The 121,896-nt window shown below is 35.2% G+C and overlaps 4 protein-coding genes across 4 annotated transcripts; 3 read left to right on the top strand and 1 right to left on the bottom strand.

Moving 5' to 3' along the window:
- Window positions 1-16,614: 16,614 nt before the first annotated feature.
- LOC128993291 (facilitated trehalose transporter Tret1-2 homolog) lies at window positions 16,615-26,236 on the top strand. Its single transcript, XM_054417084.1, has 9 exons — window positions 16,615-16,756; window positions 18,921-19,019; window positions 20,840-21,008; window positions 21,473-21,641; window positions 21,910-22,008; window positions 22,487-22,663; window positions 24,293-24,586; window positions 25,328-25,436; window positions 26,013-26,236. Exons 2-9 carry the CDS (start codon window positions 18,938-18,940, stop codon window positions 26,234-26,236), a joined length of 1,323 nt encoding a protein of 440 aa, XP_054273059.1. The 5' UTR covers window positions 16,615-16,756; window positions 18,921-18,937.
- Window positions 26,237-29,420: 3,184 nt separating this feature from the next.
- On the top strand, window positions 29,421-58,900 carry LOC128992770 (uncharacterized). Its single transcript, XM_054416511.1, has 9 exons — window positions 29,421-29,867; window positions 34,513-34,732; window positions 36,435-36,917; window positions 38,083-38,360; window positions 42,421-42,561; window positions 44,098-44,239; window positions 50,922-51,099; window positions 57,712-57,872; window positions 58,648-58,900. Exons 1-9 carry the CDS (start codon window positions 29,682-29,684, stop codon window positions 58,878-58,880), a joined length of 2,022 nt encoding a protein of 673 aa, XP_054272486.1. The 5' UTR covers window positions 29,421-29,681; the 3' UTR covers window positions 58,881-58,900.
- A 1,526-nt stretch (window positions 58,901-60,426) lies between these two features.
- LOC128991941 (oxygen-dependent coproporphyrinogen-III oxidase-like) lies at window positions 60,427-70,825 on the bottom strand. Its single transcript, XM_054415239.1, has 8 exons — window positions 70,670-70,825; window positions 69,166-69,355; window positions 68,564-68,760; window positions 67,140-67,284; window positions 66,545-66,707; window positions 65,731-65,850; window positions 64,569-64,738; window positions 60,427-61,471 (listed from the first exon to the last, which is right to left on the bottom strand). The coding sequence occupies exons 1-8, from the start codon at window positions 70,750-70,752 to the stop codon at window positions 61,355-61,357; spliced, it is 1,185 nt and encodes a 394-aa protein (XP_054271214.1). The 5' UTR covers window positions 70,753-70,825; the 3' UTR covers window positions 60,427-61,354.
- An 11,684-nt stretch (window positions 70,826-82,509) lies between these two features.
- On the top strand, window positions 82,510-82,923 carry LOC128992769 (uncharacterized). Its single transcript, XM_054416510.1, has one exon. It carries the CDS (start codon window positions 82,510-82,512, stop codon window positions 82,921-82,923), a length of 414 nt encoding a protein of 137 aa, XP_054272485.1.
- The last annotated feature ends 38,973 nt before the right edge of the window (window positions 82,924-121,896 follow it).

The following is a 121,896-nucleotide window of genomic DNA, read 5'->3' as shown; positions in this document are numbered from 1 at the left end:
TTTATAAATTTTCACTGCAGCAAAACGGCTGTTTTCAATAGGCTACATTCGTTGCGGGTGTAAAGTAGCTCTCTTCCTCCCTAGGGTAACAAAGAATAGTTTGCAGTAAAAAAACTGCTGTTTATTTTCTGAATTGAAAATATTATTCCACTGATTTTATGGAGGAAATTATTTATGAATAATAATAATATTATGATTAAGATTAAGTCATCAACATTTTTTTTTGAGTTTGGTGACCTCTTTTAACATTGCATTTGCCCGTCTACGTAGGCTATGGACCTGTGCGTGGAACGTATCCAGCAAAGAAAGGGGTGAGCTGGAACAGTACTACAAGGGTGAACTGTTTTACTGATAAAAGGTAAAGGATCCGAACCCATGCCGTCGTTACCTTGGACCCGAATGCCGTGACGCTACCAACTGAGCCACCGACTCACCAGTGTTTTTTCAACATTTGTGTGTTTCACTACAATAATATCAACATTTAGACCTACAATTAATTTTACGTCCTTTATACAAATTGAAAAGATTCAATTGTGTACTCTCTTGGCGAAATACCATAGCCTCCTCTGATAAAAGGCCACGTCGAGACTAAAGCGGCAACACCGCAGTCCCGGCCTTACGAAACAGCTGTTTTACTAATTCATAATAGAGCGTCTGCGCAATGTTAATAACATGTGTGTTACAACTGGTATGACAATGGCAATAGTCCGGCCGGTGCGACGTTGCCACATTCAAACGTCGTGGCCATGCATTAGAGGAGGCTATGGTAATACGCGTATCTTCTAATCTAAATAAAGGTTACAGCTGTGCATGTACAATAGCAAAAGAAAACTTGAAGTAATTTTAAAACGGTTAAATGTACGAAATTATAATATTGTAATTTAGATAGCTTGGCTAAAACGAAAAATATTCTTTGTCACAAGGATTGGACAGTTTTCTAGCCTTTGCTTATTTTCACCCTTTAAACTTGAGCTCGTGCTTAAAAGAGTCACTTTATTAGGCCTTGGTTATGAATAAAGCATCTCGCCTCTACCTATTGTCATCCGATACAGACATCATTAGTCAGTACCCCTCTAGAGCTGAATCGCTTACGTAATTCATCAGATTAGTTCGGTGTAAATGACCTGTACTAATCACGTGACTTCCGGTTAACATGCACATTATAACTAAATTGTATCTCGAATTCATACAACACGTTGAAGTGTGGGAAGTGAATTTCAGGAGGAAAACTTAAAGGGACGGCTTTAAGAGATTAGGAATGTTATTTTTCAGTATCACCTCTAGTTTGGCTTTTAGGAAGGTCCCTAACACAATTATGTTCTTTGCGTAAGTTTATTGATTTGTGTTTACGTTTTGTATTTTAACGTTATCTTTTTATTGAAATTAATAGAAAAAACATGGTTGGATAAGGTAATTCTTCCATTTTATCAATTATATTTCCAACCAAGGGTCACAATGAATAACAGAAAAAAACATATACTGATTATAGTAAACTGGTATACACAACTCAATAGTGACACCTATACAATTTTGCGAAGTAATGAAATTGTATTGGTTTACAATTGGATTTTGTTGGGTAAGAGTGACGGGTGTTTTCCCGGCATCAGCAAAGATTAGACTGATTTTTGACTGGGACTGATTTCCTTTGAAATCATTAGTGATTCTTAAATGCCACTTGGGTGAAAGTATAAGCGATGGGAGAATCCTTAAAGAAATTAAACAGGGGATGAGATATGTATAAATTATTTTGTCATACAACCGATTCACATACTTACAATCATCTTATATTACACTAGCAGAGTACCCGTCCTTTGTACGGGGTTGGCAAATAAGTATAAAATGCTTATTGCAGTTATACCCGATCTTTGCGTTTGCGATGAGAGAAAACACGGTTTGAGAAAATTTGATTCCTCAAATTTACGGTATGCGATAGTATTACACATCTACCATAGCCATAATGTTCTACTACTTCGCCTACACAATAGAGAAATATAGATTATTAAAATTTCGCAAAATATCATAAATTATTCATAAAATTAAAAACATAAACATAACTGTAAACAATCGTACTTTGACAGTTCTCATTGTGTATCACAGTTTTTTGTTGCTGCTTAGTTTAAATTAACTGTTTTCATAAATAATGAAAAAAATAATAGTACTGCACCCTGTTGGTAAATCTTATAAATTTATAATGCTTTTGCATATCATAGAACCAACTCTTTTAGTTGAAACAGCTGGCTAAATTCTTCAATTCCCTTTAAATATGAATACTCATAAGGTTAACATGGGGAACTGCAGAGCCACTGGGGTGGAGCCCAAAAGGATTTTTGAGATAAGAATATACCTATATGTTAATCGGGAATGTGAGCTATCATCATGCCAAAATTCAACCCAATCCGACCAGTATTTTTCGTGTTTACTTGTCACAAACATACATCCGTACATCCAAACTTTCTCATTTATAATATTAGTAGGATTACATTTTTATCTGAAAACAAAATTATTTATTGTTTATAGTATCGTTAATTCTAGTTTACTAATAACAATGAAACTGTGTTAGGATTTTAGTTTTAGCCTTGAGTGAAAGCTGAAAATAATTTGACTATGTGTAGAATAATATTTTTACATTCCCATGTTGAACTTGGTTTAAGAAAAAGATTATCGTTATGGGATTGAGTGTCCTGCAGTGAATAATTGATTTCGGTTGTGTAAGCCACATTTTCATCCAAAAACTTAGACTTGTTTATAACTATATACCATAATAGCGTACAAACTACAACATACAAACTATCACATGTAGTAAACATAATTTGAGAGTTGCTTAGTCTGTTAGCCAATTCTACTTGATCAACATTTTCCTACCAGATGTGATGTACACCGTGTCCCAAAAAAAACTGAACAATTTTAAATTGTTATATAATACGTCCAGGCATACCTAGTGTACTTTGAAGGTGATTTGATGGTAACTGAGCTCATGAAGTTTTGTTCAATATCAATTGTAACTATCAGCTGATTCATTGTTGTCGCTTGAAACTTGAAATTTAAAAACATTGCCCTGTCATTAAGCAGGCACCATGAACGCACGAGAGAAAGCGCAATGCGTTGAGTGGTACATTCAAAGTAAGTCAGATATTGCAGTGCAAAGAACTTTTAGAAGACGCACCCGCACCACGGAACAGCATTCGAGCCTGGTATGACAAATGTATGTTAACTGGAAGCTTAAAACATTTAAAAGCTAAAGGTAGGCCGAAAATCCAAAATGAATTGATTGAAAACGTGCAACAATTATTCCTTCACGACCCTCGAAAGTCTGTTCGCTGTGCAGCATGTGAGTTAAATTTGTCAAAATTATAAGTTTATAAGACAGAAGTTTCCGATGTCCGAGAATTGAGGCAAAGAATAAATGCAGCCTTTACTAACATTACTAACGAAATGCGCCATTGAGTGTGGGCTGAATTGGACAGCCGTATTGACTATCTTTTTGCCAACAATGGCAACCATGTTGAAAATCATTAACACATATGATATCAAACAAAACTTAGGAATATTTGTGTCAGTTAAAATGTAATTAGTTTATCGTGTGATTGTTAATAAACTTTTTATAAGTAAATAAAATTGTTCAGTTTTTTTTTGGGACACGGTGTATAACCAGGTATTTTAGATTCGGTTACAGTTTCCGCCTGAGAAAGCAATGAGAAATACAGACAGTAAATACGACCAGATGAAAAGGGCAATTTCCCCGTTCGGTAAGACTCAGTTGCGTTGCATAATGTATCCTCTTTTATCCGTTTCTCCCTCCTGTTCTGCTGACTTGTATCCCAAAAACCCCAATAAATGTTACCCCCAATATGTAACCTACATCACTTCCAAGCGCCTTTTAATGGTACAATTACTATTTAACTTACATAAACGGTAATGGAAAGCTCTTGAGTGTTACGAAATTGTTATTTTAAATGAGTTGGTTTGATATTGAAGTAGTTTAAAATTTAAGATACAATTAATTAATCAAATATCAAATCTAATTTTTTCTAAAATACTATTCTATAGGTCTACTACTGTTGAAACATATAATAGTAGTATAAGGATAAGTAGTGCATTTTCTGGTAAGTGTACGAAGTACTTTATTTTATACATCATACGGTAAAGGTGATGATCACAATGTTGAAGATGGCCGCGGTGAAAAGTGGCAACGCCGCAAACTCGGCTTACACAAACAGCTGGTGCGCCAATTCATAATGGAGCGTCTGCGCAATGATTATGTTTAGACGGTTGTTATACTGTTATTGCCATAGCAACAGTCGGCCGGTGCGATGTTGTCAATTATGTCATAGTAATATTGATACGATTAGAGGAGGTGATGGCCAGAGTTTTTCAGAAATATTTGAGCTTTTCAAGACAACTTTTATTATTGATCTTATACATAAAATAATAGGCAAAGCAATCTTATATACTAAAAAACTTTTGCACAACTTATGACAACTTGGACTACTGGACCAAATTACACGTGGTTGGTTAACAAATGAAAGATATTTTCCTGTAGATGTGCAGAATCCCTTTATAAATTAAAATAAACTGAAAAATAAGCACAAACAACTAATTTTAAATTTTAAAAAATAACATGGGACTTATGGGTTGCCATGTTGGTGACGAAATAACAACAAATTATAAACAGAAAATCAAAACAAACAAAAATCCAATCACAAGTTTTATTTACAGCGTGGGGTGAAAATAGAGAAGTTTACACAATACATCAAGGCCACACGTTGCCTTGAATACCTACTCTTGGTCGAGTTTTCGACCACGGGGCGAGCTCTCGTCTATATGAATAATATTTTGAAATATTCCTTAAAATCAATCTATAAAACAGTCTACCATATAAAAATCTAAAATAATTTAATAAGAACAGTTTTATACCTATACTGCTCCCTAAAATTATCTAGAAAATTGTATTGCATTTCGGTAATAAATAAAAGCGTACTTAAGATAAAAAGCCTTAAATGCATATACAAACTGTTTTCTGCTAACTAGTGTCTGGTATAAACATAAAAGTATCTCGGTATGCGATAGTTTCACTAGTAGGGAGCGAAGAGAGGTTGTAAAAGTGATGAACATCTGATTTTTACAGTTATAGCTTCCATTGTTGCGGGATGATCCCCCTTCTAACTCTGCCTCATCCTGAAGTCTCGTCCGGAGTCTTGTGTTTCCTACAGTCTGGATTACAAAACTCACCTAACCTAGCTAAAATGTTCCGGGTATTATACTAGAGTAAATATTTTAATATATTACTCATTCATACTCAATGCACTTTTATATTGTTTAAAATAAATATAACATTTTATTAAGTTTTATTTTGCTTCTGTCTTAAGCTTGTGTTATAAAAATCACGGATAATTTTAATAGTTTTAGAGTGTTTCATATACATATATAGTGGAAAACCTATTACCGTGGATCTCATTGTAAGACCTGGACCCGGGACCTAGACATAGGTATTTAAAGACTTATTTAAGTCAAATTCAGATCAGGAAAATGTAAATTCACTTGGTCTGTAGATTTGCTGCAACGGGGGTTGATGTAATAGTTTCAATTTAGTCACATAACTTGAAATACATAATTTACTAAACATAAAACCATATTATTTGGTATTGTAATTTGTGGATTTAAATTTGCATTCAATCTCATTGTTTGATTTTTAAAAGCTAGTTTCGATTCATCCAATGGCAAATGTCAAACACTTTTTGACTATACCCGAGACATGAATACCCTTCTCTCGACATTTTATGAAGGTTAAAGTCAGACACGCCTTCATAAAAATGTAACGGGATTGCTTTTACCGTACGGTATTGAAATATGTAACAGTAAGAGAGGTTAAGAAGAAGGTTCCGAGTAAGAAGAAAATGTTGGGCCCTCTAGTGCCATATGTTGGCTATTTATTATGTACACTCTTTTTACTCGGTGGGGCACACGGAAGATTTCTAAGGTGCCGTTTGACGATACTAACTGCTGACGTCACTAACTGCTGCGTCTGAAGAAACAGACAATTTTATAATTTTCTATTATTAAATTAAACTGTCATAACCTAACCAAACTAACCAAACGTGCTGATAATGGAAAAATCGAATAAAGGTTTACTAAAAAATTATAATTGTCTAAAATTCAAATTTTATAATCTTTTAATTATAAAATTAAACTGTCATAACCTAATCAAACCAACCAAACTTGCTGATATGAAAAAATTGTTGATAAAAAGTTTGGGCCGCCGGCGGGATTCGAACCCGGATCATCCGAACTATCAGCCCGCAACGCTATCCACTGCTCCACCAAGGCCGATGGCTGTATACGTATCGTTGCGGTATTGGTGTTACCTCAAAGTGACGTCAGCAGTTAGTGACGTCAAACGGCACCTGAGAAATCTTCCGTGTGCCGTTTCGCTTTTTACTCCTGGGTTACTTATAGACTTACAGCATATGTTGAGCAAAATCCCTTTAAGATTTACCATAATATTATGATTCAGCTTTTAATTTATATGTCTTTCCCGGTAGTGTTGGAGTTAAATGATCGTTTTATCAAAATGGTCTAACCAATTTTAAAATAATTAGGGTATAAAATGATAATTTTGTTAACTATAGCTTAGGCCTACGCTAAAACAAGAAAGAAATTGGCGGTAAAAACTAAACTCACGTGTTTCACATTAAACAAAAACAAAAATCTTCATGCCTTTAATAATTATTGTATTAGTGGTCAGTATTTGTTTCTTGTTACTTAAACTATCAAACATTTATTTAAACCGAACAAATCTATTGGTTAAAACTATTGCTTGGCCCGTGGTTATTGTAGGTAAAGAGTACAGCATAAATCATACAGTTTGCCTAAAAAGGGTCTAGCTGCCATCAGCTGTAAAGGTTGTATAGAGGCCTTCCTAATTATACTATTCAAATTCTATATTTAAACTTTATACCAATAAAAATAGCTACTATTCCATCTTTTCAGTAAATAAATAAATAACGTCTTTAGCCTGCGTGCATCAGATACAAAGTTCTGTTTTGCATGGAAACTTTAGTCACTACTGTTATCGAACGAATTCCCGCCTTTACGGAAGTGATGGGTAATTTGCGCGGTAAGACGATCCTTGAGGACAAAATTGGATCAAAGGAGGCCAAATTACTTTGACGACGTGTACACTGACCACTTAATGATGTTCTTGTGAACTTGGCAAACTGTGGGTGTGGAACTTAACAGACCTGAGAGGAATGTGAGATTAAATAGGTGTACTTTGTGTCACTTGGGGTAGAACTTCGATATACGACTCAGCTGGTTAAATCGATTGTCACAATCGATTATTTATACAATTAGATATTAGAAACATTGAGTATTAGCATTAGACTCCTCATCCCATTGTAAATTTTGAAGCTTGTTTTTCGTGTCTAGTTCATGTACGTCCACACTAATCGCTGGGGTAGACAACATTTTGTTTCTGTTATTTTAGGGTTATTTTCATGATTTGTGCTTTACTATTTGGTTATATAACTAGGAGATTAGTTATTGCTTATGATTACATCGTTTTATTTGGTTAAATGAGGTTTTAAATTACTGAAATAACAAGAAACAAATTGTAAACAAAACATAACCTCTACAGTTGGACGTACAGAACTAACAATAAAATTAGCTTCAGCTGTTCCATAGGGATGACAAATCTAGTATTAGACAGTAATCGGTTGGGCTTGATGTGAAGACTGAAATTACACTTGTAATTTTATTTAGTCAGGTTAGATGTTTGAAAATCTTGTTTTACAATTTTTTTCTTTGTGTTTATACTTGCGGATATAGCTATGTGTGCATATGACTGCACATGCTGGGTACGTATTTTTATTCATTGTGATATTACTTTTCCTCCGCCTTTACATCCTAGGACGTTAGATTCTAGCTCGGAACTGTTTTACGCATTACTTTAGTCTTAGAGAGCCTCTGCATTTGCACATGTAGAAAATCCATTTGTGATTGGCAGGATTTGAACCCGCGACCTCGGGAACTGAAGCCCCGAGCTTTGTCAATACACCAGCTCACTCACCGTTGTAATAATAATTCACTGTAAATTTATATTCTTTTCAAACAATATCCTTGCTCGTACAACTACAATGTGTGTTTATTTTTTTATCCGGGGTTTCAATGTTTTTAAAGTAAAACACTATAAGTAATAGACTTATGAACGAGGGAGTCAGTTTAGCAAATTACTATGGTAAATGAGGTTTGAGCGTTAAGCCCCACCTGCCGCTGGTTCAGGATTAACTGGATAGACGATCCCGGCTGAGATGATTACATGGGAAGATTTTGACACAAGTTTAATTGTTTGGGATTAATGCCAAACCAGCCAATCGCTGGAGCGATTACGTTTACAAAGTAACTTCTTGAGACATTAAACACCTGCCATTTTGTGATTTTAGTAGGCAAACACTGTTATGTAGCTGAATAAACGGTTTAGCAATAAATTGCTTACATATTCTATTCTGAAATAACTGTTAATTAGTGTCTGATAATTGTATGGGGCTTTGCATATGGAGATCATCATAAGTAAACTAAGACACAAAACGAAAACACTTTTCATGTAAAGAAACGACTTACAACTTGTTTTCAATTAATTTCGCTGATGTATACAATCAGCTGTTTAGTAAGTGACGCAATAATTTCGTCTATTAGGATTGTGTTAGTCTTATACCATCGATAAGTTGAATTATCGACAAGATACTTCGACGACCAATGAAACAATTGATACGTACTTTCTTTTTCACCACACTATGATGTTTTTGGCTGTATTACATACGTTAATTGGTGGCTGAAAGTTACGTTTTGCTGGCCATGCCAGCTGTCGCCAATTTGGGGACCGAGCAGGTTTTTACAGGCCGGGGCCGCAAAATCAGCTGTCCGCTTACTTACTTAAAACATGAATGCATTTTAAATACACAATCAAAATCCATAGCATTGCAATAGAATTGTGTTATTGTCACCGTTGCCTAGCAACTATTTATTTTTATTTTTGCTGATTCCTCAAATTATTTCTTCACATAACCATAAAGTTGTAGTTGTGTTGACTATCAGTGTGCATTATTATAGTGGTGAATAGTGGTAATAGGGTAAAGTGTGGTGAAAAATAGCGTTCGTACCACGGACCGAAATGGTTTTGCAGCTCTCGATCGATTTAAGTTCTCGACTTCGTCTCGAACTTAAAAACTATCTCGAGCCGGCAAAACCTCATTTTCGGCCCTAGGTACGAAATATACTATTACGTTTGCTCACAACCGAAATTTACACCTGTGTTAACGAAGGCCGACTTTTACTAAAAATACATTTACTCTATACAGAGCAAATGAGGTATTTTTCAGACCCACAGCGGGTGTATTAGGCCTAAGAATTGCCGTTTTAGTTGTGGTATATCGAAACTAGCATTTAATTGTCTTATAATATCACCATAAAAACAGCGATTCAATGAAAAACTATCAACACGATATGGGGAAAAACACACATTTGTTTTCCTACATTAATCATTACCTTTACAAATAATTTGGCTTAGGGGAACATCTCACTGGGACGGGTGGTGTCGTCCTGTAATCCAGCTACTAGGAGGTCGCGAATTGTGGATATTTATAGGCATGCACTGTGGATGCAATGCTCCCTGGTGTGAATTAACGTCCGCACTTGTGAGTACTACGACTACTCGCAGTACTATCCTGATAGTTAGACCAATTCGTTAATTACAAGGAACAATGTGGTTCGGATTCCACTATAAACTGTAGGTCCCTTAGTTGCCATGCTGTATGGGCTATTAATTAACAGCTGTGTCTAAGGAATATGTCGGCCTTAGGCACTAACCACAAGATCGCGCCACTCATTCTACACTCATCCTTCACTCATATTTGGGTTAAAATACGAACACAGTGGCGTCCCCATCTTAAATAATTGATAATTGATTGATTCATAATTGAATCTCTGTTTTGCAGAGAAACAACACAATTATTTACTACTTGAAATATCCAAAAAACGCTTTTGAAAAGTGGGCTTATGAATTGTACAAACTGCATATTTTAATAGAACACATACAACAATCCCCCAACATAGGAACAAACCCCAAGCGAAAATCAATGCTCAGTGTATGGAGATGGAGATTGGATAACCATTAACACGATGCTATCTCTACACTATCGAGTTTGCGAGCTTAAAATTGCGGATTCTTTAACAATCTTGGGTAAGGAATGGAATTGTTATACCATTGTATCGAGTTAAATTGTTACTATATAAAACCACCAGGGTCTGCGTCAAAAGAAATAAATATCTTTGTTTATTTTAGATGTTTAATGAGTAGCATATATCCATGCGATTGTTTTAGATAATAGTTTTAAGACAGGGTTTACTTAATTTTGTGAAACAATTTTTTTTTTCAAAATGTAAGAAATTGAGTAAAAGGGAGAAAATTTAATAAATGTTTAAATGTCAGTTAAGTGTAATAACTTATTTTTACCCCCTCATGATTATGTATTCTATCATTTAGATACCGTTCTGTATGATATAAAACAGTGTTTCGACTCAAAAACCATTATTGTGTCTGTTTTTAGTTTTATACTCGTATTTTAGGTTAGGAATATAATTTATCGAATTAAAACTGCATTTGAGTTTGATATTTGATAAAAAATTAAAATACGACGCCAAGTTTCATGAGGGTTAATCTGGTGTATGTCGAATTAGCAGCAAAATTTAGTAAAATCAATATTTTAGCCCAGTTGTTATAATTCTGAGCACCGTCGTTAAATAATTGTTTCATTTGACTTTGACTCTATCACTCTAAAATCCAGAAAGAAAATTTTAAATTATAAATTTGACTTTGACTGTTATTTTTAATATAAAAAATCTGAGTTTTAAAATCATATCATGTGGAATATATTTTTACAACATGACAAATATAAATATTTTTTTTTTTTATTATTTATTGGTAACTCGACATTTAGTTTAAAAACAAACCTTCACTGTCATTGAATATGTTTAACCAGACGACAATAAAAAATAATATCACAACAAATTCCAAAATATTACCTCAATGAAAAATTAAATAAATTATATTTCTTATATAGAGAATGGTAGGGAATATAAATATACGAGATATTTCTAACCTGATTTTCCTATTTGGCAAGGAACACTGTTCCGAAAATTAATTGAGCAAAGCGAGCAAAGCTCTTACCACACTCCTGCTTTTGTTTGACAAATACTCCTCCTGAACGGCTGAAGGGATCTGCTCGAAATTTTGCATAGTAACCAACCATGGGAAGGTATAAATCAGAAACGGTACAAATCGGACAACAAAGATTTTCCCTACGTGAATTTAAACTTTTTGAAATTTAATATGGGCCTTATGGGTTAATTGGTCACCATGACAGCATTTGCAAGATAACAATAACAACGTAAACAAAAGAATCATAACATAAAATGTTTATCAACAAGCCATCAAAACTAGCGCATTACTCATACAGAACAGCAGGGAATAACAATGGATTCATAAAGTTGAGCACAATTTAATACAAAATGAATAACTAGGCTATTGTACCATTGACTTTGGATACTGCAAGTAGAAGTCTCATTTGCGCACCAGATATACCATTGACTTTGGATCCTGCAAGTAGAAGTCTCATTTGCGCACCAGATATACCATTGACTTTGGATACTTTAAGTAGACATTTAATTTATGACAACCAATTGTACCATTGACTTTGAATATGCTACAAATAAACATATCATTTACGTAAAATAGATAGTATTAACTTTGGAAAAGTTTTGGATTAATATGATTGCTCCACTCTGTACACCTTGTTTAAATTTCGAGACACCCTGCATGTTGTGATAAGCAGCTGTTATCTGACTACGTCTTGTCTGCAGTGTCAACAGTTTGCTCTGTCCAGTGTAAACTGCAGACACAGAGTCTCAAAGGGACGTCTGGGTAAATAGAGTTTAACACCTTCATCAAGCAGCTCTAACAACTCTAGAGACCGCAATTTGCTTACTTAGGGCCTTCTTGTCAAAACGACACCACCTTGCCTTACGTTTATTGAAACCTACATTCTGTGGAACTTTACATTTTATAAAAGTTTATTAGTTTTGCTCGTATATGATTCGTTGCTTTTAGCGTATTCCCCTATAGGGAAGTAGTTATAGAGTGACCTAGACCCGGGACCGTTTTACTTTTTCCCTGGAGGCAAAAAACACTAGTTAAATTTATATGTATGTGTCTGTGAACGATATATAAATTATGTTGGTACGATTTGATGGAATTTATTCATTTATTTATGTAAATTGTCACAAATTACACCATATACAGAGGAGTTTCCTCAATGGTAGATGACATGTCAAAAATATGATACAAAAATGTTAAAAACTAAATTAAAATGTAACTTAAACATAATGAGAAAACAAACTCTCCACATGAACCATTTTACAAACCACTATTACTATATAAAATGAAATCCTCTACTGAATAAAACATATGGCTCTTTAGATAGTTAACAAGTTTTCTTTTAAATGTTTTGGCAGGAGATTCATTGCGAATATGAGAAGGTAGTTTATTTAATAATCGGCTGCCTGTATAGAATGGTGTCTTTTCAAAAGCTGCTGTTCGATGTATCGGCAAAGAAAGATTACAATTACGTGTAGGATAGTTATGTGTAGATTTTAAAAGAGTGAATTTGTGAAAATTGTCTATAACAAATAGAAGGGTATGTAGAATGAAAATGCAAGGTAAAGGCAGAATATCTAGTTTCCTGAAAATTGGTTTGGCTGATGCAGTATGGGGGGAATTTGTCATAGCACGGACAATGCTTTTCTGAATCTTAAATATTGCCGGAGAAGACTGTGAGTTGGCATTTGGAGTTAAAGGATTTAAAGATTGTAATTTGGCATGCATGTACAGGTAAATAAACCTGAATGAGTTCGCGAACCAAGATCAGGTCATGGGAACGGAGTGTTAAGGGGGTTTATGATTTGTTATGTTTTTTTAATAATTTTTACCCTTAAAACATAAAATGACCAGTTTTCATTACAACCATCGTAATTTGAAAAACCAATAATTTGGTACATTGAAGCGTTGTTGTATGATTAAAGATTACTGTATTCTTAAAATCCCTATGTTATTGTTAAAGAGACAAAGTAAAATGTCATAGTCTGCTTGCATCGGACGTTCGTTGAAACTAGGTGTAAACGTGTCCATTGTAAAATTACAGCAAGAAAATAGAACTACAAAATTCTCCAAAATGTAGAAAACCATTATTGAGACTTATTAAAATCAAACGTTGTATAGTTGTAGTTATTGATAGTATGTGATGTAGTTATCAAAAATAGATGACACACGACTTGACTTGATCAAGGAGTACAAGCTACTAAAATTGGTAAAGCGTTTTACAATTTTAAAATTTTTTACGCAACAGTATTCAACTTTCATACACCTTAATTTAGTATCAATAAGTGTTAGTGAAAATCGTAGTGCATATAATAGTTATAGGCCGGTTACTTGGAATCAAGCCAAATATAGTGGGTATTCCAGGTATAGCTTAATAAAGTAGGTAACTTTAGTACTCCAGAATTCCAGGATTCCCTTTAACCCATGGATCCGTTATTAACAGTTCTCTAAAGGTCTATGTCTAGTACTCTAAGAATCAAGAATAAAAAAAAACAATTTTAGAAGAATTTCTACCTCATTTATTTGGACAGTAAAAAAACATTAAAATTTTTCACGAATTTATTGTTACTAAAATGTTGTAGACACTCCAATCGAGTCATTAAAATCTTTCAAAGAGGAATCAAATCATCCAACATTCAAGACTGAAAACACATGTTCAATAATTCCTCAAAATTTTTTTTCAAATCAACAGGTGTGTCGCGAATTTAACAACACTTAACTGCACGATTTCATTAATTAAACGGTTATTTTTTATATTACGTCTAAATTTACAAACTAATAAATAGCCTTGGGTATAGAAAAATATTACTCACGTATTGAGAAGCGAAACAAAACACGGCAAAGTAATATAACACGGGTGTTTTGGTCAAAGAGCCGGGCGGTACTGGCTAGTGACGTCAACACAACACGTTGGGCGGTTGGGCGGCTGGGCGGTGGGTAGGAGGGTGGGCCACCCCTACGTTTGGGGCTACTACAGTGAGTACGCTGCTAGTATCTTCATTTTAGCCACTCAAGCGTGCCCACGACGCCATATTAGCGCTGATTCCATCTCAATACTTGTAACCGATGTTACCAATGTTAAAATGATCGATTTTATCCTATCTACTATCGACTTTTGATACTTTTGGTCGGCCTAAACAAAAGTGACTATAACGTTGTGCATATAGTCACTTTTGTAAGGGATGTCTTCTCTCTTCTGCATAAATCTCGCACCAATCTCCGTCTCTACCGGTTTTCCTTATTTACTTTTCGGACTCCTCGGACTCTTGGCATAATGCACAAATACTCGAAAAATACCGGTATGGATCATAAACATAAACAAATGACGTTGTTGACCCGAATCCTATACTAATAGCATTGAACATATGTTTTGGCAGTTCCCATTTAAGCGATGTTAAACAATGTTTATTTTCGGGCCAAAAACGTCATTTGTTTATGTTTATGATCCGTACCGGTATTTTTATAGTATTCGTGGCATAATGTATTACAGTATTTTTTCTGTAAAAACGAATAACAACATTTTTATGATATTATAAGTTAAGGTTTATAATTTACTTTCTCACATGAATGTAAATATACATAATAAAATAAATAAATAAAATAATATATTTTTTTTAGATTATCAGCAAATAACATATGTCTTGCTTCAAACTTTTTCCTATGTTAATATTATGGAAGAAAAAAACATACTTTAGGTGCACCCTGTTCGCACAATTTGTTTTTCAGGATTAATTTTGCCAACAGTGTCATTTAGAGGCTTCTGATTGACTATAATGAAGGTTTAGTAATTGAAAAATTATTTTTGTTCATAGAATAAAATTATAAATGCCTCAAATTCAATTTTATATTTTTTATTATGAAATTAAACCGTCATAACCTAACCAAACCAACCAAACGTGCTGACAATGAAAAAATCTAATGAAGGTTTATTAATCGAAAAAATAGTTCTGTTCATAAAATAAAATTATAAATGCCTCAAATCCTATTTTATATTTTTTTATTATAAAATTAAACTAACTATCATAACCTAACCAAACTAACCAGACTTTCTATAATAATGAAAAATCAAATGAAGGTTTAACCGAAAAAAATATTTCTGTTCATAAAATAAAACTATAAATGGGTCAAATTCAATTTCATAATGTTTTAATTATAAAAATAAACCGTCATAACCTAACCAAACCAACCAAACTTGTTGATAATGGAAAAAATCCAATTAAAAAAAATTGTGCTACGGGTGTGATTTGAACCCGGGTTTTTCGGATCATCAGCCCAGCACTCTATCCACTTCACCTCCGAGGCCGATGGCATCAACCGTATCGTCGCGGTAATGATGTTCCCTCAGCCAATCAGAAGCCTCAAAATAATACTGTAGGCAACACTAATCCTGAAATAAAAATCCAGCACCCTGTTTCTTTCTGAAAAACAATTTTTTAAAAAGAAAACCTTCATGCAAAACTATGAATTGGGAAAAACATTTTGACATTTCAAACATTAACATCGGTCCAGAAATAACGAAGGAGTTTTGTTCACACAAAAAAGCCCTCACGTATTAATATAAGAAATAATTTATTTTTTAACAAATCATAATACAGTGGTATCTAATAAAGTGGAAGTAATCAAGTGTTTGTAATCCATGAGTACAAGCTCCTGCATTCTAACGGTAGACTACAGAACCACCACCACAGTTTGTATTGATTACTCAAACTGTTAAGGATTTTAATCGTTATATAATTATTTGTTTATTCAGTTTCATCAGTTTGATTAATTTATTTTAATAAACTTTGACTTGATGTAGTTTAAATATTGTCATACTTTTTTCGTGAATAATCGTCTACAGTACTTTGACGATGGAATATTATTTATTAGTATTTCTACCAAGTACTTCCTAGGCTATTATTTTTCTCAGTCAATGATTTGTTTCGGTTTCAACTGAATTTATTTGGATTAGTATCACAGTTATTTACGTTTAAAATTCTTTTTTTATTGTTTTCTTTAGTAAAAAAGGTAAGGGAGAGATCCAGTCGTACGCGATGTCTTAGCTGGTCTAGTGGTAGAGCGCAGAGCTTCGCTACCCGAGATGGGTTCAAATCCCATCAATCACCAACGGATTTTATCCATGTGATAATACGACTACCCACTAGGACTAGCCTGAATAATGTGTAAAACAGTTCCGGGCTAGAACTAGCACCCTATAATGTAACAAAAGTCCATCGATATGAAACCCACACCATAGATTGGATGAGAAGTCTACTACTGTTCAAGTTTAATGGTTTGGTTTAATCTATGCCAGCATCCGTTGTAAGCGACTGAGAGCATGACTAACATTGATAACAAGTATGACTAATGCCCGATGTCACGTGACTAATGTTGTTAGTCTATTCGTATTCAGTAGCATGATCCACTGTCGGAGTTCTAGGACGAACTTAATGTGATAATGTGCGATCAATGAGGTGAACAACTAATTATTTTTTACCAGTTGAAACCTTTGGAATTTTGAACGTTTTTGCGAAGTGTTTTTGCTGAGTGGTTTTTGTTGGAACAAAATAGGTATGTAGATAGTGAAATCAAAGTTATTTAATTGAGTTTATCGGAGGGGTTTTAAAAATTAAATAATCATTATGATAGTTTGTTTAAGTAAACGTGTGTAGTATAGTTTTATAGGTCATGAATACTAACTTGAGTTTTATAGCTGTCGTATCAATGTTCTAGTCACAGATCATAAACTTTGTAAGTTAAAAAGTTGTTATGGATATAATTTATCAAAGATTATTCGGTGATCCGAACCATGCTCCTATGGGAGCAAATACTTTTGTTTACAGAATAGTAAAAATGACTTATTTACTACGTGCTTTTGTAAATATGAAGGAAACTCACAATAAGTAATGTTTTTCGTTTTTATTATTGTTAACTAACTGGTCCAACAGACGTCGTCCTGTACTAATGTGGTTTTATGTCAAATGCTCGTTCATTTTCAAGATGAGCTCGTTCGCATCGCTCAATTACGTCCTGGTTAAAATTCGTTCGCTACGCTTACTCACCATTTAGTTGGAGCTCGTTCGCTTTGCTCACTCGCCTTCTGGTTAAGCTTGTTTGCTACGCTCATTCGCCTCCAGGTTGAAGTGTGTGAGCTAGTGTAAAGGCAATTTTTTTTGGAATTTTTAAAGTCAAATTACTAAAACACGGTTTGATGGATTAAAAAATTCCTTACATAAAACCCTTCCCTTGGCACTAAGGAACACAAAAAAAAGAATCATCCAATTCCTTGCACTCGTTCTCGAGTTATGGAATACCATAAAAAAGGATTCATTTTTATTTATATACATTTCAAATGATCTGTTGTTATTAGTGTACATACCCAAACATTGTATTTACTATTTGAATCTTACTGTCCCTTTTTGTTTTTCTTTTCGTTATAACTCAATGAATAGGTATAGGCCTAGTTTGAATAGTGTTCCTTAATATAATACGCAATATAATTTTTATGAGATTACATCTATGTTTCTAATATTCACAGCCTATGTTTCTAATATAATTAATTATTAAATAATCATCGTCTTTTATTTTCAAGTGTATTTAATACAACTCATCTTAGAATGCATTTTATTAACTAATGCTATAAACATATTTTTGTTACAAACATATTATGTTTTCAAAAATTTGTTATATATTTTTGTACAATCTGTTATATTCTTAGAAATTATGTAGAGCAGTTCACAAAAAATTGTTGGGACTTAGGCACCTGTCGATCAACAAGTCTCGCTATAATAGTCAGTCAATGATTTAAACAATTTTTTTTTATTTTAACAATCCTGTATATACTTTGGGTCCAAAACATGAATAACACTTTTAAATCAGTTCTGAATGATAAAAACAAAATCTATAAGTATAAAAGAGGATGTTTGTATATATATATATATATATATATTTGTTTGTTTGGCAGTGATAAACTCAGACACCGCTGAACCGATTGCCACGAAACTTGCTACATACGTGCAGAATGTCATGGAATAGGTTTATACACCATCAATTTCGTGATCCGTCCAATCGGCTCCGCCCCAGTGGCTCTGGAGTTTCCCATGTTAACCTTATGAGAAATGGAATTAATGAATCTTAACAGCTGTTTCAATTAAACAAGTTGGTTCTGTTCTATGATGTTCAATAGCATTAAAGTTAAAAGGATTACCAACAGGGTGCCGCACTATTATTTCTTTTACATTCATGACAACAGCTAATTTGCAGCCAAAAGGTGAGTGAGCGTAGCGAACGAACTTCAACCTGGAGGCGAGTTAGCGTAGCGAACGAGCTAACCTGAAGGCAAGTGAGCGTAGCGAACGAGCTAACCTGAAGGCAAGTGAGCGCAGCGAACGAGCTCCAACCTAAAGGTGAGTGAGCGTAGCGAACGAGCTCCAACCTAAAGGTGAGTGAGCGTAGCGAACGAACTTCAACCAGGACGTGATTGAGCCATGCGAACGAGATCATCTTGAAAATTAAGAAGTTAAACGGGGCAAAGCCCGCGGGTTACAGCTAGTTAATATTAAAACTGTTATGTTCTGCTGGCATTCATGTCAACATTATTTTGTTTATATAAAACCTCCTCAGTTGCTACCACAAACAAGTTTATGTTGCTCTGAGTAAAGTTGACAAAAGATCAATCCTTACTTTCCTAAAAGTTTCTTGTAAATACTAAATATAGCTTCTCTAATCTGTACAGGATTTTGAAATCTTCTAATGGATGTCCAACACACTGCCAGAAGTGGTTTGGGCATGGAATCGTACTCACTTCGCAATATGTATCTAAGTGTCTTTGTTGGTAAGTTGGTAAGTTGGTTGTGGTTGTTGGTAAGACTGAACACATTAGAGGTTTTTGTTAGATTAAGATTATTGAATTTAACATGGATTTCATGCACATCTATTTTCTGTTAAGAGATAAGGTAGAATTGTAAAAGTTGCAATAACAATGGTTTTCTAAAAAAAAATGGTCCCTTTGCGTATGTCCTAAAGTTTAAATGAGTGTAAAAGTTCATTACTTAATTAAGTAAATTTACTATCAAAAGCGGGTGTTGGGAGTGGTAAAGCTATGCTGTTTTATTACTTAAATTTTAAATGCTTTTTATGTACTTTTAAACGGTAAAGAAATCTGTAATGCTCTAGGAGAAGTGAAAAGATCAATTTTACTTATTGATATAGTTGTCTTAAATACCCCCGCCGCAGCAAACCTGCAGACTAAACGAATTTCTATTAGCCTGATTGGATTTACACTAAAATGCCTCCTTAAAAATATCATATTTATTCCCTATTTAAATAGAATTAGTTTAACGAGTACTTAGGTTTGCTGCAACAGGGAGGGTAAAAAGGTGTTTTTTTTTTGTGTTTGTAAAATGTTAATAGTTTAGTATGAAATGAATACATTTTCCAAATTTGATCAAACTATGTTCATAAACAAGCAAACTACAACAGTTTACTTATTCTCCATAAGAATAACATGGGAATTTTAAAATTACAGATTTTTGGAATTTTCTCCGTAACCATTAGGCGCATAATAACGCTTCAAAATGGTTTGAAAAGGAATTGCTAAATTTTAAGATTTTAGGGTCAAAAATGGGAAAACCCTATTTTTACCCCATAAAACCCCCCCTAAACCCTCGTTCCCATAGTCCGATCATGCTGGTTCACGAACTCGTTCAAATAAACGTAGGGGAAATTCGCTAAAACAGTTTTTGATTCCCCAGATTTTTTACCATCCATTTACAAAATTAAAATTACGAAATTATTCTACCTCGTGGTTATACAGTGGAACCTTGATAACAAGTCACCCTTGAACAAGTGTCATTTTAAAATCCCCTAGTATTTATTTTACCCCAATCGAATGTTATTGCAAACCTTGATAATAAGTCTTATTTAATGAACCCCATGTGAGCCTTATTATCGAGGTTCTACTGTATTTTGCTACACTATTAACGAAATTCTCGTATAAGGAATAAACTATTACCATAGGTTTCATGGTAAAACCTAGACCCGAGACAAATTTACTGTTTAATTTTGAGGTCCCGAATGACCAAAACACCATCCGTTGAATTCATTTGATGAGATTTTAGTCCAGATCCAATTTTCATGAAATTTTGTACAAACGTGTAAACCGAATATTCGAAAGAGTTCACAGACCAGTATGGTCGGACTATGGGTACGGGTACAGGGTTTCATGGGGTAAACACTGGGTAGGCCTACAAATAATTTCGTATATTGAAACAGTTGTACACTTAATCGTTACGAAGAAAAGTAAAAAAGAAAAACTGTAAATTAAAAACCTTTTATGTTATTCTTATGGAGCATAAGTAAACAGTTGTAGTTTGCTTGTTTATGGATGCACTTTGGTCTAATTCGGCATAATATTATTTTTTCATGACTAAGTTATTGATATTTTTCCAAATACACACTTTATTACATTCACTGTTGCAGCAAACCTAAGTAGGTCTACTCATTAACCTAATTTTATTCAAAAAGGGAGTAAATCTAACATTTTTGAGGACATATTTGACTGAAAATTAAATTTGGCAAATAGAAATTCGCCTATTCTGTAGGTTTGCTGTAACGGTTTATATTTTGTTTTATTTGTTTGTTATATTTTTACAGTAAAGACAGCGTACATTTACATAGCAATGAATTTGGCCTGGAGCTCCTTGATGATTCCATACCTGGAGACGACTCTGACTGTGTTGACCATAGACAAAGTAGCCATCTTGGGAAGTCTGCCCTTAGGGATGATGCTGGGACCAACCGTAGGATACTTCTTAGCTCCAAGGTAACTTAGATGCTAGAATTAAAGTTTTATCTGTGTGTCCTTTTATTTTGCATCTTTGGATTGGTTTGTGGACTTATCTTTTAGGTTCTTTTTCAACTGAAGACAGGATCATATTCTAGATACAAAAAATAGCAAAAGCTTAGGGACCTTAACTAATCGTAAAGTAAAATGTCTGCAACAAACCTCCTGCGCCTGCCCCTATTTAAGAGTATGCAAAAAGAAAACTAATTCCAAAAGTAACATTACTCATCAGCTGGCGATAATATTTTGTTCGCACCGCTCTTATACTACACCCCTGCTTTTGTTTTACAAATACTCCTGAACGGCTGAAGCGATCTGCACGAAGGTTTGTCCAGTAAAATGTGTTAAACTAAGGGAAATTTACTATTGGACGTGGGAGTGAGTTGTTTTAAAGTATTTTGGAATGTTTACACTTTACAGATTTATCTCTTAAATACTTTCAGATATGGATACAAATCAATTTTTCTCCTCTTCGGTATCCTCAGCCTGTTATCAGTTCTGCTTCTCTCGTTCGTCCAAGTCTGGATCATCTGCTTGGCAAGGATTTTCGCAGGAGTTGCAACAGGTGCAGTTCTATGCTACGCGGGATCTTACATTAAGGATATCGCAGAGGTTGGTCACAGTAAAAATATAAGATTAAATATTTTAACTCTCTAATTCAACAAACAAGATCGAGAATATTTGCGATCTATTACTCGTTCTGTGATATCGTATGTTGATGTCATTAGAATACACCAGTCAATAAGATAAGGAAGCCTACAGGTCTTCCAGCATGTCAAAGTAGTCCAGAACCTTTAAAAATGTCAATTCATACAATGCTTGTGTACTATTTTTTATATTGTTATTGTTTTCACTCGTTTTGTTACATGTTTTGTTGAAGCAAGAAGTGAGAGTAGTTCTGAGGCCTTTGTACTACGGATTCACGTCGCTCGGCTTCCTTTTGGTTTATGCAAACGGCTCGACTTTCTCATACTTTGAGGTAATCTTCTGATTTTTGATTTGCATTCAAGACTTTTCTGAGAAGTTTATAAAAAACGTTGGACCAATAAACAACGAATATCATACTAATTTGGCTTGGAAAAGCGTGAACGTTGAGATTTTCTTAACGATTCTTTATATAAAAGCAGTTTTAAAAGCAGTGGAACGATTTTGGTCAGAGTAAAGATGCAACCAATCAACATTGTCCAGTCATAAATTTCCTGTAATGTTATGTTCTGTAGACTGAATGGTCAATGCAAATACAATTAGCTGATAAGATGAAAGAGAATTTAATATAAAGAACATTTTTATTACCTACTAATTAAGAGCTAACAACTCAAAACCAAAAACTTTTCCTATACTGTATAATTTGCTTTGGAATAGATTTTAGAGTCTGGATTCAGATAGATTTGTAATAGATTAACTTTTACTAGTAGAACATTTTAAAGACAAAATTTTTACATTGACTCGAGTTTCAGATGCTACTGATGCTTGCGGTCGTACCAGTTTCATTCTTGATTTGTTTGACCTGGCTGCCTGAATCCCCGTATATCCACGTGGCTAATGGCAACATGGCGACAGCCGAGAAATCGATTGACTTTTTACACAGAGGGATATCCACTCGGGGACTCGATCAGCTGATGCTTCTTATTCAGGTTTGTCTTTGCAGAGTAAAGTATTCATTTTTGGGCTTATCCTTTTCGATCTACTTTTGCACCCACGAAGTTCAACAACCAAAGACTTCTAAATCTGGTAGAATAAATTAGAAAGTATTCTTTTGAAATGGGTATTTCCATTGTAGTTTTATTCGCAGCTTATAAAACAAGACAAATGTCGTTGGACAAAATCAATCTAGACACAACAGCGTGTTTTACGGGGGTGAGATAAAGGGATACTTGACTGATAACAAAATATAAAACATTACACTTAAATCCTGCTATAAACCACACAAATTTGAAGTTATTATGGTGTAAAATCCTCAAAATTAAGAGATTGACTTGATTTTGTTGTTTAGGAAGACACAAATAAGACAAAGTCAAAACGATGAATTCCAGTGAGCGGTGCTGGGTGGGCTGATAAGGCACGTATGACTTTTATTACGGCAATAAGAGTTTTATTATCTTACACTATACCGATATACAATAGTGCCAGTAACGTGTGCAAGGAGGGTGACACAATCTGCCACTTACAGGAAGGGCTGTATTGAAAACCGGGAGAGGACAACGGACCAGATCTTTGTTTGGGTTGATCCCCTGATTTATGGCCTGAGGGTAGTGGTCACCGGAGGAGGGGTGGGGAATCGAGAATTCTGAATCCCACCGGAGGCGTTAACTTTTTGTCAAAGATTTCGCTTAGAATGTGATTACTTCTTAACTGGTACATCTTTTGTTAGAATTTTAAATTTTATGATCAGAACTATTTTTCGATTAGGAAACCTTTATTCGATTTTTTCATTATCAGCAAGTTTGGTTGGTTTGGTTAGGTTATGATAGTTTAATTTTAGAAATAAAAAATTAAAAATTGCATTTTAGGCATTTGTAATTTTATTTTATGAACATAACTATTTTTTTATTAGTAAACCTTCATTCGATTTTTCATTATCAGCAAGTTTGGTTAGTTCGGTTAGGTTATGATCGTTAAATTATTTATTATATTATTATTATATTAAATTATATATTATTGATCGTTAAACAGTTCGGCTATGCACGGTATGATGCGGAAGCGTTCGACACCAACCTAGAACTGACAGGTCAACCGACCGTGATTAAGAGGATTACAGCCTCGGTCAAGTGCCTACACCCATTGAAAACCAATCATTTCTGACCCTCCCGTCTACCTGAGAGTCGCCGCTCAGCCCATCGGTTACCTCCCGCTATCTCCGCGTCCCGCCACCTCCGTGTACCGTTACCTCCGAATTTCAGAGTGACCCCTATAATCCTCGGTTACTTCCTGCGTTAAGACTTTCCGTCCAAACCTAACATAACCTAACTTAACCTAACCTAACCTAACCTGACCTAACCTAACCTAACCCACGGGTTAAATTTTCATTAAATCTTCCATCCACGGGGCTTTGCAGCCGTGGATGCAATGGCAGCTAACAACGCAGGCAGTGACGGGATTATAAGCGTCACTCAAGAATTCGGAGGTGGCGGGACAGATTTGGGTTCGGAGATGGCGGAACGCGGAGATAGTGGGAGCACACGCAGCCCATCCACCACTCACTGGGGGTAACCATCAAGGTAAAAATCGTTCAAATCTCGAGATAACTTGATTTTATTGTGCAGGAAGGTACAAGGAAGAGAGGGCCAGAGTTGTTTCTTCCTCCATTCCACAAAGACCCGAAAATTGCCAAGGCGAACCTTACTCTCTTCGTTCTTCTTTCTCTCACTGGCTTCCCCGTGCTGTTCATGTTCATGGAGCCGCTGATAAGAGAGGTCCAGAAGAAGTTAATCTGGAACTCTCTCTTCATGATTGCTACGGTCAGCCTCCCTCTCATGCCAGTGGTTTGGATGTTCCACGCTTGCTGCAGTTCTAGGACAAAGATGGCGACTTCATCGACACTCATGTCTCTGTTTATGGTCAGTGAGAGCTCTTGAGAGGTAGTTTTGAAGCTATTAGATAAAATAGGTTCTTATCCGCTAATTCACCTTCATTTTTTCTGTTTTTGCACCATTTTTAATGTATATCTTCTTTCTCTTCCTTTAATCTTAACTACCCCCTACAATAGGTTACTGATCTGTGACGACCTTAATAACTTACAGTAAGCAGGTCTATGAAAAAGAGGGCTACCACTATTTAAAGTTTTCCCTACCTAACCACTTAATCACCTTCATTTGCATAGGGCAGAATTCAACAGTGGGGGCTCTCTTCTTTTAAAAACCTGTACTTTACGCCCCTGAGGTATAGTTTAGTTCACAGAATCAAGCCAGTGGTGACCAGAGATAAGAGAATGGTCTCAACCCTCAACCCAACAATATCTTGCTTATCAGGACAATGCTGCCAAAACGTAGCCTATTCCGGAAATGATTATCTGAGAATCCCAAACAGTATGTTACATTGAGAATATTTAAAAGAATAGTGTGAAGTTGGCATTTGCATCATGTTTAAGTCCAAACTTATAAAACGAAGAAAATATAAAATTACTCTATCAATCACATGCCAGGTTTTAATTCTTATTCAAATTTCAAAACAATGAGCCAAAACTGGCGTCGATTCCTTTTCAAATAATTTTGTACACTAATGTAACATTGTTTTTTGGTTTTATTATTAATTTTTTTTCTTTGGGTACCTTTATTTGAATCAGTTTAATTCTGTTTCAGGCGATTCTTGGAGTTTTCTTTTTTTATTTCGAAAGCGGCCAAGATGTATCACATATTTTTTTTATACCTACGATTTGTCTTACATTCTACGCTGCAGCATTCCTAGTCGGTAAATATTACTGTAACAATAATGCTTTACTTTTATTGTTTTACTATAAGAATAAATATTAAATTGCAAACAGCATGAATATGTCCTTTGTCCCTAACAGTAAGCTATTTTAAGGACACCCTATTAATCCTCAATAAAGACATTGATTAATTATTCAGACAAGTGGTTTTTAGCTTGGTGGGAGGGGGTTAACTATGTTTGGGGAGGGAGAATTCATAGGTAGCCAAAATGTCTAGAATATAAAAATATTGGTTAATGGTTTCTTTGGCATTTTTGTCGTAAATTATTTCATTATACGATTTCTTTTGTTTACTTTTATTGATATACAAATGTAGATTCATGTTATTTACTAACATTACTGGACAAATAATTGTTTTTCCTCTGGCATTCTGCATTTATTTTCTCTCTAACCCAAAAAGGCGTGTCTAGCAAGTTTTTCCTGGAGGGTTTAAATTTGCTACCCTTGACAAAGAATTGAAGGAAATTTAATGTAAACCAAATGTATATTTTTGTTTTATCTGAGCTCCCATAACCTTGTACTGTATATTAACAATGTCTTGATTCATACTTTTTCAGGATTTGTTGATAAGCAAGAGGAAGAGGGAACTGACAGATGTCGAGATTGTGGGCGAGTAGTAGCTCTGAGTGCTGGCTTCTTCAGCATGTTTCTAAACGCCGTGGCTTTCCTTCCAGTTAAAGAAGTCCTGGGAACAGCAACCATTTTGTGGTTTTATTCTGTAGTTTCAGTTATCATGACGATTTTTATAATAGTTTTTAAACCTAAAGGAACATTATTTTGAGTAATATTATGTTCCTTTCTAAAATACATTTGTGGAATTTCTAGCTGTGGTGTATTATTAGGTACTCCTGATGTTTTTAAAATAGATTTTAAATTTATAGCTTTTATCGTTTTCTCCAATTATGTTTTTCCATGTTAGTTTTGTATCTAAAGGACATACATAAGCATTCACTCTCCTAGTCAGCCCAGATAGGTGGGTAATTTTCCTTCTACCATGGGTGATGGTTATATTTTATTGTGACAGGACAGGAGAACAAGAATTTTGATAAAGAGTAAGAGAACGGTTTCAATCAGATTAACCCTTAAACGCGCGCGCTGAGGTACCCCCACGTACGTTAATGTTGCAATAATTTGGTGGCAACCACGATGAGCATAACAGTAGCTTCCTAAAATAGCATATGCTATTATCTGGCTATAGGGTTGTTAGTCTTGACCAAATCATTAGACCTGTTATCACCCCCCCCCCCTGGGTCTGACATACCCCCACGCGCGTGCTTGTGTTACTAGTAGGCCTACAGTGTTCATTAGGGAATCCAGTGTTCCCCCCGTGCATAGTAGTGTCTCAGGTTTATTATCATAATTTATTAGTATTAATAACTTTATCATTATAATTTCGATAGTATTGAAAGTTTGCCAAAAAGCTTATAATCTGTAAACCAATTGGATGGAAATATCCAACCATAGAGTCCACTGATCTAGCCTCCCAGTGCAAAGGCACGTCTGCCTTGATAACTATCTGCCTTGGACAAAAAGATGCCAAAAGACCAAATTTAAGTGTAAAACCGTAAAAAAACCTTTATTCCGGGGGTAAATTTAAAATATTTGTGAAGTGTAAATACATTATCAATGAACTTTATTTAATTTTTAAATTTTTTATAGTATTTTCTACAAACCGGATACTGGATAAATTCATTAAATATTTACTGTTTCCATGGTTTAATACAAATAATATACTTTTGTACATATTAAAAATAACATTTGTTTGCAATAAAAAGTTGTTAAACAAAATTTTCCATTATTACCCAGACAGCACACTTTATCCCAGGGACATCCCGTAGTAGTCCCATATGTCCTGAGAATGTCTCGGGATATGTGCGCTGTCCTCAGGATATCCCGCAAAATCCCGGGACGAGTACGAAATCCACAGGATATCCTACAATATACCGTAATGTCCCGGGATTTGTAAGTTAACCTCAGGATATCCTGTAAAGTCCCGGGATATGTACGAATGCCATAGGATATCCCAGAATGTCCCATGACATCCCGGGACATGTACAAAATCCACTGGATATCCTGTAATGTCCCGTAATGTCCCGGTAACAAACTGAAGAAAAAAAATACTATTACTGATGAAATGTACAGTATATCTAAATTTAAATGTTCAACAAGAACAAGGCCAATATATAATAATTTGTTTTTTTCACTAGTGCTTTCAGAAACTTGGTTTCCATCTTCAGGCTGTGTTTACACTAGTACAAAAAGTAAATATTTACTTAATAAATTAATTTTAAACAAAGTTAAAACAGATGATTTAAAGGATATTGGAAAAATAAAAAATAATATTAGAAAAATTAATCTTTTGAATTTTGGATATGTTACAGTGTTGTTCTTGATGTAATTATTTTCAGTAATTCCGAATTTATAATTGGGCCGTCTTCATTATTTAACAAATAATTTTGGTCTGTTTTTTTTTTCTAAAAATAAGATTCCCACGCATTAAGATGTTGAGGTTTTATAATTTATTTTAAAAGTTTAAGGTTTCCCAGATTGAAAATATGTCTTGTTAATACTATGGCTAGCAAGGGTTGACTTTACTTTACTGACATATTACTACCACTGAGTTCAGGAAAACTAGAGTTCTATCATAGTTGTGTGAAATGTGAATTTAATTCTAACTTTAAATTAATAAAACAACAAAAAACTAATTTTAATCATATAACAATCAATTATTACAGTGCTAATCTAATGGTGATTAAATAATCTATATTCAAATACCAGTATCCTCTCCAACTACCAGAAAAACAATTCAACTACTTGAGGTCTAAACAGATTAACAGAATCATATATAGCCTATACTGTAGTATCAAAAATATTTTAAGTATTGCGACCATTGCAACTGTCGGCTACTCTTTAACCACTTGAAAACACCCATAATCAACAAGCGCAGATAGCTCAGGAGGTAAGGTAAGAGGCTCACAAGGCGAAGGTACCAGGTTCGAAACCCGTCTGGGCCAAAAACTTTTTTCTCGTTTTTTTCTTCAAAATTTGTGTTTATTAACTATTTAATCAATTTACTAAACTTATAATTAAGCTTTTCATACTAAATCTATATTATTTTGTGTTTTTTATGTTCAGGCCCAGACCACACTTTATCCCAGGGACATCCCATAGTAGTCCCATATGTCCTGAGAATGTCCTGAGGACTACCCTGGGATGACCTCGGATGTCCCACGGATATGCGTGTGAGCTTATCCGTAGGACATCCCCGGGCGGGGACATTAGGCATTCCTGTGGATTTCCTGTGATATCCCAAGTTGACCATAGGACCACTATGGGATATCTTGCATATCCTGTCGCAATATCCGTGGGATGTCCTGAGGAGAAAGTGTGCTGTCTGGGTACGTTTCATGATGAACAATAAAATTAAGGGTTGAAACTAATTAGTTTCAAATCAATTAGGGAATATGGTACTATCGTAAAATTTGCATAACAATATGAGAAAATGATGATAGATATTACGTCTAAAGTTTAAAGAGCTAAATATAAAAAAACCCTTTTTATTGGAGTGCACGCGCTTAAGGGTATGTTAATGAGAGAAGTCCAGAATGGAATATTTTTTTAAGAAAGGGTTAGGTTGTATATTAATCGGCCTACTATTATAACATTGATTATCTATACAACCCATACTCCAAACCACCTTTCTTGTATATAATACTGTACACGTTACTTGCATAGTAACCAATATAATCAATGGTTAAAAGTGAAAATAATTTTGTTGAGTGCTACAAACCTATTGGATTTCTGTAGGTAGGGGAAGAGACAAAAACCAGATCAAAAACAAAACAAAACAACATAACATAACCTTAAACCTATAACATAACCTACAAGTAGGGAAGTTGATTCAAATTTCAAATTTTTACTCGAATCTCAAACTGTTAAGACTCATTATTTGTTTGCTTATTTGTTTATATTTGTTATTATATTTATTATTTGTTTATACATTTGTTTGCTGTTATTGTAAAATAATCAATTTCTCCTGTATTGACATTTTCTACAATCATGTAAAACCCTTCATTCTTAAATTTCTGTTAAGGTGTGTGTTAATTTACTCCTAGGACAAGAAGTGAACTCAGGGTTCATCCCAAGTGAAGCCAAGTCAGTTATTATAGTAAGAAAATGTGGTTTTATAATTAATTAAGTTATTATAAAATAAAAATACAATAGATATGAGGAACACAAATGAAGTTATGAAGGCATACCGCCTTGGCGATTACAGACACTGTTTACATGTTTTTGGCAATAAGTCATTAGGCCTGAGTTATTTACCAAAAACTACTGAAGATGGGGCAACTTTAAATCAAATTACTAAAGAATTTATCTTGGAAAATAATGAAGCTCTTTGTCATTCAATTGTAAGTAGCAAATTATGTATGGAGGGCCTATTAGGCATATAAGTTAAGCTAAGTTAGTACTGGTACTTCTATTACTTATTTATCCTGAAAATAGAAGTTATTTGGTTTTGGATATCAAGCTCTGAAACTCTTTGCCCAGCATTCCGTCCACAGACGTGACTAGTGGGGTAAAAGATGCATTTCTGGTTTCTGTTATTGTTAAATATTTCCTCTTCTTCTCTCTTTCTGCATTCTCCAACACTTTTTCGTATGGGAGGTTCAAGTACGACGGAGCATCAGTGTCAACGACACGTACATCGAATAATGCTTCCGTCTGAACCTCCCATACACCCCTACAAGCCAAGTCTGCTTTTAGTGCTGCAGTATAAAATGACCCTTGCTCAGAGATCATTGGTTCTCGAACACAGTTTCCCCATGTTAGCTCCATCAAGCTTCCAAGGGTATCCCTTACCTTATTATGTCTTCTTATTATCAAACCACCTGTGCGACAGTTAAGGGCATGTTCCATACTGAAGTTTTTGCCACAGCCATCACATGAAGAGGGTAGGTGTATAGGAGTTTTCCCATATCTTAATGCAAGAGCATCTCTGAACTCCAGTGGAGAAAGATCTAAGTTAAGTTTTTTCAGAGGAATACATGACAGCCATCCACTGTGTTTCGCTTTAGTATTTGCTCCTCGCAAGATAATTTTTGTTGTTTTAGAGGAAGATTTTGAACAGTCGATTTCAAAATGTTTTCTTCTTCTAATCTTCTCTCCTCTTTCAAGTCCTTTTTTGTGATAATCAAATGTTCTTCATGTTCTTGCATACTTATTTTCCTCTTAGTTTTTAGGGAGTCTATGATGAATTTACTACATCTCTTTGAAGCTCGGAACGATGATATTCCCTGAGCGGTAGGATCAACTAAACCAATTCCTCCATTTTTTACTTGCAGATGTAATATTTTTTGTTCATCTTGGTTCAGGTGAGAGCCAAATAAAGCAGGAAATAGGTTTTGTTCTATTGAGTTTTTTATTGGATGGAAATTAATGTCTTCACTTTCAACAACTCTTTGAAAAAAATTCCATTTAGCTTGTATGGATTTTGTGGCAACAGTGTGTGCAGATTGTGGGTATTTTTTAGCTACATTCGCCAGACTTACCAAATGACTATTCCACTTTTCTACCTTCTTTTTAATGAAGACATCTTTTTCAGTTTTGTCACATCCAATAAATCCTCCTAAATAACTACTCCCAGTAACAATCTCTAATCCTGATATGTTACTATTGCTGTATGGTTACTTTATTCAAAACCTAAATGATCCTTTTACTGTAATTGTTAGAACTCGCGTGAAATAAAGAACTTTACAAAATATTATCTAATAAAGAACTGATTTAATGCTGATAAATAACAAATATTTTATAACATTTCTTTGTATTGTTATGTTCTTGATCACTTTTAAAATTCTTTACACAACTCTTCTCTATTGTTTAAATAAATTAAAATAAACCATCTGTTCATAAAAACAAAGACTAACAAATTATTATATTTTATGTTGATTAATATTGAAATTTGTATTATATAAAATATAACTCGATTTCCAACATCCTCCCCACCTTGGAATTTTGTTTTACACTATCAAAATTTCAAACAAAACTATTTACATATTTTTTTTAGTTCACAAATCCATTTTCCTTGGGAATTTTGATCTTCTTCCCTCTTCTTGTTTCTGTAGAGGTTGAGGAAGAGGAATTATCTTGCCTTTCAACATATACGAGCATTGCAAGATACCTTTTCTTAAATCTTGATCTCTTCGATGTTTTCATCATTCTCTCAAGTTGTTTCCACATACTTCCCCACCATAGGGTGCTCGGAGGATCGAGCTTCCAGGATATTTGATTGATCTTCAATGTATGTTTCATGGTTTTCCGATCCAACTGCTTCCTGGATTTCATTACACAAGATGGAATTAAATTAACCAAATTTGGACCTGGAGCAAAACATTTGTTTAAAGAATTACCTCTTTTGTTCTTTGTAGACCCATCAAACACTGGCTTTAATTTTGTAGTTAAGCTACTGTCTTTTGTCACTGGGCGATGCAGCAATTGATGAACCGTTATCGACTCTGCTGGATCTGGAACATTTTCACCAACACAGTCCCTTAATTTGTTGGGAGTATTTAGTCTTTTGCTTGATGACAAATTTTCCACATCAATGGAGTCTCTCTGTTTCTCCCCAATGGGATCCCTTCTTCTGATTGTCTCCCAGCTACCTAGATCTCTGGATTCTGGTTTACTCTGGCAAAATAAAGTTAGAAGAGACGTATTACGACTTCCACTGCATGGTTGTTTCCCCATCACGGTCCACCCAAGGTACGTTTCGATGGCAACTAGTTTCTCGTCAATCTTCTGGATAGCTCCTGTGTACAAATCCACTAATACATCTGCACCAAGTAAAATTTTAACATCTGGTACATTTTCACCCACATCAGTTAAAATAATGTTCTTTTCTTTCAATATGTCAAAATACTCTTCACTCTTAAGCCTAGGTACATGGTTGCAAATTGTTTCTTGATCTGTCACAGGAATAGAGATCTTGAAAGAATTATTTACATTTTGAAGAGTAACAAGGTAATTTTTGTGAGAATTTTGTTTTAGATTTACTCTACCAAACAAACTATGATTTATGACTTCACTACCTGTTTCTTGTAGACCTAATTTAGTGACACAGTCCTTAGTAATGTAGGATCTCTGGGAACCTGGATCCAAAAGTGCTCTTCCCAAATACTCTTTACCTTTCTCATCTGCAACCTTAACTAATAGAGTCTGTAATAAAGTTTCTCCTGTACCGTTTCCAAAATTACTGAGAACCTCTGACTTAGGCTTAGTTATACTTTGCTGCAGTAAGTCTGGCTTGTCAACATCAATTTTAGATCGAGGCCTACTTTCATATAAGTCCCTACACATGATTCCATAATGCCTTTTACAACAGAAGAGACATTTGACAAATACCTTGCACTTTTTTGCTGTGTGACCTTGCTTCAAGCACACAAAGCAGCAATTTTTCTTTTTCAGATGCTCCTTTCTTCCATCTAAAGTCAATTGTTGAAAATAGGAACAATCTTGAGCATTGTGCCCTCCTTTAGAACAATAAGTGCAGTTACTCACCAACCTTCTAGGACCCTCTGTACCAGTTGTCAATAGAGCTGCTACCGTAGGTTCACTCTGACAAGGTTCGTGAACCGTTGACATTTTCCTGGGGCTGCTGCATTTGCTGTTGTTGTCTCCCGGAGTGGCAGATTTAAAACTAGAACGAGCAAGCGCCAGCCTCTCTTCACTCTCCACCTCAGCCTTTAGAAAATCAAGAAGTTCTTCTAGAAAATTACTAGAAATTACTAGATCTGACGATGTAGAAGTTGAGGGTGTGTGTAGTAACCTACTTGAACGATGCCGCTCCCAGGCTCGTAATATTTCTTCGGGCAAAGCAGATTCTACAAGAGGATACAGTATTGAAGCATACTTGTCTGAAGTGACTCCTAAAGTTTCAAGTGCCCTTAACTGTGTTTCTAGTTTGTCATACAGTCGGCATAGTTTAGTATTAGGACCTAGCGTTACTTGTTGGAGCACTAAACTGAGCAGTTCCCTCACATATACTTCTATTAAAAAGTCATCCCTACCAAATCTTGCTTTTAATTGTTCTAGGGCCTTTACATAGTTAGTTCCAGATGGGGGAAAACTTTCTACTAATTCCCTAGGGGATGATCCTAGCTTTAAAGATTGGATGAGGTACTGGAACTTATCCTCAGGTTCTAGATCAGGATCCTCATGGACCTTCTTAAACTGCCCCCAAAACCCTATCCAATTTTTTTACATCTCCATCAAACTGGTTTAATTGTAATTTAGGTAGACTTAAGCCCTTCTTAGACACTAATTTAAGACTGTGAACGGTATCCCCGACTTCACTTCTTGACTGTTGGCTTAGGCCAACCTGAATAATGAAATGGTCATACTTAGCTCTCATTGAAGATAACATGTCTCTGTAAGATTCTGTAGTATCAAACTCAGCTTCTAAGTCCTCTTCTGTTGTTGCAGGATCTTCAAACAAGGCTTCCTCGATGTCTTCATCTAGCTTAAAAAGCCTATCAGCTTTATCTTGCAACTTGTTTAGATTACTTTTAATTGCTGCTTCATATTTAATATCCTCTGCCAGTAATTTATCCATTTCGTTACTACACTTTGTAAAAGTCCTTCTTAGTTGAGTCCTTTTTGTCTTTAATGACTTCAGCTTATCCATTGTAAAGTAAAATATAAGCTTAGTCCTAAATCTGAATTTTAACTATAAAAATGTCCTGTCACGGTCGCCACTATGTTAGAACTCGCGTGAAATAAAGAACTTTACAAAATATTATCTAATAAAGAACTGATTTAATGCTGATAAATAACAAATATTTTATAACATTTCTTTGTATTGTTATGTTCTTGATCACTTTTAAAATTCTTTACACAACTCTTCTCTATTGTTTAAATAAATTAAAATAAACCACCTGTTCATAAAAACAAAGACTAACAAATTATTATATTTTATGTTGATTAATATTGAAATTTGTATTATATAAAATATAACTCGATTTCCAACAGTAATACTGTAACACTTGTGTGTTTTTCCAGGTTGAGTTTGAAAGAAGTAAACAGACGTGGTTGGAATCTCTATATCGCTTTACACAACTATACTCCAAGTATAAGAGTTTACTTGTGATTCCTATAGAACTAGAGATGACTGTGATATACAATACACTGTGGTGGTTTTGGATCAAGCCAAATGTGTTTCCAACGTCTTCACATCATTTAGAGACTTTTTGGAAATCCGTTTCTTGCTGCCTGATTAAAGGTATGAGATTTATTGTGGCTTCAACAATTGTAGCTTATATTTTTCTGTATAAGTTTTACTGTTTTGTTTGTATGGCTCTTTGAGCCAACTCTCATGAGAGAAACGCAAGTCCTTGGATTTCTAAAGCCAACATTGTAGGTGTCACCCTCGTTAATTAATGAAAACCTTTAATACACAGTGCCAAACCTAATGTTTGAGCAATAGTCCAACCTTGCTCAATCAATGCAAAATGTTAATTGTTAGGTGTAAAAAAGCGGAGGGTATTAATTGACTTTTGACTTGGTACTTCTTAGTCTGTAATTAGTATTCTACTAACTTGACAATATCTATTTGTCTAAAGATGACAACCAGTAGGGTGTCGACATATTGATTTTGAACAGGCAATCTTTATCTTATGAAGTATAAAGTGTCGGTGGACAGAAACTGAACTTATTTGAATAATAAATTGCCCTGCATTTACCCTGCTAATGCAGTATGACAATTATGAAATTAAGTGTTCTGGAAGGCCATTGCTCAATGCTATCCCAAAATAGAGAAACTTCTTTGGCCCTTAAGAGGATGGCTTTTGAGATCTTATTGTAATGCTGCAGTGTTTCAATCAATCTCTCCTTCTACCCATTTTTGTGAAACCTTAATGTTGTAATGCAGTTCACTCGAACTCCTTTTGCTTTTTTTTTATCGTGTTGCAACCTTTCATTTAAACTTCTTTTGCCCATTTTTTTAGACCTTATCACAGCACCGCAGCCTATCACTCAAAAATATCTCTCCTTTTTATCATCCTACTGAATGACCCTCAGGCTAATATAAAAATAAGTTGGTTATAAGAATTTTTGTCTCCTCACTATACATGTTTGATAATTAATTAAACTATCATATGGGATATCAATTTTGGCGTTTAGTTATCATCCTGTTACTCAGTATATTTCTCAACAAGTATCCCGATGTCAACAATCATACTAATTAGAAATTTCATTATGTTGAATTTTAGCCTCCTGATCGCATTTAAATACTATAAATTGGTGTAAAATACCTGCATTTACGGATCTTGTTTGTAGCTGAGTTGCTACCGGTTTCAACTCACATTGGAGTCATCTTCAGGCAGTTATAAGATGTCTTCTCGCTTCATTCGAAGGTCGTCAATAGATAATAAATAAATATACAAAACACAAACACGTACACGGACATAAAAAGGAACATTTAAAGCTGTAAAATACTGAAAACGGTAGGCCTACGGGACACGACATTGTTATGTCTAGACATAACTTTCGCCCGATCACGTTGTGTCGTGTCCCGTAGGCCTACCGTTTTCAGTATTTTACAGCTTTAAATGTTCTTTTTTATTTCCGTGTACGTGTTTGTGTTTTGTTTATTTATTTATTATCTATTGACGACCTTCAAATGAAGCGAGAAGACATAACTGCCTGAAGATGATTCTAACGTGAGTTGAAACCGGTAGCAACTCAGCTACTAACAAGATCGCATAAATGCAGGTAGGCCTATTTTACACCAATTTATAGTAGGCCCTAATTAGAAATGTAAAAAAAGTTATTTCTCTTGGCCAAAAGTATCTTTTCAATTATTGATCATTTTTCAGCCTCGGTTGTTCAACTTGAGGTCATTTTGAAATGAATTATTAAACCCTAATTATTGAATAGGTACCATTCAATTACAATAAATAAAAAACTATTCTTTGTTTTTACAGTGCTTAAATCAAGAGGAGAAGTGATTTTAGGCGAAGATGCTTCAGACGACGTGTCAAGTGTCGTAAGTTTACTCAAACGAGCTTCCGACCAACTCTTGTGCCTCAGCCCGGTGGCTTGTGTCAGATTGTTGGATGTAATAACAATCATAACCCAAGTGTTACTCAAGGAGGCGTTATTTGGTACTGCCGCAGAATGTATGACTATGATGTCTAGAATTGTCCATAAAATTGACGTGTTGCGTCTTCATGTTGAAAAAGGCATAGGTCTAACCACTGATAAAGAAGAGTTTTATTTTAAATTTGGTTTCAAATGTTTAAATTCTACAGCTTCGCTTAAGGACTGTACTGATTCCATCAATGCTTTTATTACCACTAGTAGTATGAACTGTGAGTTGAATAAAGAATATGAGCAATCAATCAAATGTTTGGAAGCAGTGTCTAAAGAAGATAGTTCAGATAATTTCTTGATGAACTATTTAAAAGGTGAGTCTGTTGGTATATAAATTTTGTTGGTTTGCCCATAAGTCAGTTAAGACTTTGTTACATTTCAAACGTAGCTCGTTTTAACTTCGTTCCTATACCAAAAATCTGGACTAAAGACTTGAGTTATTTATATAAGGGTGCAGTATGGATAATAGGTTTCAAACTTTACCGGTATATGTTGAAATAAATAACTAGAAAAACTATTTCTCTCTAATACCATAGTCAAATAGAATACATATAGACTGCCAAAGGAAGGTTCCACGATGTGCTGCTCGGTGTTCAATTCGCTGCCGTTGTCGGCTCCTCGCCGTATGCTACCAGCAGACGCTGCAGTGGTGTGTGCCGTAACTACACGGCAATCCTAGCGGTGGAGGCCAGAACTTATACTAACCGCAACACAGCTGACGGTCTCTATTTATTCTATTTGTCTATACTAATACCAAAATGACAAATAAGTCATAAGTTACCCCCATTTGGGGAGAAGCACAGGTGCTTTTCCAGTCAGATGTGCCCAAAATGCTTCCATGATTGCTCAAATTGTGCCTTTCATTTACAACAATGATCCTTTACAAGTTACATGCACAAACAATTTCATAAGACGAGTCAAAATACAACTCGAGTCTTTGTGACGTGTTTATCATGGAGCTTGTAGGAACAAAACAATATAAACTACGCGTGAATGTAAATTATATATTGAAACTTACTGTTGATTGAAATAAACAACTGTAAACTTAGATAATTTTAAAGTTAAAATTTGTTCTACCTTTAGCTGTTGATAGTAGTGTTCATCACATTTTCATGTAAGAATTAATTGTAGTATTAGTCAGTTTAAAAATAAACATGGGCTTAGTTGACTTGAACCATCAATGGAGTCTGCATATGTAAATGACTGATTTTGGTAAAATTCACCAAATTTCCAACCATGATGCCAAATTACAAGGCTGAGTTATTGTTCACTCTAGCATATTTTATATCAAATATAGTAAGTATTAAGATAACATAATGTATTATTTTGACAGCAGTACACTACATAAGGGGCTCATTTAACTGTGTTCTTTTTTTAATAAAGAATTAGTCTCAGCTAGTCTATATAATTTGGGTTGCTTACCCATACTGTAAGGTCATACGTACATTGGGACTGACCAATTCTCATCACTATTTTCAGCGCACTGTAACTTGATGTCTCAACAGCTGATAGAGGCAAAGCTGTGCCTAGCCTACGTCATGTCAGGGCCAGTGCCGCCGCTGCAGCTGGCGCACTACAGGTTGTTGTTGGCACGACTGCTCGGTGCACAGGGCGAGCAACAGACAGCTCTGGCGCAGTGCGACGCCGTGCTAGCCTCACACCCAGACCACTGTAGGTTGGCTAGCCTCGCAGCACATCTTGCGTCACAACTGGTAAACACCTCCGTGAGGCTCAGCTATCTCAGGAAGCTTGTACAGGCAAGATATTCAAATCAAATCAAATCAATTTATTCATCACAAAAATTCATAGTACAGAGGCTGAATATCAGCAATGAATATGTGACATGTCAGTACAAATCATGCATTATAAATAGTTTACACATAATAAATACATACAAATATTAAGACAGGGGTGCCCATCCCCCCCTAGACTCATGACGCACCCCCCCCCCCCAACTGAGCACCAGCCCCCCCACCATAAAGGAGGTACACAAAAAATTAGAAACATTATTCCCCCGCCCAGCATTATTTGTAAAACTAAAAGAAGTTTTATACATGTTTTGCGATATTGAAAATTCAAACCCATTTAATCTATATAAATAAAGTTATAGTTTTGTCTGTATTGCTCAGAAGTATACATATTTTGGTTTATTTTTACGTTTTATACATTAAAGAAGTTGAAATATGTCTTATATCGTCCGTCTCAGGGCCGGGGATAGTAGCTGCTATCCCCGGCCCTGCGTCCGTCTGTCACCGCCCAGAAGGCATTTTATGCAGCCTACTCTAAAAAGAAGAAACAGAAAACTAGAGTGCCGATTATGATTGTAATGGTTTAATTGTATTCACAGGATTGGCGAGAGTGTCCTTAGCTATTAAAATATGGCCTCACTATTTTGGAAATAAAATAACAGACTATCAAAAACCAAATTTTGTGTGATTTTTCAAGTTTTTTTTCGCCATGTTTGCTACATACGTCATTTATGAAATACTAATAATCTGTTAAGAGAACACGTCATATATGAAATTACGAACAGCTGTTTTGATCAAGATTCCTTTTTCTAGCTGTCACTGATATGTTTACATAAAATGTTTTACGAATACTGTGTAGGCCCTAACCATTTCCGATCACGTTTGCAAATCCAAAATTAAGTGAGATTAATAACCATGTGGCTTACATAACGGGTTTGATTTATCACGGGTGCTAATGTGTAACAGTAAATTAAATTATATAACTAGCCATCATCCAGGTCGGGAACCGGAGATTCTGTGTGTATCAAGTTGTACTTGAATTCTGATTACCGGGGAAAAGACAGTGAAACAGTGTTGTACAGGTCTGGAAAACTTATCTTTCTATATAAATAAAATTAGAGTTTTACAAGTCACCTCGATTTAGGCTAAGGAATTTTTATTGCCAAAATATCTACATAGCGTTCGTAACCTCTGCTTAACGAATTGTCAGCGTCTTTCTCTTGATATAACGACCCCCTCTCCCTACCACAAAATCGTTTTGGAAACATCACAGCTCCTTTGATGAAAATAAATGGAAAAATTACTTCAACGCTTGCGCCAACAATCGTCTGCTCCGTTACACTTCTGTCTGCTGTACGCAACATATTTCAGATACAACAGCTGAGGAATGATGACGATTATAATGCTTAGTAAACTGTGATTGAGTGATTAGTAACCATATGGTAACTTTAGTAAGGCTGTGATTGGACAATGAGTTTGCCTAAATATGGCGACTTGTTGAATTTGTGTATGAATTGAAGAGAAACCTAATAAAGAAGAGAAGAATAAAGAAAAAGAATAACAAGATTGTTCTAATTACACATTCTTTATTAAGAGTGTTTTTACTATCTCTAAATATAATTTTACACTTTTTTATGACTTATCTATCAATTTCTATGTTGTGATACAGCACCTACTTGTAGCCTATCTGTCTATCATGAGCAGTAGCTTATAACACTTTCTAAGGTTTAATATTTACGTCATTTATAGCAATGCAGTAGGCCTATTTGCTGGCTAGTTAGTTGAGTTTGAGTTGGCTATAATTTTAAACGTTGCCGTTTGTAAAACTGAACCAAGATAAATGATTTGAAATGTTATTATTGCACAATAATAATGATTGTGCAATATTGAATTTCGTTGATAAAAAGGCAAATCATAACGTTAATGGCTGTTTTCAGCGTTTTGATGGGTTTGTCATCTGTTTTTATACTGCACCATTGGATTAACCGTATTTTTCATTCCCCCCCCCCCTATTAACTCAGGTAATTGAGTATCTACACAATAGTGTTGTAGCCTATGCTACTTGATTGTATTTTAACGAGATTTACCTACACGAATCCTAAACCATCCTAAAATTATATTTAAACTTGAATTCAATAATATAACTATTGTCATTAATTAATAAACTTTCTTTCTGGTGACTTCGTAGTATATTTTTGATTGTCGTCACGTTGAACACTGTTGCAATTAACTTTAGCCGCCCCCCCCCCATTTGAATTTTTTGCAACCCCCCCCCCCCAAGAATTTCAATGACGCACTCTGCGTCACAGCCCCCCCTTGTGGGCACCCCTGATTAAGATTACAGTTGACAGGATAAAAATGAATTCATGTCATAGGGACAAAGTGCAGTTTTAATTTCATGTAGAGTTTAATCTACCATTGTATTGTGTACCAGTGGTATCATTTAAGGTTATTTTACATACCCTAGTCTTATTAATGTCAGGTACTCTATGTACTTTATTCTTTTCTGGTTGTTCTTGCGTTTCAGTTCAACTAGGCCTCTCCAAATTCTTCTATTACCTATTGACTCCTCCAACTTCTACCATACCACTTCTATCTTCTCCATATCCCTTATCATCACATTTATACTTTTTTCTAGGTTAGCTATCACCGACTGCATATCCAGGTAACATATTTTAATTTTGTTGTTTTTGCTGTGTTCAACACCCTAGCCATTTTATGGTATTTCAAGAGTTTACTTGCATTTTGTTACCTATCTCTACTACCTCTTACGTTCTGGTTTCTTCTATCCATCTATAGTCCAACTTTCTCAGTGGTGGAGTTAATAATTTTCCAGTGCAAGAATATTCACCTTTGTCTCAGGAAAAAATTGGGTCACCTATTAGTATAAAGTATTTTTTGATAAAAGCAGAGTAGGAATACCACTTCACACGTTTCTGCCCCAATACATCACTGCTGTTCCTCTAAAATATGTCATCTCACTTCTCTCTTCTTTACCATTTCTTTTGTCCACCTTTCTTCTAGGCCTTCATCTCCGTCTCCTTTCCTTCTATAAACATCCCCTATTTTACTAGGGATTCCCTCTTATTACATTCTTCTCACTATGTCCTTCATTCTTGATTTTAACTCTCCCTCTGAAGCTGTGTTTAACTACTCATCTTCTGAAGCTTTGAAGAGTGCCCTTTTAACATACAATGGCTAAGCTTATATTGAAAAAATATAATAAAAAGGCATGATGTGTTGTAAGCCCCACTTCTAAATAAAAAACCATTATCAAAAAAATCATAAAATTTGTGATGTTTGTCCCAATTAGAAACACTGGTGTCCAATTTCCTAACTAATGCTAATCTACTTACAGCTTAACTGAATATTAACTGAACAGGAGACTGTACAGAATTTTAGGCCAATAGTTTAATTTACATAACAACATTACCAACTAATTAAAAAAATTGAATTTTAAAACGGTAAAATTTACCCAATGCTTAAATTTTGTAAATCATCCACTACCTCAGAAACTGCTTGAAATTCACCTGTTACTTTACAATTTACTACCGAATTGTTTAAAATCTTGAGTTAAAAACTAAGTACATGGGTTTGGATGAACACTATTTTAGAAGTCGCTCAGGGTACATGTCAAAAACATAATTACAGTAATACCCCTAATATCCGGCCTCGGAATTTCCGGTCCTCGGCTTACCCAGTCACTTCCCAGAATCGATAGTAAAAATATTTCCCAGGGCTGTACATGTAGGTAGTCTCCATGACGTTCTCATAGTTTATCTGTTTCCTGTAAATTTTAATTTTTTTTTACATTTTTTCCTGTACATTTTTGAATACATTTTTAGCGGGTTCACTACTCAGTTGAGCTAGAAGATTCCAAAAAGAGACTTAAAAACTACTTTTAACCATACAAAAGTTGTTATTAGATCAAAATTATTGTTTTAATATAGTTTGGTCATTCGGCCAAAATGTTATCCGGTCAGGGGCTCAGTCTCATGTAGGCCGGATATGAGGGGTTTTACTGTAATTTACAAAAACATTTATTATATATTTGATTTAATTTTTACAGAGTTTGAAAACTGAGTTATCTCAAGATAAGGGACATTTTGAAAGTTTTGAAGAATGTTGCATTTTAACGCTTTCGAGACAATTCTCAATTAGTTTGCCAGAAGCGGTCTACAAGCTGGCGAGGCAGCTGTACCTCACTGGGGTATGTAAGTACCATATAATAAAAATATCTTTGTATTATTTTTAACTTTTGTATTTTTTACTCTCTATTATGATCAATACAGTAACCCCACTACTGAAACACGTACACTTAGCCACTGGTCTAAGACTACGCATTGTGATGAAGTAGTAAAGGGTAGCAGAGTGGTATGCAAATATGAGGAGTTGACAAACTATTTATGAATGGATTGACGAATATTTGTTTATGGTGGTATGCCAAATGTGAAACCAAAGGTACAGTCAAGTTCAGGCAATTAAATTATTACGTGTATCTTCAAAGTGAATCAGAGTGGCTTAAGGGTTTGTCTTGATGCATCTGTTAAGGTGTACAGTCATGCCAATCAGAAATAGTTCGTAATTGTAGAGTAGACTTAATAGAAGACCACAGCAGGTCCAATTACTGAAGATCGGGTAGTTGAGAATCTACATGTTAATGTTTTTAAGGGGAGCATAAGGTTAATGTATATTAATTATAGAGATTTTGAATTATCTCGACTATATTTAAGGAAGATTTTGTGTTTTGGGTTGCTATGCCAGCGAAACTTTTTTATGTTTTGAAAGGGAACGTGACAAATCCTAGTTTTGTTACCATTTAATGTCAACATCTTGTTTGAAAGCTTCATTATTAATTGATCAATGACAATGGCAACTGGGCCCAGAAACAGTCTTCAAAGAACAACGTTTGGATTTGAAGTCGAGCACTAACCACACGGACACCCAGACTTTAAGTTCGTAGTTTCGCATTTAGGCTTTGAATATAGACACCTTTAAATCAGAGTTGTATTTTTCTGTCTGAGCTGAGTAGGTTACTCATTGAGTTATTTAAGGATTTTATAATGGGTAGGTTTAACAGCTTGCTTACATTCCTGATGAAAGTTGAAAATGCACAATAAACACATCGAATCTTCAGAGGTACTAGCTTCTTCTTCGGTAGTAGAGTCTTTCTATGTTCTTGTTAGGCCTAGTACATAGTCTCAAGATCATAAAAAACTGTTTTACTGAAGAAGGAGCTACAGTAGAACCTCTTTAATCCGAACCAATTGGGACCAGGGGTAGTTCGGACTATTGAATAGTTCGGATTACAGAAAATATTGTTGTTTTTACATAACAATAGCTAAAACATGGCTAAAATTGATCAACATTATTTTGGGAATAGTGAAAAAATGTTTTATAAAGTAAAATACAGTGTTTATATAATAAAGTAGTTAACATGGTGAATAAACAGTACTGTAAATTAAATACATTATACAATAAAGAACTGCTGCTGTACTGTGTATAGAGTACAGCAATGAGGGGTTCGGATTAGTGGACGTTCGGATTACGGGGGTTCGGATTAAAGAGGTTCTACTGTATTAGTTCAGAAAATGTTGCTTTTATTTGTGCATTATCATCTATTTTTGTCAATAAGGTAAGCCTGCTGTACCTATCTTTTACAAAATCCTCAAAAACTTTAGCCTAAAGTCATTCCTACTGAAATTGTTATATCATTAAGTTGTTTATCATCTGTTTGACTTTACAGTATCATGTAAAGTCACTGGACAGCTACAAAGAGTTGCTGGAACTAGTTTCTCAGTCTGCAGAACGTTCCCCCCAGCTGCCTCACAGATCTCAGATTACTCAGGAATGTATTCTTGCACACATCAAGTCCAACAACATCTCTGGTAACATAAACTTAACTTTTTAACATAGTTCAATTTCAATTTCTTTCCTATTGGTAGTATTAAATTAAGTTTTAACCTTTGAAGCTCCCAAAGGGGATGTTTTACAAATGTGACCCAACGAAACTTTTACTTTACAAATATCTAAGAATGAATTAATTTTTCAATCCATCCGAATTTGTTAGTTTGCTAACACCTCATTTCTTTTCTACTTTGTCAATTTATTTATTTTGCATAGCATTTTCCTTGTTTTTGTAAGCACTAGAAAATGGCCTACTCTTAACCACATTCAGCACCTCTTAAGCTTTTAACGTCCATAATACTTTGTCTGTGTCTTTTATCAATCAAAATGTGATCAAATTGATTTCTAGTCCCTTCGTCTGGTAATACCCATGTTTTTCCTTGGGAATGAGGTGCTTGCAACTGTATAATTTGTGGCTCATGCCAGGCTAAGGAGCCTAGTTCCATTTTTGTTACTGTTACTATGTAAATTCTCTTTTTCACAATAGTCTGTATTAGTTTCATAGTCTTCCCATATATCTTTTTTGACAACTTTTGCATTTAGAATCTACTAGTATAATTACTTTTATATTTTAGTTAGGCCTTTGACTCACTAATAAAATAACTGTTCTAATTGACCATAAAAATCATCTTTCTCGTCATCACTCTTATCCTCCATTGGAACACAAATGTTTAGGCTACCACAGATAGGTTTATAAATTTTACTTTTAATCTCACATAACACAGTCTCATTAACAACTTCAAATTTGCCTAGATTATCTACAATATTTTTTTGATGACAAATCCCACTCCTGCTTGAAGTATGCCATCATGTCTACCACTGTAGTAAAACGTGAAATTTCAAGCGTTAATGATTCCTTTAAATGGCCACCTAATTTCCTGCAGGGCTACGACATTCATTTTGTACTTTTCCAGTTCCTGATAATAATGTCCATAGCACCTGACACCTCCAGATAGCGGTGACAACGTTCCAGCTTCCAAATCTCGAGTCATATCCAGCTTTGGTCGTTGTCCAATGTGATTCATCCTATACGAGGCATTCCGTAACCAGGGTTGTTTTACAAGGGAGGGTGGTTAGCCCATCACCTCAACCCCCAATATAAATGGAGGACCTACTTCTGGTCAGCGGGTCCATGGGACCTAGCCGGGAGGACTGACAAGCAGATCCACCGACCTTTCCCCTATCCGCCACCCAGGGGACGCTCCGTATACGCTGAAGTAGGAAAGCGCACGGATACTTTATTACTACATACATACATAAAATACTAACACTAGGTACAAAAGATACTTAATACTATATACATGACTTACTTAACTAACGAGTTGGTTCTAACTCATATACTGTTTCATCTTCTTCAGGTCTTGTCCTTTTATTCTGTTTGCTTGTCTTCAATCGGCTCACAGTGTTGTTGCAGAACTCTTTAGTTTCTTCCTCTTGCAGTTTCCCAGATATTCCATCTTCTCATCCATAGTTGCATCATCTCCTACATGTCATCATTGACGCTTTACTCTTTAGTCTAAACAATCAATCATTTCAACTATGTGGATCCTTTTTGTTTCACTGAAGCAATACAACATAAGGTCTCTGTGTAGTTCTATTAATCTCTCATTTTCCCAGGAGTTGCTACTTGGTTGCTTACTATATTGACCCTTTGCTAGATCTTATGTAGCAATAGTGACAAGAAGGGAAGAATACTGCCAAGCTTACAGTGGTATTTTATCTTCCAGAGCTGCTATATGTTGTCCCCTCTGGAATGGAGCAAATACACTTAACTTTCTTGAATCTGTATTCTTCCTCAAAATAATTTTAGCAGGAGGAAAAGTTTTATCTTGCATCAGTTTAATGTGTCAGTGAATGAATGAAATAAATCGTTTCTATGGAGACATAAAATTATTTACTAACATGCTGTTGTTCAAGAACCTTAGGCCTTTTACAATGAATGGCTAGATCTAGCCATTCCATTTCTATTGTATAAAGTTTAAGCGAAATTTAGAATGAAAAAAAAAATATTATCTCTATATAAAGCCAAAAAAATGATTTTTTTACGAGGTGTTCCTTAAGGTCGAGCTCGAAGTTAACTTATATAACTTAATATTGACGGTTTCACTTCTTGCTTTGTTACACATTAACTCTAATCTACTAATGACGACTAACAGCTGGCTGGATTAGCTGTATACTAATGACGACTAACAGCTAGGGGGCCTGGGGGCGGAGCCCAGGCTCGCTATATTTAAAGCCAAAAGTACCCATGAACTTTTGAGAAAAAAGTCACACCCCCATAAACCATATACTTAAAATGTTCGTTATGACGAGAAACGTTGTGCAAAACTATCCATTATTTCATAAATTGCCCTTTAAGGTAGTAATTCCTTTCTAAAGGGAACTTTCCATATACCTAATGTTAAAAATACCTCAGCTGTACTTATTTGTTTGTATTACTGTATTCTGTTTTGTTTATTTCAGCTTAACTTAACCTGTTATTAATACTTATAAAGTCAAATGGGGTGAAGCCCGTGAGTAACAGAACAGCTAGTTTATTTAAACTAGATTGAGCCTCCAACATGGGTCATAGGCTGGCATCAGCCGTCAAATTGAAAGAAGCTGCTAATTAGCTTAATTTAACAACAAAATTTGCAGCTGGCCCTGGTAGCCACGCAAGTATTTGTCGGCGGCTGGCGAAGTCAGACATTAACCGGTGGGGCACACGGAAGATTTCTCAGGTGCCGTTTGACATCACTAACTACTGCGTCTGAATAAACAGACAATTTTAAAATTTTTCTATTATTAAATTAAACTGTCATAACCTAACCAAACCAACCAAACTTGCTGATATGAAAAAAATTGTTGACAAAAAGTTAGTGCTACCAGCGGGATTCGAACCCGGTACATTCGGATTATCAGCCCGACACGCTATCCACTACACCACCAGGGCCGATGACTCAAAACCGTATCGTTGCTGTAATGGTGTTGCCTCAAAGTGACGTCAACAGTTAGTGACGTCAAACGGCACCTGAGAAATCTTCCATTTGCCGTTTTGAGACATATACAGCTTTTGGGAGGCAAACATCAGTGACTAGCTGGTCACATGATCACTCGCTAAAGACAGCCAAAAGCAAAGTCTTACCACCTCTAGAAGCGTGCTAGCGGTGACCAAAGTAACACGGTGGTTTGTTGTGTCCTTGTTTTGTTTTTAATGGTTCTATATGATTATGTTAGTAATTTGTAGTGTAGAAAAACTGAGCTAAACTGGTCGGGGAACAGGCAATTATTTATTTTTAATTTTGATCCGTCATTGTGGGACATTTCTTTAAAGTAGTATTTAGGAACTTCAAAGAAGCAGATTACAGTGAGTTTTTGCAAAACCTCAGGGATGCTGGAATACCTGCTACAGATTTTTTTCACACCATCAATAATCGCTTTAGTATTCGTTTACGGTCCCACGGACGGCATAGCGACTAGAACTGATTAGGCGAGAGCCCGAGTATTGTGACTGTGCCGCAAGCAGCCTAGTGTGACCCGTGCTTTTAATCTGATAGTAGCGGCGTCTTTTAATTCCAAGCTGATGCCAGCCTAGTGTACTCCTGCTGCTTTACGTGCTGGGACTGTGTAATACAGGACTTGTGATTAAAAAAATTGAAAGAGCCTATTCTTTAGAGGGATGAACTGAGCAAATAACCATAATAGTTTTTGTAAAAATGTAATGTATGTGTTTTTTGTTGTTGTTTTTTTAGGGTCAGGAAGGAAATATTTTGATATATTTCATCACAAGGGCATAAAGTGACTCTTTTTGACCTGAGAAGAAAATAAATGAGGGCTTAAAAAGACACTTATGTGATGAACAAAATTTGTTCTCATAAAATATTTTAATGTAAAGCTGTTGAGTAAGTGATTCGATCATTTATTGCGATTGATTATCATTATTACGATTATGTTAGTCTCTAAATTATACTATTAATATGTCAATATGAATCATTAGATACTTAATTTTGTTAGACCTACATGGGATTGCTTAAAATTGGTAAAAAACTGAGTTTCATGGGCGCCCGCAGGATTTGGAACAGGGAGGTACATTATAATGGTCAAATGAACGTCTGGGGGGTCCGCGGCTTTCCCCAGAAAATGTCTGAAAATATAATGTTTTAAAACATATTTTTATGCTATTTGGTAACACATAGAACCAACCAAAACTAAATAGTATATTGTGCATTAAGGAGGGTAAAAGTCATCGTTTTTATGCCAACATTAAAAACTAATAAGCTATTTGAAGTTATTATGTATAATTTATATGGTTAAATCCACAAGCCAAACAATTATAAGGGAAAATAAATTTACAGTTGAATAAAGCTTAGATGACAGCCAAGAAACATAGTTTTGTTAAAGTATAAAAGTAAATCTGTGTGTAAACTACTTATTTGAGTTAAACATAAATTTAAAAATTTTGCAGAAATGACCATTATAAATGTTCTTTTATAATTTTTGTAAAACCCAAGTGATTAAAAAACATTTTGGGTATTAAATTTATTCGTTATTTTTATAGTCGGGGGATGCAAGTGCACCCCCCTGTGGGCGCCCATGCTGAGTTAATTTTACCCTAGGGAGTAAAAGAGCTACTTTAGATCCGCAATGCTTGTATTAAAAGCAGTATGATGAAAAATGTGTTTACTTACACACACAGGTGGCCAGTTTGTAGTGTGGGATTCCTATGCTAATATGGCTTTAAGACCCATTAAAAACCTTCGTACTCTTCGGACACTATCTTGGGAACAATTGTTGAATTGTTGCTCTTATTCAGAACTAGGGCGAGTATGCTTGTGCCCAAAGGGCTCACTTCATGTTCAGCCGTTCATTTCTTACACAACCTAGACAGCAATCCAATCTAGGTCTTTAGTTTCTACTTGGAGGTTCGGAAGTGCGACCAAAAGTTTTAGTTCTTCTCATCCTGCATCATGATCTTACAAATCAATTGAACCGACAGCACCCTAAGTTGTTGAATGGCCTACAGGCATATCACAATGTGGACAGTGGAAGAAAACATGTTCCATAAAGTAGTGAACACCCAAGCAGTAAAGTTGGTTGAGTTCAACTTGGCGATCAGGGACTGAGCCATCATCCTATTTCAACTCGGAAAACGGCTTAGGGACTGTCATGAATAAGAATAAGAATAATTTATTCCATTGATCTTTTTACAAAGAAATAGGACACGTCATATACCGTACATTACAAAATAATCATCAAGATACAATAAATACAATCAAGTTTCTGATACATCAAAATATTATAAAAAATACAATTAATTAGACATAATAGCTTATTTTAATTAAAATTTAACATCAAAATTACACTTAATAAAGTCACTTATGCTGAAGAAAGGATTTTGAATTAGCCAATTATAAATTCTATTTTTGAAAATATTGTAATCAACAAATTTTGCACTGTCAGGTAGTTTATTAAAAAATCGAATTGAGTTGATTTTGAAGGAGTCACCCGTTTTAGCCAGTCTATGAGGTTTCATGCTGAGTTTGCCTCCACCCCTAGTATTGTACTCATGAGTGTCAGATCTAAGGGGGAAAGAATGCAAGTTTGACTTGGTGTAGAGTAATACTTGAAAAATGTACAAATTAATTACTGTTGGAATTTTTAATTGTATGAAAAGAGGTTTACAATGAGCTAGGGATCTTGAATTAGCAATATTACGAACTGCCTTTTTTTGAATCGTCAAAATATCAGCTACATGAGGGGAATGTCCCCAAACTAGAATGCCATAGAGTATGTGGGACTGAAACAGACCGAAGTACGATAGTCTCAAATATTCTTGGTTAACAAATTTTTTTAATTTCCATAATAAGCAATCTACTCTTGATAACTTTTTGCAAACCGCCTCAATATGATTTGACCAACTTAATTTTGAATCAATGTGAAATCCTAAGAGCTTGACAGAATCTAGTCTAATTTCCTGCTTGAGACTCAATGTCAAATATCGTGTCTTTTCAAGATTAGAATGTAGCTAATTTGGAGAAAACCAATCAAGAGCCTGTTCCTCAGCTTCAGCAGTGACCTGTTTCAGGTACTCTAAGTTTTTGTGACTGGCTAGTAAAGTGGTGTCATCAGCATAAATTATTGAATGGATATTGAGATTTTGATACAAGTCGTTTATGTATACTAAGAAAAAGAAAGGGCTTAAAACAGAACCCTGAGGGAACCGGTCTCTACAGGTTTCATAGCAGAACATTTATTTTTAACTGATACATACTGTTTTCTGTCATACAAATATGATTGAATAATTTTTATTGTGCCATCTTCAATGCCATAGTATGATAGTTTACGTAGTAATACATCAAAAGGAACACTATCAAAAGCTTTACTAAGATCACACAAAACTAGCGAAACCGACTCCTTATTTTCAAATGCATTTAGTGATAAATCTGTTAAGTTAAGTACTGCCGAGGTGGTGGACTTACCAGGACGGAAACCATGCTGGCATTCAGAAAATAAATGTTGGGACTCGAAAAAATAACTAAGTTGATTAATCACCCCATCAAGTTGATTTATCATGTGTATTAATCACCCCATTACCTAAAAAAACTACTGTCATATGTATTAATCACCCCATTACCTAAAAAAGCTAACCAATCAGCCACTTGACCGTGTTGTATTTGATTGTAGGAGGTGAACAGCTGTGTCGTCAGCTGATCAAAGATCATCTGCCACACTCTGGTGGTAAATGTAGTGTGTGGGAGGATTACCTCTACACACAGGAAGATGATGTCATCACTCTAGTGCTGCTTGCTGACCTCCTTGTAGCTGCAGGCAACAAGAGGAAAGCACTTGAAGAACTAAATAGGTAAATAGTAGTTGATTTAAGAGTCTACCTAGCCATTCAGTTTAACTATCAGGATAAGTTCGAATTGATTTCAATTGAGGATGTAACATAGAGGTCTATGATCTAGATTTTTATTTTAGGAGAATGGCTTGACTCCTAAATGGAGAAGAATGCGTGAGTAATTTGTGCAGTAAAGCTTGCTGCTCTCATTAAATCCTTAATTTAAATTGAGTCATTCTTTAAAGCTCCTTTAAAACGGCAGAATATACATTTGTTTCACACAGTTTTTGCATCAAGATACTGGTACTGGTTACACTATAAAAATGTTTGGTTTCTGGATCCTGTCCATACAAATAAATACCCCCGCCGCAGCAAACCTGCAGACTAAGCGAATTTCCATTTGACTGATTGGATGTACACTGAAATGTCTACTTAAAAATATAACATTTATTCCCGATTTAAATAGAATTAGTTTAACAAGTACTTAGGTTTGCTGCATCAGGGACAGGCCCGTTTTCGACCCTGTCAGCGCCCTAGGCACGTCTAATAGTAGCGCCCCTTTGCAACATATATATAACAGGGTGTACACCGACCGGGAAATCCGGGAATCATGCGGGAGATCTTTGAACCGTGAATTTTGTATTTCTACCTGGAGTTTTCAATTTACCGTGATCGCGCATGACAACAGTGACGTTTCCGTGATCGCGTATGACAACAGTGACGTTTCCGTGACCGCGGGAGACAATAATAAATGTCTACACACGGCCGCGAGGGATGATAAGAATTTTCCGCGATCGCAGAAGACGATGATGGTATCTACTATCTACAGAGCCGCAACGGATGATCAGAATATTACCACAATCACGGAAGACGATTGATGTCCATACGACCGCGGGAAACCTCAAGAACTTGGCCACGATCGCGGAAGACAATGATGATCTCCACAAAACTGCAGGACATGATTAAAATTTTGCCGCAATCGCGGGAGACGATTATAATGGATTCAAGACTGCGGGATAAGTACGATATCTACAGAACCGCGGGAGATATAATAACTATTTCTACATGGCCACGAGGGATGATCAATATATTGCCGCGATCACGGAAGACGATGATAATGTCCAAATGACCGCAGGAAAAGATCAGAATTTTGCCTCATTCGCCGAAGACGATTATCTCCATATGTCCGAGGGAGATGATTACCATTTTGCCACAATCGCGGTAGGCGACCACTATGTCCAAACGACCGACGGGGACGATATGATGTCTTCACGGCCGCGAGGGGTGGTCAGAATTTGACCGCGATCGCGCAAGACGAGGGATAATGTCCTCACGACCGCGGGAAAACATCAGAATTTTGTCTCATTTGCGGTAGACGATAATAATCTCCTCACGACTGCGGGATACGTTCTTATATTGCCTCGATCATGGAAGACGATAATTTTATGTCCAAACGACCTGACTGCAGAAAATAGTAAGAATCTTGCCGCAAACGCAGGAGACGATTACGATGCCTACACGGCCGCGAAGGGTTATCAGAAGTTTACCGCAATATCATGCAAATACTACCACAATTTTTTTTAAATTTCAAATTTTTGGCGCCCCCCCAAAAAAGCCAATTGCCTCGCGCCCTAGGCACGTGCCTACCGTGCCTATTCGGTAAATCGGCCCTGATCAGGGAGGGTAAAACTGTTTTTTTTTTGTAAAATGTTAATAGTTTGTAAGAAATAAAAACATTTTCCAAATTTGATCAAAATATGTTCATAAACAAGCAAACTACAACAGTTTACTTATTCTCCATAAGAATAACATGGGAATTTTAAATTTACAATTTTTTGGAATTTTCTCCGTAACCATTAGGCGCATAATAACGCTTCAATATACTAAATTATTTGTTTTTTTAAGCTCTACAAAATGGTTTGGAAAGAAATTGCAAAATTTTATGTTTTTTGGGTCAAAAATGAAAAAAACCTATTTTTACCCCATAAAACCCCCCATAAACGCCCGTTCCCATGATCCGATCATGCTGGATCGCGAACTCGTTCGAATAAACGTAGGTTTACACGTTTGTACCAAATTTCATTTCATTTCATTTCATTTCATATAACTTTATTCATTAAAGTACAATATATAGATACAGGAATGGCGTCAAGAGCAATTTAATAAAACTAACTAACTAACTAAAATACTCATCATTATCATGCATGGCATAACAACATACCATCAATATTAATAGCTTTTCAGATCAAATAAATTAAAACAAGCAGTGCAATATGAAAGTTTATACATGAAAATATCAAAATTAAAAATATAGATAAAATTATTTTAAAACCAAAAGTTTCAATTGATATGAAACAGAGCAATTAATAACTTATAGAACTAAAACTCTTCAAAGGAGTACATAGCCTTGCTGATAAGAAACATTTTCAATTTTGATTTAAATTTATTTTTGGAAGTTTCTAATTTGATTTCTTTAGGAAGTTTATTATAAAATTTGGAACCGGCATATTTAGGTGTCTTCGTAAAAAGTTGCAGAGTATGTGAGCTTGTGGCCAGGTTTTCTCGATTTCTAGTGAAGTAATTGTGATAGTCTCCAATAAGTTGTAATTCATAAAATCTGTCTTTTACTGATAATACTGTTTCATAGACATACATTCCATAAACAGTCATAATATTCTCAGTTTTAAAATATTCTTTGACTGAAGTTCTGCGTTTTAAATTGCACAAAATTCTAATAGCTTTCTTTTGCTTTTTTAGAATTGATTTTAATTTTTTCTTTTTTGCTGCACCATAAAGTGAAACTCCAAATGATATGATTGAATGTATGTACGAAAAATATATAATTTTTAAAGTTTCCTTTTCACATAGGGGTTTTAATCTTGTTAGCGCATAAAGGCCAGATGAAATTTTAGAAAGTAACTGATCAATATGATGATTCCAATTCAAATTTTCATCAATTTCTAATCCCAAGAATTTGATGTGGTCTTTATTTTGAATTATGTTGTTATTAACTACAATTTTTGGCAGATTTTGCGGTTTAGTTTTTCCTGCTTGGAAACACATAAAATTAGTTTTATCTGTGTTCAAACGCAAATTATTCGAATTAAAAAAACTGTTAAGTAATAATATATCAGAATTGGCCTTGGCTTCAAGTTCAGCATAGGTTCCTGCGGCTATTTTTAAATTTGCATCATCAGCATATAGGCAAAGCTTGCTAAAATCACTGAGTTGAGGAAAATTTCTCAAATAAAAGATGAATAAAAGAGGGCCTAGGATCGATCCTTGGGGCACCCCATATTTTACTTCCCAAGTACAAGAATTGTAAGAAATTTTATAATTTTTGTTATTACAGTGACTAAGTTCTACGTATTGTTTTCTATCAAAAAGATATGACTTGAACCAGCTCAATGCAGTACTATTTAGTCCACTACTACTGAGCTTTGAAAGCAACAACTCATGAGAAATTGAATCAAAAGCTTTACTGAGGTCCATGAACAACCCTACCACTTTAGATTTACTCTCTAAGCTATCAACGATGGATTCAATGAAAGCTGTGGCAGCTGTTATGACAGATCTGCCACTTCGGAATCCATGTTGGCAGTCATCAAATGTACCATTATTTTCAAAGAAGCATACCAGTTGGTTATAAACAACCTTTTCATAGATTTTTGAAATTGAAGGCAGCAAAGCAATCGGTCTATAGTTTGATACTGTTTGTCTGTTTCCTTTTTTGAATAGCGGTTTTAATTTTGTTATTTTGAGTTTGTTAGGGAAAATTCCTGATATCAAAGATGAATTAATGAGATGAGTTATTGGTTTAAGTAGGACTGATTTCGCTTTTTTAAAAAGAACCACAGGAATACCATCGTAGCCAGCACTATAGGAATTTTTTAGGCTTTTAATAATTTTATCAATGTCGCTCTCATCAACAAAGCTAAATTTAAAGCTCCTTTTATCTGAAGGATGTACAGTATGCAGAGTGTCATCAACATTTTTTTGGAATGTATTTATATTATTGAAAGTTTCAGTTTCTTTTACAACATCTGCAAAATAATTTATGAATTGGCCACAGACCAGGGAGGGGTCAGAACATACATCATTATTTACTACTAGGTTTATATTATGATTAATAATAGTTTTGGCTCCTACTTCAGAGTTCACAATCTTCCAAGTTGCCTTATTAACATTGTCAGAACTACCAATTTTTCTTTTATAATACTGTTTTTTTGAAGAAAACAATTTCTTTCTAAACTGCTTATTAGTTTCTCTAGCCTCATGTAACAACTTTTTGCAGTTTAACTCTCTAGCCGCTTTGTTAAGATTAATAATATTTTGTCTTTCCAACTTCAGTTCATTAGGAATCCACTTACAGTTAGTATGTTGTCTTGAGAGAGTTGATGGAAAGAATGTATTAAAATAATGCATAAATATTTCATAAAAAACATCATACTTGCATTCCACAGGACATAAATAAAGATTAAGCCATGACTCATGTTGTAAAGCAGATATAAATTGTTCAACGTTTTTATCATTAAAATTTCTTTTATGTTCAAAATAAACAGAAGAATTATTCAGGCTATTTTTCGTATTAGTAAAAACTTCAATTATTTGGCCATCATGGTCCGAAAGTTGTGTATTAATACCCGTAATTTTATAACAGCCGCTATCTAAATTTGTAAAAACATTATCTATTGCAGTTTTAGTTGTATCGGTGATTCTTGTAGGAAAATCAACCAATGACTGGAAGCCATTAGCTGTTACAACATGCAGTAAGTTTTTCCTGCTGGTGTCATTTAAGTTCAGCATATCAATATTAATATCTCCCATAAAAATAACATATTTATATTTAACACTGATTATTTCAAGCATTGTATCGAGTCGTTTGATAAACTCAGATTCATTTTGCTTAATTGGATTCCTGTAGAAACCAATTATAATAAGTTTTTTTCTGGGGATAATTTTATCTACTTCTACTAAACAACACTCAAAAATTTGCTCAGTGACAAGATTTTGAATTTCAGGTATTATAATTTCTTTAAAAGTAAAAAATGGTTTTGCTAAAATAATTACGCCACCACCTCTAGATTTTTTCCGCCCAAAACTGGCAGCAACATTGTAACCATTAATATTTAGTCTATCCAGAGAAGAACTTATCATTTTATGCTCTGTCAAGACAACAATACTAGGTGTTAGTTCAGTTAGAGTTACTTCTAAAGGTTCAATTGATGATTGCAACCCTCTAATGTTTTGATGGAAAATACATAAATTGCTTATTCTAACGTTACTTTTACAATGGGGGTTGCTTGATCTACTAAAAAATTAAAGGTATCGTTTTGGCTTACAGAATCTACTTCTAAATCTAACAATTGTGGTACATGAGCAGTTTTATTCACTTCCATCCTTGGCCTATCACTTTTGCTCTGCTTTAACAACTCACAGAAGGTGAAGTCGCCGGGCACTACTCTGGTCACACTTTCATTCACAGCTGTCACTGAAGGTCGTGATGGTGGGGTAGGTGGCAACGTTGGTGCCTCTGGTGAAGGTGTAGGCAGGGCTGCTAATGGTGTTATTGGGGCAGGCGGTGCTGGACAGGTCGATGACGGGTCTTGGCTCCTACAATCTATTGTTGTGTTTAGGTTGTTATCGATAAAAGACTGGATTCTATTGTTAAATTCACTGTGTGTTAGGCCGTTTCTTAGTTGTCTAAGGGATTCTTGGTAGTATGAAACAATAGTTATACTTGCTCCTGTTGATTCTTGAAATTGTCTGAGGTTATTGAAGAAATGGGGTAACGCTACTTTATCTCTTACGCATCCAATGGGAGAGCATACGAGGTGTTTTAGCCCTTTGTTTTTAAAGTCTGTTGTCAAATCTTTGAAAGCTGTTGTGTAATCAGATATGTCCGGTTTACCATAATAGTTGGCTTTTGTAACCAAACTGTAAACGGTAGCACAATGCGAAGTGGATTGCACTGCTAAATGTGATGAAATGCAGTGGTGCGATTCTGGTCTGCCAAAGTGTCGCCTAAAGACGACTGCCACTCCTGCTGTCATGTGGCGTGGATGGTTAAAATCAGCTGAAATACTGTGTGCGAACGCTACGGATTGGTCATGCTGGTAATCTTTAATAACATCAAACATTGGTTTTTCAGTTAACTGCATCTTAGATTGGTTTGAAGCTTTAGTCTGTTCTGGATACTTTTTCATCAAAATCGGATCATTTTTGCTTGAGTTATCGTGCTAACGGACATATATATATATATATATATATATATATATATATATATATATATATATATAAATATATAAATATATATATATATATATGAATTTGAACGAATGTTGTTTTTGGCCTCTAGGGACCTCAAAACGAAAAACAAAATCGGTCCCGCGTCCAGGTCTTACCATGAGTACTACGGTAATAGCTTATTCCCTATATGGGAAATTCGCTAAAATCAAAACACCTGTGCTATTTTTAGGTGGTCAATTTGTTCTGTTGACTACTGGTTTGAGTCAAACTTTAAGTTGTTAAAAGTCTTTTTCATTCCTAGGGCTGGGAAGAGTTAATCAAATACACACATATATATATATTTATATATACATTCAACATTCATATTCATACATTTGGTTCCAGATGTCAGAATGCGTTGTCTGAGTGGAGAGAACAGGCTAAGTGTGAGACTGACATGCAGCTGTGTGATTGGCTGCTGTGTCGTGTCATGTTACGCAAAGCCAAGATTAGCAACTCTTCAGATGCAGTTCACTACTTCCGTAGATCTCTTGCGTACAAACCAGGTAAGGTAAAACTGACACAAGTGTATCTTACAATTGGAATTGGGGACAAACACATTTATTTATGTGAGCTATTCATAATAAGGTGCATACAGTGACACATTTATCCCAAAAAAATTGCATCATTGCAGTACTATGATTATTACATTGTTCTGTTTACACAGTGATTATAAAAGAGTTGCATCAGAATGTTAGATGCAGTGCACAACGAAGTGCCACGACGTCTAATGATATAAGTCAGTGTCAAGACGTCCAAAATATAATTTTTGAGGTGTTTCACGATGTCCAATATAATATTTGACTGTTGCGTGACCTCCAAATCTCACCATGCCCAAAAGTACAGCAACGTTAATAAACAGTCTATCTAGAAGCTCTGGACGTCATGTGATTGGTCGTCGTGAAACAGCGCACTTTAGACTCTTAAAAAAGTAGCAGTTGCACCAGGACCAAAGCCGATGCCAACGTCCAGAGCGCCTGCACACTGTGAGTACTGTTTTACCGTTTGTAGTACACACTAACCTAACCTAACCTTGCTCCATATGCAGGAGCTCTGGACGTCGTGCAACAGTCAAATAGTTTAGGCTATATTGAACTAAAACAGCTCAAAAACTATATTTTGGACGTCGTGCAACACTCTCAGAATTTCTATACTTTGTCTAGAGTTTCTATGAAGTTTGATTTAATATGCCAACAAATAGTAACGGAGGAATCAGTTTTGAATTTTCACTTTGTGACCGAGATGAGATTAAGCCTCCAGGAGTTGTTCCTCCCTTTTTAGGAGACAAAGAGGCGATGTTCCACTACAAGCAGTGGTCTCTGTGGCACCCGGACCATGAGTCGTTCGACCCTGGTGACTCGTCTGCAGCTGTCACCTTCCCTGTGGACGAGCTGCACAACCTGGCTGTCCGCCACGTGCTCGGCTGCGCTGTCAGTGAGGAGGAGTGGAACCACCTGTTTAACCAGGAGGCCAGCCAGAACCTCATCGAGTCACTGTTTGACGATGACGAGTAATTATATTTGTACGTTTTGTAGATTTGTTTTTTACTTTCCTAACTCCCTAGAGTTTAATTGGTCTTGTGTAAACTGTTTGAAACTGAAATCAGCCAAAACCAATGGATACAGTTGTGATTGGTTTGAATGAATAGATGTTAATGCAAATGGTGTGTTTATGTTGACTAATACAGCCTATACGAGTGTTGTTTTTTAAGTAAGGGTCGTATTTGCAAATAGCTCCACAGTTACCCACTGCTTACTCACATTCTTTGTGACAGAATGACACCATTTACAGCTCATGTTTACATTTTGAATGTTCAATCAGCTGATGATGTTGTGTACATTTTGCTGTGTTTAAAAAATTGTTCTATAGTTCGGCCGCTTAGAAAACGACCTGCGCGCTAATGCTAAACCAATGTTGGAGGAGGTCGCTTTTTAAGCGGCCGAACTATAGTAGTTAAATCTCTTGCCGCGTGTGAGAAAAGGTCTGTAATATGTTTTTTGATTACAAGAAAAACATATGATGCCGACAGATGACTGAAAGTTATGGCGCAAGCGCAATGAGTGAGAGTAAAGTGTAGGAAATGAATGGGTTATGGAGCGCAAAATTCTTAAAATGGCTGTGAAAACCTTTTTCCTTTATGGTCTTCTGTGAGAAGTCTGGGTAGTGGGTACCCACCAAAAACAAAATTCCTTTCAAAATGAACATTGTTACAGCAATTTTTTATCCCCGAGAAAGTCAAAGTGTATTAGTCATCACACGTTATCAAGGATAAGTATTTAGACACATCTGTCGATTACCCGGTTCGATTTATTTTACCCATTGCCGGTTTTAAATAGATAAAACTACCCATTTAGCTGAAGCCACAATAATGACCAGTTTCTTTGTGTAAGGTTTATTATTAGTAGAAGGATTTTGTTATTTACAGGGGTTATTGCAGGTAAAGTCTCCAGTGATCGCAAAGGCATTGTCTCCTATGGTCTCGTCAAAATTAAGAGCATCTTCTACAATCCAAAATACATTATCATCTTTGTCTTTCACGATCACAGTGAAATAATTGCATACCCACCAATAAACTGAAACCTAAATTATCGATTATTTCCTTAGTACCAGTTTTCTTGCTAAAATCCGGTAAATCCAACAACAGACTTTATAAATCGACTTTCCTAATCTGAATTATATTATTAACTTTAAATAGTGTAGGTAGACTTCTTACCCCCTCAGTAAAATTAACGCCTGTTTTTCATGTGTGTTTCATATTGTGTCTGAGCGTGCTTATGTTGACTAAATGGTTTTCTCTCAAATATAACAAGTAATTGTTTATTGATAGATTGTTTCTTTTCTTTGTTACATCCTATACTTGTATATTTAAGGCTTGAATTTTGTTCAGTATGTATTGAAAATAAAGGTAAATGTAGACAAATACGTTTATTTACATATTGTAGTTAGTTTTTAAGAACAAAATAATCTGTAGAGTTGATTTTGCTTATCGTAAAAATTACAGATTTAATTTTTTCCCTTACTCAAATTAAATTAAAGGATGAAGAAAACACTTATAACATTTTAAAACAAATTTATTCCCAACATTAAATATAAAATTTAAAACTTATCATAATATATGTATAATGCAACAAATAAGTACGATTCCAACATAATTGGTACCATTGACAGTCAAATGAAAATTCTTTAATCTATATGATACATACACACTTCGTTACAATTTTGTACACTGTCTTCAAGGAATTCAACCATTTACCCATACAACCACTTATCTAGTCTAAAAAGGCACAGTCTTATGTGTTAAATATTGGAAATGTTTACACTTTTTAATACTTATGAACTAATATAAAAAATGAATGAAGAGTGTTTAATTTTTTTTAGCAATAATGTTTGTTAATCTCTGTTTTATTAATAGTAAATCCCCTCCATGATATGTTTAAATCATATAATGTAATACAGCCTACAATGTTGTCCCTTAATCCTCCTAGTGTCATCAATACAGATGCATCATCAGTGAAACGCTCTGGGATGTCAAGCAGCTCATGATGGCAATGGCAATAAGATTGTCATCCACCAATGGGTTAAAAGATACTTAACATTACTGATGCTGACCAGCTGACCGTAAGGCTGGAAAAAACAATTATGGTCGAGATCTATGATTGGTAGGTGAGGCGGAGGGAGATGGTGTTGTCATACGTAAAACAGACACACTGCAAGATCTTGCCCAAAAATCAACCGACACCACACACAAAATGACCGACACCAGGAGGGTTAATATTTATGATAAAAAACAAAGATGCATTGAGTTTGCAAATATATTGCTAATATCGTACATGTTTGGGCACTTTAGAAAATATTCTAAGAAAATAAATCTCGGCCCTGGAAGTGAATAATCTGTAAAGGACTGAAAACAAGAATAAAATTTGTTTCATACTGTACAGTTTTCATCTTAACCAATTGCTCTAAATCAGATGGCATGTCGATCTCAAGCTTAACCAGCTGATCTAGTAGATTCTCCAATACCCAACCAGTCTCGTGGGTTCTTCAGTACTTCAACTAACTTACCCTCTTTGCTGTTTGGGTCAGGGATGTGCATGTACTCCCATTTCTGAAAAAAAAAATAGATATTTAGGAAACTGTAAAATGAGGTCAATCAAATTATTTTTTTACTAAAAGTATGAAACTAGGGATGCTGCAAATAAAACTAGGGAGTTTTAGTACAGATTTTAATACATAAACTAAAACTATTTTAATTTGGTCTCAGGAAAATAGTATAAATGAAATAAAATTATTAAATAAAAAAATAAAAAAATTGAGAACAGTTAAGGCCTACACTGAGACTGAACCTATAAAATGGAATGGGTATATATTTTTAAATACAAATCTGGTAATCTTCCATCTTGGAACCAAATATTTATTTACAGGAAAAAGTTAATGTAGGCTACATTTTTTACGTACAAATAACCTAACCTAACCTCAACCTGGTGTGGTGGATATAAAATATTCTAATGTAGTCATTACCACAGAAGAGTACCAAAAATATAAAGGACAGTTTTGTGCTTTCAGTTTCAAGTGCCATTTTGCAATCATAGAGAACATAAAATGTACGTTATTATTTTACATTTTAATCGCAGCCATTTTGTTTTAATGATCGGCGTTATGGTTCTCAGGTGGGTTTAACCATCCTTCAAAACAAAAGTAACAATAGAACACACAAAAAAACATTCTCTTAAAGCCACATTTTATAATTTTTTTAAGACTACTGTAGTTTTTTATTAGAAATAGTTTTGGATATACCTGCTTTCAATTGTAATGAGGTGGCAATTCTTATATTAACAATAGAAATAGTAAATGTAAAATCTATACTATTATAAAGAAGAGGTGGTGTCTGTGTGTTTGTATGAGCTAATCTCAAAAACTACTGAACCTACTGGGCTCAAATTGCACACAAATGAAGCTACAGCTCCGAAGATACATATAGAACTATTCCCGCTTCGATATTGTCCTAGGGCTCTGCCCCGTGGGCTTTCAAAAATTTGAGGTGAGAGATTTAAAAGTAAATATTGATTTATGGTATCCATGGTAACAAAAAACAAACCTGCAAAGTTTAAAAATGTAAACAAGCAGAACTAACTGTCAAATGAATTTTGATTTCACAATTCCACACAACTGCTTCAAACATATTAAATACTGCACGAATATTAGAACAGAGAGGGTAAGGATAATAAATTTTAAATAATGATGTCACTAGCCCGAATGTAAACATTATTTAACATTACTTAAATGGAGCTGTCAAACCATATGTTAATGTAATTTCTTAAGTTTATGATTCTTTCAGTTACTTCATTTGTTTATGTTTATGATCTACTAGCTGTAACCCGCGGGCTTTGCCCCGTTTAACTTCTTAATTTTCAAGATTATCTCGTTCGCATGGCTCAATCACGTCCTGGTTGAAGTTTGTTCGCTACGCTCACTCACCTTTAGGTTGGAGCTCGTTCGCTACGCTCACTCACCTTTAGGTTGGAGCTCGTTCGCTGCGCTCACTTGCCTTCAGGTTAGCTCGTTCGATACGCTAACTCGCCTCCAGGTTGAAGTTCGTTCGCTACGCTCACTCACCTTTTTGTTGCAAATTAGCTGTTGTCATAAATGTAAAAGAAATAATAGTGTTGCACCCTGTTGGTAATCCTTGTAACTTGAATGCTATTGAACATCATAGAACAGAACCAACTTGTTTAATTGAAACAGCTGTTAAGATTCAATAATTCCATTTCTCATAAGATTAACATGGGAAACTCCAGAGCCACTGGGGCGGAGCCCGAAAGGATTTTTGAAATAAGAATATGCCTATATGTTAATCGGGAATGTGAGCTATCATCATGCCAAATTTCAGCCCAATCCGACCAGTATTTTTCGCGTTCACTTGTCACAAACATACATCCATACATCCATACATCCATCCATCCAAACTTTCTCATTTATAATATTAGTAGGATTATTCTGAGTTTGTACTAATATTTGTGAAATGCTGTAATAATATTTTACAGGGAATAATTCGTTGTAAAATAAATCATTCATGGATATAAGAAATAATTAAGATTCTATAATCATTGCCAGGCCATTATCCTGAGTTTTATGAGGTTTATTTTTTTATTTATTTCTGTGTAAACAGCAATATAATTCCCCTGCCGCAGCAAGTCTATGGACTGAGTGAATTTCCATTTTCCTGATTATAATTTCACTAAAATATTGTTGTATAAAATTACCCTATTTTCCATATTTATTTATATTTTCCATTTTTTTCTATTTTTCGGTTTGTAACTGTTGTGTTGGTTTTTTTGTTTACAGTGCAAACCATTAAACACGTTCTTTTACTGTACCTTAAAATCTATCATTGGGTTTGTATCGTAGGTAGCCTAAATAATTATGAACGGTATTAGTTAACCAAAACGTACTATTATCAAGTTAAGTTATACAGTTATATTTTGTTTCTGAATTAAATGGTAGGAGTGATACCATTTGGCATTTTCAAAGAAACAACATTATCTCTTTTGCATGTGACAAATACACTTAAATAAATACTAAACCGATAAGGTTGAAATTTGGTGTGATGATAGCTGACATTCCCGATTAATATATAAACATATTCTTACCTCAAAAACACTTTTAGGATCGGTCCCAGTAGCTCTGGCTCTGGATTTTCTCATGTTAGCCTTATGAGTATTCATATTAAGGGAATAAAAGAATTTTGTCAGCCGTTTCAACTGTACAAGTTGGTTCTATGATATTAAATAGCATTAAAAGTAAGGCTTACCAACAAGGTGCAGCACTATTATGTTTTTTGCATTTATTACAACAGCTAATTTGAACCAACTAACAACAAAAAGTTGTGGTACACAATGAAAACTTTAATTTTTCCATGGTTTAGGTGCAGTTGTAGAAAATTAGGGCTATGGTAGATGTGTGCTACACTATAGGATAACGTATAAATTTAAAGACCAAATTTCCTTAAACCGTGTCCTCTCCCGTAGCTGCAATAAGCATTTTATACTTCTATGCCAACCCCGTACGAAGGACGGGTACTCTGCTAGTACTTTAATATAATTTCTACAGTTGTAACTTTGTAATGCAGTATTTCATCGTCAAGGATGGATGACTTGATTTTCTAATCTTGTTGCACTTTGTAAACTGCATAGTATCATACTTACAGCATTAAGTGGTAAAGACATGAGGATGCTCTCGTATCTGGCGCCCGGAGTGTAGAGGCCGAACTTGGTGCCTCGGTCGTAGATGAGGTTGAACTCGACGTAGCGGCCACGGCGCAACAACTGCCACTGGCGCTCCGCGTAACCGTATCCATCGTTCTTGTGCTTCTTCACTGTACAGGGAAGTATTTTAAAGTTATGATGAATAGTTATTGTTTGTTTCAAAAAGTGTACTACATTAAAAATGAAATTTGTAGATAAATTACTAAAATAACTCTACTAAAATAAAATCATCCAAGATGCTCCTAATAATAAACATTTTGAATTTGTATATAGATGCAAACATTGTAGCCATTAGATCGGTGACAGTTGGTTTAACTACTCCTTTTAACCTTTTAAGAAATAAAATGTTCAAGATTTATAGAGTCTCAACCTTGATAACAGGTCTCTCATGTGTCTTAGTAAATAAGACTTTTAATCAAGATTGTCTTATTATTGAGGTCTCCAAGAATGTGATTAGGGGCGATCAGGAGTTAAGAGCATTTGAAAATACTTGTTATCAAGGTTGACTTGTTATCGAGGTTCTTGTTATCAAAGATTCTACTCTACTACCTTAAGTTTAACTAGGCGAGGTTCATAATTTAGATCTAAAAGATTTCCATAGCCTATTTAATTAATTACACTTATTAATTTGGAGAGCTCATATTTTCAAGACATCAAAACTTCACTTTTCAAAGCGATGAACAAATTCAAGTGTGGCTACATAAATGATTCCAAGTACCTAAATTTCGGAGCAGTACCGGTACAGTCAGATTTAGATGCACACTTTTGATTTGTGCCATAAAAGAGAGGATTCTACATCGCTGTTCAAAGTGGCACCTGGCAGATATAGTCTGCCTCTCACTTGTTGCACTGACTGTACCTGCTACGATACGTGATGACTTGCAAAAGTTTAGCTATGAGTACCGAGTGTTTGGAATATTTCAATGTTGGAGTTATGTTCACTTGGGATTATATTTAGTCTGTAAGTGAACTTAGAGGAGTGTCCAAAATACGAAAAAAGCTGTAACCTTTGCCATGCCCGCTACGTAAGTGGTGAGGAAGAATGCATTCTAATTCACATAAAAAAACACACACAAAAAAATTTATATAACATTAAACATACCCAAAGGTAGATACGAAGGTGTGACAGCTTCAGCACATGATTTCACAAATTGAAATGCTTTTTCTTGTGAAGGCGAGTCCAAATCGTCAAAGAATATTCCTCCTACCCCTCGCCTTTCCCCTGAAAAATGTGAAGATTGACTAGGTACATTTAAAGATTCTGCTTAAGCTACCATAATATCATTTTTTTATTATTAAAAATAAAAACATATACAAATTGTGTATTAGCTACCTTTGTTAGCACTTACTACTGAGGGAATTCAACATTTATGTTTTTAGAGTATATATTGTTCATATTTACCACCCGACCATCTTCCGCATCGCAGTCCTTCACCTATAACTGTGCGCACGCTTTCAGATATTGTAAAATTTTGTCTGTAGGCCTACCCTTTTTTCGTATCGTGTAAATGTCTCCGTTTGTAGCCTATATAATATGAGTTCTTGTTTCTAATATAAATTTTTGACAACCTTTTCTAAGGGACAGTTTTAATGTTCTTGTACAAGATGAGGACTAAGTCCTCGAAACGCTTAATCCATAAGGAATATACAGGATCACTTTAGCAGTACTAAAAGGAAATTTAACACCTTTTATAATATATTGTTACTGAAAGGAGGTTATTGAGTAATAGAAACTAAAATTGTACTATTGAGGTGACCTTAGAGATTTTGTAATCCGTCAAGAATATTTCAACACTACAAAATAACTGGCAAACAGGTGCTTCACTAAAATACCCAAAATCAAAGAACTTTTAGAGAAATAAATAAACAATCTAGTATAAAACAACAATAAAACTAAATAAAATAATACTGCCAACCTCTGTGTGTTATATTGAAGTAATCGTCACACCACTTTTTGAATCGGGCGTAATAACTTTTGTCGTGCCTATCACAAGCCTTCTTCAACTCCCCGTGGAAGTGCTTGGCGTCTTCTTCATTTAGATAATACGGAGTCAAGTCTGTTCCTCCTCCAAACCACCACTGAAACAACACAGTTTAAGTTTTGAGAGGAAAAATTATTGTTGAGAAGCACAAAAGTAGTAGTCCTACTTTGTAATACTGATCATCAAATTGCCAGTTAAATAAAACATTGTTAGCAATACCAGTTCTTATAATATTTTTCACTTGTAGGTTAGGGAGCAAAGGTTTTATTCCTATTGAAAAATAAGTTTGACGAACAGGAAATATTTCACAAATAACTAATTTCTCTTTTTCACTAAATAGGCCTAGTTAGAATTTACCTGTTGATTTTAAGAGGGGAAGTCATCTGTATTAAATTTTTTAATCCTTCCCCCACTGCAGTGAGAGATAAAGAGAGATAAGTCTCAACTAATTTTTAGGAGGACACAGAGTGTAATATTACCTATCAGTTTATAAATATTCATGATGTAGGCCTACTCTTAACTAACCCACCTGCACAGTATTGTCCGATTCTTGGACCTCAAAGTAGCGATAGTTGAAGTGTACAGTAGGGATCATCGGGTTGCGAGGATGGATAACAGAGCTCACTCCAGCCGCAAAAAACGGAAGCTTCTCCCCCTCCTTGAACTTCTTGCCTCTACAAACAAGTAGTTTATCAAAACAAGCTGCTGTATCAATGTTGCATTCAGATGTTTTGTCCTGAATCGTGCCAAGAATACAGAAATGTTAGTGTTACTTTGACAGAGCAAGAGTCACTTGAATAAATGGGCCCAGGGGAGCCAGAGGTCTCATAGTGTTGTTTGGGGAGAAAAATTCCTCGGCAATGGAAGGTACAAAAATATTTTTAGGACCCATAGTGTCTTCCAAAACTGCAGGCCTGGACAGTGTCAATATCAGCAATATTTATTTCAAGGCTTCGTTTAGATTTAATGGACGATTTTGCCGAGCACCGAATACAGTCTAGTTTTAAGTAGTTATAGGCTATGCTGATTTCTGAGTAGAGGTGCCCACACATTTACCCCCTTTTCCAGCAGCCTGTATGCTGCTCTGATGTTTGGTAAAAACCGTCACAATGACATGTAGACAAACACCCATCCACACTAGTCGTGAATTGGCAAGTAGTTGATTGGGGAACGCGCATTTGCAAATACCTGTTTCATGAATAGTAAGAAAAGAGTATTACACAACGCTTTATTGTGTTTCACAATGTGCAATAAAATCAGTAGGCCTAAAAGGTCTAGCATTCAAATAAATATTTTGATAACCGTCCAGTGATACTTTAACAAATAATTTCTTTAAAATATCCAAGTTGCAACCTCTATTTGCTTTACAATTGAGTGCAGTAATATTAGCAATACATTGTTCAATGTGATTTTTCTGGTGACCGTTTCGGTACTTTCCTGTTATCTGGTAACTGCGAAAAAATTCTTTCCTGTTATCTGGTACCTGTGTTTATTAATCAAACAAAACGAACAAACAATGATTACATCTGAGTTTCGGGTGGCCAGAAGTCACGAATTACTTCTAACAGTGCTTTGAAAACATCGCAATCACAGACCATCTTGCGCCACATAAACTCTGCCAAATAAGACTCTAAATGATGACGTGCAGTGCCTTGGTGCTTCTTGTTGCGCCAATTTGCTGACCCCCACATGCGTTCGACGGTCTGAGTATGTGCTCCGGACTCTGGATCGACGAAGTTGTACTTGTGGTTGACCTTCAAGCGCTCGAAACCAGCCTTCTCCAACTCTTAATTAACTGATTAATTTTTGAGAATTTTTTTTGCAGGTACCAGATAACAGGAAAGTACCAATGTTTCATATTACAGTTTAGTTTTACTAAACCAGCCTACAATATTACCCTGCAATAAAGACCATATTGTGCTGGCAAAGACAAAACTGCAAGATAAAACTAACCTAGCCCTCATTTGAGCTACCGCAGCAGCCGGCAGTGTTCCAGACACAACCGAGATGTTTACTCCGGCTTTCTCTAGCACTTGTCCGTCCTGCAGGACACAGGTGATTCCCCCTCCACCTTCCGGCCTCTCCCAGCGATCCACCAGGAACTTAGCCTCTCCGTCCTCCTGAGCTTCCAAGGCCCGACAGAAGTCAGCCTGGCAACAACACAGGTTTTTAGTAACTAAAAGCGAATAAGATTTTGTGCTTCTTCATAACTTAATGCTGTCTAATTACTTATCTTATATTATTAAAATCTCATAGAAGTATTCTCCAAAGGCCCTATAAAACCCCGTTCCTATAGTCCGATCATGCTGGTTTGCAAACTCGTTTGAATAAACGCAGGTTTACACGTTTGTACCAAATTTAATCAAAATCTGATAATTTTTGCTTGAGTTATTGCGCTAACAGACACATATATGTATGTGAATTTGAACGGAGGGTGTTTTTTGCCTCATATGGAAAATTCACTAAAAACCTATTTCATCTGCAAATCCCAGTATCGCTAAGTGAACTATTTAGAGGCAAACGTGCAACATTAGCCTACACTTATAGAAACCTACTTGAATTTTCATGATGAGGAGTTCCATCCTGGCTTTCATATCAGAACTATTTTTTTCTAAAGTGGCTGCATCAGTAATAGGTGCTGCCATGAAATCTGATATGTTTATTTTTGAACTTGACATTTCTACCTTATGTTTTGAGGTTTCATACAATAAAAAACCAGTACCAAACATAGCGGCAGCAATATACCTGCAAAAGAACGAAAATTAGGCTACTTATTAAATATAAACAGGTTTAAATAAATTCTTTTACACAACTTTAAAAGAAGCCGCTCTGCCACATTCAAATTGGTAACAATCATAATGGGAGGATTGTGGTAGCCTACTGGAAATGGTTTGGGTTTGTTTTATGAAAGCTAATTTGTTATCAAATTAAAACTAGCTTAGGCCTACTGATTTAGGGCCTACCTACTAAGCATTAGGTAATGTAAACACTCATAAGTTAAGACTTTATCTGGGAATGCAAGTTGTCTTATTTTATTTATTTCCCAACAGTTTAGACCGGTTTACAAAATGGATACAATACAGTGGCTACCGAATAAGTTAGCTGTCCTGTGTAATGTCTACCTAATGGGGTCCAGCATCCTCAGCAATCGATGAACAATGAGTATTTTCTGCAAGTACCTACTCATGTGATTTTAAACTACCTACATGGCTGCACTTTACTTGACGTCCTACACTCATTTGATTGTTTTTTTTCGATTCGATATTTTCATTCGATTGTTTCATTCGATATATCGTTTGGTTAGTTAGGTTAGGTTAACCTTACCTAACTAACCAAGCGATATATCGAACGAAGCAATCGATTAATCGATATATCGATCGATATTTTCATTATATTTAGGTCTATTGCCTGCAATGTGTTTTATCACTTTATGATAGGTTGGCGTTAAGCCATATAGGCCTTTTTGGGGTAGGCCGAATGTATCCGTTAATAATTGAATTTTCAGTAAAGAACCAATTTCCATCGCTTTACTTATCTCTTTTGGGTTAGGCTAAGTAACACACACAGATCCTGTTAATAATCCTTCAGTTAACTTAAGAATTCTGTTGGTTCTTTAAAAATTGTTGGGTTCCTGGTACCCAACAATCTTCTGTGTTGAAGCTGAAGCTGAAAGCGACAAACCATAACTTAAGTTATGTGACAATCTTAATATAATACCAACTGACGCATCGATAAATCAACCCTCATGCAACCTACACCTTATTTGTTGATTTAGATCTCAGAATTATTAGAATAATATTGGATTAGGCCTAGTAGGTCAAATAGGAGGCTCTCTGTAAAAACATAAACCTTAACTTAGCCTAACTCATGAAGGATAGGTTTGGTAGGTAGCCTATTGTAGGGGATAAAAACAATGTTTATTCCTGGATGGGGATAGTGTTATAAAATTACCTAGATCATACTAAGTTATGTATTATAATATATGTATGTCTTTAGAGGTGTTAATTGAGTTGGCCTTTATTGAAAGATGTATAAGAAAGTTAGGTTATGGAAACTAACCTCAATTTGTTTTTATGTGCAGTCCCAATCACTGAAACTACACTATAAACTTTTCCCAGCTGTTGTCCAAATTTTAAAATCATTTTTGTAGTGTTTGACAAAATTAATATGTAAAACAAACGACAGAATATTAAGCGTAAATAAATAGCAGTATCATACAACTGCACAACTTAACTTGTCTTCTTATGTTTACTCTTGCTCTTGACAGTGTTTACGAAAACAGCTGTTTAGCACAGCTGGTTGCTCGGTATTGATCCATCAATTTTGGGACAAAATGGTTAGTAGCAGCGTTTCTTAAAAGAAATAGTGTGTAATTTGTACTTAAAAGCGTATAATTTACGTAAAATTGTTGTTTGTGTCTTCTATAATTCGGTCCTTTGCTGTTTAAATGAGAATTTAAAAAATGTGAGTTGTGACAGTCGCAGTAGAATTTTGCCCACTGACTGTGCATTCCCAGCATTCCCCGCTGCAGTATTTGCGATCAGCAGCAGACGACTGAATCGAGTTGTTGTGTATTTTAGTATGTGGTGACGAGGCACCGTTTGTCATGTTCTTGTTGTAATTAAATGGATATATGTAAATTAGTGAAAAAGAAATGAAGAAGTTTACGTTCCAACGCGTGTTAGACGGTTTGCGGTCATCTGTCAGCCAACAGCCTCGGCCAGAACAGGAGATTGTTGAAACACTACGCCCGGATAACTTCCAAGTTACTAAGGTAAGACATAGGCTATCAAAATTACCTTTCAGTAGGTAAAAACGTATAGTTTTCAGTGATAGACTTAAGTGTTACTGTAAAGTATGTATTTGTCTTTTTACTCTAGGTTAATGCGGAACTGCTGCCAGCTCGCGCACCTGGCATAGTTATTGACATTAGGTCTAGCCTACCTGTGACTGTATCGTTATCAGTAGTACAAGCTGTCGTCTGCTCACCTTCCATCGTCATCACTAAACATTATCATGATGTTGGCAGACGCTTGATTTATTACCATTTTCCCAATTTAATTGAACAAATTACTGTAAAATTATAGAATATTTTTAGTTAGCTTTAAAGAAATTCGTATAATTTCAATAAAAATTGGTGATTACAGATAGGCTAGGCTATATACATTAACTTAGGTAGGCTAAGTTAAGTTATGTATTGTGTGTACCTACTAACTTAAAGTTCATCTACTTGGTAGGTAGGCCTAACTTGTATTATCCTATGTCAAAATTCAACATAACAAAGAAGAATCAATGGCTGAAAATTGTCTTTTAGTCTATACCTAGTCTTAGAGTTAAAATGTAATGAACTTTGTGTAAAAGTGAACGAAACCCAGGGTTCTAATCTAGTTAAACATTAATAATACAGTATTCTCTAACGTTACTTAGGTCTACTTTCTTATCGGAGACATACCATAACCATGGTTAAAAATGCAATTTAGAAATGTAGGAATGTAAAGTTAAAGTGGGTTGCCAATTGGCCTACCTACGAGAAACACCTCTCACGGTACCTATACATTAAAAACTAAAAGGTCTAGCCTAGGAAGATTTGAGACTTAAAAACTATGAATGCTAAAAGATTCCAACAGGAATTTTTTATATGCCATTCAAAATTGTAGTACCCTTATAGGCTAAATGAATATATAGGCTAGGTGAAGACTTTGCAGAGCAAACATTCATACATGAAACTCAATCAATATCTAGAAGACAAAAAATATAATCCTATTCAATAATAGTTTTTTGTTTAAGAATCCACCAGAATCAGGCTAGACAGCAAAGTGTAAAATTATCTATCAATTACCGTATTGACTCTAATAAAAACTGCTTGCATCTGCACCTAGTTTATCCAATCAAACAATAAATAAATTACCCCCTATTGAAATTTTAAATTTAGGACTGTTTATACTAGATTGGGATCATGATTCATTCTGTGCTTAAAAGCCATTGTCCTTTTTATCTTCACCAAAAAACTTCCATTAGAAAACAATGAGATAAATGAAGATAGTAAACATTGTGTAACAAACAAGTGTGGTGTCCTAGATTGTAAAAAAGGTTTAAACATTGGTATTTGAATTATAAAAGTTAACGCTGAATTAAAAATGTAATTGTAACTTATGATTCTAGTTGATATGTTTTCAAATCTAATAATTTTTCACTTGGATCAATTACATAAGAATACCTACCGTACCCTAATGATACTTAATACAAAATTACCCTCACTCAAATGCAAGTGTGTTATTAGTGTACAAAAATAAAAAAATTCAGGTAACTTAGGCCTAGCTCAATTTTTTTAGATAAACAAAATTTAATCTGGTGGAAAGGTTTTCTGAATGATCAAAGCCTTAGAAGAGTTGAGCCCTGTTTTATTTCCACTTTGTTACCTTGATGCTCAATACTGATATTAATTTTGTATGAGAAATTTTACAAAATAAAAATAGAAAAATCATTGAATTCTTGTTGTTTACACTAATATTCTGTAAAATTGATACTAACTTAAATACTACGGTACCGTTTTTAAAAATGAATTTATTATTTACATTCACAAGGGAAAATTATTATGTATTGTAGAGCATAACAATTAAATTTAAGTAAATTTACAAAATTAACGTTCACAGCAAATATAGAATGTCACATAATTTTTTGAAAGATTCTTAGAATTGATAGTGCCTGCACATGTTTTGTCAGCATAATGGTAACCAAAAAGACTAATTTACTCATCTTGCATTATATTAGCCTTTATTTATGTCGAACCTTAAAAAACTTTCTTTTAAACAAATAAATCCAGACACTATTGCTGATATCTGGGTTTTCATTTCATAAAAATAAACATCTCTTGTATCAAACCATCAAAAGCTAAGCTTAGAGGCTGTAATTCTCATAAAGTAATCATTCAGCCCCACTATACAGGGTGTCCCAGATCACCTGGCCAACTTCTATAGCTGCTGCTATATGAAAGCAAATAGAGCTATGGAATTGTAAAATAACTTAGAATATTTGCAGGTGTGTTCTTACCTTTCTATTAAGTTTAACAAACTGAATAATATTTTAATTTTTAGATATTAATTAGTTTTAATCAAGACCTAGACGTGTACATTTACAACAGCAAACACTTTTAATAAATTACCATTTAATATAACATTAAATTACACTAATTTCGCTACAGCTCTTTAACCAATTAAGATACCAAAAAACATTAAATGCAAATATTGTAGCTAATTTTAAGGGCTACAATGTGGTTTGTAATGAAACACATGTTCCCATTAAAAATTTTTGAGATAACAGCTTTTGAATTTCAAAAACTTTGAAAATGCGTGGCATAGGCTAAGTAAAAAAGTTAGGAAATGGTTGAAACCAGAGTTTTTTTGAAAGCTCATTTAGCAAATTAAAGTGTTATCAAAATTTGAACCACCCTTTACATTTGAAAATTCCCAAAAACCATCCGCACCCCCCAAAATCTGCCCTTTGGGTTGCTTTTTTGTGTTTAAAAATAATTTTGCTGAATTCCTTGAGGTCAAAATAAGGGGTTCCAGTTGCAATTAGGTTTCTACATTGCTTTCATATTGGAGCTATAGAAGCCGGCCGGGTGTTATGGGACACCCTGTATGCATGGTTATCTTGTTGACTTTAGTTATATTATGCAATGCATTACTACTGAATCTATCAACTTATTTTTTAACCATCATTGTTACGAAAAAATTATATTTTCCTTATTTTGACTGTTTAACCTACGGTTCTTTAAATTATTAAATAATCATTTGCTATTCAAAATAAATTTGTCAGCCTTTGAACTAATTAAAGAAACATAACAAATTCATTAAAACAACATTTAGGGTAAATATTTTGATATTTTGAGTTTTATTTTTTTTTTTTACTTGATATAAGGAAATTACTAAACCACATCTTTTATCATTATTCCAGCACAAAAAGAATTTTTTTATTTTCCTAACCAAGCAATTTTAAAGTAAATATTTCATAACTTATCACATGTTGGGATAGGAAGTGTAGGCCTATTCTATCTATTTAAAAATGGACCTTACTTTTTTTATAACAAATCATCTATAAGTAAATATTTCATCTAGGCTATTTAAAGCATGAGAAGCTATGAAAAGGATACCTATATATATAGCACTAGCTGTACCCGCGGGCTTTGCCCCGCTTAACTTCATAAGTATTCGCATGGCTCAATCACGTCCTGGTTGAAGTTCGTTCGCTACGCTTACTCGCCTCCAGGTCGATGTTCGTTCGCTACGCTCACTCACGTTTTGGTTGAAAATTAGCTGTTGTCATACATTTAAAAAAGTCATCCCTTTTATTGTTTATAATACAGTAATTTTATAAAGGTTTTTATGTTTTAATATTTAACATTGGAGAATTTAAACGTTGTTAAGTGCACATGTGTGCTGCGATTGGGGTTTAATACATTTGGACTTATTCAAAAGTAAAATAGTTTTCTGTGCTGCAATCTGTAGAAACACTGTGGCACTATTTCAAATCATGACTAATGCTAATACAGAATGTTGTGATTATTCAAACCTACAAAACACAGTTGGTGAAAGTAAACATCTGCTTTTAAATTATATTTATTTGTAAACATAGTAGATCAAAAAGTCTGACATTGGCCCACTTAAAACCCTCTGGGGCAGAGCCCTTTTGACGGATCTGCACCAAACTTCACTCGAACCATCCTTGAAAGATGCTTAACAATGCCTGAAAGTTTCATTACAATCTGTCGAGCGGTTTCGGAGTCCATAACGTATATACATACACACACACATACATAGTTCCTCTTTTATAGATATAGATTACTACCAGTACACCTATTCTATCTGAAATCTGAAAAGACTAGTGCACCTGTTACTTGAATTCGAGCAATCGCAAAGTATTACAGGTGTTATTTCTAAACGAATAACAGTCATAATTATTTCCGATGACTTAAAAGAGTAAACTCAAAGATAAAGTAATCAATCACTCCATTCCAGCTTTCGAAACTGAAAACGAACGCTCTTGTGTGTATCATGTGTTTACTATGAACAGCTGTAATTAATACAAATTATTCGTCTGTATAAGTAAACAAAATCTTTTCTTCATAAGAAACATATTGGAATTTTGATGGCCTGTGGGGCAAAGCCCGAGGACTTATATTAGGAATCGCTGAAAGGGGTGTGTACACAAAAAATACTTAATTTTGACACATCGTTTGTAAAAATCCGTCATTATTAACGGAGGAGTAGTGTTTCATAGAAATCGCCTTCACGTATTATATATAAGGATGATACAAAAAACGAAATTGTAAATCTTTTCTAAACAAAAAATGTTTGGTACCGGTACCTACCTAAGTTACCGGTGCATTGTGTAGTGCTAAAGTGCTATAGAGACGCAGTTTTATAAATGATAAATTTTGATGTCTATTATCAGTGGAAGCTTACAAAACAATATACCTACTTCTTAAAATATTCCTAATGTACTAGTGATAAGTTACTCAAGATAGTAGCTTAGGCCTGATATAGCTTTGGGAAATATCGAGTTAAAATAAAATTAAAATGAAAGAGTAGTTGCAAGTTTTAACTTCCAATCGATATTTTTGATCTATTTTTCAGCAGTGGAAGCTTACAAAATAATCCAATAAAATATTCCTAATATTATATATACATTTATCATAGTGCTGGACAAAATGTAACAGATGAAAAGAAAAACACTTATTTTCTCTAAAGTTGACCAGTTGTGACTGGGTAGAACATGTTTTAGCCTTCAATCACTTGTTGACAGAAAGTCAGGACAAGATTGGCCCTGGGTAGACAGAGACATTGGACAGTTATTGGCCCTGTATTGGACAATAAGAGCACTGTTGACGATGGACAATATCCGCACAATCTCGCCACTACATATTGGACTTGTTAACTTCCTTGCTTTCTAATTTCCACCTCTCGATGTTCTTTGACCTCCATTCGGTGCTTTGATCGTTGATGATTCACTTGATAACTTCCAAGCGATATTGTGAATATTGATGTATGGATGGTATGGTTAATTGGTGATGAGGGCTGTCAATTTTTTTAAGCTACCTTATTTAGTAGAAATGTTTTCTTGCAGATGTCCCTATACTTATCTCCAATAGTTTTTGACATAGTGTGGCATGTTCTCCTTAGACTATTTTACACTCTGCTGGATGTGGGATTTAGTCTACCGAGCTTGTGGTATGGAATTCTCAGACATTGAAGATACCACATTCTGTAGCAAAATATATCGGAGATGTATTAAGAACATCCGCAAGAAAAGAACAAAGGCTAGGGCCTACAAAACATGGCGATTCGGCCATTGATAAATTGGCTATTTTTAGTTCCTGCCACTGGGAACACAAGATTGACAGTAATAATTAAAGATTCGATAATAATTTTTGTTGTGTGATCGCCAAAGAAACAGAAGTTTGCCAGCTGGATCCTGACTATATTCTGTTCACAAAATTTAGGCGGTTCTAGGGGAATAAATTTATCCCTTCCACGTCTTGATCCTACCATTAAAACAGCTTAGATTTATCAAAACGTTAATCAGCTGTCTCATCAAGAAGAAAAAAGTGGTGGTGTAACTTCCCCTCAAACCGCCTAAATATTGTGAACAGAGTATAGCGCAGGGTTTTGATCTTTCATACTGGACACAGCTGTCCTTATAGGCTTTTAATAAATGGTCTCTGCTAAACGGCTGATCATAGCGTTGATTATAAATTCACAATACTAGTCAATTTGTACAGTCAGAGTCAATAACTGTCTACCACAAAGCTACACAAATCAGCACACTCCATTCTAGTCTTAATTTACATTCATCTTTAGCTTCAAATACCCTACTGGATGGGAATGTATCAAATGTAATGAACATCAAAATGAATTGAGGCTTAATAATGAATTCACACAAAATTGTATTGAATTCTAAGTTTTGTCTGGCCTCTTGTCATGGGCCATAAAAGGTTTCTTATTGTATAATCAGACAGGTACTAATTTTTACCAGTTAGTATCATCAATCATGTCTCTTGTTTTACAAATCTATGTTTTTAATTCCATAAGCCAATCAATCCCAACGAAATATCTTGAGGTAGGAAAAAGGTAGCACGGCTGTTGAGGATTTATTTTATAGCTTAAGGTCCAAGGATGGTTGGAAAAATATCAGAAGTGTCAAAATGCCCCTACACTGCTAGTGTTTATATCAAATGTTTGAAATATACCAGCTGATGTAAACATTTCGTATTTGTTTTGATTTTGATTGGGAGTTTTGTTTTTAGGTTAGAATGGTAATGCAGTGTTAATATGTATCGTGTTAGGGAAAGATGGAGACTAAATGTGTAAAAAGTGAGTATTTAATTTCAATTTGTATACACAACTTCACAACTAAAAAACAGCAATTGCTGCTATGGTCCCCTAGTGTACCACTAATTTAAGTATGATTTAGGTTTGTTCTAATATTTGTTTCAATAGTTTTAATGGGAAACATAATACACGAGCAAACTATATCTTACACCCGAATGGGCAAGTAAATTAAAGTAAGTTACGGTATAATTGAAAAAATATATAAATAGGCTACTTGTGTTGGCTGTAATAATATTGATACTGATAATTGAAATATTTAAACAAGCATATATTTTCTGTTGACCAATTAATTATTTGGTCAAATTTCAACAAGTTATAACTAGTGAACAGTGATTAAACAATGAACAACTCAGACTTTGATCAAACGACATGTACGTACGGTACCGGTAGCTTTTTTAACGTGTTAAGCTCGTTCTAGCGTCTTTTCCACAAACCATTTTGACAATCATCAAATTGGTTTGTAGGTTTAAATACTTAATGTTTGGTTCGAGTTATTTTAATACCCATAGACAGTTTTATAACAAAGAAAACTAATTATTGAGATTTTAATGAGTGACAAAATTTTATTGATTTTGATGATTCTGCTAGTTGTATGGTCATAGACTAACCACTGTGGTATGGTCAATTGATACTTGTTAAAATATAAATAAGCAAAATCTATCCACCTATCTATCTTCTATATATTTAATTCCGTGAGCAAATCAGTCCCCACCCATGAAATATCACGAGCTAGGGAAAAGGTAGCATGGCTGTTGAGGATTAATTTTAAAGCCGTCCAAGGACGGTAAGAAAAATATCAGAAATGTCAAGAACTACCCCTGATCTGCCACACAGGCCGTCAAAGATCTAGTCATTTTCTAATAGAAGTCTTGATACAGTGTTTCTATAAAGCTGTTTTAAATATACCAGCTGAAGTAAACATTGCTTATTTGTATGTTTATTGCTTTTAGTGTTCTGTTTTTAGGTTAGAATGGTAATGCAGTGTTGATATGTATCGTGTTAGGACCGGGACTAAATGTGTAATAAAGTGTGTATTTTATTTCAATTTGTATAGCCTACATAACTAAATTGCTGCTATGGTCCCCTAGTGATATTGAAGGTTATACGGGTAAATCAATAACAGGTTAGTAATTAATAATTTATAATGTTATAATGAGTTAGTTTTCTGGGATAAAATGTGAATATAGCAATAATGACATAGGGTTTAGTTACGGTATAAAGACCAATCAAAATATTTCTTTTAAACTCTCTAAAACAGACAAGGTAGATTAACCTAGAATGTTGGTAACTATGTTTAATTTTTTTACAAGCAGACATGGTCCCTATAGAGATATTGCAAAACCAATTTTGGTCCCATTAATTTAGTCACCGGTACCTATTGTGTACAACTATTTAGGAAGCACCTTAATCATACAGAAAATTGCAATATTTTTTTCAGCCAGTGTTTTTAAAAACAAACACACTAGATGGTTCTGGGTGGTAATCAGGGAAAGCAATGCAAGTGAAGCTGTACGCTACCTGAGCAATGTTAATTACCACCAAGCATAGTTTACATAAAATTACACACTCGTGGACTGCTACTCAACGTTGCTGTACCTGTAATTCGTGTAGGCCTATTTACGTAGGACAATGGAACATGCCATACAGTTTGAGAGGACCACAATTGGAGTAGCACTGATTACCACACAAATAATTACCATTAACATGATGGTAATCACACTGATGGTAATGTCACTTTTTCTTTGTTGCAAAAACAACCCGCTGCGCCGCTCTTGTATTGATCTCAGTCAGTCCAGTGTAAAGTTATAACCACGTGTTTGAAACAGTAACTACATCCTAGCATTGCCGTTACCACAGTGGTAATCACGATGGTAACAGTGATGGTAATGTCAGAGTGGTAGTTACAACGTGGTCCGCTCTGCCGCTCTTGTATTGATCTCAGTCCAGTGTAGCGTTACAACCACGTGTTTTACCAGTAACTACATCCTTACATAAACGTTACCACAGTGGTAAACACAATGGTAACAGTGATGGTAATGTCACAGTGGTAGTTACAACGTGGTCCACTGCGCCGCTCTTGTATTGATCTCAGTCCAGTGTAGCGTTATAACCACGTGTTTTACCAGTAACTACATCCTTACATAAACGTTACCACAGTGGTAAACACAATGGTAACAGTGATGGTAATGTCACAGTGGTATTTACAACGTGGTCCGCTGCGCCGCTCTTGTATTGATCTCAGTCCAGTGTAGCGTTATAACCACGTGTTTAACAGTAACTACATCCTAGCATTGCCGTTACCACAGTGGTAATCACGATGGTAACAGTGATGGTAATGGTACTCTGGTAGTTGCAACGTGGTCCGCTGCGCCGCTCTTGTATTGATCTCAGTCCAGTGTAGCGTTATAACCACGTGTTGTCATCTGAGTTGTTACATGTTACATTCAATATAACTGTTAAATTAATACTCAACTGTTGATTGCATAGTTACTTTTTCCCAATTTTCTTTTTTCTTTGCTTTGAATTTGAATGCCCTGTTATCGTTTGATTTATGAATATACTAATCGTGATTGTTCTTAATGCTGTTTTGTTTTTTGATTTACGTTTAAAATAAATATTTCATAATTTATTTCTGTAAACGAATGACCATGTTACTTCTTAATAAAAATTATGTAAGGTTGTGTTCTCAGATAAAACACAAGAGTTTCAAGTGTGTCCGTAACAAATCTTGCTAAATAATTTAACTTGTTTCGTTATTTATTTTGATAAAATCTTGGTAAGAAATGCACAATTAAACTATGCAACATGTATGTTTACGGGTTTCGACTGTCATATACAAATCTATTATTTCCTATTGTATGAATAATGGGGGAGCGAGCTGGTCTATTGATAGAGCACGTGACTTCGGTTACAGAGGTCCCGGGTTCAAATCCCGCCAAATCATGAATGGATTTTATCCATGTGATAATGCCGCAACGCCTAGGTCTAGCCTGGAATAATGTGAAAAACAATTCCGGGCTCGTCCCTGGTGTCCTGGGAAAAAATTGGAATAATAACATTTTGTGAACTCCGAATCACGTTTAGTTTTGACCGATAAACGAGTAGATTGCTGATGAAATCATGGAAACACGAAACCAAACGGGTTGTCAGCTTTGATCTGTTTTGATTTGCGAATCCCATCTTTGTGAGCGACAGGACAAACACAAACGTTAAACGACGTTTCCCATTCGGAGTAAAAAACTATCATTCACACTGTGTTTGGTCTGGGAAACAGTTTATTTGGCTTTTACCACTAACTTAGTAAACGGTTTTGAGGTTCACTTTTTTACCACTCAACTCATAATTTGTTTTCAGGCGATCGTTTACAATAGTATACTAATTCTTAGAATCACTATATCACTGGATGATGTGGTGATATGATTGCATAAACGGTCTTTATGATTCAACAAAGAAACATAATTATATCTTTAATAATTAAGGTGGTGACATTTTCTCATTAAGAGGCGATGTGATTTTATGTGGTAGTAATGGTGATAATTTTGTCCAAGGAATATACGGTTTTATGTGGTAAGACAATGTTATTGTCGAATAAAGCGGCGTTATTACGTGTTTAAATTAGAAGTGTGTGAAATTATCACTTAATATGTCATGATGTGTTTGGATGAGGCAGTGATATTATCTCGTGAAGAGATGTTACTATGTTCTTAGATGATGAGGCAGGGTTATTAAATCCTATAAAAAGCGTTATTATTCTCTTGGGTAAAGAGACAATGATATTATCTCTTGAAGAGGTGTCATGTCATGATGTTCTAAGGTAAAAAGACAATGATATTATCTCCTGAAGAGGCGTTATGATGTTCTAAGGTAAAAAGACAGTGATATTATCTCCTGAAGAGGTGGTATTATTTTCTTAGGTAAATAGACTATGATATTATCTCTTGAAGAGGCGTTATTATTTTCTTAGGTAAATAGACAGTGATATCTCCTGAAGAGGCGTTATTATGTTCTTAGGTAAATAGACAGTGATTTTATCTCTTGAAGAGGTGTTATTATGGTCTTAGGTAAATATACAGGGATATTATCTCCTGAACAGGCGTTATTATGTTCCTGGGTTCCTGAAGAGGCGTTATCATGTTCTTAGGTAAATGGTAAATAGACAGTGATATTATCTCCTGAAGAGGCGTTATCATGTTCTTAGGTAAAAAGACAGTAATATTATCTCCTGAAGAGGAGGCGTTATTATGTTCTTAGGTAAATAGACAGTGATATTATCTCCTAAAGAGGCGTTATCATGTTCTTAGGTAAATATACAGTGATATTATCTCCTGAAGAGGCGTTATTATGTTCTTAGGTAAATAGACAGTGATAATCTCCTAAAGAGCCGTTATGATGTTTCTGGGTTCCTGAAGAGGCGTTATAATGTTCTTAGGTAAATAGACAGTGATATTATCTCATGAACAGGCGTTATTATGTTTTTAGGTAAATAGAAAGTGATATGATTATAAGTCTATGGTGCAGAGTGTGGTATTGTATGGCTCGGAAGTCTGGGAGTTGAAACAAAGGAACACTGGAAAGTTGTTGGCTACGGAGATGGATGTGCTCAGGAGGAGTTGTAGGAAGAGAAGATTGGACAGGGTGAGGAACGAAGATATTAGAAGAGAAATGGAAGTGGAAGGAGACATAATAGATGAGGTTCAAAGAAAACAGTTGGTCTGGTTCGGCCATATAAATCGGATGGAGGAGGGTCGGCTCCCACGGCAGGTTATGAACTGGGTTCCACCTTGGAGGAAAAAGAGAGGACGACCCAGGCGCAGTTGGCGGATGGGGATTCAGGAGGCAATGGCGACAAGAGGCCTTGAGATCGGCGACTGTGCCGATAGACAGCTTTGGAAGCTGGGAGCGGAGAGACGGCGCGAGCTGTAGAGATCCGCAACAAGTAACAAGTAACAAGTAAGAAAGTGATATTATTTCTTGAAGAGGCGTTGAGACAGTGATATTATCTCCCGAAGAGGCGTTATAATGTTTAGGTAAATAGACAGTGCTATTATATCCTGAGGAGGCGTTATCATGTTCTTAGGTAAATAGACAGTGATATTATCTCCTGAAGAGGCTTTATTATGTTCTTAGGTAAATAGACAGTGTTAATCTCCTAAAGAGCCGTTATGATGTTCCTGGGTTCCTGAAGAGGCGTTAAAAGGTTCTTAGGTAAATAGACAGTGATATTATCTCATGAAGATGCTTTATTATGTTCTTAGGTAAATAGACAGTGTTAATCTCCTAAAGAGCCGTTATGATGTTCCTGGGTTCCTGAAGAGGCGTTATAATGTTCTTAGGTAAATAGACAGTGATATTATCTCATGAAGATGCTTTATTATGTTCTTAGGTAAATAGACAGTGTTAATCTCCTAAAGAGCCGTTATGATGTTCCTGGGTTCCTGAAGAGGCGTTATAATGTTCTTAGGTAAATAGACAGTGATATTATCTCATGAACAGGCGTTATTATGTTCTTAGGTAAATAGAAAGTGATATTATTTCTTGAAGAGGTGTTGAGACAGTGTTATTATATCCTGAAGAGGCGTTATAAAGTTCCTGGGTTAGGAGACAATGATATTATATCCAGAAGATATGTTAGCACGTTCCTGGGTGATGGACTGTCACCTTCGCATCAAGAGTTCAAACACACGTTGTGCATGTCACCAGCCGACCTTTATTTTAGATTCTTCTAAACGTTTACGTGTCATTTTTCATGTGGTCTGATGTATTGTCTGTTGTTCTGGTGTTACGAGGAGGCTAGATGTTGCGGCTGGTCGGCCGCGGCTCTGTGTAGTGGGTATTGATCGTGCTGTTGCCGCACTCTGTACCGCGGCCGCCACTACTGTGTTCTGCCATTGCCCCTTGTACCTCGTAACCTCGTGTTACACTCTCGATTTTATTATCAATTAAACTATACACAATTATTAATGCTATGAGTACAGATATCCAATACCAATAGCTGATTGACAGGCTGGATCTTGTTCCTACAGGATGAGCAGGGAGAAATCACTGATGAAATCCTAGGGGATAAAACACGCCTAGAGTGTTTCAGGGCAATATTAATAATTGTATTGCAAACTCATTATCTGAGATGGGAACTTGGCTAAAACCCGTGTAGAATGGAGTGAATTGTATCTCTTACTGGGAAGCTAATTCGTTAGCAAGGACCAGTCCACCTATTAAATGCCCGATGTCGAGTATTTTAAAGTTTTTCATTTATTAAATTAGAGCTAATTAGTGTTAACGGTGTTGACGAACTGAAATAAAAGTCTGATTAGAAAAATAAATTAATTACGACCATTACAAATTTACAAGGCTTGACAATATTTTACGTGCCTGTGTTTTTCCCCTTACTTCACTAGATCACTCAAGAATATTATAACAGAAACTGTATGTACAATAATGGCAAATTATGTTACTGGCCCATAAGTAAACATTATTTAACATGACTTAAATGGGACTGTCCAAACCATAAGCTAATTTTACAATACCAGTATAGGATTTGGGCCAGTTACGTCATTTTGTTCATGTTTATGATCCATACCGTTTCTGTTTTAACATTTGTGTGATCACTTTATCTTGACAGTGACGTATATGTATTGCAGACTAAATACATTGGCTTCCAAGCAAATACACTTCTGATTCTGTTGTAGTATCTTGAGTCTGTTGTCTATGTGTTGAGTGTCGGTGACGTTCAAGTGACCTGATATCTTTCGATGTTAACTTCGATGTTTTCCTCTTTTGGGCGTATGTATGGCTATGCGTGCTTTACATAAGACGTAATTGTTTGTAAAATAAATCGTAGTAAATATCCAAACACTACACATTTTAAATATTTAATACACCTAGCTTGAAGTTAGCTCAGTCACTTGCTGTCAAGTAAAAAAAGTGTCGTAGTTTGCTTGCTTATGAATGTATGTTGATCAAATTTCAGCAAACCTAAGTACTCGTTATATCTAACGCTATTTGAAAGAAGACGCCATATAACCGAACGAAAGTGGCCATTAAATTCATTCCAGTCGATTTTTAAGGATGGGGAATAAGGAGTACTAGGTGAAACCCGTCGAAATCGACGGATACTTTCAAGGCTTACGCGAGTTTTAAAATCAGAAAATAACATTGCAACTTCTTTTGGGCTATTCTGTAACTCCCAATAAATGTGTGTTGTTTAAAATACAACGAGAGCACGCCCCGTGGTCGAAAAATCGACCAAAAGTATGTTTTGTGCAAACTTCTCTATTTTCACCCCACAGTGTTAAATAAAACATGTGATTGGAATGTCTTCCATTTGTTTTGATTTTCTGTTTATATTTTGTTGTTATTTCGTCATCACCATAGCAACCCATAAAACCCATGTTAATTTTTTTTAATTTCAAATTCATTTGTTGTGCTTATTTTTGAGCCTATTTTAGTTTATAAAGGGATTCTGCACACCTACAGGAAAATAGCTTTCTAACGGTATGCGTAGATTTTCCGTACGATACACACGAGCCGAGAAAAAAGGTTTTAAAGAAACATGCTTGCCTATTAATATATAGATAGATTTTAAAATTAACAGCTGTTTTATTAAAAAGTATTATTCACATGACCAAAATGTAAACAAATCTGTTGACGGATCTTTAGAGGCTTCTGGGGCAGAGCCCTAAGCGAATTTACGTAGTTTTTCTTTTGATAACTCATCTAGAGACAAAGATCTTTCTTTGGACACCACCACCAACTTTCTACGCCCAGCCGTTCTCTCAAATTAGTGGAGACAAAGTTTCCAAATAAATATTTAGATTCCCCATGTTAATCTTATGGGAGAAAATCCAACTTTGATGGGAGATCCTGCCCAAACTAATAAAGATATAAAAAAACTAAAAACACTTTGCAAAACTACAGATCAAGGCAATTTTTTTGACACTTTAATCATCAAAATCGGTCCAAAAATGAGGGAGGAGTTCTGTTTACAAAAATCGGCTTAGCGTATTATATATATAGATAGATGTTTAGTCCACCTTATGTTTAAAATGATGAGTGTAAAAATAGAGTTAGATTAGACGTAATACGTAGCTTTGTTTAGAAAAAAAGTACGATAAAACGTGCAAAATAAACTACCCACCAATCTTTTCGACACGGTTCAAATTTACAGTCTAAAAGAACTAATAGGGATAATTTTGTTATTACACAACTAGTATTTTTGAAATTTATCCTATGTTTTTGCTGTCTTTAATACTTCCTAGGATGAACATAGTTGTAACCCGTTGTAGCTAGGTTTCTACGGTTACATCATCCGGTCCTGCCTTACCTATGTGACCTCATCGTACATGGTGTGAGTAAGCAACCGGTCCCACAGCTAAACACGCGTAATGCAGAAAGTTAAAGTTTTCCTGCAGTTATTCCCGTAATGATTGAGTGAATTGTATATCTTTGTCTATCAGATGTAATGATAATTTTTAAATTACTACGTGCAAATAGCACGATGTATTAATAGTTAAACGCTTGTTCTCTTGGGTTTATACCTAGAGCAGGGTGAAACGAACTGCAAAAAGCGAACTAACTAATTAACTGACTAATTAACTCGGTCGCGCATTAATTGCGCCAAAGATGTCCTTAATTGCGCCAAGCCCTAAAAGGGTCCCAAAAAATGTTCTTTAGTTTCGCCAAGCCCAAGCCAGGTGAGTTGCCGGCAGAACTAGAAGTAATTTCCTTGTTTACGTGTCATCGTAACCTAACCTATCCTAACCTAACCTAACCTAACTTGTCCTAAACTACACAAATAGTCAATGAGAGCCGCCACTTGGTCTGGTTAAGGAACTTATCGGGTGGCTCCTTGGAGTAGTGTGCGCAATTCAGGAATACCCGACTACCTGACTCAGGTCAGTTGGCGCAATTAATGCCCGTCCATGAAACACTCTCCCAACAATGATAAATTGCAATAAAATGGAGCCTACTTGTAGTATCAATAATCGATGAAATGTCACAAGATTGGTGAACTAAACCGACACAATTTAGATCTTAACGACGAAGAAGGTCAGGATTGTAAGGATTCATATTTTTGTTAGGTTCGTTCTACTCATGCAATTGAGTTGAAAGCATTCATAGTATGAATATTTATACAATCCTATATAAAATGGCTTCAAATCCCCATTTGAGAAGCAATCCCCAAGAAGAACAGACTACCAAACCAAAACTCCACGACCTACACATCCCATGTTGATAGGATCCTTGTCGATTGCCCACGTATAACAAAGAGAATGAGTAATTATTGTGATCGCTAGTCCCATGTTCTGGGAGACTTATTAGATATTATGGTAATATACAGACTGAATGTCCTGATATTGTGATGTATCCGTGTCACTGACACCTACACAGACACCCCGCCCCTACACTGTGATGCTACTGTTGGTTCTGTGTTTGTTTGTGACTGTTGTAGTGATAGTATACGTTCTGGGAGACTCATTATGGTAATACACAGACTGTAGTCCTGATATTGTGATGTATCCGTGTCTGACACTTACACAGAGACCTCACCCTACACTGTGATGCTACTGTTGGTTCTGTGTTTGTTTGTGACTGTTGTAGTGATAGTATACGTTCTGGGAGACTCATTATAGTAATACACAGACTGTAGTCCTGATATTGTGATGTATCCGTGTCTGACACTTACACAGAGACCTCACCCTACACTGTGATGCTACTGTTGGTTCTGTGTTTGTTTGTGACTGTTGTAGTGATAGCATACGTTCTGGGAGACTCATTATAGTAATACACAGACTGTAGTCCTGATATTGTGATGTATCCGTGTCACTGACACTTACACATAGACCCCGCCCTACACTGTGACGCTACTGTTGGTTCTGTGTTTGTTTGTGACTTTGGTAGTGTTAGTATACGTTCTGGGAGACTCATTGTGGTAATACACAGACTGTAGTCCTGATATTGTGATGTATCCGTGTCACTGACACTTACACAGAGACCCCGCCCTACACTGTGATGCTACTGTTGGTTGTGACTGTTGTAGTGATAGTATACGTTCTGGGAGACTCATTATGGTAATACACAGACTGTAGTCCTGATATTGTGATGTATCCGTGTCACTGACACTTACACATAGACCCCGCCCTACACTGTGACGCTACTGTTGGTTCTGTGTTTGTTTGTGACTTTGGTAGTGTTAGTATACGTTCTGGGAGACTCATTGTGGTAATACACAGACTGTAGTCCTGATATTGTGATGTATCCGTGTCACTGACACTTACACAGAGACCCCGCCCTACACAGTGATGCTACTGTTGGTTGTGACTGTTGTAGTGATAGTATACGTTCTGGGAGACTCATTGTGGTAATACACAGACTGTAGTCCTGATATTGTGATGTATCCGTGTCACTGACACCTATACAGAGACCCCGCCCTACACTGTGATGCTACTAATGGTTCTGTGTTTGTTTGTGACTATGGTAGTAATAGTATAGTATACGTTCTGGGAGACTCATTGTGGTAATACACAGACTGTAGTCCTGATATTGTGATGTATCCGTGTCACTGACACCTACACAGAGACCCCGCCCTACACTGTGATGCTACTGTTGGTTCTGTGTTTGTTTGTGACTGTTGTAGTGATAGTATACGTTCTGGGAGACTCATTGTGGTAATACACAGACTGTAGTCCTGATATTGTGATGTATCCGTGTCACTGACACTTACACAGAGACCTCGCCCTACACTGTGATGCTACTGTTGGTTCTGTGTTTGTTTGTGACTGTTGTAGTGATAGTATACGTTCTGGGAGACTCATTGTGGTAATACACAGACTGTAGTCCTGATATTGTGATGTATCCGTGTCACTGACACTTACACAGAGACCTCGCCCTACACTGTGATGCTACTGTTGGTTCTGTGTTTGTTTGTGACTGTTGTAGTGATAGAGTATACGTTCTGGGAGACTCATTGTGGTAATACACAGACTGTAGTCCTGATATTGTGATGTATCCGTGTCACTGACACCTACACGGAGACCCCGCCCTACACTGTGATGCTACTGTAGGTTCTGTGTTTGTTTGTGACTTTGGTAGTGATAGTATACGTTCTGGGAGACTCATTGTGGTAATTCACAGACTGTAGTCCTGATATTGTGATGTATCCGTGTCACTGACACTTACACAGAGACCCCGCCCTACACTGTGATGCTACTGTTGGTTCTGTATTTGTTTGTGACTATGGCAGTGATAGTATACGTTCTGGGAGATTCATTATGGTAATTCACAGACTGTAGTCCTGATATTGTGATGTATCCGTGTCACTGACACCTACACAGACACCCCGCCCTACACTGTGATGCTACTGTTGGTTCTGTGTTTGTTTGTGACTTTGGTAGTGATAGTATACGTTCTGGGAGACTCATTGTGGTAATTCACAGACTGTAGTCCTGATATTGTGATGTATCCGTGTCACTGACACTTACACAGACACCCCGCCCTACACTGTGATGCTACTGTAGGTCCTGTGTTTGTTTGTGACTATGGCAGTGATAGTATACGTTCTGGGAGATTCATTATGGTAATTCACAGACTGTAGTCCTGATATTGTGATGTATCCGTGTCACTGACACCTACACGGAGACCCCGCCCTACACTGTGATGCTACTGTTGGTTCTGTGTTTGTTTGTGACTGTTGTAGTGATAGAGTATACGTTCTGGGAGACTCATTGTGGTAATACACAGACTGTAGTCCTGATATTGTGATGTATCCGTGTCACTGACACCTACACGGAGACCCCGCCCTACACTGTGATGCTACTGTAGGTTCTGTGTTTGTTTGTGACATTGGTAGTGATAGTATACGTTCTGGGAGACTCATTGTGGTAATTCACAGACTGTAGTCCTGATATTGTGATGTATCCGTGTCACTGACACCTACACGGAGACCCCGCCCTACACTGTGATGCTACTGTTGGTTCTGTGTTTGTTTGTGACTATGGCAGTGATAGTATACGTTCTGGGAGATTCATTATGGTAATTCACAGACTGTAGTCCTGATATTGTGATGTATCCGTGTCACTGACACTTACACAGAGACCCCGCCCTACACTGTGATGCTACTGTTGGTTCTGTGTTTGTTTGTGACTATGGCAGTGATAGTATACGTTCTGGGAGATTCATTATGGTAATTCACAGACTGTAGTCCTGATATTGTGATGTATCCGTGTCACTGACACTTACACAGAGACCCCGCCCTACACTGTGATGCTACTGTAGGTTCTGTGTTTGTTTGTGACTGCGGTAGTGATAGTATACGTTGTATATGATTTTGACATTGTAAATGAATTGGAAAAATGATGTAACATTGAAACCCCTGATTGTATTGACTTTATAGATATAAGATTGATGAATGAATACTACTAACTTTATTTACGAGTATCTCTAACAACTACCACATAACCATAGGCCTTATGTCCATATGTCTCATTGTTACACAAGTAGGCAAGTTTCCATCGGCAAAGTTGGACGCCACTCAATGTTTTCATCAAGTCCACTTCCAATTCTTCGACTGTTTCACTGATTTGAAATTTTCTGAACAATTCCTTGGTCGTTAGGAAAACGACTGAGTTTTCGTGTCAGGATGCCATCAATACAGTATCTGTCTTTATGGTTTTTTACCAAGTTACCAAGTTTTTATGGTTAAACTGAACTAAGTTATAACATTTGGTCAACAATCTTATCTTCACCGTAGCAGCAAACCTAAGTACTTGTTAAACCTAGTGTTATTTAAACAGGGAACAAATCGGACATGTTAAAGGGACCATTTAAGTGTAAAATCCAATCAGGCAAATGGAACCTTAGTCTGCACTTATGCTGTGGATACTCAAGACATCTCACTCTATTCTACACTCACTATTCACTCACATTTGGATTGATATTCCACTAGTTGATTATCCACGGTTACTGATAATATGAAGAAAATAAATTATGCCGAGTTCGAATTTTTTTTTAACGTCACAAATGCTTATACATATACTTAGTTAAAATGTTACAGTCCATATATTCAACAGTCCAGTCAGAGCCAGGGGTACAGTCCAGGGGGAGCGAGCTGGCGTAGTGGTTAGAGCGCGGGACTTCAGTCCCTGAGGTCCCGGGTTCGATCCCCGCCAAGTCACCAATGGATTTTATCTAAGTGATAATGCCGTAACCCCTAGCTCTAGCCTGAAGTAATGTGAAAAACAATCCCAGGCTCGTGCCTAGCGTCCTTAGGACAAAAAAAAAAAAAAAAAAAAAAAAAAAACAGTCCAGTCAGACTGTGATTAATTCCAACTTCAAGAGACAAAATACCCCCGCCGCAGCAAACCTGCAGACTAAGCGAATTTCCATTAACCTGATTGGATATACACTAAAATGCCTCCATAAAAATAGCACATTTATTTCCTATTTAAATAGAATTAGTTTAACGAGTACTTAGGTTTGCTGCAACAGGGAGGGTAAAAAAGATGTTTTATAAAATAATAATAGTTTAGTAAGAAATAAAAGTATTTTCCAAAATCAATCAAAATATGTTCATAAACAAGTAAACTACAACAGTTGACTTATTCTCCATAAGAATAACATGGGAATTTTAAAATTACAATTTTTTTGAATTTTCTCCGTAACAATTAGGCGCATAATAACGCTTCAATATACTAAATCATTTGTTTTTTTAAGCTCTACAAAATGGTTTAAAAATAAATTGTGAAATTTTGTGTTTTTAGGGTCAAAAATGGGAAAACCTATTTTTACCCCATAAAACCCCCCATAAACCCCCGTTCCCATAGTCCGATCATGCTGGTTCGCGAACTCATTCAAGTTTATCCCGCCTTACACCTTCAAACCAAATTTTATCAAAATCGGAAAAAAATTACTCAAGTTATCGTGCGGATGGACACACATATATATATATATATATATATATATATATATAGATATATAAAAATTTGAACGAATGGTGTTTTTGGCCTCTGGGGACATCAAAATGAAAAAGTAAATCGGTCCCGGGCTTAGGTCTTACCATGAGACCTACGGTAATAGCTACTTCCCTATAGGGAAATTCGCTAATACGACATAAGTTGATTTAATAAAAACGTACATGGATCATAAACTACCCCGACATACGACATGTGTTCAACATAAACATGACAGAGAGAGGGAGTCTTGCTACAGAAAAGTGTGGAAGTTTCAAAAGAAACTGTCTTCTGCAGGATGTTTTCCTTGCATTTGCCACACAATACATTCAATCTGAACGCTAATGTTTTCAAAATATATTTTACGCTTATACGCTTTTATAAGAGGCCCATTGTACGCAATTCAGTGTATAGGTGGAATTTCAATGGGAATTCAGGTTTTGTAGGGTGTATTCTTTTGAATGAATTATCAGTTGTGGGGAGTGCTTATTCAATATTTGTGAAGTGGATTGTTGGCTAAAAGTTTAAACGGATGAAATTATTTTTACCATTTTTTAAAGTGCTCGCCTAGTTAGATGGTTGCTAATTTATTATAAAAAATGTAGGAGCATTTCAATTGTTTGAATTTAGACCCAACATATTAATTGGTAATTATTGGTCCGGCCTATTAGCTTTTAGCCTACGACTCTCTGGTAAAAAAATCCCTCAAAGAGTTTTCTATTGAAATTCCTCCAACCTTTAGGCTACGTACACATGGGAGCGTTGCAACGTGCGTTTGAGCAATTTTGTCTCATAGCATGTCTCGGCATAGCCATAAAGGTCGAAAAGGTAGTTTTTACTAACTTTTTGTAAGGGAGTTGTACTATAGATATAAAGAAAGAAAAAAATCAAAATACCCTCGTTGAAGCTTAATTTAATATTTCAATTATAAAATATTAAATTAATTATGTTTTTTGCCTTTGTGGACATCAAAATGAAAAAAAAGTAAAGCGGTCCCGGGTAGTAGTGTCGGAGAAAATTTCCTAAGAACACTTTTTACAAGAAAGTTTAGCTCGTATGTTTTTTCTTTGTAACCTAATTGAGGATACGAACGTCAGCTTTTAAATTCTAAAGCATGTTAATTGCTTTATTTAACGAAAGTTTAAGTCTGTCTAGCACCTTGTGAGAGCGTTGTTAGGGATTGGATTTTAACAGAAGAGATCATCGTGATTACCATAAGGTATTTTATATAGAAGTACTCAATAAACATACATAAAACCTACTCCCCTCTACTCCAAAACGCGCGTTACAACGCTCACATGTGTACGGTCCCTTAGAAAGATGCAAGTTTGCCCTTCCTGAAAAAATCCTCCGGTTCACCAGCATAAACTGAGGCAGATAAAACAATGGCATCGCCAAACTGTCTCTTCCTCAATAAAGGGGGTTCCCACAAGTCATAAAGGTTTCACAAAATTTTCCATTAACGCATTTTTGAGGCCCATCAGTTTTACTAGTGTTGCCATGGGAACAGCAAACCTCCAGACGCAGTTTTCATTGGTCCCATTCAAAATGCCGGCCACGTTCGCGCTCATTGGTCTGGCACCCAGATCCCGGTTGTCACATTTATTTAAGCGATCCGCCTGATTGCTTTTCTAATTTTGTGACTGTTTTATTTGCTTTTCGACTTCACGATGTCGTTTGTGGAATGAATATTGTAGGTTGTAAATCTATCGATATTCAGACTATTTTTTAGCGCTAAGATATGGATATTTTAGTGGTTTTGGTAGCCTGACAATGAAAAATGTCAGTGGTTCGATCCTGAGACATGTCAGGAAGGTAATGAATCGAAACCCAGCTGTTCTTGGTCAGTATATGATTACAGAGCCCCCCCCCCCCTACTTTGATAAAGATCTGATGATTTTTACTCGAGATATCTTTCTAACGGGCACAAGAAAATATTGAAATGTAAAGGTAAGAGAAAGTGTTTTTAGCCTCTGGAGACATTAAAATGGAAAATTAATTCGGCCTTGGGTCCAGATGGGATGGTAATAGGCGTAAGAATTTTCCCTATACTTTTTTTTAAGGCCACAAAGTCTAATTGACCTACTAAATAAACCTTTATATGCTGGTCTCTGTAAAACGTGAGAGGGATGGTTACGGTTTTTAGGAGTGGTCGGAACACCTCCAATGACAAATGCGTTTCCGATACATTGGTGATAATTTCTTCTGTGGTCGAACGCCCAGTCAGGATGGCAGCGGAAAAACCTTTCTTACTTTTTCAAACGGTCACACGATTCTTTAACCATTTTATGCTTGTATTTGAACGTTATCAGTACGTTGGGACATGAGCACAAGGTCGTGTATTTTGACAACTTGAATTTTGTGAAGTTTGCTTAAATATTTTCTTCCTTCTAGATTCTAGGAATTGTTTTTCATATTAATTCAGCTGATGTTATAGGGGTCGTGCCACTAAATTCTACTTAGATAAACACAATTGCTGATTGGAGAGATTTTAACCCGGTACCTCGGGGACCGAAGTCCTGCGCTCTACCATCAGACTAGCACGCTCCCCAAGCTAGGTCTTGGTTATAGACATTCTTAGCTAAGACCATTCAAAGCCCAACTATCAACTACAGCTGCGTCCAGTTTCGAGAAATCAAACTGGCTTTTTCAGCATTGAACCGTTGATCTTACGATTGCCAGGGTTGAACTTTAGCCGATGATATACTTAGGGATTTGATTTTGTCATGAAGAACTTTAGATTTAGACTAGCTGTAACCCGCGGGCTTTGCCCCGTTTAACGTCTTAATTTTCAAGATGATCTCGTTCGCATGGCTCAATCGCGTCCTGGTTGAAGTTCGCTCGCTACGCTCACTCACCTTTAGGTTGGAGCTCGTTCGCTACGCTCACCCACCTTTAGGTTGGAGCTCGTTCGCTGCGCTCACTTGCCTTCAGGTTAGCTCGTTAGCTACGCTCACTTGCCTTCAGGTTGAAGTTCGTTCGCCATGCTCACTCACCTTTTGGTTGCAAATTAGCTGTTGTCATAAATGTAAAAGAAATAATAGTGCTGCACCCTGTTGGTAATCCTTGTAACTTTAATGCTATTGAACGTCATAGAACAATCGGTTCAGCAGTGTCTGAGTTAATTTCTGAGTTAACAACTAACCTAAAGGATACAAAACACAACAGCACCCAATAAATCTCTGCTAAAACATATTTCCTTTTTATTGGATCACTAGCTACGGTAAATATCTCCACCATGACTTTAGGAGATATTTTAACGATCAACTACTAAATATTGTTTTTACACAAAACAATGATATCGATTATACAATATGGCCGCCTTTCACTTAGGAAGTGGTAATTTAAGTCGCCAGTGTGGATCGGAGGAGCATCAAATGATAAATGCGTTTCCAATACATTGGCGATGATTTCTTCAACGGATTAATGGCTGGGAAACCTCTCGGCTTGAACTCTCCAACCACTCAAATTGGACACAATGATGTGTTAGTTTGTGGTGTTTGTATAAATATTTTTTTGAAGAAGGGCCGAGGAATGAGTTTATTTTGGATTGCTAGATTGATACAGTTGATTTACTGGACGTACATGTTATGTTACTCAATATTGGTGTCTTAAAATTAACTTAATAAACTCGTGTGGACATCCCGTCTATAATGTCTTCAACAATTCGTTTTGTGCTAATTAAACTTAGTTAAAAAGACAAGCCGCTCACAAACGTTTATTGGAGGCTGAAAGCTACGTATTGCTGTTTATGCCAGCTGTCATCGACATTTGGGTACCGAGTAGATTTTTGCATCCCTAGGGCCGAAAATAAGCTGTTTACTTACATTACAACATTAATACATATAAAATACACAAGCAGTATCCATACTATGCATTGCAATAGACTTGTTTGAGACTTACAATAGTGTTGTTGGAGACGTCGTTTCGAACTTAAAAATTGATCTCGAGCCAGCAAAACCTCATTTTCGGCCATAGGTAAGAAATAAACTATTTCACATAGTTTTTGATAGTTTATGTTTTATAAAAGATCCTTTAGTTTACAGTAAGGGTTCCTCCCAGATTTGATCGGATGAAAAGTTGGTGTACACGATAGAAATACTTTTACTGGTTGGTGCAATATTCAACTAAATATGTTATTTTTTTACCGCACAGATCCATAGTTGTGTTGGCAGATAAGGAGAACCAAACGCCCGGAATTGTCATAGAGATAGAAAAAACATAGATGATTTGTTGGGGTTCGAGCCTCAATCCTTTGGCATTTTCCAATGTATGTACTTCTATATTTATGCTAACTCCTATAAAAAAGCGTTTCCTTCAGTTTTACGTCGAGAAAATATATTATAAAAAATGCTAAGACAAAAAATAATTGCGAGTAAAATTTCATGTTCCTTAATGAGCAAAATATAATTATATTATGCATACAACATTTTGACATTAACTTTCTTATCTCAAACATTTGATCTTACAAACACATACAGCTATCTATGTTTACTCTGCGAACTGTCGACTTAATCCTTAAGAAAACATTTATGACTCACAAGTAGTAAACTACACTCTCAAACTTAACGCAAATAAGGTCTTGTTGCTCCTCAAATGTTTGAACTAAAGTCTTAATTGAAATCTGTTTGTACATTTCTAGGGATTAGTGTTATTCAAATTGGAAATGATGTAGAGCGTATATTTGTAGGAAGCTGAATTAATACTATTCATTTAGAGGGCTGACTTTATTAGTGATTTCTCATTTTGAATTTTAAATTAAAATTTTGTTTACTAAAAACGTCCATATCATTGGTCTGCAAACAGATTACCGCATTGGATGACCCAGTTGAAAGGTTTAAGATTGTCTATAATCATTTGGTTTAGATGTTCCAATTTATTTAACTTTTGCATTGTTATAATACATTTATGAACGAAAAAGTAATTTATTTTAGTAGTAGATTTCTCAAACGTATGACGTGTTGAAACGTGACAAATATGAATCCCTCCGAGAAAAAGGTACAAATGCAACCATATAAATTCAGGTTTTGAGATACAGTATATCAGTATTGGTGTTTCAAATATGTAATATTTTTAGATTAGAAACAAAAACATCTAAAACCGAGTCTCTCTCTTGAAGTTATAGATCGTGTTTCGAAGGCTAATAGCAAAATATTCATCCTGAATATCCAATACTAGAACACAATGAGTTTCTAGGTCATATTGTTGAGAACAGCTGCTATTAGTGGAGTAATATTAATATAAGGCGTCTAAAATGTTATCTAAAAACTGAAAAAAATCTGTCACACATTTTGACGTTGAGAGGTTTAACCTAAATTTCCTTCAAGTCATAGGGTTTGTCCTCATAAAAACTCTGCCTTAACAGACAACACACACACACACTGTTTGTTACGATTGACGAAGCTACCGAGCAATGACGTCACCAGGAACCACGTGTAACGATTGTTGCCAACAGCTGTAACATGCAAATTTAACTCAAATGACAACGTTGAAGCGCTTTTTGCCCCTCCGGGCTGTTGTTGATTGCGGTATAATAATTTATTCACAAGATGAAATGGAAAATACTATTTCTTAGCTTTGGTGTTGTTAAATAGGTTATTTGTCTCGATCCTTTAGTTTTCATATGTATCTTTAGTCTGCAGAGGATACAGCATACTTCGTTGCTTATCTTGGTAGCTAAGCTTTTGTTTAGAGGTTTTTTTTTAAGAGTTCTTAAGAGTTTTTGAGTTCTTTATTTAAATTGAGGGTTTGAATCACCTTACGTTACAGTGCAGAACGTTATGTAAACCACAAAGTAATGGATACAAATACATAAAAAAAATTGCCTTTATCACTTAGTGCTGCAGTTTTTTTTTCTACATCAAACTAAATATTTTCAATGTTCTGTATCTAGTTATTGATATACAGGGTGTCCCACAAAGAGGTTTAAACGTTTGATTTTATATTTCTTGCCCATTTATTGACCGAACATTTTTAAACCTTTCACAATTAATTTATAAAGTAGGATTTCAAAATATTTTGAGAAAATTACAACTCCCTAACCCTTTTAAAAACAAAACAGTGGCATATTAAATGTTATAATAACTAACATGATTTAAATTGAATAATTCAATAAATTAATTAAATTAATTTATACGTATTGATTAACTGGTGATCAGAGTTTAAAGGATTTTGAACTTTACTTTTGGTTTTTCCATTAGGCCATGTTCTAGTTTCTTGACGAAAACGCATTATTTCCTTAGAACGTGACAATAAAAAGCACAAAAACACCACTTTTATGTTTTAAAAGTATTATTTTTCAATATGCTACCATTTTGTTTTTACAACGGTAAGGAAGCTGAAATGTTCCCAAAATGTTTTAAAAACCAGCTATAAAAATTGTGCAAAGTTTCAAAATGTTCTATGCATTGATGGGAAAGCTATATAAAATCAAACGTTTAAGTCTCTTCCTGGGACACTCTGTATACTGTTTGACAGCTTTAAACCCGTGTATTTGTATGTAATGTATAATATTTAACCAAATACAAGATGTTATTTTAGCAAGGTGTTCAAGTAGTAAGTTAAGAAACTGCGACGCTATCGAATAATCTACATTATACAAGTCGGAGAACAGAGTCTGTTCAATAAAACATTTACCAATGCATATCCACGCATGTATTTTTGTCTATGGTGGTTTTACAGCGCCCTGTTTTACAAGTACAGTAAAGATGTTATTTAGCTACGCGGCTACGCTGGTCGGCTGGTAGCAAAATCGATAGTTTCAGCCACGCCATTCCACCAGGTGAGCTTACCAACTCACCTGCTCACAAACTGAACAGCTCACCACTCCATAAGGTCACCAGCTCAGCGGGTTATTAGCTCATTATTTTACCAGTTTACCAGCTCTCCGGTTAATGAGCTCACTATTAACTAGCTTATAAGCTCAACGACTTACCATCTTACCAGTTCATAAGCTCATTAACTTACCATCTTTTTAGCTGATGAGCTCACTATTAATTAACTAGCTTATAAGCTCAATGACTTACCATCTTACCAGTTCATAAGCTCATTAACTTACCATCTTTATAGCTGATGAGCTCACTATTAATTAACTAGCTTATAAGCTCAACGACTTACCATCTTACCAGTTCATAAGCTCATTAACTTACCATCTTTATAGCTGATGAGCTCACTATTAATTAACTAGCTTATAAGCTCAACGACTTACCATCCTACCAGTTCATAAGTTCATTAACTTACCATCTTTATAGCTGATGAGCTCACTATAAACTTATCAGCTCATCAGTTTATGAGCTCATTAATTTACTAGTTTAACAGCTCTCCGGTTAATGGGCTCACTATTAACTAGCTTATAAGCTCAACGACTTACTATCTTACCAGTTCATAAGCTCATTAACTTACCATCTTTATAGCTGATGAGCTCACTATTAATTAACTAGCTTATAAGCTCAACGACTTACCATCCTACCAGTTTATATGCTCATTAAATTACATCTTTATAGCTGATGAGCTCACTATTAATTAACTAGCTTATAAGCTCAACGACTTACCATCTTACCAGTTCATAAGCTCATTAACTTACCATATTTTTAGCTGATGAGCTCACTATTAATTAACTAGCTTATAAGCTCAATGACTTACCATCTTAACAGTCCATAAGCTCATTAACTTACCATATTTATAGCTGATGAGCTCACTATTAATTAACTAGCTTATAAGCTCAACGACTTACCATCCTATCAGTTCATAAGCTCATTAACTTACCATCTTTATAGCTGATGAGCTCAGTATTAATTAACTAGCTTATAAGCTCAACGACTTACCATCCTACCAGTTCATAAGCTCATTAACTTACCATCTTTATAGCTGATGAGCTCACTATTAATTAACTAGCTTATAAGATCAACGACTTACCATCTCGTTAATTCAATCGATCACAATTTGACAAATTAATAACTGTAATAGTTGTTCTTAGTTTCATATCACAAAACGAGTTTATAAATGTTGATGAATCATTTTTAAATAACATCAGTATGCTTGGTTAAATTTCTGTAGATATCGTACTTTAGATTAAATAAAATTAAATCACATAATAAAATGTTAAGGGTTGTTTCCTTAAATAATCTCCAAATGCTTCTTACTATAGTTTACTATAGTTTTATCACACCACACCAAAAGTTCACTTAACTAGGTTTTTCCATTGACTATTGGAGCAAAAAGGTTTAATTTGGTACAATAACCTGTAGCTTTTTAAAGTAAATTTTAAGACAACTGTTAACAATTAGGTAATTATTTCTTCCCCTACAAATCGCCCTCATTCTCGACACGTCCACAAGTGTCTAGATATGAAAAGTCTTTGAAAATGAGCACGAACACAAAGGTTATTGTCCCGCCCAGATACAAGTTGGTAGTATTTTTCTATGGGTTGTGTTTTGGAGTTGAAGTAAACACAGAGCGAATAGACGAGGGTGGCGGAGTAACATAATGTACGCCAGAGACAGTAATATCAGGACTTGTGCTACGATACGGCCCTTGGATCTCTTCCAACTGGCTTATTTCCTGCCGGCTTATTGTTAAGCGGGATTTTAAAGGTTTCCTCAAAATACAGGTTGAACGTGAGGTTAGCAGTATGATGTAAAATGATTTTTTGTGTTCTACGACGTATGGAAATTTGGTGGTAAACGGTTAGCTGGGTAGTTGAGTGTAGTGCTCACCTAAAACGCTGAAGGTCCTCCAGGAGCTCCTCGATCCGGAGATAATCAATAGCTTTTGGATGGTTTAGAACTGGGCCCTATGAAACTTTCTTTGGGCATAAAAACTGGAAAACAGCTGATTACAGGTACACATATCATCTCACAAAATTTTTACATCCTTTATTTATATTCAGCTAAAAGAGTCCTCGAATGCTAGCGGATTATTTCTTGGATTATTTCAAACGGCTATCGAAGGGTTATTTATCATCCAAAAATATTTTTTCAAACACCAAAGTGATTGTAATTAAAATATGTAGTGCACTGTGAGAGCAGAAAATGTTCTTTGGAGTTTTGTAATTTGTTTTCCAATGGAGTTCATTGAACCTTAATTAGACCTGTTGTAACCTATGCGGTAGAAACATGGACATTGCTATGCTCCGATGCTAATGCCCTAAGAGTTTTTGAAAGAAGAATTTTAAGACGAATCTTTGGTGCCGTAAAACAAGGGGAGCAATATAGAATAAGAAATAATCAGGAGCTGGATGATCTAATTCATGGAGAGGATGTTGTTAGAGTGATCAAATCAATGAGGCTGAGATGGTTAGGTCATGTAGTGAGAATGGGTAATGAAAGAATGCCTCTAAAATTTCTGGATGGTCAAATCTACGGAACAAGAAAGAGAGGCCGTCCAAGGAGAAGATGGCTGCAGGATGTTGAGGAGGATTTGAGAATTATGAGAATTAGGAATTGGAGACAGAGAGCAAGACATATAGAGAAGATTGGAGACAAATTGTGATGGAGGCCAAGGCTCATCGTGGGCTGTAGCGCCAGAAGGTAAGGTAAGGTGTAATGTTCATTGAGGCTAACGGTCATCTTGGATTCGCACGCCATAAGAGCAATGTTAATTTTGTTAATTTCAAACGACTGCTGTAGAGTTTTCTTACTATCTAAAAATATATTTTTTAAATACCAATTAAATTTATTGTATTTTAAATATTTAGTGCTCTGTGGGATTACAAATGTTCTTCCTACTTTTGTAATTGTTTTATGAATTATAACGTCTAGGCTGAGGACTGAATACGCTTTATGCGGCGCTAAGGTTGTCTTAACTACTTTGGCGCTGAAATCTCGTCAAGACAGTGTATCCATAAATCCAATAATTGTTCTTTACCGCTTAAAATACGCTTGACCATCTAACTTAGATTTGTATAGAAGAATAGTGCGTGAACCATAATCCTTGTTATAATATCACCAGGTGTTCGCTATGATGTGACTTATTTTTTCCATTTTATGCACACAAAACCTATTTAGAATTGAAGTTTGTTTGTTGCAAAGTGTCTGAAACTTACCCTACAACCCCCTCCTACTTTCTAATGCGTGGTGAAAACTAAAATTAACATTTTATCTGTGCTGAAAACTAATTTTGCTGTATTTTTCAGGTATGCTTTCCAGACCGAAACAATTATCTTGACTGTGAGCTATAGCAACTAGTTGGTAAGTGGATACTTTATAGTGTATATGTTATTTTTATTATGAATGTAATGAGTTCCAAATAAGTGTTGTGAACTTAAGCTAAATTCAACCGGAAAGTACTGGACATTAATGTCAATAAATGTGAGGCAAAAACAGGTCACTGATTGTGCAATGCTAATGAGCCTCTCGGCTACATGGTGGGCGGACGATAGCCTAGTTAGCGCCAGTCTGTTGTACTATGTTTATAATACGTTTATAATACGTTATAATACGTTTATAATACATTTATAATACGTTGTATTTTTAAAATGCCATAATATTGTCCAGCATCAATATTATTTCGTCGCTATTTGAAATGGTGTATTTAATTTTCATCTCTAGGGCGTAAAGTGACTCTTTTTGACTCGTGCTCAAATTACATAAAAAATGAACCGTGTGTTAAAAAGACACTTTTTACCCGAGTGTATTTATTGTTGATACATCGAACTATCGAGAAGGCAACAATAAGCTAAAACCGATTTAATACGGTCGATAAAAAAATTTGCAATAAATGTGGTTGCTTACAATTGAAATTCACAACTGAGCTAACAACAGCTGGTTTTTTAGTACTCCCTAGGGACAACAACCGGGTTTTTACTCCTTAGGGATAAAACACTGCTTTAGACCAGCAACGCATGAATTAAAACGGTTTTTTGCTGCAGTATGACGAAATAGTATATTTCGTATTAGGGTTGAAAATAAGTTTTTACCGGCTCGAGATAGTTTTTAGGCTAGAGATAGGATCGAGAGCTGTATTTTCGGTCCGTGGTACGAACGCTAGTTTTCACCACACAAACCCTATTACCACTATTCACCACAATAATGATGCACACTAGTCAACACAACTACAACTTCAAGGTTATGTAAAGAAATAATTTGAGGAATCGGCAAAAATAATAATAAATAGTTGCTAAGCAGTGGTAACAAATAAACAAGTCTATTGCAATGCATGGATACAGATTGTGTCTTGATGCATTAATGTTTTGAGAAATTAAGCGAACAGCTGATTTTTGGCCCTAGGGATGTAAAAACCTGCTCGGTCCCCAAATGACGATGACAGCTGGCATAGACAGCAATACGTGGTTTTTGGCCTGCAATAAACGTTTTTAAAACGGCTAAAAACACTGTTGTGAAAAATTATGTTGTGGGACAACAAACATATATATCTAAAAATATAGATATCGTAAAATCTTACAAAACTTAATGAAATATTGTTTAAATAAACTTAGCTTTTGGTACATTAAGATTATACATTATAGTAGTATTTTATATGCATTGAATAATAACGCCATCGTTATTCAAGTACTATAGATGCACATACTTTGGATATTCAGTCGTTAGATTAAATATTAATAGTTTACAGCTCAATGAGCCATGCTCAAAGACTGACGTCGACTCATGGATGCATGAACATAAGGCATTTGCTTACTGGAAACGCCACGTTTAACATAGCTCGTCGCATTTTAAAGTTTTGTGCTGTTACATATTCTTCTCCAACATAAAACATTAACCTGCATACTATGTGAAATTTCAGCTGTATTGATAAGGGTTTATCTAAAAAAGTCCAAAGTTTAAGCTTGATATTTTGAGTTCAAGATATGCTATTTATTGGATTACTGCTGACATAATTGAAGACGATTAGTAAAAAATTGAAGTTTTCACGACATTCGTAATCTGAAGCCTGGGGTATAGTTGGGAAACAAAAGAAACCCCAAAGATTGAAATGTGTAGACCTAGTCTAAAGAAAATGAAAAAAATCTTGAAATAAAATAATTTGTGCAAATAAAAACAATGGTGATTGGGTGGATGAAGTGAAATAGTTGCCACGTTTAATGAACCAAAACATTCTACCTGATCTTCTTACATGATCTTCCTATATGTTTAACTTAGAGATTTGACGTTTTCACTTGACAATACCATAATAAACTGCCAGTTTGTAGGATTGCATTAAATATTTACGAGTGGCTGGCATCGCAGATTCAATAACCGTTGTATTTCACCGCCGGCTGTATTAGTTGCCGCCATAAAGGGACAACTTTGGCGGGAGTTTTATACACGTTATCGGGATGAGTTTTATCGGGGACGTAAAACTTGCATTGCTTCTTGACTATCATCACGAATACAATATTCCCTTTTGTGCAATTTCAATGTATCGTTTCAAAATCTATATGTAAACCATCATTGTTCAGAAGGTTCCGCCACCATTCGCTCTGCCGAGCGTGTTGTGCTGTGGTAGAGCGCCGGCGTTTCGTATCCAGGGTCCAGGGTTCAAATCCTGTAAATCGCATATTAATTTAATCTTGAGGCTGCAGTCCTTTTGGTAGCCTGACGTAATGTGTTAAACGTTACCGGACTAGAGACTGTCGTCCTTGGACATGAAGGTGGCACTTGAAAAATAATAACGTAAATCGAAATTCAGGGTGGTCGAAAAGTCGCTTCACACAATATTGCAGTTCGTAATACAGTACATTGTTACAAACACGAATGGTAAGAAATATTCTTACGTGAGTCGAGGAACACTGGGGCTATAGAGTAAGGGCGGCGTTTGCATGAGTTGCGGAAACGAATGAGCTAACGGACTTGGCGTCGAAAGCTTTGCCGAGACACTGGAGGTATGCATGTTCACTTGGTGTAGTCCACAATAAATTTCTGATAAAAATAGATTTCTATGGTTTTTAGTCAACACCAATTGAATTTAGTGTAGAGGAACTTTTCGGCCACCCTGTAGTTTGTTTTATGCTCCCTGATATTCAACACTGTATTGTTTATGTTTAACCACCTACAGTGAATCACAGAACACAGAAGGAAGCTAGTCCCTGTTTATTTGCATAATCTGACATCTCATTCTCATCGTAATTGGGTCATTATTCTTCGCGAGTTATTTCACCTTAATGCCGCGTTCAGGTTTATGAACGAAGTCGTTCCGTTGTAAGCCCGGAGCAGAAACTTTGTAGGCTGTTTGTAAAAACGGACATTTTGCAAAATGGCCAAATTTATCACCTTGTTTTACATTACCTTGTTTAACTTACGTTGAATAAATTCTTCTTTGCGTATTGTTTTAAGTTTTAATTACTTTTAGCGATTTATTTCGTCTGGATTTGATTTAATTGTTGCATCAGTAGTTTCTCCTCGTTATATTTTACTGTAATGGAAAATTCGTATTTTATTATGTTTTCGTGTTTTGAGTTGAGTTTTAAAGGAAATGTATGTTTGGGTGGTCCCTGTTTCTAGTGTGGGTTTCGAACAGTTAAAGTTTGGGTGTAGGACTGTAGGTATGGCAGCTGTTTATTTAAAAAATGATAAAAAGGTACTAAAGCACGAAATATCCTAGTGGTGGCCGTTATTTTTTTTATCACACGGAAAATAGATTTTTGAATGTATTCATCCAAGATAGGCGAGAGCACAGCTTGAGGTATCCACTGAACCAGTGAACAACCTATCATAATAATGTTTAAGTCAATAGGACCGCCCACTGCTTGCTGATAGACTCAAGCAGAGCAGTGTAAATATTTTGATATACACAACCGTGTACACTCAACAATAATTTTGAAATTGTATTAATTTTTAAATGTTTACAAAATATAGTTATACACTGCATTTAGTGTTCTATTATGTAATCTGCCAGCTTCATGTTTTTTTTTTTTGTAGCCTAATCTTTTGGTACACCGTACTCAAAATAGAATAGAATAGAATAGAAACGTCTTTTATTTGAAGCGGTTTTCAGTACAAAAATACACTGCTTTTCAAAACAACTCAAGTCAGGTACAAAGTCTGCAATACAATAATAAAAGAGAACAAATAATTTTTCCTACAGTTACCTAACAATGTACATGTTCTCTCACTGATTTGAGAAAGCAAAGTGGCCAATTCGCTCATCAGTGAGACAATGTTGTCTCACTCCAGATTTGCAACGTGAAGGCACGAAATAGTGAGCGCGTAACATGCAGGCAACGTCGTATGCGCGCGAAATACGTTGGCAGCACTGGCTGTAAATCAGCTGGTCAGCTGTTGTACTGTTGTATTTGATGCATTGACTGAGGCATGTACTGCATGTACTGCATGTACATGCATGTACTGACTGAGGCATTGCTATGGCCACAGTGGCAACTAGTTTCGCCTTGCCTTGGAGCCATCATCAGGTAATGCTATGGCCACCTTGGCAACTAGTTTCGCCTCGTCTTGGAGCCATCATCAGGCATTGCTATGGCCGCAGTGGCAACTAGTTTCGCCTCGCCTTGGATCCATCATCAGGCATTGCTATGGCCACAGTGGCAACTAGTTTCGCCTCGTCTTGGAGCCATCATCAGACATTGATGGCCACCGTGGCAACTAGTTTCGCCTTGCCTTGGAGCCATCATCAGGCATTGCTATGGCCACCGTGGCAACTAGTTTCGCCTCGTATTGGAGCCATCATCAGACATTGCTATGGCCACTGTGGCAACTAGTTTCGCCTCGTCTTGGAGCCATCATCAGGCATTGCTATGGCCACAGTGGCAACTAGTTTCGCCTCGTCTTGGAGCCATCATCAGGCATTGCTATGGCCACAGTGGCAACTAGTTTCGCCTTGCTTTGGAACCATCATCAGGCATTGTTATAACAGGGAACATAGCTTCTTCTGAAGGTCTTCAACTGAACACCCTTGGCTACAGTTAGTAGTTTTGTAGCAGAATAAACTAGGTCTACACCTTTTCTAATTCTATTTCAGAACGTGTCAAGTCTATTTCAGAAAGCACCAATTGTGTTTCAGAATTATCATTTTCATTTCAAAAAGTATCATTTGCATTCCAGACTAGTAACTTTTATATCAGAAAACATCAATTGAATTTCAGAAGTAGTCATATGTATTTCAGAAATTGTCACATATACTTCAGGATTAGTCAAATGTATTTCAGACAAAGTCAATTGTATTTCAGAAATGATCGATTAGACAATTTTACACAGTCGTAGCGGATCTGATTCCAATTTAATTTATAAGAAGCCCAGGGTTAAGTTTAGGTTAATTAGGTTAGCCTAGAAAAGTTTATCACGTTTTTTTCCTGATTTGACGGTCGTGCTGCTTTTGCGCTTTAATCCGGACCCCCCAAAAGGATTAGCAAGGGTCACTTAATCCCCGATCTCGTTTGCGCTTTCTTCGGGCCAGGTAGCCAACGTGACGGTATTCCCCTTTAGACAACTATTTGTAAACAAACCCTTACACACTGTATAAATATTTGTAAATAAGTCTACTCCTTGTGAACGCAGCCGTGACAAAAAACTGATCTAAAGACCAAGTGGCTTGGAGAAAAGATTGTTCAGTTAGGAGAAGAAAAAATTGGGAAAATGGACTTTATAAAATGTGTGGGGTACAGGGCGAGTGTAGAGAAATAAGTTTTCCTACAGTCACCCGACAAAGTTGGCTCCCTTGTACTGTTTATACGTAGTACAGAAAGCTGCTAATTGCTGCATATTTATACTTTGTCGTACGGTTTATACTTTGTCGTATGGTTTATACTTTGTCGTACGGTTTATACTTTGGCGCACATCAGGATTCTAACGAAACAACACAAAACAGCGTGGTTCTATTATGCACGTAATCCGTGTACGCTTGGAAATAGGTTGGCAAAACTTAAAGATAATAATACTACGAACAGCTGATTGACTATTATAACTACGATTTAACCTGTCATTTCGTTTTTATAGTTTACGTTCTCTTCGGTATTTCTGAACTTTCTGGACTTTTCTTTTAAGCGTTTTAAAACACTCCTACAATCTTAATAACAAGAAAATATCTTTAAAGCATTTTTTTAGGCGCGGAAACCACTGCAAATTACAAAAATATACGGAACTATTTTCTCAAGTCGCGGAGCACATTGCTTGCCGAGGAAAAAATAGCGGAGTGATACGGACCAGAGACTAACTTCCTCTAGGGCACCTATTTGTGTTGCCAGCTGAACCTAAAAACGTGTTGTATAGTGTTTGAAAGACTAATTATTTATATGCTTTATAGTGACTGTAGGAAAAATATAATGTGTAACACGAGTGCAAAAGGCCTTTGCTCACTAGTTACACAAATAACTATTTAAATATAGGGTTAAGTATTATGTATATATTTCTTTTATTGTTTGTTGTTTGTATTGTAAATAGTTAAATCAATATACATCTATAATATTTAACATATATAACATCTATAATATTTCAATTACTATATATATATAATTTACTCTTTTTCAGATTGATTTTTGTATAAATATGTTTACGCATGGGAATGGGGAGATATACTGAGTTAAAAGTATAAATGTGTAATGTTTTAATAAGCCCATAATAGAATACAAAGAGTACAGCTAAAGAAAATACTAGGCTAGTACTTAATTTTAATATAGGATTTTAATATACTGTAGTTCACAATCGAGTATGATATATTCAATAAGAAAGCAAGTCATAACTCTGAACTCTGACCCATTCGACTCTGCATGTTAGGTGTCTACTTATAACTAATTATACGATAGAGCAGGAATTACAATCCGCATTTAATACAAACGGATATATTTTACAAATTATGCCGCCAAAAAGCGCAAACGAGATTTCCCTGATGGGGTACCTGTGGGCCCGTCTGGGCTTGAAGCGCAAACGAGATCAACTTTCTACCTGACAGAGGATTAGAGCGCAAACGAGGTCCTCCCGATTTGACCAGGGCCTAATGAGATATTTTTCCGACTTGAATCTCATCCTATGATATAACAATTATACTAACTAAAGGTTTTTTCTCATAAAGAATTCATAGCTAATTCCTAATGCTGATGACAAAGTTGTTAACACAAATTATTTCTGAAATACAATTGATATCTTCTGAAATGCAAATAATCATTTATGGTATATAAATGACCATTTCTGAAATAAAAGTGATGATTTCTTAAATTAAAACTACTATTCTGAAATACAATTGACACTTTCTAAAATTAAAATCTTACATCTGAAATACAATTGACCATTTCTGAAATTAAAGTGGAAAAGGTGTAGTCGTATTCGCCGGTCGCATCACAACATTCAAGTAAGGGGTCTTTTTGTGGGGAATATGCAATTATTAAGAAAATGGGGAGGTTCCTTGCCCTATAGTCGGTTTATGTATGCTGAAACCTGTCTTCTGGTCATCTGCCTACCCCGGACTGGCCCGGACATTAAACCATTGCCGGGTCCTCAGGTAGACCTGGACCAAGAGACAGGTTATATTATATAGAGTGTAGTAATGCCTGATGGTGGTTCCAAAACTAGTTACCACTGTGACCATAGGATGGTCATTAATACAGTGATTTCAACATACATAGGCCATCCTGAGGTTACCCCGAACATTAATCATAGTACAAAACACTAATGGATTATCCCTACTACAAGAAGTTCATCACTCGTGTTATCGTATAATTTTGACATCGGGGCTGGCGTTAATGCGCTATAATATCGCACACCGGACACAATGTAATAACAATAACACTGTAGCTGTAAATGAATGGCGCGAACGAGCTAACAGATGGTAACACTGAGTGGACGAGCGTTTGATAACCCACATGTGACATTTGCATATACAATGACTCATTGCTATCAGACCTGACTGTACAACGCGTGTCTTATCATTGGCAGGGACTGTACACGCGCACTAGATCACTGACACACTACTTTCACTAGGAAAAATACTGCTTCAACTTGTTATTGCAAATGTTTTGTTTGACTACAAAACAAATTTTTAAGAACATTCTTTTATTGGAAAGAAAAAACATTTTTTCAGTATGGTCTTGGAGATGGCCACCACTATGGAAATTCGTCTTATGTGAGGTAAATGAGAAAAGGCCAAACCATTTACATGTATTAATGAACAAAAATGAGTTCTACTTGCACTTCGTAAGGAAACACTGGCGCACCAAGTAAAAATATTGTTACACTTTATTAACGCACTCTTTTAGAGGTTAACTGTATAGGACCATGAGGTCCTAAGTTCACCTCAATAAAGAAGGATTTTCATTCATTCATTCATTCTTGTGGAAGTTAGTACTAACCAAACCCAACCAGAGGGAAACTATTTTAGCGCCACATTCTTCTTGAAAAAAATGTCTACAAACATAATTATTTGAATTCGTAATTTTAATGCCAATTAAAATATAAATTATTACCACACTCATACTGATCGTATTTGAACTTATCTATGAGTAAGATGTGTGAGCCTTGATAAATTTCCTGGACAAGATAGTCTTTCATAATTAATTTAAGAATCAGAATCACTTCAGAAGAGTCAAAGAATCGTTAAGCAAAATTATCAAGGGTTCAGTTTCGAACTAGAAAACAAGTTCCTATTGGACAATTGGGAAAGTTAGAACTGTCATATCAAGAAAAGCCCTCCCACTAGTAGGTTTTGCATGATAGGCTGGGACTGGGTTAGTTTTCATCGTCTTCATTTGTATATGGAACATTTGAGAATTGGCGGCCTTCTTCTTTAAAAGATCACTCGATACAAAAAAAAAAGGTGATTTCCTATTACTTAATTGTCATATATTTTATACGCTAATATGTACAATCCCTTTACTATTTTAACTGATTCCCAGGATATCATTGACGTTGGATTGTGATCTTCATATTCCAATAAATTTGTTCTATAACTTAACATATTCATAGTCTCAGTAAGCAACTTAATAAGAACTTTTCTACTTGTGTGAACCAAATAGTCCATCCAAAGTTTTGCAGGGAGTTTGCGAATCAGTAAACAATCCAGCTGTTCCTGTTTGTTTGCTTGTTATGCACACGCGTACTAAAAACTTCAAGACTTTTTCTTTGAGTTGCCAAAATCCAATTATATATCTTTTCTTCCTCAATAGGTTCTACAGATGTTTTACTGGACTTTGAAATTCATACAATACTAAATATTTATCATGTTTCAAACGAAAATTGCAATGGTATGGTGAACATTTACATGTCATATATTTAAAATTGTGTTTCATGCTGAAAATGGTTAGAATACAACCAAATTAGGAGTAAAGAAGAGTCATGCAATTGAAGAAATAGTATACCTAGACATTACATGGAAGTTACCTACACGATTTTATTGGTTAAGGGGTAACGTAAACTATAACTGTCTAGTTCGTGCTCCTGGGAAACAAATAAACACAAAACGTTTTAAACATAACACGAAATTTAGATGTCTACTTCACAGTTATACAGTGTGTAAATCAGGTCTTGAAAAAGTCTGTATTTTTAAACTCTAATCATCGCCATTCGCCTATTGGGTCTGATGATGATCGGAGTGTCCAATCGAAATCGATCACCACTTACCATCTTTTTTGTATATTTACCGTCATGTGAGTAACAGTATAAGCGTAAATATATGTTTTAAGTGTTATAAGACGTTTCTTTTATTTACTTTCCGTTAACAATTATTGCCACAAACAGAATATTTCTATCAATTTCGGTTAAAAAATACATATTTGTTTAAAGACTTAATTTGCACACTGTATATCAATAATTGTCAAAGAAACAAAGTGTCCTACCATGGTCCTACCGTACACGTCTATACAGGTAAAACTAACTTAAACTATAATAACCGTCTAGTTCGTGCCTCTGGGAAAACAAACACAAAAATGTTACAAACTTAACACAACAGTTATATCTCTACATCACAGCAATATATCAATCGTCAAAGAAACATTTCTCACAACTGTTATTGCAGAGTCTTGTCTATCGCCAACCTGTTGTCACTCGTACCAATCAATTAATTATTGTCCAGTGACAAATGATTTATCAGATGGTACCATTATATTATTGCAACCTTTGGTTTGCATGTAAGGTTTTTTTAACGAATCGTCCACAAAAACCAACTATTGTTGGGGTCATAATAAAAATGTATGAGTAAGGCTAGAAAAAAGGATGAAAAACAGTTACTTAAAATTATTATTTTTACCGTGTTCAACCATTTAATGGTGTCAGTTTACTTTAATGTCCTTGTATGAAAACTTGTATAAGGGGATTAAAGATTTTAATTCCTATTAAAACTACAATAAGGTGACATTTTTGAAATAGCATTAAATCTTTTATGCGGTGGTCTAAATTGGAAAGTCCTGTCAATTTAAACTAAAGTGGTTCAAATTTTAAATTCCGTTTAATTTTCTCTACAACGATTTAAATCTTTATATACCATTCAATTATCAATTATGACGGTGAAAACGGTTAAATAGGCTACCGTTGCACTTTCATTAAGGTAATCTTAAATAATAAAAAAAAACTGTTGCAAAACTTATGACATCAATCCTGATCATACTACTGGACCGAATTACACGTGGTTGGTACCATTTGATATTTTCATGTAGATGTGCAGAACCCTTTTATAAATTAAAATAGGCTCAAAAAAAGCACAAACAATTAATTTTAAATAAAAAATAAAAAATAACGTGGGCCTTATGGGTAGCCATGTTGGTGAAAAAATTACAACAAAATATAAACAGGAAATCAAAACAAATTATAGAAATTCTAATCTCATGTTTTATTTACAGCGTGGGTTGAAAATAGAGTTTGCGCAATACATACTTTTGGTCGAGTTTTCGCCCACGGGGCGAGCTCTCGTTTAATCTATTTAATCCCGTTACGTCCCCGATGAGGTAATTTACATAATTTTAAATTTCCATTAAATCTTCACAAAGTTATTTAGACGATTTTTAAATTTTCACCGTGGTTAAAATTGTTTAATCCCGTTTAAAATCGAATACGATTGTTTACATTTTTGATTCACCCTAAATCTCCACTTGAGGCTGCACGCTGCGTATTCCTCAATCATAGGACGACTCTTTATAACAAATCTTTTGTAGTAACTGCATGCCGCCTTTGGAACTCTGTACCTTATCCCATTAAATCCTTAGAAAGCCGATCCCGACTGACGGTGGCGCTGAAAGAATATTACCTTAACCGGATGGCCGTGGCGTGGCGGGATGGCGTGCATTAGGCCTGGGTGCAGCAGAGGGTGTATGTGTGTGTGATTGTGTGTTAGGGAAATACATTTATGTAATGTTGTTACACCTATTTGTTTATTTCAATAATAATTGTTTTATTTTGTTAATGTTTATCAGTATTGTTAGTTTTTTAGAGGTAAACTGTAAGAAAGGACCGTGAGGTCCTAAGTTCGCTTCTATAAAGAAGGATTTTCATTTCATTTCATTTCATGGAGTGAAGAAAGAATACAAGTAGTCTAAAATGAATGTAGAGCATTGGAAAGACGAGCCAATAACAGAATAATGCTAATAAGGGAGGTAAAAGATATGATTGGACAGAGTTAGTGGCTTCCGATGGCCGCCTTATTCTTTAGTGCTGCTTTATTTGTTATTGCCACTTCTCGTGCTGTGGTTTCATTTTATGGTGTTTTGTTAGGATAACCAAGCTGAGAACGTTTTATTACTGTCTGGTTTTAGTTTTCAATGCTCAACTAATTTATGTTGTAGTACGGATTGAATAATGTAATTTTTGGTTACTTTGCAGACCTTTTTCGCTTAACTATTTTGGCTTTATAACTCACGGAGTGAAGCTAAAAATTGTTTTTTGCATTGCGTAGAATTGTGAAGTTTTCGGTTATTTTTACGTTAGGTAGGTTAAGAAACCGATTAAGATTTCACTTTGTCGAGTAATCTTTTAAAGTTTCTGATAGTATAAACACTGTCTTACATATTCATAAATAAAATAAGGTATGTTCATAAACCTACTTTTGCTGGATTGAGTTTTCTAACCGTTATTGCAAATTAAAACACCGAACGGTATTAACGACGTGGTTTATTATGAATATGCTCTATTGTAAATACATATTTGCAGATCTCTTACAGTTACAAGGGTGACAATAAGTTTGTATTCTCAACGTAAATTTTGATACGTCAAACTAAGGTTTGTTGGAATAAACTAGTTTGCGAAATTTCAACACAATACTAACCAAAAATTAACAAGACTATTCAATCACTTTACTATAATGTTTATATAAAAGTCGTGACATAATTTGACACCTTTTCTTGTGGCTGATTGGTTCTGTAACTGGTGTAAATCGTGCTTTTAAGAAGATTGGAATCGTTAACCAGATGTTAGTAAATGATAGCTGCTTGTTGATGTATTAGTGAAGTGCCTGCGTTTAGTGTTTCTGAGGTAATTTTTTTGAGCTCTTATGTAACATTTACGGCTTATGGAAATCTTAAACGTTATACAAGTTAATCAAATTGTGCAGGCGTTTCATTGAAAAAAGTCCTCAATTGAATAGAACCATTGACTTTGTATGGTAAAAATATACTTCTCATCATCTTGTAAAGTCTGAAGCTTTCAGTGTAAACTAAATGTTTATGATTCTCCAGGTAGATTTCACGGGTTGTTACGATCTAAATTTGTGTATTTTTAGTAAAATATATGGCACAGTTATACACTTCATTTGCAGCAATCCTAACCACTCATTCATTGTCGGATAAGCTTCAAACATAATATCTTGATATATTGCTTTTCTTGTTAAATATCTTTCCAAATGAAAACTCGATCTGAAAACCCGGTTTCCGCTTATGCTGCAGGTGTGTTTTGATCAAGGACCTATCTTTTGAAAGAGTGTTTAGTTAAGCATTTCGTTCCAGCAACTAAGCAGGAAGAAAAATGTTAGTCATAATCCAGGGAATGCTTCCTTTGTTGAGTTTTAAATCTCTGGAGAATTGTCCACAACAGACTTCAAACGTTCTTTTCAAAACTTTTGTGATGGCTCCGACAGTTGGAGAAATGCTATGGGACTAAAATCCCTACTTGCTTCATAATATACTTAAACTGAATACTTTTCTGGTTGTGTTATCCAAACTAAACACTATCCTTGCTGAAATATCCTTAAAATAAACACTATACTTGCTGAAATATTCTTAAACTAACCATTATACTTGCCGAAATATCCTTAAACTGAACACCATACTTGCCGAAATATCCTTATACTGAACACTATACTTGCTTAAATACCTATCCTTAAACTAAACACTATACTTGCTAAAATATCCTAACTGAACACTATACTTTTTGAAATATCATTAAACTGCACACTATACTTTTTGAAATATATTCAACTGAACACCATACTTGCTGAAATACCCTTAAAGTAAACACTGTACATGATAAAATATCAAAACTGAACACTAAACCAACTGAAATATACTTAAATAAACTGGACACCATACTTGCCGAATTATCCTTAAACTAAACACTATACTTGCTAAAATATCCTTAAACTGAACACTATACTTGCTGAAATATCCTTAAATAAACTGGACTCCATCCTTGCCAAATTATCCTTAAACTTAACACTATACTTACTAAAATATCCTTTAACTAAACTCTATACTTGCTGAAATATCTTTAAATAAACTGAACACCATACTCACCGAAATATCCTTAAACTAAACACTATACTTACTAAAAATATCCTTTAAGTAAACACTATACTTGCTGAAATGTCCTAAAATAAACCAAACACCATACTCACCGAAATATCCTCAAGCTAAACACTATACTTACTAAAAATATCCTTTAAGTAAACACTATACTTGCTGAAATGTCCTTAAACTGAACACTATACTTGCTGAAATATCCTTAAATAAACTGGACTCCATCCTTGCCGTATTATCCTTAAACTTAACACTATACTTACAAAAATATCCTTAAACTAAACACTATACTTGCTGAAATATCCTTAAAGTAAACACTATACATGATAAAATAAGCAAACTGGACACTAAACCAACTGAAATATCCTTAGATAAACTGGACACCATACTTGCCGAATTATCCTTAAACTAAACACTATACTTACTAAAATATCCTTTAACTAAACACTATACTTGCTGAAATATCTTTAATTAAACTGAACACCATACTCACCGAAATATCCTTAAACTAAACACTATACTTGCCGTATTATCCTTAAACTTAACACTATACTTACTAAAATATCCTTTAAATAAACACTATACTTGCTGAAATATCCTTAAATAAACTGGACTCCATCCTTGCCGTATTATCCTTAAACTTAACACTATACTTACTAAAATATCCTTTAACTAAACACTATACTTGCTGAAATATCTTTAAATAAACTGAACACCATACTCACCGAAATATCCTTAAACTAAACACTATACTTACTCAAAATATCCTTTAAGTAAACACTATACTTGCTGAAATGTCCTCAAATAAACCAAACACTATACTTGCCGAAATATCCTTAAACTTAACACTATACTTACTAAAATATCCTTTAACTAAATACTATACTTGCCGAAATATCCTTTAACTTAACACTATACTTGCTGAAATATCCTTAAACGAAATACTATACTTGCCGAAATATCCTTTAACTAAACACTATACTTACTATTAATATCCTTTAAGTAAACACCATACTTACCGAAATATCCTTATACTAAACACTACACTTGCTGAAATAACCATAAACTAAACTAAAAGGACAACTTGGTTATACCATACCATCTTTTATACCCAATAAACTAAACTCATTAGAAAAACTAAAAGAAAATTTATATTAAATAGTGATTAGACTACTCACAAAAAATTTAACTGGCTTGTCTCTTTCAGTATTTTACAACCAGGAGTTGAAATAGTTTCACATTCAATTAAAATACTTAAGTTTACATATTTATAATTAAGACGATTTCAATGTCAATTTATATAATTATTTTGAAACCGGTACGGGTTTTAACTACACAAAACATTTTGTCGTATTACTGTTATTATTATTTCGAATTTCTTATATAATTGGCATATAAAGTTTAAATTGGTTTTACTGAAATAATGAATTACAACCTGCATTTAGGCAACCCTTACTATAAAAGAGATGAAAAGAAACTAATAGTATTCGAAAATAAAATTTTAAGGAAGATTTTTGGACCAATATTCGAGCTAGGAGAATGGAGAATAAGACACAATAGGGAATTAAGACAACTGTATAATAGCACAGATGTAATTGGAGAAATCAAGTGCCGAAGAATCAGATGGGCTGGTCATATATTAAGAAGAGATGAAGATTGTAGACTGGGAAGAGTTTTAAAGGGAAACACTACAGGAAGACGACCCCGGGGAAGACCTAAGCAGAGGTGGTGGAAGCAAGTGCAAGAAGATTTGGAGAGAATTGGGGCAACGGAGGATGATGCGAAAGACCGGTTAACTTGGCGAAGATTTGTTGGTGCGGCCAAATATCACCTCCGATATAAATGGCCCTGGGAGTAAGAGTAAGTAAGAGTAAGTATTTAGGCAACCCTTAATACCGAAGTTTAAATGGAGTAAACGTTACATTTGGGTTAGTATCTTAAACATTGCAAGTAGGCCATCGGCGTCTGAAGAATGACAGGTCCAGGAATGTCAGACTTGTTAAGCTATTTCCCTTTGCCCTCTACATATTTCTGTTAACCTTTACTTTAGCATAGTATAACCTTTAAAAAATTAATAAGTAAAGTGTAGAATGATTTAAATAGAGTAAACATATTATTTTTAAAGCCTCCATAGGGTGATTATTGAGATTTCAGAGGGTATTCTGTGTTTTCTAGGTATAATGAAAATCAAAGTGAGTATTATTAGTAACTATTTACTACGTTAATTCCTATATTAATACTCCTTATACAGGGTGGCTGAAAAGCAACTTGCATACCCCCTTTCCTTAACGTTTTAACCATTTGAGGTGTTAGAGATCGGTTTGTGGCAACCTTGATATGGGGCTTCAATAGTGATGAGTAATTTTGAAAAATTGCCCGTGACGTTCCAACATCTTGTTCTCCTAGGTCACCAGATATTACCCCGTGTGACTTTTTTTGGGCCTTAGTTAAGGATCATGTCTACGTAAGTAAAGTGAACACCAAAGAAGAACTCGGAGAATAAATAAGGAGAGCGTTTGCTGAAATAAACTGTATTATTTTAAGTTGTGTTTTTTATGAACTGGATTTAAACTTGATTATTTTCGTGAAAATAATGGAAAACACGTTGAAGTTAGATTTACTCCAAATAAACTTGAAATGGTTTTCTAAACTTTGATTGCTATTTCATAGCTTTAAGTGCAAAGATAAAGGTTTTATGGTTGTTTGAAATTGTACAGTTTGTTTATAAACACTCTGTACGTTTCATCTATACGGTATAGTAAAATAAATTTTCATCGCATACTTCAACCCATTAATCGTTTTATGACTAACCAAGAGTAATATAAACCATGGCATATTCTAAGAAAGATCATACTGCTTGTCATTTTTGAGTAAACACTGGTCACAGGGTTTCCTTAGAGAAAGAATGACTCCTCTATTATCCAATAGAATTATTTTTCCAAATATGATTTCATGTAAGCTACATTTTCTAATGTATATTGTTATAATATTTACTAACTTTCTATAGTTTCAGGAATAGTTGAATTATTATTCCAAATCATAGTTGCAAGAGATTAACATAATTTCAGGTTCAAAAAGGCAGTTTTCTTTAGAAGGAGATCAGCCAATTTAAAAGGAAAATAACCGTTTTATGAGTTAACACAAATTATAGTTTTTTTGTTCTTTTATGCACATTAAAAATAGTTATATATACGCACTAGTAGACATTTAAATGCACATTAAAACAACAAAATAGTTTTTCTACATTATTACCCTACAAGTATACGTATTACCCCACCAAACAAGTATACCCTTAATTTTTGTACACGGACGAACAATATTCCATCCATACCGCTTTTGAATACATTTCATAAATATGTTAAATCAGACCATATCACGCACTGTCATAACAATATGGTTAACAAGTTGATAGGTTTTCACAATGACATATTTGTTTATTTTCGTCGTGATGTAGAGTTAATTAAACAAGTCGTGTTTGTCACCATCAAACATCATGCTTCTGTAATTGACAGACTGTAATAAATAAGTTTAAAAGCTGTCTATGTTTTAAAAATCACAAACCATCGTTTACAGGATTGTTTATTTTACATTCTGGTGTGGATGCACATTTTAATCGGATATGTTCACACTGTGTATATACCGAGGCCTGAAGTTTGAAAAAAATATCTACTACCACATGGTTTGGTACAGATACAGCATTAATTTGGGTAGTGGAAGTAGCCTTTTAATGTCGTGAAAATCCAGACGATTTCAGTGCATTGGGTAGAAATTGGAAGGTGACCAAATGTTTACATTTTATTTGGTAAATTTAACAGTGTAAGCTTTACAATTTGGTCTTAATACCACCGTAAAAACAAGTGAATTGTTCTGAATATTTCAAAATAGCAAGACATGGACGCACTTGCATTGCCAAACAGAAACTAAAAAATTGTATTCGGGTTTAATTTAAGTGATTAATCTATAAGGTAGTATGTGTAACATTTGCTAATCGTTCTTACCAACGAAAGATTATGCTAGGTAAAGTGAGTTGTTATTTTAATGGTGCCTTCAACGTATCAAAGGCCCATAAGTAAGATATCTACTGAAATTTAAAATAAAAAAGTACAGAGCACACACTGATATTGAAACATCTACTGTAGGATTATTTCTTAAGGTCATGCAGGTATGAAGAGCGAGCTAATCTAGTGGTAGAGTCATAGAAATGAGTAGGCGGATAGATTGAAGTGTCTACTCCTTCAAATCGCTTGTAGATCGCGGGACTTTGATTCCCGAGGCCTCGAGTTCAAATCCCGCCAATCACCAATGGATTTTATGTAACTGATATTGCCTATACCTAGCCTGAAGTAAGGTAAAAAGAATCCCGGGCTAGAAATTAGCGTCCTATGACCATAAACAACTAATGTAGGTCGTTTTAGCTTTTTCGTACATTTGATTTGTATAATATGTTGAATGTAATATGATGCGTTAGTTAATTTAAAAATGAACAACTCTTACAGTTACAGTAATAAAAATAACTTTTTCTTGGCTAATATGACCGGATAAAATAATTAATTTTGAAATGTGGTTTCAGGTATGTGAAACTTCTTCCTGCGTCATGCAAGAATTCGTAAAGGTAAATAATAAAATGGTATTTGCTATTAAGACGTATATTCAGCATAGATCATTGTAGCTGTTATGTATTAATATTCAGTAGGATTGTCGAAAATGGTGATGGAGACGGTATTTGATTCTTTTCATTCCTGCTGGTCATCCGAGACGAATGTCATCTTAATATTCAATTGTTGATATTATGCCTTGAATACTGGTACATTTCACCTTTTCTGTCTATTCATTTGTTATGTTCAGAATTTTTTTAATGTATAACTTCAATTCATAGAACATAGTTGGAATTTATAAACTACCTAATCTTTAATATCTCAATTGTGAAATCTTTCATGAAGTTTAACTTACTTCGTGAAATACAAATAACTTGTACCCGGATTTTCGTAAACGGCGACAAAGTATTTGTCGAATGTCGCTTAACACGGTGAAGTATTTTCGTTTAAACAAATTTTATTGGAAAATAATTATTTTAATAAATGACATTTTTGCAGTCGTTAAGATATTTTCTTGACTTCTGAAATTCCCAATATTTTATTCCGAGCTGATGGAATTTGAATAAGCTCTTGGTTGAGTAAAATGCGTTTCAATCGTTGTAAACAATGTGTTTAGCAAAAAGCCGTAATTAACTTCACAGTTCATAGGTAATTATAGTGAATTTTGAATTGTTATTGAATAGAGGTCCGATGAACAAAGCTACATTCAATGGAAATAAAAATAAATGAGGTTTTAAGGCCACACATTTAATATGGGTCTTGAGTGATATTGGACATGTAAAAAACGCGTCTCGTCAACTACTTAGCATTGAAAAGTTGTCAAATATTGTGAAAACACTGCTTATTATGCTTTGAAATAAACATACAATTACGTGGGTTTCGATAGATATTTTATATTTAACTTTTAAATGATTTTATAAACATATATCAAACACTCGATACTACGTGTAATTTATCAAAGGAAAGTGATTGTAAAATCGGAACAGAAATATCCGGTTCACTATCTTGCCGTTCCTTGGAAACTCATGTTTTAAATATTGAAATTTTTTATTTAGCGTTTTAGATTGTGGTGGTACGTGGTGAGAACTTTGTTTTCTTTGTTCAAGATGTATTGACAAGAAATACATGTGTTCATCAAATACACTAATCTGGCAAAACCCACAAAAACGAGTTTATATATTACAATATATTACATAAATATTTACAATACAAAATATTACAATATATTACGAATATTACATAATAAAAATATTCGTGCATAGTTTTTTTAGCGTGTTTGAAAAACATTGAACTAAAATGGATTCCGCTCATAAAAACTGAACAAAAAAAGAGGATTTTGGACGAAATGAAATATTTAACCTTGTAAATGTTTGACGCACTCTGAGCGTATGTCAATAACGTGAAATATTTGACTTGCGTGTGCAACAATGATATATCCTTTGTCACTGTTTATGACCGGTTATTTACGTCGCTGTTGTACGGATGCGGTTACCAACAGCTGTGGCTGGGGTGTGTGGTTGTGTGCGGTCATTGCTTCCAATGGTGAATGATTACAATAACAATTGTGTTTGAAAATCACGTTCGATTTAAGTGTTAGATTGGTAGCGCTTTTGGCAATATTTACTAAATGAAGACGATGAAAAACTATATGTTAGGGCAGGATTAATTGACCAAAGTTTGAGAACGTAACCTATTTTGAATGCTGGATTTATTATGAGTCTGAATTTTTTTATGTCCAACGTTCACTTACTAGGACGCTAGTTCT

Source organism: Macrosteles quadrilineatus, unplaced genomic scaffold, assembly GCF_028750875.1.
Source record: "Macrosteles quadrilineatus isolate MER2022 unplaced genomic scaffold, UCM_ALF_1.0 Scaffold_4__1_contigs__length_99947679, whole genome shotgun sequence".
NCBI classification, from domain to species: Eukaryota; Metazoa; Arthropoda; class Insecta; order Hemiptera; family Cicadellidae; genus Macrosteles; species Macrosteles quadrilineatus.
This window is presented reverse-complemented; position numbering and strand designations above follow the sequence as displayed.

What these genes read in the sequence shown, in the direction of transcription:
- LOC128993291 (XM_054417084.1), top strand. Translation starts at nt 18,938, where the DNA reads ATGGATGTCCAACACACTGCCAGAAGTGGTTTGGGCATGGAATCGTAC. An exon ending in GGATACTTCTTAGCTCCAAG is followed by an intron (nt 21,009 to 21,472) that starts GTAACTTAGATG and finishes AAATACTTTCAG; the next exon opens with ATATGGATACAAATCAATTT. An exon ending in CGACTTTCTCATACTTTGAG is followed by an intron (nt 22,009 to 22,486) that starts GTAATCTTCTGA and finishes CTCGAGTTTCAG; the next exon opens with ATGCTACTGATGCTTGCGGT.
- LOC128992770 (XM_054416511.1), top strand. Translation starts at nt 29,682, where the DNA reads ATGAGGAACACAAATGAAGTTATGAAGGCATACCGCCTTGGCGATTAC. An exon ending in AAGCTCTTTGTCATTCAATT is followed by an intron (nt 29,868 to 34,512) that starts GTAAGTAGCAAA and finishes GTGTTTTTCCAG; the next exon opens with GTTGAGTTTGAAAGAAGTAA. An exon ending in CTTGATGAACTATTTAAAAG is followed by an intron (nt 36,918 to 38,082) that starts GTGAGTCTGTTG and finishes CACTATTTTCAG; the next exon opens with CGCACTGTAACTTGATGTCT.
- LOC128991941 (XM_054415239.1), bottom strand. Translation starts at nt 70,752, where the DNA reads ATGATTTTAAAATTTGGACAACAGCTGGGAAAAGTTTATAGTGTAGTT. An exon ending in AATCGGACAATACTGTGCAG is followed by an intron (nt 66,708 to 67,139) that starts GTGGGTTAGTTA and finishes GTGTTGTTTCAG; the next exon opens with TGGTGGTTTGGAGGAGGAAC. An exon ending in CTTCAATATAACACACAGAG is followed by an intron (nt 65,851 to 66,544) that starts GTTGGCAGTATT and finishes CACATTTTTCAG; the next exon opens with GGGAAAGGCGAGGGGTAGGA.
- LOC128992769 (XM_054416510.1), top strand. Translation starts at nt 82,510, where the DNA reads ATGGTGCAGAGTGTGGTATTGTATGGCTCGGAAGTCTGGGAGTTGAAA.